The following is a 144179-nucleotide window of genomic DNA, read 5'->3' on the forward strand; positions in this document are numbered from 1 at the left end:
TACTACTACTATTACTACCACCACCACTACTACTACTAACACTACTACTACACGACTACTACTTCTTCTACTACTACTACTACTACTACTACTACTACTAATTTTCTTTCAGAAAATGCCATTCGGGTGAGGTTAATTGTTCTCAATGAGTCGTTGGAATTCATGATGTTCCGTAGGACAGATGTTAGATGTAAATACCAGAAAGCTCCAGTTTGTTCTTGGTCAGACTGACGTTCCTACTAGACAAGCCAGTGCATGGAATGATAAATGTCTTCACTTACAGGGAATGAACACCTCCACCTACTGACCAGTGGAGAGATCTCGTACACACTGAGGGTCGACGCTAGGAACCTACAAGGGGAACTGCGGACTGGGGAGTGGATGTCCTTCAGTGTCAGTGATGAAGCCAATGGGTATGTTGTGGGCAGACCTCTGGTTCGCCCGCCAGGTACCTGAACATTGACACAGTCATCCATTGCCATGTTGTACCTTGTCATGCCATGACTTGTTATTCTGTAACTTGTCATACAATTACTTCTTATGCCGTAACTTGTCATACCATGACTTGTTATGCTGTAACTTGTCATACCATGACTTGTTACGCTGTAACTTGTCATACCATGACTTGTTATGCTGTAACTTGTCATACCATGACTTGTTATGCTGTAACTTGTCATACCATGACTTGTTATGCTGTAACTTGTCATACAATAACTTGTTATGACGTAGCTTGTCATACCATGACTTGTTATGCCGTAACTTGTCATACGGCGATTCGCAATGCCACAATTTACCATTTCGTGCCTTGCCAAAGCATCATCCACAGTCAATGCTATTTCGTAAATGCCATGCGATTCCAGGTTGTCTAATGTGATACTTTGCCGTTTATATTATATTGTCAGAAAATATCTTGTTCTATTTTGCCGTGTTACACAGGTTTTTGCTATGATATCTTCCAATAGTTGTTATTCATGTCGTGTTTTGCTTTGCAGATTCTTGAGCACTTCATCAAATACCACCATTTCATATATGAACACCTTACCACATAGATCCCATACCACGTAAAAGCACCGTCACATTCTGTTACTGTTTGATAACCAGCAACCAAATTTCCCACCTGCACCAGCTATAGATATGTAGCTTTAAGAAAAGGGGACTGAGCCTTTGAGGAAATGTTCTCACTTGGCCCCTTTCTCTATTCCTTCTTTTGGAAAATTAAAAACGAGAGGGGAGGATTTCCAGCCCCCCTGCTTCCTCCCCTTTCAGTCGTCTTCTACGACACGCAGGGAATACGTGGGAAGTATTCTTTCTCCCCTTATCCCCAGGGAATATATATATATATATATATATATATATATATATATATATATATATATATATATATATATATATATATATATATATATATATATATATATATATATATATATATGCAGATAACCACGAGGAAAATGAAACACTATAAGTTCCAAGTGCACTTTCGTGTAATGATCACATCGTCAGGGGAGATATAAGAATGAGATAGAAGACGTAGAACAGTCAGTTGATATACAAGGAAGAGACGTAGCTAAGACGCCATTGGTAAACAGCTGTCACCAGATGGTGGTGTTCGGGTTGGTGGTGTTCGGGTCTGGCATCATGTTGTCATAAAATCTTTCTCATGTGGACAGGACAAGGAAATGTTTAAAAAAGATTTTCCTACAACAAAGTTATCAGGTTTGTATAAACCTTCACCAATATTAATGTTGTGATTCTTTGTGTATTCAATAAAAGAAGATTCAGTGATATTTCTCGTGATAAAGGAGTTACAGTTGATAACTGAATTAGCGTTACTCCAGCCAGTACATTGGTCATGATTTTTAATCTATGTTGCTTAAGTCTAACTTATAGATCTTGACCAGTTTGCCCAATATAAAAGAAACTACAGTTTTTACAAAGGATTTTATAAACACAGCCTACAGAATTTTTTGGTGAGTTTTTAAGATATTCTTTATAGTATTGTTATTGCTGAAGGCTACATTTACATTAAAGGATTTAAGTTACCTAAGAAGTAACGTAAAATTATCAATAAAAGGGAGAAGATGTATTCCACAGGGTCCAAGTCAAAGTATTCTAGATCTTTCATTGATAAATCCCTTCAGTTGGCAAAGAAATCATTTTATATAGTTACACCCAAACCTCCCCTTGATACCAAGAATCTTTTAGTTCTCCCTTTTATTGATAATTTTACATTACTTCGTAGGTTGCTTAAATCCTTTGATTAGATATAGCCTTCAGCAATAACAATATGATGAAAAGAAATCTTAAGTAAAAATGAACAAGAAAATCTTGCGGGCTGTGTTTACACAATACCTTGTAAAAACTGTAATATGTTTTATGTTGGGCAGACTGGTAAGGATGTTTATGTTAGGCTTAAGCAAAATGAGCATGATAGAAGAACAGGACAAGAATCTAATTGTACTGACTGGAGTAACATTAATTCAGTTATCAGCTGTAACTCTTTTACCACGAGAAATATCATTGAATCTTCTATTATCAAATGCACAATCATAACAATATTAGTGAAGGTCTATACATACTTGATAGCTTTGTCGTAGGCAAACTTTGTAAACGGTTCCCTCTCCTGTCCACATAATACAAATTTAACGACAGCATGATGCCAGACCCGAACACCACCATCTGGTAACGGTTGTTTACCGATGGCTTCTTAGTTACGTCACATCCTTGTTTATCAACTGACTGTTCTACGTTTTCTATCTTATTCTTGTATATCCCCTGAAGATGTGATCACTACACGATAATGCACTTGGAACTTATCGCGTGCATCCCCGTAGATCTTACTTAGCACGGTCGGTGATGGATGTAATCCTCCTCCTCCCTCCCTCTTCAGGTATTCCCTGCGTGTCAGAGGCTACAGCAGCGTCACCAGTACCTGGGCGATGACATGAGCTACCGCGATGGCATGGGCTTCTCCACCCTCGACAGGGACCAAGACAAATGGCCCGGTGGTAGGTATTACCCCAGCAGCATGGCGAGGGTGGTGGATGCCACACATCCTCTTGTACTGCTGCTCTCAACTGAGAATGGGTTAACTTTTCATCCGAGTAGTTTGTGAATGTGTCTATGAATGACCTAGTTACGTTATGATCGTACACCTGTTGAGGGATATTAGACTTGGGTTATTAGTGGCTGTTAATGCCTGAGAGTTGAATGATTCTGTTTGATTGATGATCACAAGTATTGGGTGAAGCACTTGGGTAGTTAAAGGTTATATTTTACAAATTAAATGTACTAATTCACCCATAGGTGAAAGGTAGCAAGAAAAACTGAAAGCAGGAGTCAGGAATTTATTCTCTTCAGGATTCGATAAAGTCTCCTTCAGGAGAAAATCTATCCTCCTGAAGAAGGTGTTGTGGAAACGTGTTGAGAAGAATCTAAAGTCCTGACTCTCAGTTGCAGTTTTCGCTGCTACCTTTAACATATCTGTTGTTATGGACGATGATAATGGTTCACTTGAGGTTATAGACATATGAGTCACGAGATGGCATATGGGGAGGTTAAAGGTCGTGTAAATGTGACTGGATGTATGGATGATCTGGCTTGTCACTGCTGATAAACATAAGACTCTTGCATTTGATGATATTTACGAGCGGCTTTGGACGTGTGACGGGCGACGGTCATACCCGTGGTCGAGTGCTGGGCTGAATGACGACGTGTCTTGGTCCATAACTGTAGGTATATATCCTACTTGGCAGTGCAGAGTCAATGGTTCCGAAGACTTGGTTCAAAGACTTGTCCAGATAACTGGTTGAGAACAGGTTTATTTTGAAATGGGCGGGCCGAGAAATGACGCTGATGTCCAGTACTGTGGCGACGCTGACAATTAGTGAAGGTGAGAATGTAGTGAAGATGTAGTTTTATTGAAGAGAGCAATTTTGGTTTGATAATGATATTAGCAAAATGAGCATGGATTATAACATGTATGTGTATGTTAATTTACCACGATAAGTGTTTCATTTTCCCCGTGGACTCATAGGAATATACTTGATCACGCGCAAAATTGTGATCCTTTCCAACATATATATATATATATATATATATATATATATATATATATATATATATATATATATATATATATATATATATATATATATATATATGTCTTTTTTTTTCATACATATTCGCCTTATCCCGCGTTAGTGAGGTAGGGTTAAGAACAGAGGAGTGAGCCTTAGAGGGCATATCCTCACCTGGCCCACCTCTCCGTTCCTACTTTTGAATTATAACAGGAGGGGAGGATTTCCAGCCCCTACTCCCTTCCTTTTTAGTCGCTTCTACGACACGCAGGGAATACGTGGGAAGTATTCTTTCTCCCCTAACCCCAGGGATATATATATATATATATATATATATATATATATATATATATATATATATATATATATATATATATATATATATATATATATATATATATATATATATATATATATTACATTTATATATGTTACATTTCACAGGTCACTGTGCAGGTAGCCGTCGTGGAGGTTGGTGGTACAAGTATTGTAGCTGGGCCTCCCCGACAGCCCCTTTGAGCAGCGACGACGACGACAGATGGGCCGTGATGTCGTGGGCGTACTTCACCCCAGGGCACAGGGTCTGGACCACTCTGAGGGAGTTAAAGATGATGGTCCGTCGTCGCTGACCACCACCACCAACACCCCTCCCCTAGCGCAAGGTGGTGGCGGTGGCACACCCACAAGACTACGGAGGCTGAGGTCAAGTGACTCCTCTCTCAGTGGTCGTCCTCCGTTGACCGTTATTCTCGCTATCCAAACTCCCGTGAGTCACTCACTGCTTGTGTTATCTTGAACTGCGCTGAAGGAAAGACAACGTGTAAAAGAAGACAAAGAAATAGTGTTAGAAGATAAGGTGCTGTTTTTTCTGAGAGGCGGGAGAGTTTTTTTATATGTGACTCACGTTCAAGGAAAAAAAGGGGGGTGGCGTTGGCATTGCTAGTAAGAGCACTGTCGACGGTCACAGAAAACCCCAAGGCAGTTCATAGGTGATGGTATGAGCGGTACGAGCAGTACCAGTGAGCTATAAGCCTCTTGCTTGGCTCACACGAGGCAATGTGAGTGGTAAGGGCAGTACCAGTGAGCTATAAGCCTTTTGCTTGGCCTACAGGAGGCAATGTGAGTGGTGCGAGCAGTAGCAGTAAGCTATAAGGCTCTCGCTTAGCTCACACAAGACAATGTGAGTGGTAAGGGCGGTACCAGTGAGCTATAAGCCTCTCGCTTGGCCTACAGGAGGCCATGTGAGTGGTAAGGGAGGTACTATTGCTTGGCCCACAGGAGGCAATGTGAGGGGTCGGCAGAATCTGTGAGCTGCTAACCTTTATCCAGCTCACTCGAGGCAATGTGATGACGGAACCGTCTGATGTTGGTAGCTCTCCAGCTGGTTCACAGAAGTCCTCTTGAGTGGTTCGAGGGGACAGCAGTCAGCAGACAGCCCCCCCACCCTTCCCCTCTCTCTCTCTCTATCTCGCTCGCACGTGACACCGTGGGACATGTGGAGAGTATATGTAGGCTGAGAGAGTGTCCTTCACATGCTCCGAGCCGACGGAGGCTGGGTTGATCATCAGGGGAGCGTCTTTGAAGTGTTCGAGTCTCCCTTGACCCACACAAGTTGGTGAAGGCCTCACCTTGTAGCTGATAGACCAACGTTAAACTCACATAAAGCTGTTTGTGTGGTGAGAGCAGCACCTGTACCTTGTGGACACACACACACACACACACACACACACACACACACACACAAGGCGCTGTGAGTGGTGTGGGCAACACCTTTAACTTGGCAGCCAACTATACCTGGTAACACGCAAGGCATCATGAATGCCAACATTTTGGATTTGGTTGGTCTTCATTTTGGCTTTATAAGGCAGTGTAAGTGGTGAGAGCAGGCAGTACCAGTGAGCAGCGAGGCCCTCGCCTGGCACACGCATGGCAGTGTAAATGGTGAGGGCAGTACCAGTGAATAGCCAGAGAGACATTCCTCTGGCGCACACAAGGCAGTGTAAGTGGTGAGGGCAGTACCAGTGAGCAGGGAGGCCCTCACCTGGCGCACAAGAGGCAGTGTAAGTGGTGAGGGCAGTACCAGTAAATAGGCAGAGAGGCATTTACCTGGCGCACACAAGGCAATGTAAGTGGTGAGGGCAGTACCAGTGAGCAGGGAGGCTCTCACCTAGCTCACTAGGCAGTGTAAGTGGTGAGGGCAGTACCAGTGAGCAGGGAGGCTCTCACCTAGCTCACAAGGCAGTGTAAGTGGCGAGGGCAGTACCAGTGAGCAGGGAGGCCCTCACCCAGCTCACAAGGCAGTGTAAGTGGTGAGGGCAGTACCAGTGAGCAGGGAGGCCCTCACCTGGCTCACAAGAGGCAGTGTATCCACTTCTATACATGATAATTCCGAGCGGCTTTTTTGAAGGCTCAGGTGGGCCTGGCCTAGGAGTAGGACCAGCCTAGTTACATGATGATCGAACGGTAATCGAATGCAATGAGAACGTACACTATATAGTGAACAGTGCACCCCTGTGTGAACTTCCCATACATTACATACACAATGCACGTACAATACATGAACATACGACCAGAATTTCAAAGAAGCATATTTTACTAGGAAAAATCGTACTGCCGTATCTGTTTATAGAAAAAAACGTGATGAATACGGCAAAAACGTAATGCAATTGAACCATGTTTAATCTTCGGCACATTTGATCGTAATGTAAATACGTCTTATGACCATTTGAAATGTGACAAACTGTTAACTGAAATGATTATTAAGAATTATCCACCAGAATAACCCTGTCCACACACAGTGTATAGAGAGGAAGGTCAGATGTCAGGTCACATAATTAGTGGCCACCTGCACTCCAGGGGGATTAATGAAGCCCCGCCTCACTGCTACCTCTGTGCTTTTAAGGACCTCAACACCTGTGTCTCCCTCACTCTGTCTGAGGATGTAATAAACGAAAGTACTCACCTTTTTTAAGTTCTCTTTCCATTGGTGATTGTTTCATATACCTCTTCGCTGTGAAGCAAAGGTTCTTCATATATATATGAAGGAACAGAGAAGGGGGCCAGGTGAGGGTATTCCCTCAAAGGCCCAGTCCTCTGTTCTTAACGCTACCTCGCTATCGCGGGAAATGGCGAATAGTATGAAATATATATTATTTTATTATTTTGCTTTGTCGCTGTCTCCCGCGTTAGCGAGGTGGCGCAAGGAAACATACGAAAGAATGGCCCAACCCACCCACATACACATGTATATACATACACGTCCACACACGCAAATATACATACCTATACATCTCAACGTATACATATATATACACACACAGACATATACATATATAAACATGTACATAATTAATACTGTCTGCCTTTATTCATTCCCATCGCCACCTCGCCACACATGTAATAACAACCCCCTTCCCCCTCATGTGTGCGAGGTAGTGCTAGGAAAAGACGACAAAGGCCCCATTCGTTCACACTCAGTCTCTAGCTGTCATGTAATAATGCACCGAAACCACAGCTCCCTTTCCACATCCAGGCCCCACAAAACTTTCCATGGTTTACCCCAGACGCTTCACATGCCCTGGTTCAATCCATTGACAGCATGTCGGCCCCGGTATACCAAATCGTTCCAATTCACTCTATTCCTTGCACGCCTTTCACCCTCCTGCATGTTCAGGCCCCGATCACTCAAAATCTTTTTCACTCCATCTATCCACCTCCAATTTGGTCTCCCACTTCTCCTCGTTCCCTCCACCTCTGACACATATATCCTCTTGGTCAATCTTTCCTCTCTCATTCTCTCCATGTGACCAAACCATTTCAAAACACCCTCTTCTGCTCTCTCAACCACACTCTTTTTATTACCACACATCTCTCTTACCCTTACATTACTTACTCGATCAAACCACCACACACCACATATTGTCCTCAAACATCTCATTTCCAGCACATCCACCCTGCTGCGCACAACACTATCCATAGCCCACGCCTCGCAACCATACAAATTGTTGGAACCACTATTCCTTCAAACATACCCATTTTTGCTTTCCAAGATAATGTTCTCGACTTTCACACACTCTTTAAAGCCCCCAGAATTTTCGCCACCTCCCCCACCCTATGATTCACTTCCGCTTCCATGGTTCCATCCGCTGCCAAATCCACTCCCAGATATCTAAAAACACTTCACTTCCTCCAGCTTTTCTCCATTCAAACTTACCTCCCAATTGACTTGACCCTCAACCCTACTGTGCCTAATAACCTTGCTCTTATTCACATTTACTCTCAACTTTCTTCTCTCACACACTTTACCGAACTCAGTCACCAGCTTCTGCAGTTTCTCACAGCGCTGTATCATCAGCGAACAACAACTGACTCACTTCCCAAGCTCTCTTATCCACAACAGACTGCATACTTGCCCCTCTTTCCAAAACTCTTGCATTCACCTCCCTAACAACCCCATCCATAAACAAATTAAACAACCATGGAGACATCACACACCCCTGCCGCAAACCTACATTCACTGAGAACCAATCACTTTCCTCTCTTCCTACACGTACTCATGCCTTACATCCTTGATAAAAACTTTTCACTGCTTCTAACAACTTGCCTTCCACACCATATATTCTTAATACCTTCCACAGAGCATCTCTATCAACTCTATCATATGCCTTCTCCAGATCCATAAATGCTACATACAAATCTATTTGCTTTTCTAAGTATTTCTCACATACATTCTTCAAAGCAAACACCTGATCCACACATCCTCTACCACTTTTGAAACCACACTGCTCTTCCCCAATCTGATGCTTTGTACATGCCTTCACCCTCTCAATCAATACCCTCCCATATAATTTACCAGGAATACTAAACAAACTTATACCTCTGTAATTTGAGCACTCACCTTTGTCCCCTTTGCCTTTGTATAATGGCACTATGCAGGCATTCCGCCAATCCTCAGGCACCTCACCATGAGTCATACATACATTAAATAACCTTATTAACCAGTCAACAATACAGTCACCCCATTATTTAATAAATTCCACTGCAATACCATCCAACTCCGCTGCCTTGCCGGCTTTCATCCTCCGCAAAGCTTTTACTACCTCTTCTCTGTTTACCAAATCATTTTCCCTAACCCTCTCATTTTGCACACCACCTCGACCAAAACACCCTATATCTGCCACTCTATCATCAAACACATTCAACAAACCTTCAAAATACTCACTCCATCTCCTTCCCACATCACCACTACTTGCTATCACCTCCCCATTAGCCCCCTTCACTGAGGTTCCCATTTGCTCCCTTGTCTTACGCACTCTATTTACCTCCTTCCAAAACATCTTTTTATTCTCCCTAAACTTTAATGATACTCTCTCACCCCAATTCTCATTTGCCCTCTGTTTCACCTCTTGCACCTTTCTCTTGACCTCCTTCCTCTTTCTTTTATACATCTCCCACTCATTGGCATTATTTCCCTGCAAAAATCGTCCAAATGCCTCTCTTTTCTCTTTCACTAATAATCTTACTTCTTCATCTCACCACTCACTACCCTTTCTAATCTGCCCACCTCCCACGCTTCGCATGCCACAAACATCTTTTGCGCAAGCCATCACTGATTCCCTAAATACATCCCATTCCTCCCCCACTCCCCTTACGTTCTTTGTTCTCACCTTTTTCCATTCTGTACTCAGTCTCTCCTGGTACTTCCTCACACAAGTCTCCTTCCTAAGCTCACTTACTCTCACCACTCTCTTCACCCCAACATTCTCTCTTCTTTTCTGAAAACCCATACAAATCTTCACTTTCGCCTCCACAAGATAATGATCAGACATCCCTCCAGTTGCACCTCTCAGCACATTAACATCCAAAAGTCTCTCTTTCGCGCGCCTATCAGGTAACACGTAATCTAATAACGCTCTCTGGCCATCTCTCCTACTTACATACGTATACTTATGTATATCTCTCTTTTTAAACCTGGTATTCCCAATCACCAGTCCTTTTTCAGCACATAAATCTACAAGCTCTTCACCATTTCCATTTACAACACTGAACACCCCATATATACCAATTATTCCCTCAACTGCCACATTACTCACCTCTGCATTCAAATCACCCATCACTATAACCCGGTCTCGTGCATCAAAACTACTAACACACTCATTCAGCTGCTCCCAAAACACTTGCCTCTCATGATCTTTCTTCTCATGCCCAGGTGCATATGCACCAATAATCACCCATATCTCTCTATCAATCCATATATATATATATATATATATATATATGGAGGAAGTGAAGTGTTTTAGATATCTGGGAGTGGATCTGTCAGCGGATGGAACCATGGAAGCGGAAGTGGATCATAGGGTGGGGGAGGGGGCGAAAATTTTGGGAGCCTTGAAAAATGTGTGGAAGTCGAGAACACTATCTCGGAAAGCAAAAATGGGTATGTTTGAGGGAATAGTGGTTCCAACAATGTTGTATGGTTGCGAGGCGTGGGCTATGGATAGAGATGTGCGCAGGAGGATGGATGTGCTGGAAATGAGATGTTTGAGGACAATGTGTGGTGTGAGGTGGTTTGATCGAGTAAGTAACGTAAGGGTAAGAGAGATGTGTGGAAATAAAAAGAGCGTGGTTGAGAGAGCAGAAGAGGGTGTTTTGAAATGGTTTGGGCACATGGAGAGAATGAGTGAGGAGAGATTGACCAAGAGGATATATGTGTCGGAGGTGGAGGGAACGAGGAGAAGAGGGAGACCAAATTGGAGGTGGAAAGATGGAGTGAAAAAGATTTTGTGTGATCGGGGCCTGAACATGCAGGAGGGTGAAAGGAGGGCAAGAAATAGAGTGAATTGGAGTCATGTGGTATACAGGGGTTGACGTGCTGTCAGTGGATTGAAGCAAGGCATGTGAAGCGTCTGGGGTAAACCATGGAAAGCTGTGTAGGTATGTATATTTGCGTGTGTGGACGTGTGTATGTACATGTGTATGGGGGGGGGGCCATTTCTTTCGTCTGTTTCCTTGCGCTACCTCGCAAACGCGGGAGACGGCGACAAAGTATAAAAAAAAAAAAAAAAAAAAAAAAAAAAAATATATATATATATATATATATATATATATATATATATATATATATATATATATATATATATATATATATATATATATATATATATATATATATATATATATATATGAAAGTGAAATCACACTTCAGTAGGAGTTCATATGATTTTACTTAACAAGTACTTTTATATACATGTGGCTCATGTTTCGTGGAGACAATCCACCTCATCAAGTGTCAATAATTATTTGGTTTATGATAGGATGGGCTGTAAAGTTGCCTGGGGACAGATTAAAGTTCTTAGTATCAGCAATCAAGACAGATCAGTGACGCTACGGGTAGCATAATCGGATGAGGGAGTGATCGTTTTCATAAGTGTTTTATCGATCGCATTTTTGTGGTCATCCCTGCGTACTGAGTGGCGGACGGTGCCAATATAACATCTCTCAGTAAAACAGAGTTTCCAGTTTGGTCAATGTATATATCATTACATGCCTTACATTTGACGGCGTAAACACTCCAAGTTGTTGGATAATTTGGCCAACTTTTGATTTAGACCTATCATCATTTGTCACATTTTTGTTACTAGATGCATATAGTGTCTTTTTTTGCTTTCCAGTCTGTTCACAAACCACGTAGGTTAACATAACTGTCTAAAGATACGTCTTATATGACTACATTCGTCTACAAGGCCCTATGGGATCACATAGCCGTAGTGCTCTTAAAACCTGAGACATATCTACAGACATCTTAACTTAAGAATCATGTAGATCTTCAAGTACACATGATCAGATTCGCTAGTTATCAACACATCAAAAAACGGCATTTTACCTTATTTTTCCAACAAAAGGCAAGTACCCATCTCCCTGGCTGGTCACCATATGTGGAAAAAGTTAGACCTTTCCCCTGCTCTCCATCCCCGTTTTCCATTGTTTATGAAGATGGTTGCTTGAAACCGGGCCACCGTCATCCGTTTTCTAGAAGAGTACCGGTGCATCAGTCATGTTCACAAACTCATGTCACTGTTGGAGGAGGAAAAGCTGTGCAAACGATGCGGTTTTTACCTTTTAGCCAGTGTCAATCAGAGACAAAAAACGCGAGAATAATTTGAGAAAAAAAGAATGTATGAATCAGCGTAGAGACAGTGGGGTGGGGTGGTGGATGTGGGTTGTTTTTGTTGTATATGTCCCTGGCTGTAAGTGATTTTTTTTCAAGATTCAGTCGCTCATTTTCTCCCATTTGGAAATTACCCCACGAATTGCATTTAACACAGGGTTCGTGCTTTAATTAGAAGAAAACGTGGCGCTTGAAGGAAAACGAAGAACTCACCTCCCACCCGGGACTACTCCAAAATGTAATATATACTTCAAGGTGATCGACTGTTTTGTGTCTAGTGTATCAGTCTGCTCCAGTTACCCCCTCATCACCCTCCTGTGCAACACACAGTAAAAAAAAGATAAACATAATGATACACTTGAACTATGGCAACCATCATTTAGATGCAAAAAACATACGTACTTTTCACTTTTTGTCTTTCCAGTGTGAGATACATGGGGGACATGCATTTGACCATCCTTGGCTACCAATAGAACGTTTCTCCATCACCAAAGGACCGAGATGAAGAGCTCCTTAGCCACCAACACTTAAAGAAAAGTGTATTGGCGCCTGAATTCAACCAGGGTGATAGAGGTACCATTCAACCTCAAAACTTGTGAAATTACAGTACCACTTGTCTGATTTTTTTTTTACATCATGCTGTTCTTGGGCAAAGTTTTTGAAGACCTATGTTATGAAGATCTTGCAACAATCACCACTGGAAATGATAAATAAAAAAGGTGAGTACTTCTGTTTATTGTATCCTCAGACAGAGTGAGGGAGACACAGGTGTTGAGGTCCTTAAAAGCAGAGAGGTAACAGTGAGGCGAGGCATCATTAATCCCCCGTGGAGTGCAGGTGGCCACTAATTATGTGACCTGACATCTGACCTTCCTTTCCTTCCACTGTGTGTGAACAGGATCACTTTTGTGGATATTCTTAATAATCATTTCAATTAACAGCTTGTCACTTCTAAAATGAGGGTTTTACTTTAGAATAAGGGGAGGAAAATGACATCTTTACAGTCTTTTTTTTCTATGTTCCTTCTCCAGACCCACCTAGGAGCCTACCTTCCAAATCCATACCCAACCTAGAACTCATGTATGGTCTGCATATCCACATTAAGAGCCCACCAGTTATACATGGTCAGACTGTGAAGACCACAATTCTCCTCTACATACACTGTGAAGACCACAATTCTCCTCTACATACACAGTGAAACCCACTGGTCTCCCTTACATACACTGAAACCCACAATTTTTTCCTACATACACTGTGAAACCCACATATCTCCCCTATATACACTGTGAAACCTCCATTTTCCCCTACATACACTGTGATATCCCCTTTCTCCACTACATGCACTGTGAAGCCCACCATTCTCCCCTACATACATTGTGATGCCCACCATTCTCCCCTACATACATTGTGATGCCCACTACATACACTGCGAAGCCCACCAATTTCTTCTGTGGCCCTTGTGAAACCCACCATTCTCCCAGACATACACTGTGAAACCCACCATTCTCCCAGACATACACTGTGAAACCCACCATTCTCCCAGACATACACTGTGAAGCCCACCATTCTCCCAGACATACACTGTGAAACCCACCATTCTCCTTACATCCCACTTGAGGCCCACCATTACTCAGCACACTGTGATGACCACCATTCTCGACATCCACTGTATCATAGACTTTAAACCACCTGTTATGAGTCAGTCCACTGTACAACCCTCCATTCTGCCTCTATCTTTTTATTACCACACATCTCTCTTACCCTTACATTACTTACTCGATCAAACCACCACACACCACATATTGTCCTCAAACTCTCATTTCCAGCACATCCACCCTGCTGCGCACAACACTATCCATAGCCCACGCCTCGCAACCATACAAATTGTTGGAACACTTTTCCCTTCAAACATACCCATTTTTGCTTTCCAAGATAATGTTCTCGACTTTCACACACTCTTTAAAGCCCCCAGAATTTTCGCCACCTCCCCACCTATGATTCACTTCCGCTTCCATGTTCCATCCGCTGCCAAATCCACTCCCAGATATCTAAAAACACTTCACTTCCTCCACTTTTTCTCCATTCAAACTTACCTCCCAATTGACTTGACCCTCAACCCTACTGAGCCTAATAACCTTGCTCTTATTCACATTTACTCTCAACTTTTTCTTCTCACACACTTTCCCGAACTCAGTCACAACTTCTGCAGTTTCCTCACAGCGCTGTATCATCAGCGAACAACAACTGACTCACTTCCCAAGCTCTCTATCCACAACAGACTGCATACTTGCCCCTCTTTCCAAAACTCTTGCATTCACCATCCCTAACAACCCCATCCATAAACAAATTAAACACATGGAGACATCACATACCCCTGCCGCAAACCTACATTCACTGAGAACCAATCACTTTCCTCTCTTCCTACCACGTACTCATGCCTTACATCCTTGATAAAAACTTTTCACTGCTTCTAACAACTTGCCTTCCACACCATATATTCTTAATACCTTCCACAGAGCATCTCTATCAACTCTATCATATGCCTTCTCCAGATCCATAAATGCTACATACAAATCTATTTGCTTTTCTAAGTATTTCTCACATACATTCTTCAAAGCAAACACCTGATCCACACATCCTCTACCACTTTTGAAACCACACTGCTTTCCCCAATTGATGTTTGTACATGCCTTCACCCTCTCAATCAATACCCTCCCATAAATTTACCAGAATACTCAACAAACTTATACCTCTGTATTTGAGCACTCACCTTTGTCCCTTTGCCTTTGTATAATGGCACTATGCAGGCATTCGCCAATCCTCAGGCACCTCACCATGATCCATACATACATTAAATAACCTTATTAACCAGTCAACAATACAGTCACCCCATTATTTAATAATTCCATGCAATACCATCCAACTCCGCTGCCTTGCCGGCTTTCATCTTCCGCAAAGCTTTACCCTTTCTCTGCTTACCAAATCATTTTCCCTAACCCTCTCACTTTGCACACCACCTCGACCAAAACACCCTATATCTGCCACTCTATCATCAAACACATTCAACAAACCTTCAAAATACTCACTCCATCTCCTTCCACATCACCACTACTTGTTATCACCTCCCCATTAGCCCCTTCACTGAGGTTCCCATTTGCTCCCTTGTCTTACGCACTTATTTACCTCCTTCCAAAACATCTTTTTATTCTCCCTAAACTTTAATGATACTCTCTCACCCCAATTCTCATTTGCCCTCTGTTTCACCTCTTGCACCTTTCTCTTGACCTCCTTCCTCTTTCTTTTATACATCTCCCACTCATTGGCATTATTTCCCTGCAAAAATCGTCCAAATGCCTCTTTTTTCTCTTTCACTAATAATCTTACTTCTTCATCTCACCACTCACTACCCTTTCTAATCTGCCCACCTCCCACGCTTCACATGCCACAAACATCTTTTGCGCAAACCATCACTGATTCCCTAAATACATCCCATTCCTCCCCCACTCCCCTTACGTCCTTTGTTCTCACCTTTTTCCATTCTGTACTCAGTCTCTCCTGGTACTTCCTCACACAAGTCTCCTTCCTAAGCTCACTTACTCTCACCACTCTCTTCACCCCAACATTCTCTCTTCTTTTCTGAAAACCCATACAAATCTTCACCTTCGCCTCCACAAGATAATGATCAGACATCCCTCCAGTTGCACCTCTCAGCACATTAACATCCAAAAGTCTCTCTTTTCGCGCGCCTATCAATTAACACGTAATCTAATAACGCTCTCTGGCCATCTCTCCTACTTACATACGTATACTTATGTATATCTCTCTTTTTAAACCAGGTATTCCCAATCACCAGTCCTTTTTCAGCACATAAATCTACAAGCTCTTCACCATTTCCATTTACAACACTGAACACCCCATATATACCAATTATTCCCTCAACTGCCACATTACTCACCTCTGCATTCAAATCACCCATCACTATAACCCGGTCTCGTGCATCAAAACTACTAACACACTCATTCAGCTGCTCCCAAAACACTTGCCTCTCATGATCTTTCTTCTCATGCCCAGGTGCATATGCACCAATAATCACCCATCTCTCTCTATCAATCCATATATATATATATATATATATATATATATATATATATATATATATATATATATATATATATGTATATGAAAGTGAAATCACACTTCAGTAGGAGTTCATATGATTTTACTTAACAAGTAATTTTGTATACATGTGGCTCATGTTTCGTGGAGATAATCCACCTCATCAAGTGTCAATAATTATTTGGTTTATGATAGGATGGGCTTTAAAGTTGCCTGGGGACAGATTAAAGTTCTTAGTATCAGCAATCAAGACAGATCAGTGACGCTACGGGTAGCATAATCGGATGAGGGGGTGATCGTTTTCATAAGTGTTTATCGATCGCATTTTTGTGGTCATCCCTGCTTACTGAGTGGCGGACGGTGCCAATATAACATCTCTCAGTTAAACAGAGTTTCCAGATTGGTCAATGTATATATCATTACATGCCTTACATTTGACGGCGTAAACACTCCCAGTCGTTGGATAATTTGGCCAACTTTTGATTTAGAACTATCATCATTTGTCACATTTTTGTTACTAGATGCATATAGTGTCTTTTTTTGCTTTCCAGTCTGTTCACAAACCACGTAGGTTAACATAACTGTCTAAAGATACGTCTTATATGACTACATTCGTCTACAAGGCCCTATGGGATCACATAGCCGTAGTGCTCTTAAAACCTGAGACATAATTACAGACATCTTAACTTAAGAATCATGTAGATCTTCAAATACACATGATCAGATTCGCTAGTTATCAACACATCAAAAAACGGCATATTGCCTTATTTTTCCAACAAAAGGCAAGTACCCATCTCCCTGGCTGGTCACTATATGTGGAAAAGGTTAGACCTTTCCCCTGCTCTCCATCCCCGTTTTCCATTGTTTATGAAGATGGTTGCTTGAAACCGGGCCACCGTCATCCGTTTTCTAGAAGAGTACCGGTGCATCAGTCATGTTCACAAACTCATGTCACTGTTGGAGAAGGAAAAGCTGTGCAAACGATGCGGTTTTTACCTTTTAGCCAGTGTCAATCAGAGACAAAAAACGCGAGAATAATTTGAGAAAAAAAGAATGTATGAATCAGCGTAGAGACAGTGGGGTGGGGTGGTGGATGTGGGTTGTTTTTGTTGTATATGTCCCTGGCTGTAAGTGATTTTTTTTCAAGATTCAGTCGCTCATTTTCTCCCATTTGGAAATTACCCCACGAATTGCATTTAACACAGGGTTCGTGCTTTAATTAGAAGAAAACGTGGCGCTTGAAGGAAAACGAAGAACTCACCTCCCACCCGGGACTACTCCAAAATGTAATATATACTTCAAGGTGATCGACTGTTTTGTGTCTAGTGTATCAGTCTGCTCCAGTTACCCCCTCATCACCCTCCTGTGCAACACACAGTAAAAAAAAGCTAAACATAATGATACACTTGAACTATGGCAACCATCATTTAGATGCAAAAAACATACGTACTTTTCACTTTTTGTCTTTCCAGTGTGAGATACATGGGGGACATGCATTTGACCATCCTTGGCTACCAATAGAACGTTTCTCCATCACCAAAGGACCGAGATGAAGAGCTCCTTAGCCACCAACACTTAAAGAAAAGTGTATTGGCGCCTGAATTCAACCAGGGTGATAGAGGTACCATTCAACCTCAAAACTTGTGAAATTACAGTACCACTTGTCTGATTTTTTTTTTACATCATGCTGTTCTGGGGCAAAGTTTGTGAAGACCTATGTTATGAAGATCTTGCAACAATCACCACTGGAAATGATAAATAAAAAAGGTGAGTACTTCTGTTTATTGCATCCTCAGACAGAGTGAGGGAGACACAGGTGTTGAGGTCCTTAAAAGCAGAGAGGTAACAGTGAGGCGAGGCATCATTAACCCCCGTGGAGTGCAGGTGGCCACTAATTATGTGACCTGACATCTGACCTTCCTCTCCTTCCACTGTGTGTGAACAGGATCACTTTTGTGGATATTCTTAATAATCATTTCAGTTAACAGCTTGTCACTTCTAAAATGAGGGTTTTACTTTAGAATAAGGGGAAGAAAATGACATCTTTACAGTCTTTTTTTTCTATGTTCCTTCTCCAGACCCACCCAGGAGCCTACCTTCCAAATCCATGCCCAACCTAGAACTCATGTATGGTCTGCATATCCACATTAAGAGCCCACCAGTTATACATGGTCCGACTGCGAAGACCACAATTCACCTCCACATACACTGTGAAGACCACAGTTCTCCTCTACATACACAGTGAAACCCACTGGTCTCCCTTACATACAATGAAACCCACCATTTTTCCCTACATACACTGTGAAACCCACATATCTCCCCTATATACACTGTGAAACCTCCATTTTCCCCTACATACACTGTGATATCCCCTTTCTCCACTACATTCACTGTGAAGCCCACCATTCTCCCCTACATACATTGTGATGCCCACCATTCTCCCCTACATACATTGTGATGCCCACTACATACACTGCGAAGCCCACCAATTTCTTCTGTGGCCCTTGTGAAACCCACCATTCTCCCAGACATACACTGTGAAACCCACCATTCTCCCAGACATACACTGTGAAACCCACCATTCTCCCAGACATACACTGTGAAACCCACCATTCTCCCAGACATACACTGTGAAACCCACCATTCTCCCAGACATACACTGTGAAACCCACCATTCTCCCAGACACACACTGTGAAACCCACCATTCTCCCAGACATACACGGTGAAACCCACCATTTTCCCAGACATACACTGTGAAACCCACCATTCTCCTCTATATCCCACTCTGAGGCCCACCGATACTCAGCACACTGTGATGACCACCATTCTCGACATCCACTGTATTTCATAGACTTTAAACCATCCTGTTATGATGTCACGTCCACCCATCACACCCTTCTTCAGTTACTGGCTGCTAACAGTTTTGTATATTTTATCTTTTAGAATTTTATGTACCAACTCGCTGACGCAGGGGCAGGCGACCGGGTGGCGGGGAGAGAGGAGAATGTATATATCATTTTCCTTTTTCTTTTCTTAATTGCATTTATGGTGTTTCCTGTGGGGCGGGAATGGATGATATATATATATATATATATATATATATATATATATATATATATATATATATATATATATATATATATATATATATATATATATATATATATATATATATATACATCATAACATCTCAACACACCCTTTTGCTCTCTCAACCACACTCTCTTTATTGTCACACATCTCTCTTACCCTTTCATTACTTACTCGATCAAACCACCTCACACCACATATTGTCCTCAAACTTTTCATATCCAACACATCCACCCTCCGCACAACCCTACCTATAGCCCATGCCTCGCAACCATTTAATATTGTTGGAACTACTATTCATTAAAACACACCCATTTTTGCTCTCCGAGATAAGATTCTCTCTTTCCACACATTCTTCATCCCTCCCAGGACTTTCGCCCCCTCGCCCACCTCCACTTCCATAGTTCCATTCGCTTCTAAATCCACTCCCAGATATCTAAGACACTTCACTTCCTCCAATTTTTCTACATTCAAACTCACATCCCAACTAACTTGTCCCTCAACCCTGCTGAACATAATAACCTTGCTCATATTCACTTTCAACTTTGTCCTTTCACACTTTTCTAAACTCAGTCATCAACTTCTGCAGTTTCCCACTCGAATCAGCCACCAGTGCTGTATCATCGGCGAACAACAACTGATTCAGTTCCCAGGCCTTCTCATTCTCAACAGACTGCATACTCGCCCGTCTCTCCAAAACTCTTGCATTTACATCCCTAAACACCCCACACATCACATACCCCTGCTGCAAACCGACCTACACTGGGAACCAATCACTGCCCTCTCTTCCTATTCGCACACATGCCTTACACCCTTGATAAAAACCTTTTCACTGCTGCTAGCAGCTTACCTCACACACCATATACTCTTAAGACTTTCCACAAAACATCTCTATCAACTCTATCATATGCCTTCTCCAGATCCATAAATGCCACATACAAATCCATCTCTTTTCCTAAATGTTTCTAACAGATATTCTTAAAAGCAAACAACTGATCCACACATCCTCTACCACTTCTGAAACCACACTGCTGATCCCCAATTTGTTGTTCTGTACATGCCTTCACCATCTCAGTCAATACCCTTCCATACAATTTCACAAGAACACTCAACAAATTTATGCCTCTGTAGTTTGAACACTCACCTTTATCTCCTTTGCCTTTGTACAATGGCACTATACATGCGTTTCGCCAATCCTCACGCACTTCACCATGATCCATACATACATTGAATATCCTTACCAACCAATCAACAATACAGTCACCCCATTTCATAATAGATTGAAAAGCAATACCATCCGAACCCGCCACCTTGCCGGATTTCATCTTCCGCAAGGCTTTCACCGCCTTTTCTCTCTTCACCAAATCACTCTCCCTAACTCTCTCACTTCGCGCACCACTCTCACTAAAACACCCTACGTCTGCCACTTTATCATCAAACACATTCAACAAACCTTCATAATACTCACTCCATCTCCTCACTTCATCACTACCTGTTATCACTGCCTCCTTGCCCCATTCACCGATTTTCCCGTTTGCTTTTTTTGTCTTACGGTCGTTATTTACCTCCTTCCTGAACATAGTTTTATATTCCCTAGAGTTTAATGATACTTTCTCATCCAAACACTCAATTGCCCTCTTTTTAACCCTTGCACCTTCCTCTTGACCATCTGCCGCTTTCTCTTATACATCTCCCAGACATTTGCACTCCTTCTTTGCTAGTATCGTCCAAATGCCTCTCTTTTCTCTTTCACTACCAACTTTACCTTTTCATCCCACCACTCACTACCCTTTCTAATCTGCCCACCTCCCACCTTTCTCATGTCACATGCTTCTCTTGCACATACCATCACTGCTTTCCTAAATACATTCCATTCCTCACCCACTCCCCTCACGTCATTTGCTCTCACCTTTTGCCATTCTACACTCAGTCTTTCCTGCTACTTCCTCACACAAGTCTCCTTCCCAAGCTCACTTACTCTCACCACTCTCCTCTCCCCGACATTCTCTCTTCTTTTTTGAAAACCTCTACAGATCTTCACCTTTGCCTCCACAAGATAGTGATTAGATATCCCACCAGCTGCCCCTTTCAGCACACTAACATCCAAAAGTCTCTCTTTTACCCGTCCATCAATTAACACGTAATTTAATCACGCCATTTGACCATCTCTCCTACTCACATACGTATACTTATGTACATCTCTCTTTCTAAACTAGGTATTCCCAATCACCATTCTTTTCTCAGCTGACAAATCCACAAGCTCTTCACCATTTCTATTCACTACACTGGAGGACGTCAGCCTTTTCATTCTAGTTGACAAATGGCCACATGCAGGCCTACCAGTTGACGGCCACATTTGTTGTCCCTCCGGTAGATGGCCATACATTAGTCTCGTTGGCAGATGGCCACACTTGTGGTCCAGTTCATAGAGGACCAAACTTACGGGTCCTTTTTTGTAAAAGTAGCCACCACACTTGAAGTTCTCTTGGTCACACTGGTCCAAAAGTCGTGATGGTAAGCAGGCGCACTTTCGGTACAGCTTGTAGACGATCTCAGTCATGACCCAGCTTGTTGATGGCCACACTTGAGGTTCCTCTGATTGCACAGCCACGCTCGTCGTCCCTTTGGTGGGTAAACAAAAGTGTGCTCTGACTAGGGTGGTCGTTGGTGAATGACCACATTTGTGATCCCTGTGGTGTACGACCGCGCGTCGTGCCCTCGCAGGTAAATGACCACACTTGTCGTCCCGCTGGTAAACGGGGGCACACATAACTTGCCATTAAGAGACCCCAGGGATGGTGATGACCACGTAGGGTGGTGGCGGGAGAAAGAGGGAGGGCTTCATCAGTGTTTCTGGCGGGCGGTGGTCGGGGATAAGTTGATGTTATAGCCATCCCTGATGCTCGGTATGGGCAAGGTTAAGGCGATGATGAAGATATCCTTCTCCTCCCGTCAGCAACGTAATGGTTGAGTCCCTCCTGTTCCGTCTGGCTTAACGTATCCCTCAGCCTGTGGTTAGCGGCAAATGTCTGCAATTTACGAGATTTATGTCGGTAATTTACGACAAATTAGATATATGTGTGTGTGAGCCGGAGGGAAGGTGTTGTAAGCACCGCAGCACAGAAGGGAATTGGTAGATATTAATGCTAACGAGCAGCATTCCCGGATAGCAAAGTACACAAGTCAATATATCGCTTGAAAACTTTTTTTCTTTATTATTTTCATATTCATTATTTATCATACTATACTTGATCGCCGTTTCCCGCGTCAGCGAGGTAGCGCCAGGACACAGACGAAGAATGGCTAACACACACACACACACACACACACACACACACACACACACACACACACACACACATATATATATATATATATATATATATATATATATATATATATATATATATATATATATATATATATATATATATATATATATATATATATATATATAGTTTTTTTTTTATACTTTGTCGCTGTCTCCCGCGTTTGCGAGGTAGCGCAAGGAAACAGACGAAAGAAATGGCCCCCCCCCATACACATGTATATACATACGTCCACACACGCAAATATACATACCTACACAACTTTCCATGGTTTACCCCAGACGCTTCACATGCCTTGATTCAATCCACTGACAGCACGTCAACCCCGGTATACCACATCGCTCCAATTCACTCTATTCCTTGCCCTCCTTTCACCCTCCTGCATGTTCAGGCCCCGATCACACAAAATCTTTTTCACTCCATCTTTCCACCTCCAATTTGGTCTCCCTCTTCTCCTCGTTCCCTCCACCTCCGACACATATATCCTCTTGGTCAATCTTTCCTCACTCATTCTCTCCATGTGCCCAAACCACTTCAAAACACCCTCTTCTGCTCTCTCAACCACGCTCTTTTTATTTCCACACATCTCTCTGACCCTTACGTTACTCACTCGATCAAACCACCTCACACCACACATTGTCCTCAAACATCTCATTTCCAGCACATCCATCCTCCTGCGCACAACTCTATCCATAGCCCACGCCTCGCAACCATACAACATTGTTGGAACCACTATTCCTTCAAACATACCCATTTTTGCTTTCCGAGATAATGTTCTCGACTTCCACACATTCTTCAAGGCCCCCAGAATTTTCGCCCCCTCCCCCACCCTATGATCCACTTCCGCTTCCATGGTTCCATCTGCTGCCAGATCCACTCCCAGATATCTAAAACACTTCACTTCCTCCAGTTTTTCTCCATTCAAACTCACCTCCCAATTGACTTGACCCTCAACCCTACTGTACCTAATAACCTTGCTCTTATTCACATTTACTCTTAACTTTCTTCTTCCACACACTTTACCAAACTCAGTCACCAGCTTCTGCAGTTTCTCACATGAATCAGCCACCAGCGCTGTATCATCAGCGAACAACAACTGACTCACTTCCCAAGCTCTCTCATCCCCAACAGACTTCATACTTGCCCCTCTTTCCAAGACTCTTGCATTTACCTCCCTAACAACCCCATCCATAAACAAATTAAACAACCATGGAGACATCAAACACCCCTGCCGCAAACCTACATTCACTGAGAACCAATCACTTTCCTCTCTTCCTACACGTACACATGCCTTACATCCTCGATAAAAACTTTTCACTGCTTCTAACAACTTTCCTCCCACACCATATATTCTTAATACCTTCCACAGAGCATCTCTATCAACTCTATCATATGCCTTCTCCAGATCCATAAATGCTACATACAAATCCATTTGCTTTTCTAAGTATTTCTCACATACATTCTTCAAAGCAAACACCTGATCTACACATCCTCTACCACTTCTGAAACCACACTGCTCTTCCCCAATCTGATGCTCTGTACATGCCTTCACCCTCTCAATCAATACCCTCCCATATAATTTACCAGGAATACTCAACAAACTTATACCTCTGTAATTTGAGCACTCACTCTTATCCCCTTTGCCTTTGTATAATGGCACTATGCAGGCATTCCGCCAATCCTCAGGCACCTCACCATGAGTCATACATACATTAAATAACCTTACCAACCAGTCAACAATACAGTCACCCCCTTTTTTAATAAATTCCACTGCAATACCATCCAAACCTGCTGCCTTGCCGGCTTTCATCTTCCGCAAAGCTTTCACTACCTCTTCTTTGTTTACCAAATCATTTTCCCTAACCCTCTCACTTTGCACACCACCTCGACCAAAACACCCTATATCTGCCACTCTATCATCAAACACATTCAACAAACCTTCAAAGTACTCACTCCATCTCCTTCTCACATCACCACTACTTGTTATCACCTCCCCATTTGCGCCCTTCACTGAAGTTCCCATTTGCTCCCTTGTCTTACGCACTTTATTTACCTCCTTCCAGAACATCTTTTTATTCTCCCTAAAATTTAATGATACTCTCTCACCCCAACTCTCATTTGCCTTTTTTTTCACCTCTTGCACCTTTCTCTTGACCTCCTGTCTCTTTCTTTTATACATCTCCCACTCAATTGCATTTTTTCCCTGCAAAAATCGTCCAAATGCCTCTCTCTTCTCTTTCACTAATACTCTTACTTCTTCATCCCACCACTCACTACCCTTTCTAATCAACCCACCTCTCACTCTTCTCATGCCACAAACATCTTTTGCGCAATCCATCACTGATTCCCTAAATACATCCCATTCCTCCCCCACTCCCCTTACTTCCATTGTTCTCACCTTTTTCCATTCTGTACTCAGTCTCTCCTGGTACTTCCTCACACAGGTCTCCTTCCCAAGCTCACTTACTCTCACCACCCTCTTCACCCCAACATTCACTCTTCTTTTCTGAAAACCCATACAAATCTTCACCTTAGCCTCCACAAGATAATGATCAGACATCCCTCCAGTTGCACCTCTCAGCACATTAACATCCAAAAGTCTCTCTTTCGCACGCCTGTCAATTAACACGTAATCCAATAACGCTCTCTGGCCATCTCTCCTACTTACATAAGTATACTTATGTATATCTCGCTTTTTAAACCAGGTATTCCCAATCATCAGTCCTTTTTCAGCACATAAATCTACAAGCTCTTCACCATTTCCATTTACAACACTGAACACCCCATGTATACCAATTATTCCCTCAACTGCCACATTACTCACCTTTGCATTCAAATCACCCATCACTATAACCCGGTCTCGTGCATCAAAACCACTAACACACTCATTCAGCTGCTCCCAAAACACTTGCCTCTCATGATCTTTCTTCTCATGCCCGGGTGCATATGCACCAATAATCACCCACCTCTCTCCATCAACTTTCAGTTTACCCATATTAATCGAGAATTTACTTTCTTACATTCTATCACATACTCCCACAACTCCTGTTTCAGGAGTATTGCTACTCCTTCCCTTGCTCTTGTCCTCTCACTAATCCCTGACTTTACTCCCCAGACATTCCCAAACCACTCTTCCCCTTTACCCTTGAGCTTCGTTTCACTCAGAGCCAAAACATCCAGGTTCCTTTCCTCAAACATACTACCAATCTCTCCTTTTTTCACATCTTGGTTACATCCACACACATTTAGGCACCCCACTCTGAGCCTTCGAGGAGGATGAGCACTCCCCGCGTGACTCCTTCTTCTGTTTCCCATTTTAGAAAGTTAATACAAGGAGGGGAGGATTTCTGGCCCCCCGCTCCCGTCCCCTCTAGTCGCTTTCTACGACACGCGAGGAATACGTGGGAAGTATTCTTTCACCCCTATCCCCAAGGAAAATATACATATATATATACATATACACATACACACACATACACACACATACGCACATATACACACACACACACATAAATATATATACATATGAAAAATGTAAGAAACAATTTAGAAAACTGAAACTTCTAGCTTGAAATGAATGAAAAAATGAATGTCACATAATGGTTCAACCTCTGGCTATGGAAAAAGGAAATGTATATATATATATATATATATATATATATATATATATATATATATATATATATATATATATATATATATATATATATATATATATATATATATATATATACATATATATATATTTTTTTTTTTATACTTTGTCGCTGTCTCCCGCGTTTGCGAGGTAGCGCAAGGAAACAGACGAAAGAAATGGCCCAACCCACCCCCATACACATGTATATACATACATCCACACACGCAAATATACATACCTACACAGCTTTCCATGGTTTACCCCAGACGCTTCACATGCCTTGATTCAATCCACTGACAGCACGTCAACCCCGGTATACCACATCGCTCCAATTCACTCTATTCCTTGCCCTCCTTTCACCCTCCTGCATGTTCAGGCCCCGATCACACAAAATCTTTTTCACTCCATCTTTCCACCTCCAATTTGGTCTCCCTCTTCTCCTTGCTCCCTCCACCTCCGACACATATATCCTCTTGGTCAATCTTTCCTCACTCATCCTCTCCATGTGCCCAAACCACTTCAAAACACCCTCTTCTGCTCTCTCAACCACGCTCTTTTTATTTCCACACATCTCTCTGACCCTTACGTTACTCACTCGATCAAACCACCTCACACCACACATTGTCCTCAAACATCTCATTTCCAGCACATCCATCCTCCTGCGCACAACTCTATCCATAGCCCACGCCTCGCAACCACACAACATTGTTGGAACCACTATTCCTTCAAACATACCCATTTTTGCTTTCCGAGATAATGTTCTCGACTTCCACACATTCTTCAAGGCTCCCAGAATTTTCGCCCCCTCCCCCACCCTATGATCCACTTCCGCTTCCATGGTTCCATCCGCTGCCAGATCCACTCCCAGATATCTAAAACACTTCACTTCCTCCAGTTTTTCTCCATTCAAACTCACCTCCCAATTGACTTGACCCTCAACCCTACTGTACCTAATAACCTTGCTCTTATTCACATTTACTCTTAACTTTCTTCTTCCACACACTTTACCAAACTCAGTCACCAGCTTCTGCAGTTTCTCACATGAATCAGCCACCAGCGCTGTATCATCAGCAAACAACAACTGACTCACTTCCCAAGCTCTCTCATCCCCAACAGACTTCATACTTGCCCCTTTTTCCAAAACTCTTGCATTTACCTCCCTAACAACCCCATCCATAAACAAATTAAACAACCATATATATATATATATATATATATATATATATATATATATATATATATATATATATATATATATATATATGGTGTTCAAATTACAGAGGTATAAGTTTGTTGAGTATTCCTGACAAATTGTATGGGAGGGTATTGATTGAGAGGGTTAAGACATGTACAGAGCATCAGACTGGAGAACAGCAGTGTGGTTTCAGAAGTGGTAGAGGATGTGTGGATCAGATGTTTGCTTTGAAGAATGTATGTGAGAAATACTTGGAAAAACAAATGGATTTGTATGTATCATTTATGGATCTGGACAAGGCATATGATAGAGTTGATAGAGATGCTCTGTGGAAGGTATTAAGAATATATAGTGTCGGGGCAAGTTGTTAGAGACAGTGAAAAGTTTTTATCGAGGATGTAAGGCATGGGCACGAGTAGGGCACGAGAGAGGAAAGTGATTGGTTCTCAGTGAATGTCGGTTTCCGGCAGGGGTACGTGACACTTTCATGGTTGTTAAATTTGTTTATGGATGGGGTTGTTAGGGAGGTGAATGCAAGAGTATTGGTGAGAGATGCAAGTATGCAGTCTGTTGTAGATGAGAGGGTTTGGGAAGTGAGTCAGTTGTTCGCTGATGATACAGAGCTGGTGAGAAACCGCAAAAGCTAGTGACAGAGTTTGGTAAAGTGTGTAAAAGAAGAAAGCTGAGAGTAAATGCGAATAAGAGCCAGGTTATTAGGTACAGTAGGGTTAAGGGACAAATCAATTGGGAGATAAGTTTGAATGGAGGAAAAACTGGAGGAAGTGAGGTGTTTTAGATATCTGGGAGTGGATTTGGCAGCGGATGGAACAATTGAAGTGGAAGTGAATTATAGGGTGGGGGAGGGGGCGAAAGTTCTGGGAGCGTTGAAAAATGTGTGGAAGGCGAGAACATTATCTTGGAAAGGAAAAATGGGTATGTTTGAAGGAATAGTGGTTCCAACGATGTTATATGGTTGCGAGGCGTGAGCTATAGACAGGGTTGTGCGGAGGAGGGTGGATGTGCTGGAAATGAGATGTTTCAGGACAATATGTGGTGTGAGGTGGTTTGATCGAGTAAGTAATGAAAGTGTAGGAGAGATATGTGGTAATAAAAAGAGTGTGGTTGAGAGAGCAGAAGAGGGTGTTTTGAAATGGTTTGGTCACATGGAGAGAATGAGTGAGGAAAGATTGACCAAGAGGATATATGTGTCAGACGTGGAGGGAACGAGGAGAAGTGGGAGACCAAATTGGAAGTGGAAAGTTGGAGTGAAAAAGATTTTGAACGATCGGGGCCTGAACATGCAGGAGGGTGAAAGGCGTGCAAGGAATAGAGTGAATTGGAACGATGCGGTATACCGGGGTCGACGTGCTGTCAATGGATTGAAGCAGGGCATGTGAAGCGTCTGGGGTAAACCATGGAAAGTTCTTTGGGGCCTGGATGTGGAAAGGGAGCTGTGGTTTCGGTGCATTATACATGACAGCTAGAGACTGAGTGTGAACGAATGTGGCCTTTGTTGTTCTTTTCTAGCGCTACCTCGCGCACGTGCGGTGGGAGGGGGTTGTCATTTCATGTGTGGCGGGGTGGCGACGGAAATGAATAAAGGCAGCAAGTATAAATTTTGTACATGTGTATATATGTATATGTCTGTGTATGTATATATGTATACGTTGAAATGTATATGTATGTATATGTGCGTGTGTGGACGTGTATTTATATACACGTGTATGTGGGTGGGTTGGGCTATTCTTTCGTTTGTTTCCTTGCGCTACCTTGCTAACACGGGAGACAGCGACAAAGTATAGTAATGATAATAATGATATATATTTTCCATTCCATACTATTCGCCATGTCCCGCATTAGCGAGGTAGCGTTAAGAACAGAAGACGGAGTCTTTGAGGGAATATCCTCACTTGGCCCCTTCTCTGCTCCTGTTTTGGAAAATTAAAAAACGAGAGGGGAGGATTTCCAGCCTCCCGCTCCCTCCCCTTTTAGTTGCCTTCTACGACACGCAGGGAATACGTGGGAAGTATTCTTTCTCCCCTATCCCCAGGGATAATGATATAAATATATATATATATATATATATATATATATATATATATATATATATATATATATATATATATATATATATATATATATATATATATATATATATATATATATATGTATATATATATATATATATTACATCAACATATACACATGTACAAACTCATACTTGCTTGCCTTCATCCATTCCTAGCGCTAACCCGCCTCACAGGAAGCAGCATCGCTAACCCCTGCTTCAGCGAGGTAGCGCCAGGAAAATAGTCTCTCGCTTTAATGTGTGGTGCACCGAAACCACAGCTCCTTTCCACCGTTTACCCTAGACGTCTCACATACCCTGGTTCAGTCCACTGACAGAACATCGACCCTAGCGTACCACATCGCGCCAATTGACTGTAGTCCTTGCACGCCTTTCACCCTCCTGTATGTTCAGGCCCCGATCTCTCAAAATCTATTTCTCTCCATTCTTCCACCTCCAATTTGGTCACCCGCTTCCCCTTGGTCCCTCCACCTTTGACACATATATCCTCTTTGCCAACCTTTCCTCACTTATTCTCTCCATGTGACCAAACCATTTCAATACACCCTCTTCTGCTCTCTCAAGCATGATCTTTTTACTACCACACATCTCTCTTACCCTTTCATTACTCACTCGATCAAACCACCTCACACCACATATTGTCCTCAAACATTTCATTTCCAACGCATCCACCTTCCTCCGTACTAACCTATCTATGACACGTGTCTCGCAACCATATAATATTGTTGGAACCACTATTCCATCAAACATACCCATTTTTGCTCTCCGAGATAACGTTCTCTCTTTCCCCACATTCTTCATCGATCCCAGAAACATCGCTTCCTCCCTCACTTCCGCTTCCATGGCTCCATTCGCTGCTAAGTCCACTCCCAGACATCTAAAACACTTCACTCCTTCAATTTTTCTCCATTCAAACTTACTTCCCTATCAACTTGTCCCTCAACCCTGCTTAACTTGCTCTTATTCATAATTTCTCCTTTCACACACTTTTCCAAACTCAGTTACCTACTTCTGCAGTTTTTGAATTGAATCACCCACCAGTGCTGTATCATCGGCGAAGAACACCTGACTCACTTCCCAGACTCTCTCATCCCCAATAGACTACATACTCGCCCCTCTCTCCAAAACTCTTGCATTTACCTCCCTAACCACCCTATCCATAAACAAATTAAGCATCCATGGGGACGACATCGCACACCACTGGCACAGACCGATATTCACTGGAAACCACTCGCTCTCCTCTCCTCCTACTCGTACACGCGCCTTACACCCTTGATAAAAACTTCCCTAGCAGCTTACCTCCCACACCATATACTCTTATGACTTTCCACAAAGCATCTCTGTCAACCATATCCTATGCCTTCTCCAGATCCATAAATGCTATATACAGATGTACTTGTTTTTCTAAGTGTTTCTGATACACATTTTCCAAAGAAAACACCTGATCCACACATCCTCTACCACTTCTGAAACCACTTTCTTCCCTAATCTGATGCTCTGTACATACACTCATTCACCCTCTCAATTAATACCCGCCCATATGATTTTCCAGGAATACTCGGAAAACGTATGCCTCTGTAGTTTGAACACTCACCTTTATCCCCTTCGTCTTTGTACAATGGCACTATACATGCATTCCGCCAATCCTCAGGCACTTAATCATGATCCATACATACACTGAATATCCTTACCAACCAACCAACAACACATTCACCCTCTCTCTTATCAAAATAGACTCAAGAGGGAAAGAAAATTGTTGAATGGACAGAGGAACTTAAGTGTGGAAAGGAGTAAGGATAGAAGAACTTAAGTGTGGAAAGGAGTAAGGATAGAAGAACTTAAGTGTGGAAAGGAGTAAGGATAGAGGAACTTAAGTGTGGAAAGGAGTAAGGATAGAGGAACTTAAGTGTGGAAAGGAGTAAGGATAGAGGAACTTAAGTGTGGAAAGGAGTAAGGATAGAGGAACTTAAGTGTGGAAAGGAGTAAGGATAGAGGAACATAAGATAGGTATGGAAAGGAGTAAGGATAAAGGAGTGAAAAGCGTGTTCAGGTAAAAACAACAAAATAAACGTAAATGGACAAAAGGTGTGGAATAGAGGGAAGGGGGAAGGTTAAGGGATGGAAGAGAGGGAAGAGGGAAGGTTAAGGGATGAAAGAGAGGGGAAGGGGGAAGGGTAAGAGATAGAAGAAAGGGGAAGGATGAAGGGTAAGTAATGGAAGAAAGGGGAAGGGCGAAGGTTAAGGGATTAAAGAGAGGGAAAAGGGGAAGGGCAAGGGATGGAAGAGAAGGGACGAGGGAAGGGTAAGAGCTGTGTCGACAGGAGGTTGGACGTAATAGATACGAAGGAGTAAAAGGGAAAAAAGAAAAAGGAAGAAGTAAAAATGGACCCGAGCAGAGAAAGGGCACCAGTAGGAAGGGGACGTTGAAAAGGATCAGTTGCGTGAGGGAAAGGTGTTGAGAGGGAGGGAGGGAGGATGGCAGTGGAGACGAAGCGTAGCATGAAGGGTGGAAGTTGATAAGAAAATATAGGGATGAAGGCAAGTGGGGGTTGAGGAGGCGGCGGGGGGGATGGCAGGGGTAATTATATAAGGGAATAATGATAAGGGGCGGTGAAGGGAACGGGGGAAAGGGGAGGGAAAGAGAGTGGGATGGAGGAAAATAACACAAAGGAAAATCTCGAATATAGAGTGAACGAAATTATGAGGGAAATGAAGGTGGTGTAGGGGGTGAGGTTGAAGGGGATGAGGCAATGAGTAAGGAAGGGGAGGAGGATGAGGCTAGAAGGGGAGAAATTATATAGATGGAAGATGATGGTAAGAATGGGAGGGAGAAGGGGAGGCAAGACGAATGTGTCAAGATGGACAAATAAATAACTCGAGTCAAAGGTTCGTTGTGGTAAGCGAGGCGGAGCCACGTGAGCGGACACGCCACACCAGGAGTTACTGAGGCAAGGGAGGCAGGAGGCGAGGCAGGGAGGAGGCGAGGCAGGGAGAAGACGAGGGAGGGAGGAGGTGAGGCAGGGAGGAGGTGAGGCAGGGAGGAGGCGAGGCAGGAAGGAGGCGAGGCAGGGAGAAGACGAGAGAGGGAGGAGGTGAGGGAAGGAGGAGGTGAGGGAGGGAGGAGGCGAGGCAGGAAGGAGGCGAGGCAGGGAGAAGACGAGAGAGGGAGGAGGTGAGGGAAGGAGGAGGTGAGGGAGGGAGGAGGCGAGGCAGGGAGGAGGCGAGGGAGGGAGGAGGCGAAGGAGGGAGAAGGCAAGGGAGTGAGGGAGAGTGGCACAGGGTTATGACACGGCGGTAACGAGGGGGAGGAGGGACTGCGGACACAAGAAGGGAGGGAGGATGTGGATGGCACGATCTCCCTCGGGCTTCCCAAATCATATGGCAACGACCGTAGGAAAACAGGACTGCGGGCTACAGCTTAACGGACAGGTACGGATATAAACAGATGATGCCGCAGGAAGACAGAACATGGCACGAGGCAAAATCCCGATGGTGTGGGGAAGAAAATTGAGACGCATTATAAATCAGGCAGCAAGATACAGTATTACAATGTCTTACATGTTATAGGAGCGAAGCATACGCCAAGATGAAGGCAAAATAAGGAACTTAGGACGAGTTATGAGTGGGTGGGGGGTGCGTCCGGATGGATGGTAAACTAACAAATGTTGCATGAACAGGGAGGGTCAGACTTCGCCCCCGCCGAGGTAGAGCGAAGGTTCGGCTGACAAGAGTGGTATGCATACGTCAAGGAGAGGCACGGGAGATTAAAGTGTTGGGTGGGTAGGGGGGTGTCTGTGGCGGACGGACGGAGCTTAATAAGATGAATGAGGATGGAAGATAGAAACGGTAGAGTGGGTGAAGACGTAGAAGAACAGATAGGGTTGCTGAGGAAGAGGAGGAAGGGGAAAATATGGTGTTTACAAAGGCAGAGAGGGGAAGCAGGCTATAGGGTCATAGACATAGTACAAATACTAAAAGAAAAAAAAAAAAGGAAAGGTTATAGCGGCAAAATACGATGTTTATGTGAACAATGACGACCCAAAGAACCAGGAAAAGGCATTACCATCATTGTGGTTTAAGTTGCTTCTGAGTTTTATCATTATTAACTTTCCTCCCTTGCTATGTTTAGCCTTATTTCTTCGTTATCTCTCAGCAGTTCCTGCTAACTTCTTTCTATCATTTTCAAATGTTTCTTGCATACGTATGATCCTTCAGGTCGAAAAGGACCTGGCGTGCGTTGCGAGATTCTTTAGCGCCTCCATCTTTTTATAGGATGATCGAGCAAACTGTTTACGCCAGCAACTGGCTATGTGATTCTGATGTGTGTGTATTAAGAGGGGAGAACAACTTTATCAGTTCTCACAGTATACATTTCTTATGAGGCTCTGTGGAACGACTTGTGTATATTTTGAGCGCCTCTCTGATTCTCACATGCTCTCATAATCTCCTGATCATACTCATACGGTCTTGAGCACGCTCATACGGGGTAGCACACACACACACACACACACACACACACACACACACGCACTTTAGCACGCCGCTGTACACCCTTACGTGTTCTAAAGTGTGAGTACTCACACTCCCTCTCATACATTTAAGTGTTCCACCCCGTCTTAGACGTTGGCTACTCAAAATAGACCTCCCCCTCCTCCTCCTCCTCTCTCTCATGCACGGTAATGCTCACAGGTATTATCACATGGTCACTCGCACATACGTACACACGGGCACGCAAACAGTATTGCATGGTTCGGCTACTGGAGGAGGGGAGGTACACGGTCGCCCGGGAGGCAAAAGTGTGGTGAAATATAAGGTTCAGGGCTTCGGCGCTGTCCGGCCCTTGCCCACAACACTGCCTGGTGGATGACATTTGGATCACCAGCCACTTGGTGTGCGATGAACCACCTGATCCTTCCACATCACCTTCCTTTATCCCTCTCGCACCTGACCCTTCACCACCACCATACCTTATACTCCTCTCACACCTGACCCTTCCCCATCACCTTCCTTTATCCCTCTCGCACCTGATCCTTCCCCATCACCACACCTTATACTCCTCTCGCACCTGATCCTCCACCATCACCTTACCATCTCTTCCCCTCGCACCTGACCCTTCACCACCACCATACCTTATATTCCTCTCGCACCTGATCCTCCACCATCACCTTTCCTTCTCTTCCCCTCGCACCTGATCCTTCACCACCACCATACCTTATATCCCTCTCGCACCTGATCCTCCACCATCACCTTTCCTTCTCTTCCCCTCGCACCTGATCCTTCACCATCACCACACCTTATACTCCTCTCGCACCTGATCCTCCACCACCACCTTACTTTATATTCCTCTCTCACCTGATCCTCCACCATCACCTTACCCTATCCCTCTCGCACCTGATCCTTCACCACCACCATACCTTATATTCCTCTCGCACCTGATCCTCCACCACCACCATACTTTATATTCCTCTCGCACCTGATCCTCCACCATCACCTTACCTTATCCCTCTCGCACCTGATCCTTCACCACCACCATACCTTATATTCCTCTCGCACCTGATCCTCCACCACCACCATACCTTATATTCCTCTCGCACCTGATCCTCCACCATCACCTTACCATCTCTTCCCCTCGCACCTGACCCTTCACCACCACCATGCCTTATATTCCTCTCGCACCTGATCCTCCACCACCACCATACTTTATATTCCTCTCGCACTTGATCCTCCACCATCACCTTACCTTCTCTTCCCCTCGCACCTGACACGCTCGTGGACATCTTAACCCAGAGAGACTGGGAGGAGGTAGCGAAAGAATGGGTGGTGTGTGTATGTGACGTGCATTTCTCTCTTTCCCAACATCCTTTAAACCTCTGTCTCCTTGCCCTTTGACATCTGACATCACCTGATTCCCGTTATCTTGCCGCTGTCAGGTAAGTCCTGTCTCCAGGCTACGCCCAACAGACACACACACACACACACACACACACACACACACACACACACACCGTCTCCGGTTACTGTGACCTGCGTGGCCTTGCTCGCTGACACGTAAGGCCCTCCAGCCTCTGACGTCCACGGCTCCACCCTCAGTTTATCTTATTAGGTAGTTGAGCTGGGAGTGGAGGGGTCAACCAGGGCAGGGGAGGGCAAAAGTGGAGGGGGGAAAAAAAAGATAAGACGGCTGTAAAGGTATGTGGCGTAGACTTATCAGAAATGTGTGTGAGCCGTTGATCGTGTATTTTTTTGGTTTAATTTTTTGCCCCGAAAGAGCGAGAGGGTAATGTATTGTGCACAAGAGAGAAGGTAATGTATTGTGCACAAAAGAGAAGGTAATGTATTGTGCACAGAGGGAGGGTAATGTATTGTGCACAATCGAGCGGGGTAATGTATTGTGCACAAGAGAGAAGGTAATGTATTGTGCACAGAGGGAGGGTAATGTATTGTGCACAAGAGAGAAGGTAATGTATTGTGCACAGAGGGAGGGTAATGTATTGTGCACAAGAGAGAAGGTAATGTATTGTGCACAGAGGGAGGGTAATGTATTGTGCACAAGAGAGAGTGTAATGTATTGTGCACAGAGGGAGGGTAATGTATTGTGCACAAGAGAGAAGGTAATGTATTGTGCACAGAGGGAGGGTAATGTATTGTGCACAAGCGAGTAAGTAATGTATTGTGCACGAGAGAGGGTACTGTACTGTGCACAAGAGAGAGGGTAATGTATTGTGTACAGAGGGAGGGTAATGTATTGTGCACAAGCGAGAGGGTAATGTATTATGCACAATCAAACGTGTAATGCATTATGCACAAGCGAGCGGGGTAATGTATTGTGCACACACGAGAGGGTAATGTATTGTGCACAAGCGAGCGTGTATTGTGCACAAGCTAGCGGGTAATGTATTGTGCACAAGCGAGTGGGTAATGTATTGTGCACAAGCGAGAGGGTAATGTAATGTGCACAAGCGACAGGGTAATGTATTGTGCACAAGTGAGTGGGTAATAATGTATTGTGCACAAGTGAGTGGGTAATGATGTATTGTGCACATCGTGAGGACGGTGGCGCCAAGGAGGACACCGAGTGCACAGACGGTGCACAGACTGAGCCTCAGTTGTGATGTACTTCTGTTGGTTCGTGCACATACTCGAATCATCCCAAGGGCGGTGGGTAGGCCAAGCAAGGGTGTGGGTACTGAGGATGCTGAAGCGCGGGCGAGGGAGGAAGAGGATGAGCTATGATATCTTCATCATCAGTATGATATTTAATCATCAGTATGATATCTTAATCATCAGTATGATATCTTCATTATCAATATGTCTTCATCATAAGTACGATATACCCATCATCAGGATGATATCTTCATTATCAGTATGATATCTTCATTATCAATATGTCTTCATCATAAGTATGATATACCCATCATCAGGATGATATCTTCATCATCAGTATGATATCTTCATCATCAGTATGATATCTTCATCATCAGAATGATATCTTCATCATCAGTATGATATCTTCATCATCAGTATGATATCTTCATCATCAGTATGATATCTTCATTGTCAATATATCTTCATCATCAGTATGATATCTTCATCATCAGTATGATATATCCATCATCAGTATGATATCTTCAGTATGATATCTTCATCATCAGGATGATATCTTCATCATCAGTATGATATCTTCATCATCAGAATGATATCTTCATCATCAGGATGATATCTTCATCATCAGGATGATATCTTCATTATCAGTATGATATCTTCATCATCAGGATGATATCTTCATCATCAGTATGATATCTTCATCATCAGAATGATATCTTCATCATCAGGATGATATCTTCATCATCAGGATGATATCTTCATTATCAGTATGATATCTTCATCATCAGGATGATATCTTCATCATCAGTATGATATCTTCATCATCAGAATGATATCTTCATCATCAGTATGATATCTTCATCATCAGGATGATATCTTCATCATCAGTATGATATCTTCATTATCAATATGTCTTCATCATCAGTATGATATCTTCATCGTCATTATGATATCTTCATTATCAATATGTCTTAATCATCAGTATGATATCTTTATCATCATTATGATATCTTCATTATCAATATGTCTTCATCATCAGTATATCTTCATCATCATTATGATATCTTCATTATCAATATGTCTTAATCATCAGTATGATATCTTCATTATCAATATGTCTTAATCATCAGTTTAGTATCTTCATCATCAGTATGATATCTTCATTATCAATGTCTTAATCATCAGTATAATATCTTCATCATCAGTATGATATCTTCATCATCAGTGAGATGTCTTCATTATCAATATGTCTTAATCATCAGTATGATATCTCCATCATCAGTATGATATCATCTTCATCAGTTTGATATCTTTATTATCAGGATCACACGTTATCAGACCTTCCTCTACCATTACACCACACGTCCACCATAACCCACCATAATAATGATAATGATAATGATAATAATAATAATAATAATGATAATAATAATAATAATAATGATGATAATAATAATATAATAATAATAATGATGATAATAATAACAATGATGATAATAACAATAATAGTAGTAATGATAATGATGATAACAATAATAATAACAATGATAATAATAATGATAATAATAATAACAATGATAATAATAACAATAATGATAATAGGAATGATAATAACAATAATGATAGTAATGATGATAATAATAAGAATGATAATAATTATAATAATGATGATAATAATGATAATGGTAATGATAATAATAATGATGATAATAATAATGATAATGATAATAATAATAATGATAATAATAATAATGATAATAATAATAATAATAATAACAATAATAATGATAATGATGATAATGATAATGATAATAATAATAATGATAATAATAATAATGATAATAATAATGATAATGATAATAATAATAATGATAATAATAATAATGATAATAATAATAATGATAATTATAATGATAATAATAATAATAATAATGATAATGATAATGATAATAATAGTAACAATAATAATGATAATAATGATAATAATAATAATAATAATAATAATAATAATAATAATAATAATAATAATAATAATAATAACAATAATAATGATAATGATGATAATGATAATGATAATAACGATAATAATAATATGATAATGGTAATAATAACAATAATGATAATGATAATGATGATAAAATAATGATAATGATATAATAATAATAATAATAATAATAATAATAATAATAATAATAATAGTAATAATAATAATAATAATAATAATAATAATAATAATAGTAATGATGATAATAATTATGATGATAATAATAATGATAATAATAACAATGAAAAATGGAAAGAACTTCACTAGCACATCGAGCAGTGAGTTATTGGTGATGATCATATAAGATTCACATGGGGGCTCCATAAGCCATGGTTTAAGTAAAACCCTCAGTAAGATTCATAATGACTCAACTAGACCAATGGACTGCTAAGTATAATGTGACCACTCACGTTCCTGTTGGGTAAGGAGAGATGGTCAACATTCTTACATTTAGTATCTAACTCTGATAACAGGTGTGGAAGTGATGTGGCCACATAGATCCCAACACTATACCTAAACACGAGTGAGCCAGTTATTTCAGTACAGGACTGATGTGCAAAGGAATAATTATGGGAAATGCACTTAAACCGAAGTCCATCTCAATACATGTACACTGTATTTCTTGCCGTACAGTATATTACCGATTAGCGGCTCTGCTTAGTCTCTTGCGTTAAAAGTTCACATCAGGGAGCATCAGTTGGTGACACATGTTGTTAAGATATGATCATAGCTGTATAGACAACGAGAGGCTAAGCGGGAGTCCTTGTTCCGCGACGGGCAATAATGTCCTTCAAGTCAGTTAGGTCTGTATGTGCGCGAGGGTTCGGTCGTGCGGCAGTCCATGCTCAGCGACGGCCCACGTTCCCCTGGTCAGGTTGGCCTGTACGTGCACTACAAACAGCGGAGAGGCGCACCCTGCGTCCAGCCCTGGTACGGATTACTCTTTCCATCTCCGCACTGATAGACTTCTCTTTCCCTCCCCCTGCTGGTACTCGACCCTTACTGTTGCTCTCTTGGAAGTGAAGTTAGCAATGTCCCTTGTAGACATATGATTGGCTTGTTACCCTTACAGGCGACGAGCCTGGCACACTAAAGACATCCTGTTGTGACAGAGCAGATGGATGATCTACTGGAGTTGTGGTAAACGCTGGAGTTATGTCACCCGGGCCAGGCAAACGGTCTTATCATGGGAATTAAGAATTTAATTTACTGAATAAGTTTCTGGTATTGCGAAACGAGGCGGCGCGTCAAGAACAGCGTAGCCTTTGTTTCCAGGGTTATGACTCATGTTCTCTAAATATTCTCTATATATCCTTTATCTATTCTCCATATGTTCTCTAAATATTCTCTATATATCCTTAATCTATTCTCTATATGTTCTCTAAATATTCTCTATATATCCTTAATCTATTCTCTATATGTTCTCTAAATATTCTCTATATATCCTTAATCTATTCTCTATATGTTCTCTAAATATTCCTCTATATATCCTTTATCTATTCTCCATATGTTCTCTAAATATTCCTCTATATATCCTTAATCTATTCTCTATATGTTCTCTAAATATTCTCTATATATCCTTAATCTATTCTCTATATGTTCTCTAAATATTCTCTATATATCCTTAATCTATTCTCTATATGTTCTCTAAATATTCTCTATATATCCTTAATCTATTCTCTATATGTTCTCTAAATATTCTCTATATATCCTTAATCTATTCTCTATATGTTCTCTAAATATTCTCTATATATCCTTAATCTATTCTCTATATGTTCTCTAAATATTCTCTATATATCCTTAATCTATTCTCTATATGTTCTCTAAATATTCTCTATATATCCTTAATCTATTCTCTATATGTTCTCTAAATATTCTCTATATATCCTTTATCTATTCTCCATATGTTCTCTAAATATTCTCTATATATCCTTAATCTATTCTCTATATGTTCTCTAAATATTCTCTATATATCCTTAATCTATTCTCTATATGTTCTCTAAATATTCTCTATATATCCTTAATCTATTCTCTATATGTTCTCTAAATATTCTCTATATATCCTTAATCTATTCTCTATATGTTCTCTAAATATTCTCTATATATCCTTAATCTATTCTCTATATGTTCTCTAAATATTCTCTATATATCCTTAATCTATTCTCTATATGTTCTCTAAATATTCTCTATATATCCTTAATCTATTCTCTATATGTTCTCTAAATATTCTCTATATATCCTTAATCTATTCTCTATATGTTCTCTAAATATTCTCTATATATCCTTAATCTATTCTCTATATGTTCTCTAAATATTCTCTATATATCCTTAATCTATTCTCTATATGTTCTCTAAATATTCTCTATATATCCTTAATCTATTCTCTATATGTTCTCTAAATATTCTCTATATATCCTTAATCTATTCTCTATATGTTCTCTAAATATTCTCTATATATCCTTAATCTATTCTCTATATGTTCTCTAAATATTCTCTATATATCCTTAATCTATTCTCTATATGTTCTCTAAATATTCTCTATATATCCTTAATCTATTCTCTATATGTTCTCTAAATATTCTCTATATATCCTTAATCTATTCTCTATATGTTCTCTAAATATTCTCTATATATCCTTAATCTATTCTCTATATGTTCTCTAAATATTCTCTATATATCCTTAATCTATTCTCTATATGTTCTCTAAATATTCTCTATATATCCTTAATCTATTCTCTATATGTTCTCTAAATATTCTCTATATATCCTTAATCTATTCTCTATATGTTCTCTAAATATTCTCTATATATCCTTAATCTATTCTCTATATGTTCTCTAAATATTCTCTATATATCCTTAATCTATTCTCTATATGTTCTCTAAATATTCTCTATATATCCTTAATCTATTCTCTATATGTTCTCTAAATATTCTCTATATATCCTTTATCTATTCTCCATATGTTCTCTAAATATTCTCTATATATCCTTAATCTATTCTCTATATGTTCTCTAAATATTCTCTATATATCCTTAATCTATTCTCTATATGTTCTCTAAATATTCTCTATATATCCTTAATCTATTCTCTATATGTTCTCTAAATATTCCTCTATATATCCTTAATCTATTCTCTATATGTTCTCTAAATATTCTCTATATATCCTTTATCTATTCTCCATATGTTCTCTAAATATTCTCTATATATCCTTAATCTATTCTCTATATGTTCTCTAAATATTCTCTATATATCCTTTATCTATTCTCCATATGTTCTCTAAATATTCTCTATATATCCTTTATCTATTCTCCATATGTTCTCTAAATATTCTCTATATATCCTTTATCTATTCTCCATATGTTCTCTAAATATTCCTCTATATATCCTTAATCTATTCTCTATATGTTCTCTAAATATTCCTCTATATATCCTTAATCTATTCTCTATATGTTCTCTAAATATTCTCTATATATCCTTTATCTATTCTCCATATGTTCTCTAAATATTCTCTATATATCCTTAATCTATTCTCTATATGTTCTCTAAATATTCTCTATATATCCTTAATCTATTCTCTATATGTTCTCTAAATATTCTCTATATATCCTTAATCTATTCTCTATATGTTCTCTAAATATTCCTCTATATATCCTTTATCTATTCTCCATATGTTCTCTAAATATTCTCTATATATCCTTTATCTATTCTCCATATGTTCTCTAAATATTCTCTATATATCCTTTATCTATTCTCCATATGTTCTCTAAATATTCTCTATATATCCTTAATCTATTCTCTATATGTTCTCTAAATATTCTCTATATATCCTTTATCTATTCTCCATATGTTCTCTAAATATTCTCTATATATCCTTAATCTATTCTCTATATGTTCTCTAAATATTCTCTATATATCCTTTATCTATTCTCCATATGTTCTCTAAATATTCTCTATATATCCTTTATCTATTCTCCATATGTTCTCTAAATATTCCTCTATATATCCTTAATCTATTCTCTATATGTTCTCTAAATATTCTCTATATATCCTTAATCTATTCTCTATATGTTCTCTAAATATTCTCTATATATCCTTTATCTATTCTCCATATGTTCTCTAAATATTCTCTATATATCCTTTATCTATTCTCCATATGTTCTCTAAATATTCTCTATATATCCTTTATCTATTCTCCATATGTTCTCTAAATATTCTCTATATATCCTTTATCTATTCTCCATATGTTCTCTAAATATTCTCTATATATCCTTTATCTATTCTCCATATGTTCTCTAAATATTCTCTATATATCCTTTATCTATTCTCCATATGTTCTCTAAATATTCTCTATATATCCTTTATCTATTCTCCATATGTTCTCTAAATATTCTCTATATATCCTTAATCTATTCTCTATATGTTCTCTAAATATTCTCTATATATCCTTAATCTATTCTCTATATGTTCTCTAAATATTCTCTATATATCCTTTATCTATTCTCCATATGTTCTCTAAATATTCTCTATATATCCTTTATCTATTCTCCATATGTTCTCTAAATATTCTCTATATATCCTTTATCTATTCTCCATATGTTCTCTAAATATTCCTCTATATATCCTTAATCTATTCTCTATATGTTCTCTAAATATTCTCTATATATCCTTAATCTATTCTCTATATGTTCTCTAAATATTCCTCTATATATCCTTAATCTATTCTCTATATGTTCTCTAAATATTCTCTATATATCCTTAATCTATTCTCTATATGTTCTCTAAATATTCTCTATATATCCTTTATCTATTCTCCATATGTTCTCTAAATATTCTCTATATATCCTTAATCTATTCTCTATATGTTCTCTAAATATTCTCTATATATCCTTTATCTATTCTCCATATGTTCTCTAAATATTCCTCTATATATCCTTTATCTATTCTCCATATGTTCTCTAAATATTCCTCTATATATCCTTTATCTATTCTCCATATGTTCTCTAAATATTCTCTATATATCCTTTATCTATTCTCCATATGTTCTCTAAATATTCCTCTATATATCCTTAATCTATTCTCTATATGTTCTCTAAATATTCTCTATATATCCTTTATCTATTCTCCATATGTTCTCTAAATATTCTCTATATATCCTTTATCTATTCTCCATATGTTCTCTAAATATTCTCTATATATCCTTTATCTATTCTCCATATGTTCTCTAAATATTCTCTATATATCCTTTATCTATTCTCCATATGTTCTCTAAATATTCCTCTATATATCCTTTATCTATTCTCCATATGTTCTCTAAATATTCCTCTATATATCCTTTATCTATTCTCCATATGTTCTCTAAATATTCTCTATATATCCTTTATCTATTCTCCATATGTTCTCTAAATATTCTCTATATATCCTTTATCTATTCTCCATATGTTCTCTAAATATTCTCTATATATCCTTAATCTATTCTCTATATGTTCTCTAAATATTCTCTATATATCCTTTATCTATTCTCCATATGTTCTCTAAATATTCTCTATATATCCTTTATCTATTCTCCATATGTTCTCTAAATATTCTCTATATATCCTTTATCTATTCTCCATATGTTCTCTAAATATTCTCTATATATCCTTAATCTATTCTCTATATGTTCTCTAAATATTCCTCTATATATCCTTTATCTATTCTCCATATGTTCTCTAAATATTCTCTATATATCCTTTATCTATTCTCCATATGTTCTCTAAATATTCTCTATATATCCTTTATCTATTCTCCATATGTTCTCTAAATATTCTCTATATATCCTTTATCTATTCTCCATATGTTCTCTAAATATTCTCTATATATCCTTTATCTATTCTCCATATGTTCTCTAAATATTCCTCTATATATCCTTTATCTATTCTCCATATGTTCTCTAAATATTCTCTATATATCCTTTATCTATTCTCCATATGTTCTCTAAATATTCTCTATATATCCTTTATCTATTCTCCATATGTTCTCTAAATATTCTCTATATATCCTTTATCTATTCTCCATATGTTCTCTAAATATTCCTCTATATATCCTTTATCTATTCTCCATATGTTCTCTAAATATTCTCTATATATCCTTTATCTATTCTCCATATGTTCTCTAAATATTCTCTATATATCCTTTATCTATTCTCCATATGTTCTCTAAATATTCCTCTATATATCCTTAATCTATTCTCTATATGTTCTCTAAATATTCTCTATATATCCTTAATCTATTCTCTATATGTTCTCTAAATATTCTCTATATATCCTTAATCTATTCTCTATATGTTCTCTAAATATTCTCTATATATCCTTAATCTATTCTCTATATGTTCTCTAAATATTCCTCTATATATCCTTAATCTATTCTCTATATGTTCTCTAAATATTCCTCTATATATCCTTTATCTATTCTCCATATGTTCTCTAAATATTCTCTATATATCCTTTATCTATTCTCCATATGTTCTCTAAATATTCTCTATATATCCTTTATCTATTCTCCATATGTTCTCTAAATATTCTCTATATATCCTTTATCTATTCTCCATATGTTCTCTAAATATTCCTCTATATATCCTTTATCTATTCTCCATATGTTCTCTAAATATTCCTCTATATATCCTTAATCTATTCTCTATATGTTCTCTAAATATTCCTCTATATATCCTTTATCTATTCTCCATATGTTCTCTAAATATTCCTCTATATATCCTTTATCTATTCTCCATATGTTCTCTAAATATTCCTCTATATATCCTTTATCTATTCTCCATATGTTCTCTAAATATTCTCTATATATCCTTTATCTATTCTCCATATGTTCTCTAAATATTCTCTATATATCCTTTATCTATTCTCCATATGTTCTCTAAATATTCCTCTATATATCCTTTATCTATTCTCCATATGTTCTCTAAATATTCCTCTATATATCCTTTATCTATTCTCCATATGTTCTCTAAATATTCTCTATATATCCTTTATCTATTCTCCATATGTTCTCTAAATATTCTCTATATATCCTTTATCTATTCTCCATATGTTCTCTAAATATTCTCTATATATCCTTTATCTATTCTCCATATGTTCTCTAAATATTCTCTATATATCCTTTATCTATTCTCCATATGTTCTCTAAATATTCTCTATATATCCTTTATCTATTCTCCATATGTTCTCTAAATATTCTCTATATATCCTTTATCTATTCTCCATATGTTCTCTAAATATTCTCTATATATCCTTTATCTATTCTCCATATGTTCTCTAAATATTCCTCTATATATCCTTAATCTATTCTCTATATGTTCTCTAAATATTCTCTATATATCCTTAATCTATTCTCTATATGTTCTCTAAATATTCTCTATATATCCTTAATCTATTCTCTATATGTTCTCTAAATATTCTCTATATATCCTTAATCTATTCTCTATATGTTCTCTAAATATTCTCTATATATCCTTAATCTATTCTCTATATGTTCTCTAAATATTCTCTATATATCCTTAATCTATTCTCTATATGTTCTCTAAATATTCTCTATATATCCTTAATCTATTCTCTATATGTTCTCTAAATATTCTCTATATATCCTTTATCTATTCTCCATATGTTCTCTAAATATTCTCTATATATCCTTTATCTATTCTCCATATGTTCTCTAAATATTCTCTATATATCCTTAATCTATTCTCTATATGTTCTCTAAATATTCTCTATATATCCTTAATCTATTCTCTATATGTTCTCTAAATATTCTCTATATATCCTTAATCTATTCTCTATATGTTCTCTAAATATTCTCTATATATCCTTTATCTATTCTCCATATGTTCTCTAAATATTCTCTATATATCCTTAATCTATTCTCTATATGTTCTCTAAATATTCCTCTATATATCCTTTATCTATTCTCCATATGTTCTCTAAATATTCTCTATATATCCTTAATCTATTCTCTATATGTTCTCTAAATATTCTCTATATATCCTTAATCTATTCTCTATATGTTCTCTAAATATTCTCTATATATCCTTAATCTATTCTCTATATGTTCTCTAAATATTCTCTATATATCCTTAATCTATTCTCTATATGTTCTCTAAATATTCTCTATATATCCTTTATCTATTCTCCATATGTTCTCTAAATATTCTCTATATATCCTTTATCTATTCTCCATATGTTCTCTAAATATTCTCTATATATCCTTTATCCTTTAGATGGTATATCATGGAGAGTTGATTGTGAGTGCCTCATATGACGGGCCACATGGCCCTTGAGCTGGTGAGACTTGAAGCTGATTCAGATGGTAGCTCACATACTTCAGAGCTCACACCCATCAGTGGCCATCTTCTATGTCAGCGATTGTTAGCTTTTTCTCCCCCAATGATGACGCGGTAATAGTCGGTCCTCCAGGGGCATGAGACTCACCCGAACGAAGTGGTGTGACGCCTTTTGAGATACCAAGTCTATCACGACTGGAAATGAAAATCTAAGACTGCTGAAATTTCAGGTTACAGTTCTGTCTTCTCAGAACGGAGAGCAATGACTAGTGTGGTGACCTTCAGCAGCAGGTTGACATACCCTTGCGATGCGGCTCGTGCTGAAGAAGTCGATGAATTACAGGAGGTGACATTCAGAGGAGCACATCGTGCGTAAGTATATACAGTTACTCTCCCCTGCTTGAGCAGAATTCTCGTCCTCGTCCCCCTGCTTGAGCAGAACTCACGTTCTCGTCCCCCTGCTTGAGCAGAACTCACGTTCTCGTCCTCATGTTTGGACAGAACTCACGTTCTCGTCCTCATGTTTGGGCAGAACTCACGTTCTCGTCCCCCTGCTTGAGCAGAACTCACGTTCTCGTCCCCCTGCTCGAGCAGAACTCAGGTTCTCGTCCCCCTGCTTGAGCAGAACTCACGTTCTCGTCCCCCTGCTTGAGCAGAACTCAGGTTCTCGTCCCCTGCTTGAGCAGAACTCACGTTCTCGTCCCCCTGCTTGAGCAGAACTCACGTTCTCGTCCCCCTGCTTGAGCAGAACTAACGTTCTCGTCCCCTTGCTTGAGCAGAACTCACGTTCTCGTCCCCCTGCTTGAGCAGAACTAACGTTCTCGTCCCCTTGCTTGAGCAGAACTCACGGTTCTCGTCCCCCTGCTTGAGCAGAACTCACAATCTCTTTCTCCTGAAGGCGCTGACGTTCTTTGTCTTTGTTGAATCCAAGAGTTGCACACTCGTCAGCTGAGATGGTAGGGTGTGACTGGAGAGTTATTGGTCATTGTGCCAGACCAGAGATCGATATGCGAGACTTTGAAAAAAACGAAAAACTCTTGATGGGGTGTTAGAAGAACCTCAGCTTCCTAACTCGCGAATCTAGCAGGATATTTTTCCCTCGTATGTGTAAATACGGAATAAACAGGATTTTCAGGAAATGTGGCGACGACGAGACGGAACTGTTCGTCAGTAGCAAACGTATTATCACTACAACAATATCGGGTCACTGTGTAGAAGGACTGTTGATGAGGCCTTATAGTATGTAAATTATGTCCAGTCAGTAACCCAGACGTGTCGTAAGAGAAACATCCTTTGCTTTATCATTTATCATTCATCATTTAACGTAGTAGAACTGACAAATGGCACCCTTCTGCAAGAACACCATGGTTCACAAGAGGGGAATTGGCCACCTATTACCACGCTGGCAGTCGTGTGTCGGCATCTATCTCATAGTGCTGGACCACTTATAATCACCAGCAGCAACGCTGCACCATGGGGGAATGCCTATGGTCATTTATCACACTTCTCCACGTTTTATTGACTTCCAGGGTATGGCTGTCCTAGGCAGCATCAAAGCCTGAGATAAGTGGAGGGAGGGACACAGGTGTCGGAGGAATGTGAACTGTCTCTTGTGTTGTGGTACGTCTTCCACCCGGAAATGATAGACACGTATCCATAGGTCATCCGTCTGTATCATCACCTTATAATTAAGGATATCGGACGAGCTAGAAGCGAGTGTGGCGATGGGATCAGCAATTACTGTTCTCTTGCCCCCTCTTTACTAATGAGGGTGTGGCGGTGTTAGCAGGAGTTACTGCAAATGCTGTTCTTCACCAGGGGCAGGTGCGGCTTCGAATGTAGAGCTGCAAACCATAACTACAGCTTCGTTACCCCTCCACCAGGGTGAGTGTGGCGCTGCTAACCATAGCTACTGCTTCGTTACCCTTACACCAGGGTGAGTGTGGCGCTGCTAACCATAGCTACTGCTTCGCTACCTCTCCACCAGGGTGAGTGTGGCGCTGCTAACCATAACTACTGCTTCGCTACCTCTCCACCAGGGTGAGTGTGGCGCTGCTAACCATAGCTACTGCTTCGTTACCCTTACACCAGGGTGAGTGTGGCGCTGCTAACCATAGCTACTGCTTCGCTACCTCTCCACCAGGGTGAGTGTGGCGCTGCTAACCATAGCTACTGCTTCGCTACCTCTCCACCAGGGTGAGTGTGGCGCTGCTAACCATAGCTACTGCTTCGTTACCTCTCCACCAGGGTGAGTGTGGCGCTGCTAACCATAGCTACTGCTTCGCTACCTCTCCACCAGGGTGAGTGTGGCGCTGCTAACCATAGCTACTGCTTCGCTACCTCTCCACCAGGGTGAGTGTGGCGCTGCTAACCATAGCTACTGCTTCGTTACCTCTCCACCAGGGTGAGTGTGGCGCTGCGAACCATAGCTACTGCTTCGTTACCCCTCCACCAGGGTGAGTGTGGCGCTGCTAACCATAGCTACTGCTTCGTTACCCTTACACCAGGGTGAGTGTGGCGCTGCTAACCATAGCTACTGCTTCGCTACCTCTCCACCAGGGTGAGTGTGGCGCTGCTAACCATAGCTACTGCTTCGCTACCTCTCCACCAGGGTGAGTGTGGCGCTGCTAACCATAGCTACTGCTTCGTTACCCCTCCACCAGGGTGAGTGTGGCGCTGCTAACCATAGCTACTGCTTCGCTACCTCTCCACCAGGGTGAGTGTGGCGCTGCTAACCATAATCATTCACTTCTCTGTTGTCCCTTCAAAAGGGTAGATGTCCAAGCTCTACGATAATCACTGCTCCTATCTCCACTACACCAGAGCACCGTGGCTCTGGACATGGCTCCGCTTGTCTAAGCATTGCCCTTCCCTTGGACGGGTCAAGGAAGCCTCGGTTCCTGAGGACAGTGGGTCGCTGCCTCTCTTGCTAGGGCGCTGGGTGTGGCTAGAGGTGTTAGCGCTGCCAACAATAATTACTCCCCGCGTTGCTCCCCCTTCGCTGTCGACAAGTGCGGTTCTTATTACCGCGCTGTCAGCGGTGATCGCCGTCATAATGCCTCTTTGCCAGGGTAGGTGAGGGGTCCGAGGTGCGAGGCGCTGCCAGCAATGGATTTCTGCCGTGTGTGTGTTGCCCTCGTCTGTGTCCGCACGGGCGTGGCCGTTGGCACAGCAGGACCTACCTACCTTTACTGACTGGCGTAGTGGCCACCTTGCCGGAGTTGGTGTGAGGCTACCAGCAACAGATATTCTTCTGGGGCCGTATGTAGAAAACTTCTTAGAATGCTTAAGTATGCTTAACCCCAAAGAATTTTACTTAACTTGAAGAATTTTGCTAAGCATGTTTCTGAAAGCTGCCCTACGCTTAAGTATTTGCTTAGCAGACGACAAATATTTTGACCCAAACTGCATTTCATACTTCTTAAATCTTATGCTTAAGTTTTGCTAAGCATCGTGCTTAGTCCATTTCTGTGTGGCACTTAAGTCACTTGCTCAGCTAATCATAAGATTAAGCAGAAATCTAAGAATTTTTCTGCATACGGCCCCTGGTGAGGAGAGTGTGGCTCTACACGGAGCAGTGCCAACAACAAAGCTATCATCGACCTGTGGTGTCTGTGTTCTATCGAAACTGGTTGTGATTTTTGTAGAATACAGTCGGACCTTTGGGGTTATAACGGGCCGCCCAGGGTCGAGTGCATAGGGTCGAATCCCGGTTGAGGCTGTTGGTCCACAGTCAAGCCCAGCTGTTCATCTACCCGTAGAGTTGGTCGATAAGATAGGCACCTGGCTCAGGCTAGAGTACATCTCTCTCTCTCTCTCTCTCTCTCTCTCTCTCTCTCTCTCTCTTTGTATATGTATATATATATATATACATATATATATATATATATATATATATATATATATATATATATATATATATATATATATATATATATATATATATATATATACATATATATATATATATATATATATATATATATATATATATATATATATATATATATATATATATATATATATATATATATATATATATATATATATATATATATATATATATATATATTGTTGGCAAATTTCAAGTATTCCTGGAATCTGCGAAAAAACCAGACTGATTTATTGTATTATTAACTTTCCTCTTACAAACCAGAAGCAGAATGTTACTCAATATGAGGAAAAGATAATGCTTCCAGGCTGCCATAAAAATTTCCTTCGGGCAAATTAGTCTTGCAAGGTATTTTTTCCTAACCGTATCCCGTCCATCGTGTTGTCGGAGGGAGTGGAGGGTGAGGAGAGAGAGCCTTTGTTTTGCCGTTCGTTTCTTCAACTGCTTTTAAAGGGAATGTATTTTTTTTCCCAGTGATGTTAAGGCTAGACCACCTCGCTTTGGACCTAAGATCTGTGTGCTCTTTGTAACCTCGTGAAACTCATTTCGTTGCAAATCTGGCGCCCAGGATTAATGTTATCCCTTATGTTGCGTCTGTAAGTTTTGTGAGGGAAGGAAAATATACATGACATTGGGCCATTGGACAGTAGAGCATATCTTTCGGAATACCAGTGGCATTAGAGGGAACCAAAGAAACCATCCGGACGAATACTTCGTCTTCTTGGCTGATTTCTTTTTAAGGCCATGGCGAACATCGAGTATCCCAAGAGTTTCCCCCCTCATGCAAGGCGACCTGCATCGTATTCGGTTGCAGTTTCTACACAAGGGTCACCTCCATCTTCCAAGATATTCCCAACTGACTCAGATGATGAAGTCTTAGGTGAGCCTTGAGGTCCAGCTGATGACGCTCATGACGTGCCATGTGGAAGTGACCGAATCAATCAATTCACGTCGACCTCAGTAACTTGATGAGAGATTTGGCCTAATAGATACGATTCCTTGAATCACAAGGATCAAGGCTGAAAGAATGGAAACTCCAGGTTCCAGAGGCAACATCCTTCTGGTTCTGGAATCAATGAACGGGAATAATCTGTCTCTTGTATTGAGACAACGTATCAGGCCTTGTAAGTGTGATGAACGAAGAGTTACGTTTCTTGTGATCGGAGGCTTTTAAGAGACTTCATTCTCAGCGAGGTTTTTAAAAGCATCATTGTTGAAGAGTGGACACCGTGGCCTTGCTTCCCCTCCTGCACACCATTTGCTTCACATGAAAGGAACCTGTGAAATGTGTCCGTGGACTCTCCTCTTGGGCATGCTCAGCTAAGATATCCTCAATGACTTCTTTGTGGTGGCCTGGAATCCAATGGTGATCTTTCCGGGACAACAAGGAGAGAGGAGGATTAGTAATACCCTCGTCTTTCTATGCCCTATGGCAACATTACGTTTGGGAAGGTTGGATGGCTGAGGAGAGAACAGTTCGCCACAGTTTAGGATCTCCGAACACGGCCACTAGTCCCGGTGTATTAGCAAGACCTGCTGCCACCACTTCACATCACACTTTGGGTTTGATGGAAAATATCGTGAATGAGCTTAGACAAAGTAGGCCAAGGATTCCAACCTGTTTAACGTTCAAGTTCGCAGCAATGAGTGAAGCGAGGTTCGAGAGAAGGTTAAAGGTGACAAAGAGAGATTGCATTGCAGAACAGTTGCAACAAAGACTTTTGAATTATCTAACCTGCAACTACCAATTTATGTCTTCCCTTTCCGATCATTTCCGTGAACGTAGATGTGTGTATTTTGAACATGGTTAATGTGGTTATCTTTTAGAAAGATAAGTTTTGATACCGGCTAGCACGAAGTACGTATGAGCCATGGAGCATGTATGAATGTAGTTGTTTTGGAGTCCATACGTTATAAGGAAAAGCTGCCCACTTATCATCACTTTGGGGCTAGAAATCGTTAAGATAACTAATTTATGTTAATATAAATACATTTCTCTCTCTTTTTTCTTTTTCTTTTTTTTTTTGCTGTTGGCAGATGAGTGTAATCATTGTCGTATTATCCCTGGACCGGAGCGGGGCGCGGCTTTGATTAAGGCAGTGCAAATAGTGATTACTGTCACTTTGTCCCTTCTGCAAGGGAGGGGCGCGTCTCCGGAGGTGGCGCTGACGACGATGATGATGATTATTACCGTGTTGCCCCTCTGATAGGGCGGAGGTGTCTCCTCCTCCCTCCCCCGCGCCATCAACCGGGCAACACCCTAAGATTACTGAACTGTTTTGGACGAAGTGGAGTTCGGGGGGTGAAGTGAGTGTCTTGGAAGCGTCTTTCAAAGAGGCATCAAGGTAGGTCATTGGTGGAGGTTGAATGGTCCTTAGGGGCCTGCCAAGGGCGACCCTTAACCTCTCTCTCTCTCTCTCTCTCTCTCTCTCTTTCTCCTTGCACCTCGGTGTGTGTGTGTGAGTGTGTGTGTATGTGTAGTGGTTAGCGATCCTGACCGTGACGCATTCACGGGTCGCCCACCCGGGAGGAGAGCGTATAAGGTTTGCGGCCGTCCTTTTACAGTCAACCCAGCTGTTCATCCTCCCCAAGGGGTTGGTCGATATAATGGGTACCTGGCTCAGGCTAGGACACACCCACACACACACACACACACACACCCATACACACACACACACACACACCCACACACACACACACACACACACACACACACACACACACACATATATATATATATATATATATATATATATATATATATATATATATATATATATATATATATATATATATATATATATATATATATATATATATATATATACATATATATATATATATACATATATATATATATATATATATATATATATATATATATATATATGTATATATATATATATATATATATATATATATATATATATATATATATATATATATATATATATATATATATATATATATATTATCCCTGGGGATAGGGGATTAAGAATACTTCCCACGTATTCCCTGCGTGTCGTAGAAGGCGACTAAAAGGGGAGGGAGCGGGGGGCTGGAAATCCTCCCCTCTCTGTTTTTTTTTCAATTTTCCAAAAGAAGGAACAGAGAATTGGGCCAGGTGAGGGTATTCCCTCAAAGGCCCAGTCCTCTGTTCTTAACGCTACCTCGCTAATGCGGGAAATGGCGAATAGTTTGAAAGAAAAGGGTGAATGTAGGTTTGCGGCAGGGGTGTGTGATGTCTCCATGGTTGTTTAATTTGTTTATGGATGGGGTTGTTAGGGAGGTAAATGCAAGAGTCCTGGAAAGAGGGGCAAGTATGAAGTCTGTTGGGGATGAGAGAGCTTGGGAAGTGAGTCAGTTGTTGTTCGCTGATGATACAGCGCTGGTGGCTGATTCATGTGAGAAACTGCAGAAGCTGGTGACTGAGTTTGGTAAAGTGTGTGGAAGAAGAAAGTTAAGAGTAAATGTGAATAAGAGCAAGGTTATTAGGTACAGTAGGGTTGAGGGTCAAGTCAATTGGGAGGTGAGTTTGAATGGAGAAAAACTGGAGGAAGTGAAGTGTTTTAGATATCTGGGAGTGGATCTGTCAGCGGATGGAACCATGGAAGCGGAAGTGGATCATAGGGTGGGGGAGGGGGCGAAAATTTTGGGAGCCTTGAAAAATGTGTGGAAGTCGAGAACATTATCTCGGAAAGCAAAAATGAGTATGTTTGAAGGAATAGTGGTTCCAACAATGTTGTATGGTTGCGAGGCGTGGGCTATGGATAGAGTTGTGCGCAGGAGGATGGATGTGCTGGAAATGAGATGTTTGAGGACAATGTGTGGTGTGAGGTGGTTTGATCGAGTAAGTAACGTAAGGGTAAAAGAGATGTGTGAAAATAAAAAGAGCGTGGTTGAGAGAGCAGAAGAGGGTGTTTTGAAATGGTTTGGGCACATGGAGAGAATGAGTGAGGAAAGATTGACCAAGAGGATATATGTGTCGGAGGTGGAGGGAGCGAGGAGAAGAGGGAGACCAAATTGGAGGTGGAAAGATGGAGTGAAAAAGATTTTGTGTGATCGGGGCCTGAACATGCAGGAGGGTGAAAGGAGGGCAAGGAATAGAGTGAATTGGAGCGATGTGGTATACAGGGGTTGACGTGCTGTCAGTGGATTGAATCAAGGCATGTGAAGCGTCTGGGGTAAACCATGGAAGGCTGTGTAGGTGTGTATATTTGCGTGTGTGGACGTGTGTATGTACATGTGTATGGGGGGGGGGGGTTGGGCCATTTCTTTCGTCTGTTTCCTTGCGCTACCTCGCAAACGCGGGAGACAGCGACAAAGTATAAAAAAAAAAAAAAAAAAAAAAATATATATATATATATATATATATATATATATATATATATATATATATATATATATATATATATATATATATATATATATATATATATATATATATATGTATATATACAGTGAGAAATTAACATAGCAAGTAACGTAGTAATAGAGGTTAAGATTAACACAGTGAGAAATTAACATAGCAAATAACGTAGTAATAGAGGTTAAGATTAACACAGTGAGAAATTAACATAGCAAATAACGTAGTAATAGAGGTTAAGGTTAACACAACGAGAAATTAACATAGCAAGTAACGTAGTAATAGAGGTTAAGATTAACACAGTGAGAAATTAACATAGTAACTGGCATCGCAACAGAGATTTATTAACATCTCAGCCTTAAAGATAAATTAACATATCCAATGACACAGTAACCAGAAATTAACAGACTAAGATTAACAGACGACCACAGTGAGAAGCTTCGACCTCACACATTATGCACGTCCCTCACAGCACCCTGGTCTGAGGGAGGGACCAGGCCTTGCTCCTGGCAGCGTTACCACCTCATTAGATGAGATATACTGAGGCAAGAAGGGACATCATGCATGCCTCACCAAGGCTGGTGACATATAGTCTCAGCAGATCTGGATATTAGTTCGTAGCGTGTGTCTCACAGGGGAAAGGCGAGGGGGTTTGGGAGGCGGGTCCCTGGTGGTCGTCGGGCTGGGCTAGGCTGGGCTGGCAACGTCACTCCCACGGGGGAGAGAGAGAGAGAGAGAGAGAGAGAGAGAGAGAGAGAGAGAGAGAGAGAGAGAGAGAGAGAGAGAGAGAGAGAGAGAGAGAGACCAGATGGAGGGGGGGGTTGATGTAACACACAGGTCGCGTCTCGTTTATCACGGTGGGACATGTGTGTGTGGGGGGGGGGGGTGAGAAAAAATAACGTTCCACCCAGGTGATACAGAGGGAGGGACGGAAGGAAGCCAGATTAACGACCAGGGGTTTTTACATCATCATCCTCATCCTCCACCTTGAGCTACCTCAACACCACCTGGGCACCGTGCCTCACTGTGGCACCCTCCCTCACCGTGTCACTGTACATCAGTGGAGCACTGTACGCTGATGAGAGCACTGAGACATTGTATTTCACCGAGACGCCATATCTCAGTGAGCCACAGCACCTCGCTGTGTCACCAGTGTTGGCCAACACTCTGTATCTGAATGGGACGCTGTGCTTCGCTAAGACACTACAAGAGCAATTGTCTATTGAGTAATAGACACGCCACCTCATTGAGACGGATTCTGCCTCAGTGAAGAACTGAACCTCAAACTTACTAAGCCATTCGTCATGAGACACTGTACCTCACAGTTCACTGCACCTTACACAGGCACACTGCACCCCACTCATATCAAACGTAAGGATTCCTCCGCCCTTTTGCAACACACGACAGCCACATTGCATCTCAGTCAAGCATTCTCTCAATTGCGTTCCCTTACCGTGCGTGTAACTGGTCAGTCAGTCGGTCAGTCACTGAATAAGCCAAGTCTTAAAGTTATTCGTAAAAAGGGAATTCACATTATTCTTGCGGAGCTCAATGTTAAGTCGTGTCGTAGGAACACAGGAGGATCACATGAGGATGTAGTGATGGTTGGGGAAGTACGTGATAGTTGGGGTAGTAGTGGTGGTGGCGGGGATAATGGTGGTGGTGGTATACAATTAGTCTAGGACTCTCGGCTATAGCGTTAGTGAGGCAGACGAAGGCATCATGAACAAAGATCTTGGACTCAGATAATAACTGGAATGCATAGATACATCTATTTTTTTTTTTTTTAGGTCTTATACGAGTAGATGTGAACCACAGATCTTGGAAACCCTTTGTGTAAGGTTCAATTACAATGTACGGAGGAGGTCGAAGGCCTTAGCATTATCGTCCATGAGGAGTTCTCAATTTCTTTGAGGGGTGTGAGGTAATACTTAATGGGTGTACCTTGAAATGAAGATGTCACTTGGTAACTAGGCTTCGAGGCATATCGTTGCTTGTCATAGCCATATCAGAGCTACATGTATTGTGACGTGGAATCGATGTAAAGTGTTTTATCGTTACGTCTCTGCTATGTTCATGTACACAAGAGGTGTGGTCAGGTATTCAGCTATGTGTCTGGGTGTCGCGTTCCATTGAGCGCGTAGATTCCTATGAGTCCACGGGGAAAATGAAACACGATAAGTTGCCAAGTGCACTTCCGTGTAATAAGCACATCATCAGGGGAGATACAAGAAAGAAATATAACAGTCAGTTGATATACAACGAAGAGACGTAGCTAAGACGCCGTTTGGTAAACAAATGACTGATGTGATTATTACACGAAAGTGCCCTTGGGAACTTATCGTATTTCATTTCCCCCGTGGACTCATTGGAATATACTTGATCACGCGCTCAATTGTGATTCTTTCCAAGATATATATATATATATATATATATATATCTTTCTTTCTTTTAAACTATTCGCCATTTCCCGCGTTAGCGAGGTAGCGTTAAGAACAGAGGACTGGGCCTTTTTTGGAATATCCTCACCTGGCCCCCTCTGTTCCTTCTTTTGGAAAATTAAAAAAAAAAGAGAGGGGAGGATTTCCAGCCCCCCGCTCCCTCCCCTTTTAGTCGCCTTCTACGACACGCAGGGAATACGTGGGAAGTATTCTTAATCCCCTATCCCCAGGGATATATACATATATATATATATATATATACATATATATATATACGAACACAGTGCACAGAAACGCGCACCTTCATAGAACATACAAACATCCAACAGCCAGGATCGAACCCGGGACCCCTGTGCCACAGGCGGGAATGTAACCGCTAGGCTATGGGCCCATAGGCTCATTGCCTAACGGTTAGCATTCCCGCCTCTTGCACAAGGGTCCCGGGTTCGATCCTGGCTGTTGGAGGTTTGTATGATATATATATATATATATATATATATATATATATATTTTTTTTTTTTTTTTTTTTTTTTTTTTTATACTTTGTCGCTGTCTCCCGCGTTTGCGAGGTAGCGCATATATATATATATATATATATATATATATATATATATATATATATATATATATATATATATATATTTCTTTTATACTATTCGCCATTTCCCGCGATAGCGAGGTAGCGCTAAGAACAGAGGACTGGGCCTTTGAGGGGATATCCTCACCTGGCCACCTTCTCTGTTCCTTCTTTGGGAAAATTAAAGAAAAAAAAAAATCTTCATCGTCAGACATTGTCTCTTCCCAGGGTAGGGATAATTGCCTCTTCTGTTCTCGTCAGGCTCCACAATGCTAAGTGAATGTCAGAATAGTAACCCCTCAGGTCAAGGAAGGTTGAGACTATCTATACAACGTGCTTGCATATTATATGATATTGCATTGGAACTGTCTTGCCTTAATGTGTGCGAGAGAGAGCCAGGCTGAGTTGGGAGATCCGAGCTGCAGTGGAGTCTGATGACCCGTCCCCACTATCTCCTCTCAGTAAGGGAGGGAGGAGAGACCACCCAACACAAAAAGAAAACGGCTTCGTGTAAACAAATAGTTAGGGTGAGGGGGGAGAAGGTGGTGGGAGGGAGTTGGGGTGGTCGTAGGAGGAGGTGACAGAACGTAAACAAACAAAGGCATGGAGGGCGTCAGACTCATTTACATGTTGGTGTCTGTACTCGCAGCGAGAGAGAGAGAGAGAGAGAGAGAGAGAGAGAGAGAGAGAGAGAGAGAGAGAGAGAGAGAGAGAGAGAGAGAGAGAGAGAGAGAGAGTACTGTCGATGAGGTTTCCTCATAAGGCGGAGCTGTCGCGTATAGCACCCACGCCATATCTTGCTTGGTTAGAAATAACACGGTTTATCCTCTACCGCGCACGTTGCTTGGTTAGAAATAATACGGTTTATCTTGTGCCGCGCACGTTGCTTGGTTAGAAATAACACGGTTTATCCTGTGCCGCTGCTTGGTTAGAGTTCTTCTGGCTTTGTTCTTTATCTTTCGTAGCTTCTTTGGCGGGTGTCTGTGCCTTCCCCAGGTGTGGGGATTTTAATCCCACGAGCATCAGAAGTGACCGAAATCTTACAGCACATCCTCAGGTAATACTTGGCCCTCAAACAGTCACTGACACCTAGTCGATTCGAAGCATTAGATCATACTGCTTCGCCGGGAGAGCGGGTTCATCATCCTGCAATAGGCTGCGACCAGAAACGATTCCCACCCCCTCCATCGTAACCCCTCTGGACGGGCAACGAGGCCGACGTAAGCCACATGCGACAGGGGTGAGCGAGCTCGGGGTACGATGCGTATAAGCGACAGTGGTGTGGGCGCGTCTAACTACTACTTCTTCCTATGTCAGGCGCCTTCGTAAGGTCGGTCTGCGTCAGTGGCTGATGGGTCAGGTCCTGACGCTGCCCTTCGCTTTAACAAGTGAATGTCCGTGCATGATTTCTCTGCCACCCTCACCCGTTACAGAGTCATACAACACCTCGTATAGGAATTCTGATCCCTCTGGCGCCACACTGTGGGTGGAGGGTTGTGGATCGTATTGCACAACGCTGTTTCCAATCGTATGTGACGTTTCAATGAGACGATTTTTTGCCTCAAGGGGAGTGGGTTGTGGTCGATGGTGAGGGGGAGGAGTTGCACGGTTGGGTTGTAAGTTGTTGATGACCGTCCTCTCAATGATGATGATGATGATGATGATGATGACACACCGCCAGTCATCATGATGGTAACCACACGGAGAGATAGTGACGACAGAACTGCTATGACAAGTGATGGTGACATTGGCCAGACGTCATCCCAAATGGTGATGACACCAGCCATTACTGACGATGGTTATCATGATGACGGTGACACCGCCCATTTACCCGCCAGAATAGGTCATACTGGGTTATCATCCCATTTACTCACCACAACAGGTCATACTGGGTCATGCCATTTACTCACCACAACAGGTCATATTGGGTCATGCCATTTACTCACCACAACAGGTCATACTGGGTCATGCCATTTACCCACCACAACAGGTCATACTGGGTCATGCCATTTACTCACCACAACAGGTCATATTGGGTCATGCCATTTACTCACCACAACAGGTCATACTGGGTCATCTTGATGGTTTCTTGTTTATCTTCAGAACATAACCACAGTTCTCACCAGTAGGGGCTTCAGCAATACTTCTCTTAGTCGTCCACCATTAAGCCTTACCCTCCAACATCTGTAAACATTTCGCTCCCCCACCTGTAAGCATTTCACTCCCACACCTGTAAACCTTACCCTCCCACACCTGAATACGTTTCACTCCCACACCTGTAAACTTTACCGTCCCACACCCGAATGCGTTTCACTCCCACACCTGTAAACATCTCGCTCCCATACCTGTAAACATTTTGCTCCTACACCTGTAAACATCTCGCTCCCGCACCTGTAAACATTTTACACACATTTCTACACTCGTAAACGAACACCTGTAAACGAATATCTACAGCTATGTGGGTTTGGTCTGCCTATTTCTATAACCCATGAAACGTAACTTGATCACTCACTCATCTTATTTTTCTTTTTTGAGCTTATGTGTCTAACTTTTGTAATCTGAGAAACGAGTCTTGGATCATCGAGGTATGTGTACAATCAGATGCTGTGCCGGCCCGTCATCATCCCTCACCTATTCCTTGACTGGTGTGGTGAGAGGATCCTGTCCTCCTCCTCCAGACGCAGCGCCCGCTCCCCACAACAGATCCAGAGTGACGTACAAGCACAACCCATCTCTGTGTGTCGCCAGATTAGGCTGGCTGCTGGTGTACTCCTTAGAGTGTTCGTGCTCAGGGAACATGGCGTTTTAACGGCTCATGACTCACGGCTTGAATGACCACCTGCCGTTTATATGCCGTCCTGCTCGACCATCGGCTCTGATGTGTTGGCTTTGTTAACGCAAGCATCCACGTACGCTGAGGGGTTGTCGGTACTGGGGGTATATATATATATATATATATATATATATATATATATATATATATATATATATATATATATATATATATATATATATATATAATAGATAGATAGATGAATGGATAGATATATGCAGTTGTTTCTGGACTCCGCCTGCTTGAGGTTACTCCGAAGGCGTCCCTCATTTCCCTGGTAGTGGAAGTAGCGCAACCTTGGAGCTACCACCTGCAGAAGGATCCTGGAATAGTTCTTGCACCCTCTCATGAAAGGGGTCCTGGGGTATTCATAGATAGATAAATAGATATACATAGTATATGCATTTATATGTATTTGATACATAGTGTATGTGAGGTAGCCATGATTAGGGCAGTCAGTCCCCTTGTCCTTGCAGTCTAACCTACTGTATAGAGATGGAAAATGATGCTATTGGACTTTTGGAGCAGGCATCACAGCGCACCATCCAGTTGCAGGGCACCATCGTCTCCCACACCACCCAGTTGCAGGGCACCATCGTCCCCATGGGTACCACCACACTAGTACTCTGTGGACTGCAGGATTGAGCACCACTATCCCATCACTAGTACCCTGTATGCTGTCGGATAGGACACCACTACCCTATCACTAGTACCCAGTATGCTGTTGGATAGGACACCAGTCCAGCCAGCACCGGTGCGCCAGCAGGGTAGACGCCAGCAGGGTATACGCCAGCAGTTTAACAATACCACCCTCGCCACCCATAAAGCTCCACTGACCTGGGCAGATCCTTTCCCGTCTGCGAGTTTTGTTTGGCTCTTCGTTGTGTGAGGTTCGGCCACGCCCACATTACCATCACAAAAGCCACGTGGCCGCTCAGTTATGAGAAGGGGAGGTGGGAGGAGAGATCGGTAATGAGGAGAAGGGAGGGTAGGTAAAGATGGGGAGGCAGATGCAGTCGGGTGTGGAGAAGGAGGACGATTGCTGCTGGAGCGAAAAAAAAAGGACTTGAAGGCGACTTGGTAAAATGGTTCATTCACAATATGGAGTTGGGCAGGGGAGCACGAGGGGTCACTGTGTGTCCAGGCTGTGGAGGACAGGGGTAGGTACAGGAGAGTGGGAATATGCTGGATTATATCCTGATAGAAAGAAAGATATATACATAAGGCATTTGAGAGCGAACAGATGTAGTACCTCAAGAGTAAAGCTGGTGGTTTGTGTGGCTAATATATCCAGCCTCAAACACGTATGAGACATCTAGAATGTGGTTTGGTGTTTACATTTTCATCGCCTAGGATGCTCCACACTTTGTCTGTGGATCGATGGCGCGGCTCGTATGATTCTGTCTCATTTCAAGAGGCGGATGGCTCTACTGAAACGTGAATCAATTTGACGATGCATCTCATAACAAGATTGAATATACTTGCATAGTCTTTATTATTGGCTGCAATGTCTCCTTACAGGAATCTATCACGTGAATGCCATAAGTTTATCAAGGAGGTTTGTACCATGTGAGTGGCTGCCCTCACCTCCGACATCCACCTACCTCTGCTGGTTTCAGTCACAGTATCGCAATATCTATGGCTCATTCACGTGTCCAGTTACGAGGAGAAATGTGCACTGGACGTGACCTTCACCTCAGTCCCCTTGCACACTCAGTCAAGCAAGAGGAGGAGGAGCTGCAACAGCAGCAGAGAAGCAGCCACAACATAAATAGCAAATGCAGCAGCAGCAGGAGCAGCAGCAGTAGAAACAACAGCAGCAGCAGCAGCAACAGAAGGAGCAGCAGCAGAAGCAGCAGCAGGAGCAGCAGCAGTAGAAACAACAACAGCAGCAGCAGCAACAGAAGGAGCAGCAGCAGTAGAAACAACAGAAGCAGCAGCAACAGGAGGAGCAGCAGCAGCAACAACAACAGCAGCAGGAGCAGCAGCAGTAGAAACAACAGCAGCAGCAGCAGCAACAGAAGGAGCAGCAGCAGAAGCAGGAGCAGCAGCAGCAACAGCAGCAGTAGCAACAACAGCAGCAAGAACAGCAGGGTATGTATGGCCCTCCCACTGTGACCCACTGGTGCAGATGCCCTCCTATAGTACCTGCGTGTGACACAGTCTGGGGCTATAACCAGCTCGTCTTGATTTCAAGCCACAGGCAAATGCACAACGTTGGGGGCCACGAACTTGCTAGTGCTGTGATATCACCAGACATTCAGCTCACTCATCTTCTTCTCTCGTGTCTGTTTCTCTGTGTGTCCGTCTGTCTATGTGTCCGTCCCTCGTCACAGCCTCATAGGAAGACACGCGTGAGCTGTGTCCGCATTGTATTAAGTAGCCCCACGCGGCGCGTGCGATCCAGGCAAGATTTAAAAGACATTAAGGATGACCAGAGTCGAGGAGAGACGGAGGAATGGCAAAGGAAATACATCAGATGGTTCTTCACGACCCACAGATGAAATCCACCAATCCACTACGAAGTACATTACAACAGGTTATAAGGAGACGATATACAACGTACACTCACTACAGGCACTACGAAAGACAGATGGTTTCCCTCATGCCTACGTGACTGCGAATGCTTTGCGTCACGCTGTATATCTCTGCTCGAACACAAAAGGTGAATCTCAGCGGGATCCTTCCTAAGATTCATGGCCAGGCCTCGCTAACACTGACTGAGGGACTGAAGACAGAAAGAAGGTGAATCTTAGCGGGATCTCCCAAGATTCATGGCCAGGCCTCGCTAGCACTGAGGACTCAAGACAGAAGGTGAATCTTAGCGGGATCTTCCCCTAAAGATCCCACGACCAGGTCTTGCCAGCTGGCAGGGCTGAGGGACCACACATATCAAGACTACAGCAGTGAGTCAGGTGACTTAGTGAGGCCGTGGATCGTGGCTGCTGACATGCTGGATGGCGCGACGAGACTAATGGCGTCTGGTGTTTGATTTACCGGGGCGAGGTATAGTGTCTTCTTGCGGGTCGTTACATCTCCTGGGGGGCAAGCGCTAGGCTAGAACCACTGCTCCGCTAGCGTAGTGGTGCTTAGGACGGTGTCTGAATTCCCTGGATGCTCAAGTGCACTGGCGTGCGAGAGTTGAAGGGATGGATAGGTTGGAGCGCGGCTAGTGTGTGTGTCGCTCCCGTAACTCACTGGATCTGTAGCAACTCTCTTGGCTGGTTTGCTGGGCCTGGTAACTCACTAGATTAGCGCACTGGGCTTAGTAACTTACTAGAATGGTGTGCTGGGTCTGGTAACTCACTAGGTTAGTGTACTAGGCTTGGTAACTTATTAGAATGGTGTACTGGGTCTGGCAGTTCCTCACTGAGGTTATGATCGCACGGAGCGGTGTGGTGTAGTGGTGTGTGTAGGGTGTGGTAGAGTCGTTGGTCGCAGCTGTATGGCATGCCTTACCTGGTGGTTGCAATAGTTGAGGATGGATTAGGATGAAAGACAGCATACGTGATCCACGGGAACTCCCTGACGAAGATATTTCTCTCAATGCTCGTGTGTTATTGTCAGTAGGTGGCCAAGCAATCTTCTCTTCCCCTCTCTTCTCTTCTCTCTCTGTCTCTCTCTGTCTATCTGTCTGTCTGTCTGTCTGTCTGTCTGTCTCTCTCTCTCTCTCTCTCTCTCTCTCTCTCTCTCTCTCTCTCTCTCTCTCTCTCTCTCTCTCTCTCTCTCTCTCTCTCTCTCTCTCTCTCTCTCTCTCTCTCTCTCACTTTTAGCACCAGAAGGTGAAGTTAGTTCTTTAAAGAACTCGTTTTCAAAAAGTCAGTCTGACCGTCATCCTTTCGTTGTCATGGTGATGCTCTTCCTCTTCCTCTCAAAACTTTCTGTGTGTGTGTGTGTGTGTGTGTGTGTGTGTGGAGAGAGAGAGAGAGAGAGAGAGAGAGAGAGAGAGAGAGAGAGAGAGAGAGAGAGAGAGAGAGAGAGAGAGAGAGAGAGAGAGAGAGAGAGAGAGAGAGAGAAGGAGAGTGAGAGAGTGAGAGAGAGAGAGAAGGAGAGAGTGAGTGAGTTAGTTAGTGGCGACAGGGAAACTTTATGAGTAACGCTGGCAGCTCTACAAGACATCAGGGTGAGGTGAAGGGGGGAAAAAATGGTGTTAATTACTGGGGCGGCATCTTTGTGGCAGTGCTGCATCATGACGAAGTACCAGAAGGGACAGCAAGAGAAGTACACGAATATATATATATATATATATATATATATATATATATATATATATATATATATATATATATATATATATATATATATATATATATATATATATATATATATATATATATATATATATTTCTTTCTTCTTTCTTTCATACTATTCGCCATTTCCCGCATTAGCGAGGTAGCGCCATGAACAGAGGACTGGGCCTTAGAGGGAATATCCTCACCTGGCCCCCTTCTCTGTTCCTTCTTTTGGAAAATTAAAAAAAAAACGAGAGGGGAGGATTTCCAGCCACCCGCTCCCTCCCCTTTTAGTCGCCTTCTACGACACGCAGGGAATACGTGGGAAGTATTCTTTCTCCCCTATCCCCAGGGATAATATATATATATATATATATATATATATATATATATATATAAGGTTATTCAATGTATGTATGACTCATGGTGAGGTGCCTGAGGATTGGCGGAATGCTTGCATAGTGCCATTGTACAAAGGCAAAGGGGATAAGAGTGAATGCTCAAGTTACAGAGGTATAAGTTTGTTGAGTATTCCTGGGAAATTATATGGGAGGGTATTGATTGAGAGGGTCAAGGCATGTACAGAGCATTAGATTGGGGAAGAGCAGTGTGGTTTCAGAAGTGGTAGAGGATGTGTGGATCTGGTGTTTGCTTCGAAAAATGTATGTGAAAAACACTTTGAAAAGCAAGTGGACTTGTATGCAGCATTTATGGATCTGGAGAAGGCATATGATAGAGTTGATAGAGATGCTCTGTGGAAGGTATTAAGAATATATGGTGTGGGAGGTAAGTTGTTAGAAGCAGTGAAAAGTTTTTATCGAGGATGTAAGGCATGTGTACGTGTAGGAAGAGAGGAAAGTGATTGGTTCTCAGTGAATGTTGGTTTGCGGCAGGGGTGCGTGATGTCTCCATTGTTGTTTAATTTGTTTATGGATGGGGTTGTTAGGGAGGTGAATGCAAGAGTTTTGGAAAGAGGGGCAAGTATGCAGTCTGTTGTGGATGAGAGAGCTTGGAAAGTGAGTCAGTTGTTGTTCGCTGATGAAACAGCGCTGGTGGCTGATTCGGGTGAGAAACTGCAGAAGCTGGTGACTGAGATGGTAAAGTGTGTGAAAGAAGAAAGCTCAGAGTAAATGTGAATAAGATCAGGGTATTAGGTACAGTAGAATTGAGGGACAAGTCAATTGGGAGGTAAGATTGAATGGAGAAAAACTGAAGGAAGTGAAGTTTTTTAAATATCTGAGAGTGGATTTGGCAGCGGATGGAACCATGGAACCGGAAGTGAATCATGGGGTGGGGGAGGGGGCGAAAGTTCTGGGAGCGTTGAAAAATGTGTGGAAGTCGAGAACGTTATCTTGGAAAGGAGAAATGGGTATGTTTGAAGGAATAGTGGTTCCAACAGCGTTATATGGTTGCGAGGCGTGGGCTATAGATAGAGTTGTGCGGAGGAGGGTGGATGTGCTGGAAATGAGATGTTTGAGGACAATACGTGGTGTGAGGTGGTTTGACCGAGTAAGGGATGAAAGGGTAAGAGAGATGTGTGGTAATAAAAAGAATGTGGTTGAGAGAGCAGAAGAGGGTGTTTTGAAGTCGTTTGGTCACATGGAGAGAATGAATGAGGAAAGATTGACGAAGAGGATATATGTGTCAAAGGTGGAGGGTACGAGAAGTGGGAGACCAAATTGGAGGTGGAAAGATGGAGTGAAAAAGACTTTTAGTGATCGGGGCCTGAACATGCAGGAGGGTGAAAGGCGTGCAAGGAATAGAGTCAATTGGAACGATGTGGTATACCGGGGTCGACGTGCTGTCAGTGGATTTAACCAGGGCATGTGAAGCGTCTGGGGTAAACCATGGAAAGTTGTGTGGGGCCTGGATGTGGAAAGGGAGCTGTGGTTTCGCGCATTATTGCATGACAGCTAGAGACTGAGTGTGAACGAATGGGGCCTTTGTTGTCTTTTCCTAGCGCTACCTCGCACACATGAGGGGGGAGGGGGATGGTATGCCATGTGTGGCGAGGTGGCGATGGGAATGAATAAAGGCAGACAGTGTGAATTGTGTGCATGGGTATATATGTATGTGTCTGTGTGTGTATATATATATGTATACATTGAGATGTATAGGTATGTATATGTGCGTGTGTGGACGTGTATGTATATACATGTGTATGTGTGTGGGTTGGGCCATTCTTTCGTCTGTTTCCTTGCGCTACCTCGCAAACGCGGAAGACAGCGACAAAGCAAAATAAAAATAAATAAAAATAATATATATTCTGGTAGCGATAATGAAAATAAAACACGAAAAAGTGGAAGAATATAAAAACTACTTTCACAGTTATTATACAGACTGCTGTTTCATAATCCATGAAATGGACGGCGTCTGAATAAACTTCATGAAGTACTATGAAGTGAGGATGTACTTTTCAGTTTATTCTGTTACAAAACAGGTTGTCCCGTCCCTTGATTAATATACACTGGTTTATAAACCAGTTTTTCACTATTATGAGTTTCGTTATTAGTCTCTAATATCAAGATAAATTCCTCCATTCATATCTATTTCACTCTTCCGTATTTTTCATCACAATGAATTAGATCAAAATATCTTAATAGCAGTTATCATGATGGTGTACGTTCGTATTACAAGAAGGAACAGTAAGACAGTATGCTAAGTAGGATTATCAGCCTTGGTGACGCCCAGAACATTGCCCAGGGACACTCTAACATAACCCGGATTTAATGCCTCGTTACTCAGTGATTAAACTGGGTTAATGAGGTATTACAGGCAGGATTATAGCTTAGCTGTGACTTACAGGCTAAAATATGGTGTCTCTGCGTCGCCGTATGCTAAATTAGTCTTAAGTGGGGTGGGCTCACTATACTATATCAAAGTATCAGTTATGCTACAAGGTTATGTAATGGCGTGGGATCTATGTGGAACACATTGCTATGGTGGGATGTTATGCTGTAACATGCTGCAGTGGTCTGCTACGGTGAAAAGTGATTCTATAATCCTATGTGGTGGAGCCAATGAGGGTGTCGTGGAACGTTATGCTGTGATGTGGTATGATGGGGGTGTTATGCTCTACTGACACGTTACATGCTGCGAAGTAACGCTGGTGACATTGCATGACGCAGTACAGCGTAAGAATGGAGCTCTCTGCTTCAGGAGTGTTACGCGGTGAAACACCATGTATTGTTGTGCTGTACAGTGAAGCCTGCTGTAGCAGGAGTTGATGAAGTTCCCTGCACCGTTTGCTTGTACCGGAGAGTGGTCAAACACTGTATGCTGTGCAGTAGTGTCATGTGATGCTCTGTTATCTTCTGTTATCAAGGTGTAATAAAGTGCTGGATATGGGACTGCAGGTGATAAGAGTTTCCTCATGTGTCATTGGTTCCTGAGCATGTGTTGTACGAAATGGACCTCTCCTCTCGAGACAGCTGTATCAGCCACCAATTCCCAGGGAGCCACTCATGTTGCGGACAGATAACAAGTGCCTCTCGCCTGCAGGGGACTCATACGTGACAGTGATTGAGGGAATATGATGGATTTTACACGCTGTGTAAGGCGCCATCTCCCCGCGCCATGTCCCCACACTCGCGATATGTCCCAAAAGGTGGACATCCTGTGTTGGGAATGTCTGCCCTCAACGTACCCCGTTGGGGATGTGCCCCACACCGTGGACATTCTGTGTAGGGATCTCTTCCCTCAACGTACCCCGTTGGGATGTGCCCCACACCGTGGACATTCTGTGTAGGGATCTCTTCCCTCAGCGTACCCCGTTGGGGATGTGCCCCACACCGTGGACATTCTGTGTAGGGATCTCTTCCCTCAGCGTACCCACAGAGGGGATGTGTCCAACACCGGCGACAGGCTGCAGCAGAGACGACAGCTTGAGGCAAGTGTGCCCCATCAGTCAGGTATTGTAAACATGTGCTGGGCCAACCAAAACAAGCCCTTTTTGGTCGCGAGGAATTTAAGATGTAAATCCGAGGAGGTCGGCATTTATTTCAGCTTAATGGCACGATAGTATTCTAAATAGCCACATAATGAATATGTAAATGACGTTGCTCTCGTCCCGAGATGTTCGGTCGGGGTCTGCCACCGAGGAAGAGCGCTAGGTGGTGGTGGCGGTGGTGGCGGAGGCTAAGGCTACGGTGGGAGCGTATACTGTTGGTCTTCATGGCTGTCGTATGATGATGGTGGGCATCCAGGGTACGTGGCAGTGAGGTGGTGGCGGTGGCGGAGGAGGTGATGCACATCTGCAGGGACTGAGGCAGTCGGTGCTGCTGGTGAACCGAGGTGAAGTGATAGTGACTCACTAGATGCTGGCTGACGTTGTAGAATCTACTGTCCTCAGTGTTGCTGCATACAAGCAGGGTGGCTCTGAGTTTCAGTTTGTGACGCCTGGTGAGTGAATGAGGCCATTTCCGTGTCTGCTCCTACCGCTACCTCGCTAACGCGGGAAATGGCGAACGTGTATGAAAAAATAGATTTACTGATAAACACAACAGCATTTCTTTTTTCACGTTGCTTAATCTTTCTTGTTTCTAGTTTCCTTGATATCATTCTTCCATTGGACGAATGTTCAGACACTAGTTCAACGAAGTTCATTCTATTTCAACACTTTACCAGAAAAGAGGCATCTGTGGGTATAAAAATATTTACAAGCACGACTTTCAGCTTTCTCATTTCCCTCATATACGTTTACGTAATTATTCCAAAAAAAGTATTAACATACAATTACTTTGTGTATCATTTCAGTCCCGTGCCACTTCATAAGTGCTCGTACCTATGTGTGTGTGTGTGTGTGGAAAACAAGAGCATTCTGTCTCTTGTTATGACATACGTCAGCTTTACGTCATACCCAGTACAAGGTATATCGTATACCACACTAGCCTCCTTGATATTTCTACCACTTGGCGATAGTACAACTCCTATCATCATAGTGTTTACTGCCATCTAGTTATGCCTGAAGTCTTTCTTGAATTTCGGACTATTCTGTACAGGTACGTCTTGCTAAGTGTCAACATTTTGGAAAAGCATCAGCGATGGGCAAAGATTCCTTCAAGATTCACGTCACACTTCAGGCAAGAGTACGAGGTCAGGTCATAGAGAGTCATCGTGGTACTTCATCTGTATAAAGGAACCAATAGCAAAATAGGCTGGATGAAACACCGTTGATGTAAGCGACTCAGGACACACACACACACACACACAGACACAGACACACACACACACACAGACACAGACACACACACACACACACACACACACACACACACACTTCAGCAGGTGGCAATACTTACCACAACAAGGCACCATTGTCCTCTGGGGGCAACTCAGTTGTATGTTATGTCCTGTATTTCCGTTGTTTAAACTCTGACGTCCCCTCCCTCTCTCTTTTATTATAACTCACACACACACACACAAACACACACACACACACACACACATATATATATATATATATATATATATATATATATATATATATATATATATATATATATATATATATTTTTTTTTTTTTTTTTAAACTATTTGCCATCTCCCGCGTTAGCGAGGTAGCGTTTATAACAGAGGACTGGGCCTTTTTTGGAATATCCTCACCTGGCCCCCTCTGTTCCTTCTTTTGGAAAATAAAAAAAAAAAAAAAGAAAACGAGAGGGGAGGATTTCCAGCCCCCCGCTCCCTCCCCTTTTAGTCGCCTTCTACGACACGCAGGGAATACGTGGGAAGTATTCTTAATCCCCTATCCCCAGGGATAATATATATATATATATATATATATGTATATATATATATATATATATATATATATATATATATATATAGCAAGAAGAGGTTGGAGGGGATAAAATTGAGCACGAGATTGAAGGATGCCTAACCATGCAGGAGGGTGTGTGGCGTCACGGTTGGAGTGATGTATTGCACAGGGTTTGGGGGGGGGGGGGGGCAACGTGCTTCCCTGGGCTGAGCCAGGGCATAAGAGGCAGTCACAGGAAACCACGGAAAGGTCCTTGGGGCTTCATTGTGGGTAAGGGGCTGTGGTTGCGGCACATTGTACTTGACATCCAAGCAGTGGATGTGAGCCAGTGAGTGCCATTCCCTCGTCCGTTCCTGGCACAACCAACGCGAGAAACAGAGAGCATTAAGATTATAATGATAACAATGATAATGATATATATATTCCTATGAGTCCACGGGGAAATGAAACACAAGTTCCCAAGTGCACTTTCGTGTAATAATCATATCGTCAGGGGAGATACAAGAGAGAAATATAACAGTCAGTTGATATACAACAAATAGACGCTATTTGGTAAACATGGAAACCATGAGAAAAATGAAACTGGAGATGGCCAAGTACTGACCACTTTATCGACTAAACGACCAATGTCTAGTTCAGTTAAGTCTTGTAACTCTCTGACCAAGAGAAGTATAATTGAATCCCCCTCTATTTAAGCACACAAGGACTTGTGGCATGAATTTGAATGAAGGTCTGTGTCAACTGGATAAGTTTATCACGGGCAAAATTTGTAAACAGCTTAATCTGTTTTGACCGTGTGGTAAATCTCTATGGCAGGCGCTGTGCCACATGACGACTGTCATAGATCATAAGTCGCACAAACCTGACCTAATATACACACACACACACACACACACACACACACACACACACACACACACACACACACACATATATATATATATATATATATATATATATATATATATATATATATATATATATATATATATATATATATCCCCTAGGGATAGGGGAGAAAGAATACTTCCCACGTATTCCCTGCGTGTCGTAAAAGGCGACTAAAAGGGAAGAGAGCGGAGGGCTGGAAATCCTCCCCTCTCGTTTTTTTCTTTTTTTTTTTAATTTTCCAAAAGAAGGAACAGAGAAGAGGGCCAGGTGAGGATATTCCCTCAAAGGCCTAGTCCTCTGTTCTTAACGCTACCTCGCTATCGCGGGAAATGGCGAATAGTATGAATATATATATATATATATATATATATATATATATATATATATATATATATATATATATATATATATATATATATCATACAAAGCTCCAACAGCCAGGATCGATACTGGGACCCCTTGTGCAAGAGGCAGGCATGCTAACCGCTAGGCTAAGGGACTGTATAATTGGAAACAACTATTCGAAATACTAAGTACTCGAATACCTTTCGTCTCACAAAGGCTGTTGGAGCTTTGTATGTTCTATGAAGGTGCGCGTTCATATACACTTTATTCGTATTCATATAACTCCGCGTTGTACAGTCAGGTTCGGTAAAACGCTATCAGCTGGCTATGTGTTCTGTTCGGAAACAACCGATAGACCCCGTTGCTCACCATTGTGAGACGAAGGGTATTCGAGTACTTAGTATTTCGAATAGTTGTTTCCTATTATACAGTCCCTTTGCCTAGCGGTTAGCGTGCCTGCCTCTTGCACAAGGGGTCCCAGGTTTGATCCTGGCTGTTGGAGGTTTGTATGTTCTATGAAGGTGCGCGTTCATATACACTTTATTCATATATATATATATATATATATATATATATATATATATATATATATATATATATATATATATATATATATATATATATACATATATATATATATATATTATCCCTGGGGATATGGGAGAAAGAATACTTCCCACGCATGCGTTTCGTAAAAGGCGACTAAAAGGGAAGGATGCTTGGGGCTGGATATCCTTCCCTCCCGTTTTTTTTTTTTTTAATTTTCCAAAAGGAGGAACAGAGAAGAGGGCTAAGTGAGGATATTCCTTCTAAGGCTCGGTCCTCTATTCTTAACGCTACTTCGCTAACGCGGGAAATGACGAATAAGTATAAGAAAAAAAATATATGTACATGTAATTCAAACCTCCAACAGCAAAGGATCGAACCCGAGACCCCTGTGCAACAGGCGGGAGCGTTACCGATAGGCTATGATCGGTGCATTACACATGACAGCTAGAGACTGAGTGTGAACGAATGTGACCTTTGTTGTCTTTTCCTAGCGCTAGCTCGCGCGCACGCGCGGGGGGAGGGGGGTGCCATTTCATGTAAGGCGGGGTGACGATGATAATGGATGAAGGCAGCAAGTATGAATATGTACATGTGTATATATGTATATGTCTGTGTATGTATATGTATGTACACGTTGAAATGTATAAGTATGGATATGTGCGTGCGTGGGCGTTTATGTATATACATGTGTATGTGGGTGGGTTGGGCCATTCTTTCGTCTGTTTTCTTGCGCTACCTCGCTGACGCGGGAGAGAGCGACAAAGTATAATAAAAATGAAATGATATATATATATATATATTTTTTTTTTTTTTTTTTTTTTTTTTTTTTTTTGTCGCTGTCTCCCGCGTTTGCGAGGTAGCGCAAGGAAACAGACGAAAGAAATGGCCCAACCCCCCCCCCATACACATGTACATACACACGTCCACACACGCAAATATACATACCTACACAGCTTTCCATGGTTTACCCCAGACGCTTCACATGCCTTGATTCACTCCACTGACAGCACGTCAACCCCTGTATACCACATCGCTCCAATTCACTCTATTCCTTGCCCTCCTTACACCCTCCTGCATGTTCAGGCCCCGATCACACAAAATCTTTTTCACTCCATCTTTCCACCTCCAATTTGGTCTCCCTCTTCTCCTCGTTCCCTCCACCTCCGACACATATATCCTCTTGGTCAATCTTTCCTCACTCATTCTCTCCATGTGACCAAACCATTTCAAAACACCCTCTTCTGCTCTCTCAACCACGCTCTTTTTATTTCCACACATCTCTCTTACCCTTACGTTACTTACTCGATCAAACCACCTCACACCACACATTGTCCTCAAACATCTCATTTCCAGCACATCCATCCTCCTGCGCACAACTCTATCCATAGCCCACGCCTCGCAACCATACAACATTGTTGGAACCACTATTCCTTCAAACATACCCATTTTTGCTTTCCGAGATACTGTTCTCGACTTCCACACATTTTTCAAGGCTCCCAAAATTTTCGCCCCCTCCCCCACCCTATGATCCACTTCCGCTTCCATGGTTCCATCCGCTGACAGATCCACTCCCAGATATCTAAAACACTTCACTTCCTCCAGTTTTTCTCCATTCAAACTCACCTCCCAATTGACTTGACCCTCAACCCTACTGTACCTAATAACCTTGCTCTTATTCACATTTACTCTTAACTTTCTTCTTCCACACACTTTACCAAACTCAGTCACCAGCTTCTGCAGTTTCTCACATGAATCAGCCACCAGCGCTGTATCATCAGCGAACAACAACTGACTCACTTCCCAAGCTCTCTCATCCCCAACAGACCTCATACTTGCCCCTCTTTCCAGGACTCTTGCATTTACCTCCCTAACAACCCCATCCATAAACAAATTAAACAACCATGGAGACATCACACACCCCTGCCGCAAACCTACATTCACTGAGAACCAATCACTTTCCGGGTTATAGTGATGGGTGATTTGAATGCAAAGGTGAGTAATGTGGCAGTTGAGGGAATAATTGGTATGCATGGGGTGTTCAGTGTTGTAAATGGAAATGGTGAAGAGCTTGTAGATTTATGTGCTGAAAAAGGACTGATGATTGGGAATACCTGGTTTAAAAAGCGAGATATACATAAGTATACTTATGTAAGTAGGAGAGATGGCCAGAGAGCGTTATTGAATTACGTGTTAATTGACAGGCGTGCGAAAGAGAGACTTTTGGATGTTAATGTGCTGAGAGGTGCAACTGGAGGGATGTCTGATCATTATCTTGTGGAGGCTAAGGTGAAGATTAGTATGGGTTTTCAGAAAAGAGGAGTGAATGTTGGGGTGAAGAAGGTGGTGAGAGTAAGTGAGCTTGGGAAGGAGACCTGTGTGGGGAAGTACCAGGAGAGACTGTGTACAGAATGGAAAAAGGTGAGAACAATGGAAGTAAAGGGAGTGGGGGAGGAATGGGATGTATTTAGGGAATCAGTGATGGATTGCGCAAAAGATGCTTGTGGCATGAGAAGAGTGGGAGGTGGGCTGTTTAGAAAGGGTAGTGAGTGGTGGGATGAAGAAGTAAGAGTATTAGTGAAAGAGAAGAGAGAGGCATTTGGACGATTTTTGCAGGGAAAAAATGCAATTGAGTGGGAGAAGTATAAAAGAAAGAGACAGGAGGTCAAGAGAAAGGTGCAAGAGGTGAAAAAAAGGGCAAATGAGAGTTGGGGTGAGAGACTATCAGTAAATTTTAGGGAGAATAAAAAGATGTTCTGGAAGGAGGTAAATAGGGTGCGTAAGACAAGGGAGCAAATGGGAACTTCAGTGAAGGGCGTAAATGGGGAGGTGATAACAAGTAGTGGTGATGTGAGAAGGAGATGGAATGAGTATTTTGAAGGTTTGTTGAATGTGTCTGATGACAGAGTGGCAGATATAGGGTGTTTTGGTCGAGGTGGTGTGCAAAGTGAGAGGGTTAGGGAAAATGATTTGGTAAACAGAGAAGAGGTAGTAAAAGCTTTGCGGAAGATGAAAGCCGGCAAGGCAGCAGGTTTGGATGGTATTGCAGTGGAATTTATTAAAAAAGGGGGTGACTGTATTGTTGACTGGTTGGTAAGGTTATTTAATGTATGTATGACTCATGGTGAGGTGCCTGAGGATTGGCGGAATGCGTGCATAGTGCCATTGTACAAAGGCAAAGGGGATAAGAGTGAGTGCTCAAATTACAGAGGTATAAGTTTGTTGAGTATTCCTGGTAAATTATATGGGAGGGTATTGATTGAGAGGGTGAAGGCATGTACAGAGCATCAGATTGGGGAAGAGCAGTGCGGTTTCAGAAGTGGTAGAGGATGTGTGGATCAGGTGTTTGCTTTGAAGAATGTATGTGAGAAATACTTAGAAAAGCAAATGGATTTGTATGTAGCATTTATGGATCTGGAGAAGGCATATGATAGAGTTGATAGAGATGCTCTGTGGAAGGTATTAAGAATATATGGTGTGGGAGGCAAGTTGTTAGAAGCAGTGAAAAGTTTTTATCGAGGATGTAAGGCATGTGTACGTGTAGGAAGAGAGGAAAGTGATATATATATATATATATATATATATATAAATATATATATATATATATATATATATATATATATATATATATATATATATATATATATATATATATATATATATATATAAACATCCCTGGGAATAGAGGAGAAAGAATATATTCCACATTTTCTCTGCGTGACGAAGAAGACGACTAAGAGACTCGAGAGCGGGTGGCTGGAAATCCTGCGTTCCTGTCTTACTTTCCAAAAGAAGGAATAGAGCAAAGAGCCAAGTGAGGAATTTATCTCTCAGGCTCTGTCATCTTTTCTTGACTCTACTTTGGTCACACAGGAAATGACGAGTATGTATGTACGTATGAATGTATGTATATATGTATGTTTGCTGTCTGTCTGTCTGTCTGTCTGCCCGTCAGGTTGACAGCAGTTATAGTAAGCTCTGGACAGTGGATCATAGTCGCCCCTGACTCCCTTCATCAGTATTCCGGGCCGACATCACAACACGTCACCCCCCCCGTCTCTGGCCGTCCTCGCTCGACCACACTTATCAGTGAGGAATGTGTCGCCTAATTCAATCATGCCCCGCGGCTGTTGGTAGATAACATTATCCAGCGAACATTGGCTGCCACCATCACCGCCGCCAGCTGCCCATACCACCTCCGCCCACACTTGCTGCACTCTCCACTCCCACCACCATCGTCCATAGCCCCACCAAACGCAGCAATCTTTCCCTCCTCCTCCTCCTCCTCCTCCTCTGCCATCGCTACGGCTACCACCGCCCCAGCTCTGCCACCGCCTTGCAGAATCTCGAGTTAACATTATCACCCCCACCGGCGCTCTACTAACACTGCCAACAGCTATGATATTTTGCCTCCGCCTTCACCACTGCTGACGCCACCCGTCCATTTTCCAACAGCGTCCCCAACCGTGGACGATGCTGCCAACACACACCCCCTCCCGTCTTTGCCGTCCTCTACAGCTGCAGTTAGTTACCATCGCTCACATCACGGCTGCTGTCAGCAGCAACGCCTCCTCCCGCATCAACCACACTCCATCACACTGGCCATCAACAAAGCTACCGCACGTCCCTCACCACCCATACTCCACCACAGTGGCCATCACCACCTCCCACATCACCACAGCTACCGCACGTCCCTCACCACCCATACTCCACCACAGTGGCCATCACCACCTCCCACATCACCACAGCTACCGTGCAGCCCCACCACCCCCAACATCACCTTCGCTACCCTCACTTCCTATACTCCACCACGGCTGCCACTACCACCCGCATTCCACCACCGGCCACCATGGCTGCCAACCTATACTGCTATGGCTGTCAATATGCAAATTTACCCCTTTCCACATTGCCGCCCGCGCTCCACCATCACCACCACCGCCACCACTGAACACCACCAAAAAAATACATCAACGCGACCCCACACACACTCTGCCACCATCTACACCGCTGCCATTATTATCACCAACACTCTCCACACCCCCTTATGTCCCCTCCCCTCATAGACATCACCGCTCCACGCTCCACTTGAGCAGTGAAGCACACCCTCCTGCAGGATATAACGAAGGTGGTGTAGTAGGATTTGATAACCTTCCTAACACCTGCATCATAACAGGGGCTTGGGTTAGTAGTCTGTCTCTGGCATATTAAAGCCTTCATAGGGAGCTTGAGTTAGTAATCTCTCTCTAGCACATTAACGCCTTCATACGGTTATATCTATATATATATATATATATATATATATATATATATATATATATATATATATATATATATATATATATATATATATATATATATATATATAAAGGTGTAACACCCCTGGTCTCTCCCTGTGTTTCATGAAAACCTTCTTATCATCTCCTTCGTCTCTCAAGTATTAAGAAAAAATCTCTGTTTTTTTTCCCTCCCCTCTCACTTTGCACCACTTACCCGTTGCATTACACCAACGGTATCGCTTAATCTTTCTCGGCTCTACCTCCATCCGCTGCTGGGTCAGCTCACCTCTCAGACCCTCGTCCTCAAAGGGTATATCAGGGTCTGTCTGCCTCCCTCACATAATATCCTCCACTCAGCTCTCTTCTCCCAGTCTCGTCCCCCTAACCTCACTTTCCTCCCTCACTTATGCCCCATCTCTCTCTCTCTCTCTCTCTCTCTCTCTCTCTCTCTCTCTCTCTCTCTCTCTCTCTCTCTCTCTCTCTCTCTCTCTCTCTCTCTCCTCCCTCCCTCTTCCACACATGGTGGCGTAACAGGAAGCTGAAGCCAGTGTGTGGGAATGTGAAAGATGTCCATTAATGTTGAGTGGTGTGAGCAGCTGACGGGGATTTTTTTTTTTTTAAAGCTGGTCCTCTTGCCAGACTGCATCTCGTCCGGTTCATTCTTGTGTCGTCAACATCATAGCTGACGAGACGAGGAGAGAGAGTGAGAGAGAGAGAGAGAGAGAGAGAGAGAGAGAGAGAGAGAGAGAGAGAGAGAGAGAGAGAGAGAGAGAGAGAGAGAGAGAGAGAGAGAGAGAGAGAGAGAGAGAGAGAGAGAGAGAGAGAGAGGGGGGGCGACACTCGCGCCGTGTCATCCTGTCGTGTCATACTGCTGCGTCCGTCATTTGGGCATATTGAGGACCGTGGATCTCCGTGTAATGAGAGAGAGAGAGAGAGAGAGAGAGAGAGAGAGAGAGAGAGAGAGAGAGAGAGAGAGAGAGAGAGAGAGAGAGAGAGAGAGAGAGAGAGAGAGAGAGAGAGAGAGAGAGAGAGACACGACCCTCCTATGATTACATAAAGATACAGAGCAATAGTAAAAAATTTTCAAATAGCAACAGACCACTGGGTCCTTTCCAGGCTGCTTGTGGAAGTGGAAGAGATCAGAAACGAGGACATGAGTGTATTAAGACTGGAAGACCAAGTACATGACTTAAGGAGAAATACTTTTAAAGTTTTTATACACAACTAATTAGGCGCAAAATAGCAATGTCAGACTTGGATATGAAGCAAAGGGTTGGTTAAGTCTCATACGTGTCTGTGATGCTGCTGCTTTGAACTAGCCTTAATTGGTCATTCATCCTATATGTTGACGGTCGTGTAGAAGGAAAAGCACTTTGCCATACTCGAAGGTTAACGTTTGTCTAAGAGTCTGTATCTATTACTCCGAGTGGAATCAGAAACTTCTAACCTGAAATGATCAGGTCGAGAGGATCGAAACCTTTGGTGATTCTTAATCCCTGCATGAAATCGCCTCATAACCTTTCCTTCTTTAAGGTAGTCTAGCTAGGTGAGTCTGCCTTCCTTAAAGGACTTGTTTCTCAATCGAGGACTCATGATACGAACTGCCGCTGTATTGTTCCCATTCTCTCGTATGTCTTCTTTTTTTCCTTTTTCCCGAAATAGGACGACGAAGACTGGACACAGTAATGAAGGTGGAGACGCACCAGCAAACTACAGGGTAAGGATTAGTTTCCTGGATATAGATTCGAATGCCTTTCCTATGAATCGAAACAAGTTCGTTCGCATTTCTTCTTTTTTTTTTTTTAACTACTTTGCACTGTTCATTTTCGGATATCATTACAACTCTCTGTTTTTTTTATTTCTTTCGTCCTTCAACTTCTATCGATCACCAGAATTAATTGCTGTACCTTTGCCTTCTCGTTTTTTCTAAACAACCGATGGGTTTTTAAAACTTTACCCCTTCTCTATGTCAAGATTCATTTGCCATCTGTGAGCCCAGACCATCAATTTGTCCACGTCACTTGGAGGATGTAGACGTTCAGTTTCTGTTGTGGCTTTATCTCCCAGCGTAACATCGTCGGCGAATTTTGATATCTTACACCGTCGCCCATTCTCAGGGCAATTCGTATAATTAAGAAGAAAAGAGAGAACTGGCAATAAGACCGGACCCCTTACGGCGCACCACCTGTTGTGGATATCCACCTTTTCTGAGGCTTGTTGTGGCCTGCCTGTGCTCGCTAATCTTCGTTCTCGACCACTCAACCAATACCCTGCCCACCGAAGTCGAATTAATCAGAGGACGTTTGCCTTTGCGCTGGGTGGGATGGCTCAGAGAGAGAGAGAGGGACACACACACACACACACACACACACACGCATCTATATCAGGGTCGTGACGCAGTGTGGAGCACAAAAGCTTGCTTGAGACTAATTGGACAAGAATTTTGGTTCACTGTGCTATTAAACTTGTTCCTCCCGTGCATAGCCGTCATCCATTAGCCTGTCAACTGCCTTCGTTTAACATACTCTTCTCCATATCATAATCTATTCCTACAAACCTTACTACTGACTCTGTAGTTTTGGTGATTCTCGAAAATAATTTGCACTTGCAGGTCCAGAACAGAGACGTGATTGGCTTAGGTAGACCGTGAGACGGAATCGTGATTGGCTGAGGTAGACCATGAGACGGCATCGTGATTGGCTGAGGTAGACCATGAGAGGGAATCGTGATTGGCTGAGGTAGACCATGAGACGGCATCGTGATTGGCTGAGGTAGACCATGAGACGGCATCGTGATTGGCTGAGGTAGACCATGAGAGGGAATCGTGATTGGCTTGGGTAGACCATGAGAGGGAATCGTGACTTGCTGAGGTAGACCATGAGAGGGAATCGTAATTGGCTGAGGTAGACCTTGAGACGGGAATCGTGATTGGCTGAGGTAGACCATGAGAGGGAATCGTGACTTGCTGAGGTAGACCATGAGAGGGAATCGTAATTGGCTGATAGTTGAAGGACACATGATAATAGTGGAGACCAGAGCGCACCACAGTGTTAGACCAGCTGGGTGCTCAGACCTGGGTAGCAGAGAGCTAGGCGTCCCTCGCATTTCTCGCTGCTAGAGAGACGTGGGCAGGACAGGCTGCATGTAAGCGTGGGCGAGCTTCGAGCCAGGTTACCAAGATGGTGACGGAGGATCCAGGCCGTTGATGTACTTACTGTCCCTCGTATATTCCGGCTGCCGTGGGACGTGGGCAGAGCGGGATGGACAGAGGCGCAAGAGGAGTGGCTAGACTAGGCTTCACGTGGGCGTGAGGGAAGTACTTAAAGGAGGATTACAGTATTAGCCTGAGGGTGGAGACTTGTTTTCTCAGGATATCCCTCTAAGAACAGGGAGTAAGTCTGTCTCCTCACGTCTCTCCTCTTTGAACTGTGAGTGGATGTATCGCTCAAGTTTATCGCATGTTCATGTAGACGTCTCTATGTATGACGGTTAAGCAGAGGGCTTATCAGTCTTTCAGAAAGGTCTAGTGATAAATCATAAGCGATAGTGGACCTGTGGTAAGTTTCTCATATCAATGTACCTGTGATGATGTACAGGTGTTAATGAGGGCCATGGTGTACCAGTGATATATGTCTGTTAGGGCTAGTAAGATTATGTTGTGATGGGTTGTGATCTGATGGGTTGTGATCATTGTGTTGTTCACGTAGAAGATTTCATGATCTTACGAAGATGGGCAGCCAAGTATATTCAAGAAATTGATTATGGAGTTAACTTTTTCCTCTTTTACACCTGTAGCATTTGTGTGTGTGTGTGTGTGTGTGTGTGTGTGTGTGTGTGTGTGTGTGTGGAGACCTGATATGCCCTGAGGTTGGCTTCAGGTATTTTGGAGACCGGTTTGTGTCTCCCGAGACCGTCACAGTGTGCTTGAAGACCTGTTGTGATCTCCTGTGGAGGTTCGCATGGAGACTGTTTTATCCTGCAGCTGGCAGGGCTTCGTGAGGAGACTTTGAGTTCTCCAGAGAACAGACTGAAGCTTGAGGGATCAAGGAAGTTATTGGGTAAACATATTAAGTTACCGTTTGGATCAAGGGGATGAAAGGTGATATGAGTAGGAGGAAGCGATCTCATATTCCTTTTTTTTAGAAATAGATGAAGTTGTTACCGTGTTGTATCATTGAGGAGGAAGAAGGTTGTGTGATTCTTTTTTTAGATAAGTTTAAGCATCTAGGAGCACTGATAAAGGCTAATGGTTGTAGGTATGCTAAAGTTTTAAGAGGAAAGTCTCAAAAGGAGAAGGACTGGTGTTGTACTGAGAAGGCCACTTCCCGATGGGAAAGTAGTTTTAAATGTAGAATGTGCAAAACTCTTCTATGATTAACTTGAGCTAGTATTAACCCCGGCATATCTATTGTGCACCCCATGCTCATCCTGTGAACGGTAGCGCAAAAGGATTACAGGGGTCACAAAGGGTCTAACCCAGACCCCAATGGGTTGATATTACATAAGTTGTTTACAATTTGTATTTCAGTATATATGGTAAGTATTACAGTCTATGGCAGCGATTTCTACCAGTTCAACAGCGATAAGTATGGCGGATGGTTCAGGTTGTAGAGTAGATGCTCAGTTGTTTATTCTAACATTTTTCTCTAATCTATTACCATTGGGTTGGATCACAGTGGCAGCACTGCCTGCCCTCCCAGTGGCAGAGTCGCGAGAACCATCAGTATAGACGCACTGGGCTGTGTTATTGTCAGTCTGGAGGTTCTGGCTAAATGTTGAAGATGAAGATTATAAGTGATTAGATTCTTGGTTGGATAAGTAGGTGTAGTGACGTTAAAGGGAGTTATATACCAGAGAGGCAGGAAATACTGCTGCTTCCTAATCTTATACAAATTATGTACACCAAACATTGTCATGTGGTTGGCTGTTATTTGGATCCATTGAGATACACTTGTGCCATGACTTATATGGTTTAACAGTTATTTAGACACAACACTGTCTGTATCACCACGCAAGAGTTTCGTTCTTATCTTAAGAGTGATTTCATGTATTCTGTCTTCAGTGTTGGGAATACCACCAAGTTCTTTCTGCATGTCAAGTATTTCATTGGACTTCGGACGACCACTGTATTTCTTCAAGTCTGTTGATACGTTTGCTGTTGTGTAGGAGCAAAACTGGTGCGTAGTTAGCCTATTAGAAACCTAATATAAGCCAAGTACGCCATCATAACACTTCTGATATTTGCACCATCATTAGCTCTGAGCTCTGGGTCTATCTACACATTGTCGATTAAGTTTTTGCACACTAGCAGCATCAGCACATGGGACTGAGACACCAAGGTTTATTTAAAGGAGGAGACATTGGTCAATCGGGTTTCCACCAACTGTCAACTTGGATGGTCCGCTCCTGCCATGACCAGTTGGTTTACTGAAGACTTTGGATCTATCTGCTGATATGATGAAGCCAAGCCATAATTGGAATGCTCCCTCCAACTCTTTCTGTTTGGTCGTACAACTTTAGTTTTAACTGTTCTAGGAAATAGTTAAAGAAAGAACAGGAGTAAAGATGGGAAATGTACGTAACAAAGTTGTGATCAGGAGAACAGATGATAAAGATGTTGGAAAGATATATAGTATGAAGAAGTTGGTAGAAAGGCGTATGGGATGAAAGCTGAAGTTGATATGGCCATGTTAGACATCTGGTAGACGATAGGTTGGTGGAGGTCTGTGCTTGTGGTGTGGTTGAAGGCATGAGGAGAGGCTGACCGCGAGAGAAGGGGGAAGATGCCATGAGACCATTGCTGATCGCCAGGAACGATAATTTGATAGGGAAGCTTGATAGTATGCAGTGAAGGCGTGTGTGTGTGTGTGTGTGTGACGACGAGGGTCATAATATAGAAGAATTGCTATCTCTTGACGTATTAATTCAATGCGTAAAGTAATTACTTAAGAAATTCTTTAGCACTGTGAGACACTTTAGCCAAATCAGCGCAGTGAGGTGGGTGAGTGAACTGAGAGTGTAGATGACGATGGATGGGATTAAAGACGAATGATTAACTCAAGAAATGTTTGACGCACGACGAATATCATCATCTCGTACGACGAATATCATCATCTCTTCATCTTTTCTCTAATTTCCTCTCTCTCTTTCACTTCCCCATAAACCAATAAAGATGAGGATAATCCCTCCGAAAAAGCATTTTACATTCGTAATAGTTTTCGTATCATTATCCTCATGAAATCCTTCTGTTGCTCATGTTGAAGGCAGGAGCCACGCATCTGCAGCTCGTCATTGTGGATGGTTTCATGGGGGTCTGTCTAAACTTTGGTTTCATGTCGACGATTTATCTCCTCCATCTTCCATGACCCGTGGAAACATTCCTCCATCCCTCGTCCTGTCCGTGGCGTATCTTAACCTATCCATAATCATCTTTCATTCCGCACGCGTCTTCATAATTTATAATTTCCTTGATGATTATACCGCTTGGGTGACCGTGGCGCGCCCCCCTTCCACGGGAGAAAGGGAAAAAATCATTCGACACTGGAGTTTGTAAAGGTTATCTACGTATGTCCACGTATGATGATCTAGATCTCAATATTGACGATATTCTTCAAACGATTGCTCCCACGAACGCTCAGGGTCTCTTGTTTACGTGTACCCTGTGTCAGAGGATCCTCGCCTTGGTTCAAACTGAAGTTGCTTGTTTATATTTCTTCATACACCGCGCTTGCGTCCCTGGCATAAATGCAGAGTGTTCAGGGAAGGTTTATATATACATGTATATATTTTGGGCTCGCGTTGGCATCGATGGTATATTTCCCGGTGATGCTAAAGTTTGTTTATGGTGCAGAAGTGTGTGACACCTGACTGTCTTTGGTTGGCCACCTGTCACCTTCTTAATGGATCTTCTCCACCCTCCTCCCTCAAACACGCTCCGCTCCAGATGTGGGCAGTTTTATCCTCGCTCTATTCTCCGTGTTGAACTGCGTTTCTGAGACATCGCATCCATTACAACTACCCTGGCAGGAATGGGAGCACGTGATTCAGAGTTCATAAAGGTGAATTTCCAAGTCTTAGGGATGGAATTTTCGACAAGTTCATCATCCTCTATTTTGCGCCCTTACGTTTCCCGTCTGCCCCTTTGCCAGGCATTGCCTCGCGGCGATTGGAAATGGCTCAGAGCATAAAGACGAAGGAGTGACTACCACAGTTGATAAATGAACAGAGAGAGAGAGAGAGAGAGAGAGAGAGAGAGAGAGAGAGAGAGAGAGAGAGAGAGAGAGAGAGAGAGAGAGAGAGATTAAACTGGAACGTTATTAATAGAAAATTCTTTGTTTCCAAGCAGTGACTCATGACTCCAGACGATTCTATAAATCCTAAAGGAAATGTCTCAGTTTTGGAATCATATTTCACTTGTAAACGAACGATTAAGAGAAGAATGATCGATTCATGTGGGATAAGTCTTTCCATATTGGACCATCACCTTCCGAATGTACATGGATCACCATGGTTGATGGTAAGTTAGTTCGCTCCTTTAGTATTCGTGTATGTCACGGGTTCGGCAAGGCAAGTGAGGCACTGTGGTTGTGCCATGTCCTGGGCGACGTGCGCTCCCCGTCATGGTCATCGTGCCCCTCTTCAGGGAAGTAGGAAGCGAACAGTTTGCTAAATATTTCCTTACCAATGTACTTGATTGTGATTCTTTGCTGGAGGACAGTCCGTCTCATTTACCATTCTCCTTAAGGTGGGGCTACGGGGATGGGTTAGGTACAGTCTCGACTCGAAGGATAAATGTAAGAATCTTGAGATCAAAGAAAGTTGTCTCTCTAAGGGTCTATTTTTGGGTGGGGGATGTACTTTGTTTTAGGGTGAGCCTTCCTTTTATTCGTTTTCTTGGGGGCACGCCTTTCCTCTTTTCTTATTTTTCTGGGGGCGCGCCTTCCCTCTTTTCTTATTTTTCTAGGGGCTTGCCTTCCTTCTATTCTCATCTTTCTGGGGGCGCGCCTTCCTTCTTTTCTCATTTTTCTGGGGGCTTGCCTTCCTTCTATTCTTATTTTTCTGGGGGGCTTGCCTTCCTTCTATTCTCATCTTTCTGGGGGCGCGCCTTACTTCTTTTCTCATTTTTCTGGGGGCTTGCCTTCCTTCTATTCTTATTTTTCTGGGGGGCTTGCCTTCCTTCTATTCTCATCTTTCTGGGGGCGCGCCTTACTTCTTTTCTCATTTTTCTGGGGGCTTGCCTTCCTTCTATTCTTATCTTTCTGGGGGTGTGCCTTCCTTCTTCTTTTCTTATCTTTCTGGGGGGCGTGCCTTCCTTCTATTCTTATTTTTCTGGGGGGTGTGCCTTCCTTCTTTTCTTATCTTTCTGGGGTGTGTGCCTTCCTTCTTTCGTAACAGCTGTCCTCAGCCACTTTGAAATCGCGTTACTCCCCAAATGCACTCATGCTTCTGTCTAGCCGCACAGCAACACGTGCTGCTTAATAGTTTAATGCACTGCCTCGGCGATGTAAATTCAGGTCTTTTGATACTCATCTTGTCTGTCTGTTGACACCCTGCCATCAGAGCTTACGCAGCTTGCTCCAGCTTTAGCGTGCCGGCACATCCAACACTCGCCCTCCACCGTGCCCCAGGCAGTTTGGACCATCCTACCCACCCCATGCCATCTCAGGCTGCCTTTGCTTGCCGAATCCATCTCTATTATCTCATCCAGGCTGGAGTGTGGAAACCTCGACGTCATCCCCTTTAGCTTCGGTGTAGAAGACTCTCTGACGTGATGACCAGATGAAGAAAAGGGTTGACTGGCGACGCTGGTATTCGACGGAGGGTCGACCCTCCTCCTCTGCTAGCAGCCAAGTGAGGTGGTGGAAGTCGACGAGTATGGTCGTGGTAACCTACTCAGGGACACACACACACACACACACACACACACACACACATACCCTGACGACACGCCATCAACCTTGGGTGGAAGCGGAGGGGTCGAACCTGGGGCTCCAGGGGTATGGGCCGAGTGCATATATAATGGGCGTCGCTGACGGAGGAAACGTTACGCTAATTGGAGCAGTATAATCTGGCATCGTATATCCCTGTGATAAGAGGTAATTAGGTCATGATATCTCACTAACAACATCAACAGACGGTAGATGCCTTATCAGCGTCCATTCTATACTTTTCTCTTTATCTTTTTTTGATATATATCCCGGAGGAGGAGGAGGAGGAGGAGGAGAAGGAGGAGGGACAGTACAAGTTGCCTTTTGTTGAAGAATAGGAACTGATGCTGAAGTCTGGCATATCGATCGTGGATGAAGAGCGAGACAAGACTTCTAGGATGTTCAAGCGTTGTACTGAAGATGATCAACGCTGTCAATACACAGCAACGCACCTTGCGTTCATTACCTTGACGTCAGGGGGGAAGCTGGTGGTGAACTCTCTGCTCCTAGCGTTAGTCCCTGTGTGCAGCAGTAGCCTCCTGGGGCGCGGAGATCGATGGCTGGTTCTTGTGTCTGGCACTGTGTGAGGGGCCACCTGGTGGGCAGGGTTGTGAGTGACACCATGTACAGGTCGGTGAGGCTGGGAGGCTGGCTGGCGGGGAGGGCGTGGCTCGCTCGCGTCAGCCCGCCAGTTTTATGGGTGACTAAATTACAATTTACCAGCCAATGGACCGAGTGCAGGATCTAATTTTACCTCGGGAGAAAATTACATTTGCATCCGCGTCTGACAACAGCAGCAGCTGGCAAGACTTACCTGACGTGGTGGGGGGGGGGGAGAGAGAGAGAGAGAGAGAGAGAGAGAGAGAGAGAGAGAGAGAGAGAGAGAGAGAGAGAGAGAGAGAGAGAGAGGCATGATAATGACGGGGGTGGAGAGGACGAGGACCGGGGACAGAGGAGAAAAGAAGAAGAGAAGAGAGGCGAAAGATATGATGAAAGAGATGAATGGAAAGGGAGGGAGGCGAAGCAGGAGCCATGTGAGGAGTGGAGCAGAGTGGTAGGCGGAGTGTGTACACAGTGACGAGGACAGTATCATGATCATGGACGAGGCGGAGGGACAGAGGCAAGATGAGGATTGTGGGTCATGAGGAGGTTGTAAAAGAGCAGTTGAGGCTGAGCTGTGCCATAGGTAGCACCAGGAAACAGACGAGGGACGACCCACGTATTCCCTGCGTGTCGTAGAAGGCGTCTAAAAGGGGAGGGAGCGGGTGGCTGGAAATCTCCCTCCTCTCTTTTTTTTTTTTTTTTTGATTTTCCAAAAGAATGGACAGAGAAGGGGGCCAGGTGAGGATATTCCCTCAAAGGCCCAGTCCTCTGTTGTTAACGCTACCTCGCTAACGCGGGAAATGGCGAAGAGTATGAAAGAAAGAAAGATATATATATATATATATATATATATATATATATATATATATATATATATATATATATATATATATATATATATATATATATATATATATATATATATATATATATATATATATATATGTCATACAACCTTTTATCTATGCACATATACTGTCTGCACAAACCACGTCCTCATTCATCCTATTCCATTCATACATCTCTTTAATACGACCAAAGTACATCTAGACGTCTTCCTTAATCAACTTACGTGTTTTCTTGTTATGTCTTATGGTTGCTCTGTTCCAGCATCTCCTGTTCACTGACCACGTCATCGACCATTTTTTTTCAAAAGAACTTATAAGTTGTAATCAGGTGGGAAAGATTGAACTTCTTGCCTTTGTGTGTGTGTGAGAGAGAGAGAGAGAGAGAGAGAGAGAGAGAGAGAGAGAGAGAGAGAGAGAGAGAGAGAGAGAGAGAGAGAGAGAGAGAGAGAGAGAGAGAGAGAGAGAGAGAGAGAGAGAGAGAGAGAGAGAGAGAGAGAGAGAGAGACTAGGACATCCTGCAGTCATTAATCAGAATGTGACATCTTTTCACTGATACAGTTGACCATGTCCTCATGGAGCGCCGGCTGCTTATCTGATCTGATCTAGGCACGCCCTTTCGTTATTCTTCTTTTTTTTTTCTTCAATCCCTTTCTTTTCGCTCACTTTATCCTTAATCTCTCCCGTTCTTCCCCTCGTCCTCCACGAGCTCATCATATGTTGGAGTGAATCAGTTCTTATAACCAGATGTACCTAATCTATTTATGACGACTTTGGTCATTCATGATTCGAACTGTTCCGAAGTGTTGCCTTGATCTGGACGCCTTTTGTTCGTAGTTGGAACTTGACCCCTTGTCTCATCTTGACCTCGTCCTCCAACTACAGTCTCAGTCGAAGCGTGACCACTTATCTCACTTTGACCTCGTCCTCCAACCACAGTCGAAGTTTGATCACTTATCTCACTTTGACCTCGTCCTCCAACTACAGTTTTAGTCGAAGCTTGACCACTTATCTCACCTTGACCTCATCCTCCAGCTCCAGTCTGCCCTTGACGTTCGAACCTTTCTTCTACCCCAGCAAGATTGGTCTAGCGCCGCCTGGAGGCAGGGCAATTATCAGTCGCCGTCGGCGAAGCGACTCAGCCAGCCGTGCCCACCGGAAGAACTGGGTTCGACGGCTCTTGTCCTGGCTAGCTTGGCTTGTGTGACTGTTTTGTTCTCTGGGAAATGAGGTGTCGTGATGAGTGCAGACACACAACCCGCGCGGCGGCACACAACACACCTCTAGGGAACTAGATTAAGACTTAGACTCGAGACAGGAGAACTTTACCCATGTGTTCTTAACTCCTGAAGATATCCTATGGACGTGGAAATACAGCAGGATCCTTTTCTTCTTTTTTCATGGGGTCTCCTGTCCTCGTCTCAACACAGGATGTTGTCTTATATAAAGGTCAGTTGCTCCCTGGTGTTCAGAAGGACGTGGCCTCCTAACGTGAGCTCAGAGTGTTTTTGCAACCTGAAGTTATTATTATACTCCTGATATCATACCTCCGAGCTGATGTTCAAGATCGGAATATCTTTTTACGTGTTTGTGCACTGGCGTTCATGGAGTAGGATATCTCAAGGGAATCAGTTCTGATGTGAGGAAGAAAACTGGGATAACCATTTTGATGGAGGATCACGCACCAGCTCACGAGATCCCCTTTTAGGAATCCTTAGGTTTTTGATGCGAACAAAGAGACTCAAGTATTGAGAATTCTCTGTCTTAGGCTCACACCAGATCTCACTCATAGGTCTTGCTGTCTTGATGTTAACTAAAGGTGATCTTATACAAAGACATTCTGCACTTATTGCCTCAAGGAAGATTCTTATTTAACACAGAGATTGTTTTTTGGGGGGGATGTCCTCCACTGACATTTCGACAGAATTTCCCTATTTTTTTCCCTGGTTTTATATGATGGTGTCTCGTGTCTTTCTCCTTGACCTTAACATGGTAGACCCTCTTTTCGAACTCTGTGTCCCTGTGTTAACCCTGTGGTCAACACAGGGAGACGTCTCATGGGTCTCCTGACCCTTTCTACAGACTAGATTACTGGGTTACGACACTACTGTGCTCAGACGTAAGCACAGGTCATCGCAAGAGGTGTTACCTGCACCTGGGGTTAAAGAGGAGGGCGAATGTTTGGAGTTTCTCAAGCTATTATCAGTACAGAAGAGCAGTTCATCTTTTTTCTGATGTATTCTAAGCCATATGGTGTTGTATGAGAGGCTCTTAGTTTTGATAACGCCACAGAACATTGAGGTGTCACCGTGGACGGAAGTAGATGTGAGTGGAGGGACAGGCAAGATTAGCTGAGGAAGACCAGTCATGAGATATCAAGTAGTTTGCACATGACTGGCTTGTCAGTTTACGCCAGACGTAGCTCGTCTTACCTAGCTAGTGACTATGACTTGTAAGTAATGGGCCAGTACACAGCAGTACATTTAGCCAGTATAGAGTAGTACATTTAGCCAGTACACAGTAGTACATTTAGCCAGAACAGAGTAGTACATTTATCCAGTACACATTAGTATATATAGCCAGTACACTGGTGGTATATCCATCTTGTACATAGTGGTACATCTAGCCAGTACACATTAGTACATCTAGCCAGTACACATTAGTACATCTAGTCAATACACAGCGTTACATCAAGCCAGTACACAGCGTTACATCAAGCCAGTATACATTAATACATCTAGACCATACACATTAGTACATCTACCCAATACATATGAGTACATCTAGCCAGCGCACAGCGTTACATGAAGCCGGTACACAGCGGTACGTCTAGCCGGTACACAGCATTACATCAAGCCGGTACAAAGCGGTATGTCTAGCCGGTACACAGCGGTACGTCTAGCCGGTACACAGTGGTATATCAAGCCGGTACACAGCGGTACATCAAGCCGGTACACAGCATTACATCAAGCCGATACAAAGCAGTATGTCTAGCCGGTACACAGCGGTACATCTAGCTGGTACACAGGGGTACGTCTAGCCGGTACACAGTGGTACGTCTAGACAGTACAGAACACTACATAATGACTCGCGCTCAGGCAATTGCCACTTCAGCAACAGCCAAGAACACCCGCCCTTGAGCACACTCAGCATTACGTTGGTGGTCCGGTCTGGGGAAAGCTGGCGCAGCTGGGAGTTAGTGGCTCAAGTTCCCACCATTACTGAGTGATGGTTAGTTGGCACAGCAGCGTCGGCAGCACCCACGCCAGCCAACCCCTCAACACACGCATGGTAAACGTATGGAAGACGTATCGAACAGGCCTGTAGATATGGCATCCCCGTTATGACCGATGTGTTCACATTTCCTCAATGAAAGGGCCACGTTCCTGCCACATAGAAGTGTTGTCTTGCACCGAATGTTAACTCAGTCACAAGATGGTACGTGCTTCCGTGCCTCGTCATTATCATAGCGCATTGTATCTCCTCAGAAACGCTTCCGTTCTCCTAACACTTACGTCATGTGTGATATACCACAACAGCCAACCCGCTGTGCAGATATTCACGGCAGGTCTGTTTCCTTCCTTCCCTTTCCTCCACCACCCCCTCAAGCTCAGGGGAAAGAAAAAAAAATGATTATCCTGTTAACACACAAGGATAATTTCCTGTACAGCCATGTACAGAGGATGTACTCTCCTGTCTCGTTACACGAACGTAAGTACATTGTTACACAGTCGTGATTGACTGCACAGCTACTCAAGTTGATGGAGCGTTGTACCGCCTGTCTCATAACACTGATGTAGCGCACCGCCACCCAAAGACTTTCACTTGCCTGGTTCCCAGAGCGATGTGAGAAAATGTTAATGAATCAGCCACTGTTCCTTCCTCCTCCTTCTTCCCCAACCTGCCCTCACCACCTTCCTCCTCCTTCAGACTATGAATGTAGAAAGAATGAAGGAAAAGAAAGAAAGAAAAACGTATCATTAAGATAAAGATACTTGGGTCCTCCTCCTTCAGACTATGAATGTAGAAAGAATGAAGGAAAAGAAAGAAAGAAAAACGTGTCATTAAGATAAAGATACTTGGGATTAGAGTAATATCTTAGATCTCATACGGCTCACTTTTCGAACAGGGATACGAACGGTGTTCACTCCAGCGCAAATAGAAACCATCGTAAATTGAAAATATTCATATGATTGCTACCATGTTACATATTCACTATGTCACCGTGTTTTCAGTCTCTCATTCCCTTTTCAAGTGATCTCGAAACTAAAAGCTAAGATACCTACTGTGAGCACTCATGGGCCGCTCAGGGTCGAGGGCGTGGGTTCGAACCCTGCTTGCGGTAGTCAGTCCACAGTAAACCCAGCTGTTCATCCACTTTTATCCACCCTTAGGGACTGGTTGATGAAATGGGTACCTGGTTCGAGTCAGGGTATGTATATATATATATATATATATATATATATATATATATATATATATATATATATATATATATATATATATATATATATATATATATATATAAACACTGTTGCCTGGTGAGGAGGGGGGGGGGGGGCTTGATGACTCCTGGCACTTTCAAAAGACCAAAAAGCATTGCCTTAACTCTGTATAATAAGACAATATCTTTAGATTATGAAAGAATACGTAAGATTCAACTTCCTTAATGCGTTGAGGTGAGACACACAGAGTGTGGGGCAACCGGGTTTAAAGGGGGTTGCTGAAATGGTGTTAATTAAGGGTTCACTGAGTTAGGTCAACACCTTTAAGGAGATTAAGTCCGCGTACTTAAAAGCGTGAATTCGACGTCCTTAAACTGATGAGTCAACTCACCTTTGATGATGAGTCACCTTTAAAGGTTAAGCTATCGAATTGAGGGGTCTTGTGGTGTGTGGCCACACCTGAAATACCTGGAGATGAGTGTGTGTGGCCACACTTGGTAATGCTTGGTCATGGATATGAGGCCACACCTGATACGCATGGTAATGAATGTGTGGCCACACCTGAAGTAGATAGTAATGAATGTGTGGCCACACCTGAAATACATGGTAATGAATGTGGGGCCACACTTGAAATACATGGTAATGAATGTGTGCCACACCTGAAGTATATAGTAATGAATGTGTGGCCACACCTGAAATACATGATCATGAAAGTGTGGCCACACGTGAAATACATAGTAATGAATGTGTAGCCACACCTGAAATACATGGTCATGAATATGGGGCCACACCTGAAATACATAGTAATGAATGTGTAGCCACACCTGAAATTCATGGTAATGAATGTGTGGCCACACCTGGTACTACCTGGTCATGGATGTATACCACACGTGGTGATACCTGGTCCTCCTATATACACCAGGTCTTCCACCTGAGCAGTACCAAGGAGCGCTGGCCACCCCCGCCCGCCCGCCCGCGGGGCTAGCTGGCCTTACTCACCTGTTCCGCTCCAGGTGATAAGACTCAGGTAAAAACCTGCTGGTGCAACTGGCGAGTCCTGGTGGCCGGAGGTGTCCCTACGTCCGGTGTGGTTCATGATCACTCTCCTGGCTTCTCCTGACGAAGGAGTGGATGACAGACTGAAGGTGGCGTGGTGATTGGCCCCGCTTCATGCTCTGTCGTCACCGACTTCGTTCGGGTTCATTCATACCATCTCACTCACAGCCACACACCCTTAAGTCAGCTAGACACAGTGCCTGAGTCACGGACATAGCCACACACCCTTAAGTCAGCTAGACACAGTACCTGAGTCACTCACAGCCACACACCCTTAAGTCAGCTAGACACAGTGCCTGAGTCAAGACCATAGCCAGACACCCTTAAGCCAGCTAGACACAGTGCCTGAGTCAAGGACATAGCCAGACACCCTTAAGTCAGCTAGACACAGTGCCTGAGTCAAGGCCATAGCCAGACACTCTTAAGTCAGCAGACACAGTACCTGAGTCATGGACCCACACACTCAGGTACACAGAGACGTGAAGTCAGTTCTTCACTCGGACATAGACACGCACTCGAGGACACAGACTGACTGACTCTTTGTGTTATATCCCTTGACTAGGTTTATGGAGAACCTGAGTCACTCTGGGCTTTGATCGGATACATGAGGAGGGAAATGTATTGCGAATCTGACATTCTTATTGTCTGATCTCAGCTTTCGTACGTGTGTGTGTGTGTGTGTGTGTGTGTGTGTGTGTGTGTGTGTGTGTGTGTGTGTGTGTGTGTGTGTGTGGTGTTAGACTTCCCCGTTTGTCTTTCATTATCAGAAACTTGGAGTTGGATTTTTTCTATCGGATCTTCAAGTTATTGATTTGTACAGTTTTAAGATGTTATAGTCTACATGTATATACGTACATGTGTATATATGTATATGTATGTGCGTGTATGGGCGTATATATACACATATATGCGATTTTTGCAGGGAAATAATGCAAATGAGTGGGAGATGTATAAAAGAAAGAGGCAGGAGGTCAAGAGACAAGTGCAAGAGGTGAAAAAGAGGGCAAATGAGACTTGGGGTGAGAGAGTATCATTAAATTTTAGGGAGAATAAAAAGAAGTTTTGGAAGGAGGTAAATGAAGTGCGTAAGACAAGGGAACAAATTGGAACTTCAGTGAAGGGGGCTAATGGAGAGGTGATAGCAAGTAGCGGTGATGTGAGAAGGGGATGGAGTGAGTATTTTGAAGGTTTGTTGAATGCGTTTGATGATAGAGTGGCAGATATAGGGTGTTTTGGTCGAGGTGGTGTGCAAAGTCAGACGGTTAGGGAGGATGATTTGGTAAACAGAGAAGAGGTAGTGAAAGCTTTGCGGAAGATGAAAGCCGGCAAGGCAGCGGGTTTGGATGGCATTGCAGTGGAATTTATCAAAAAAGGGGGTGACTGTATTGTTGACTGGTTGGTAAGGTTATTTAATGTATGTATGACTCATGGTGAGGTGCCTGAGGATTGGCGGAATGCGTGCATAGTGCCATTGTACAAAGGCAAAGGGGATAAGAGTGAGTGCTCAAATTACAGAGGTATAAGTTTGTTGAGTATTCCTGGTAAATTATATGGGAGGGTATTGATTGAGAGGGTGAAGGAATGTACAGAGCATCAGATTGGGGAAGAGCAGTGTGGTTTCAGAAGTGGTAGAGGATATGTGGGTCAGGTGTTTGCTTTGAAGAATGTATGTGAGAAATACTTAGAAAAGCAAATGGATTTGTATGTAGCATTTATGGATCTGGAGAAGGCATATGATAGAGTTGACAGAGATGCTCTGTGGAAGGTATTGAGAATATATGGTGTGGGAGGCAAGTTGTTAGAAGCAGTGAAAAGTTTTTATCGAGGATGTAAGGCATGTGTACGTGTAGGAAGAGAGGAAAGTGATTGGTTCTCAGTGAATGTAGGTTTGCGGCAGGGGTGCGTGATGTCTCCATGGTCGTTTAATTTGTTTATGGATGGGGTTGTTAGGGAGGTAAATGCAAGAGTTTTAGAGAGACGGGCAAGTATGCAGTCTGTTGTGGATGAGAGAGCTTGGGAAGTGAGTCAGTTGTTGTTCGCTGATGATACAGCGCTGGTGGCAGATTCATGTGAGAAACTGCAGAAGCTGGTTGACTGAGTTTGGTAAAGTGTGTGAAAGAAGAAAGTTGAGAGTAAATGTGAATAAGAGGAAGGTTATTAGGTACAGTAGGGTTGAGGGTCAAGTCAACTGGGAGGTAAGTTTGAATGGAGAAAAACTGGAGGAAGTAAAGTGTTTTTAGATATCTGGGAGTGGATTTGGCAGCGGATGGAGCCATGGAAGCGGAAGTGAATCATAGGGTGGGGGAGGGGGCGAAAATTCTGGGAGCCTTGAAGAATGTGTGGAAGTGGAGAACATTATCTCGGAAAGCAAAAATGGGTATGTTTGAAGGAATAGCGGTTCCAACAATGTTGTATGGTTGCGAGGTATGGGCTATGGATAGAGTTGTGCGCAGGAGGGTGGATGTGCTGGAAATGGGATGTTTGAGGACAATATGTGGTGTGAGGTGGTTTGATCGAGTAAGTAATAATAGGGCAAGAGAAATGTGTGGTAATGAAATGAGTTTGGTTGAGAGAGCAGAAGAGGGTGTTTTCAAATGGTTTGGTCACATGAAGAGAATGAGTGAGGAGAGATTGACCAAGAGGATATATGTGTCAGAGGTGGAGGGAACGAGGAGAAGTAGGAGACCAAATTGGAGGTGGAAAGATGGAGTGAAAAAGATTTTGAGTGATGGGTGCCTGAACATGCAGGAGGGTGAAAGGCGTGCAAGGAATAGAGTGAATTGGAACGATGTGGTATACCGGGGTCGACGTGCTGTCAGTGGATTGAATCAGGGCATGTGAAGCGTCTGGGGTAAACCATGGAAAGCTGTGTAGGTATGTATACTTGCTTGTGTGGACGTATGTATATACATGTGTATGGGGGTGGGTTGGGCCATTTCTTTCGTCTGTTTCCTTGCGCTACCTCGCAAACGCGGGAGACAGCGAAAAAAAAGATATATATATATATGGATGGGACATGTTTCCTAGCGCTACCTCGCTGACGCAGGAAACGGCGATCAAGTATTATGCTAATGATAATAGCAATAATAAATATCCATGAATCCTTAAGATTGCTGTTCAAAATACCCCTCGAGCCTCCTCTCAGCCACCAGCTGTATACCCCAGCAGGAGTGTATCACCCAGACCCACCTTCACACACACACCTGGTCAAGAAAATGACCCAATCTAATTAGCTATGCAGGTTGTCGACCAGTGGATCCACACGGGCCTCGCCTCGCCTCTGCTCCAGTGCCCTGCATGGCCCATTAACTCGTACGTGGGAGACGGAGAGAATCAGAGAGAGAAATGTTAATCTGGAAAGAAAAAAGTGGCGCGAAGTTGATACAGGATTGGAATGCGATCATGATTCATAAATTCCCTGTAACCTCTCTGGACATGTGGGTACGACCTTTGGCTACGACTGTAATACCCTTGAGTACAACTCTAAGACCATTGGGTTCCTAATGATGGAAAGACCTTTAGACTGACCCTACGAGGTCAAGTTGTAGGTAAGGCTATCATCTCTTCAAGGTTATGTATGCACAGTCGTGTCCAGCGGTCATACATCCTTGGTAGACGAGGGTAAACAAGGAGAAACAATCAGTATTCTTATCAGTGTCTCGCCAACATTCTCTGTTGCGATGTGTGGCGCATCGCAAAACCTTTCCGGGGACGAGATGCATTTCTTGAGGTCAAGGAGTGAGCTGTCAGCTCAATAATTGCTGTCAGCAACGCTATGGTGAAGAGGAATGGGAGCGCAGGTGTGTGTGTGTGTGTGTGTGTCCTGCTGTCTCCAATGTACAGGGAATGAGAGAATGAACTGCTTGTCTTCTGATCGTCTACCTCCTTGTGTCCTCCCACTCCTATGTCGGTGTATTGCACCCACTGTGCACTCTGTACTTGCCTCCGCCTGTCCTTAGAGATGTGCAGCTCCTCACCCATACTCTCTCACTGAAATGCTTTGTCTATGTATATCGAGACAAGATGTATTCTTAGAATGAAACTCCCTGTGTTGTGGATGAGATTTGATTTGTGCCTGTGACCCCGACATCTTTATTGTACACCCCATGCTCACCCTGTGAGCGGTACCGCAAAAGGATTACAGGGGTCACAAAGGGTCTTAGTCAGACCCCAGTGGGTTGATATTACATAGGATGTTACAATTCATAACAGGTATTTCATTGCATACATTACATAGTTACATATGGTAACTTTTACCGACTAGATGCAAAACGTGGATACAAACTTAAAATTTCAGGGATCTTGTTATTAACAATAAGGTGTTGTGACATTTCTTGCAAGGTTTGTTTAAAGCTATCCCTAATAGGTTTTATCTTTTCATTTTCTAAGACATAGTGTTCTAGCTTGTGTCCAAGTCTTTGACCACAAACTTTACAATTTAGATTTTTTATCGAATCTATTGGGCTGGATCACAATGGCAGCACTGGATGCCCTCCCAGTGTCGCAGAGTCGCAAGAACCATCAGTATAGACGCACTGGGCTGTGTTAGTGTCAGTCTGGAGTTTCTGTGTATGTTCAAGAGCAATGGTTCTGGCTAAGGATTGAAGGCGAAGATTATAGGTAATTATATTCTTAGATGGATAAGTAGGTGCAGTGAGGTCAAAGGGAGTTATATACCAGGGAGGCAGGAAATGCTGCTGCTTCCTAATTTCATACAAATTACATACACCAAACATTGTCATGTACTTGGCTGTTATTTGGACGGGGAGGGCAGTAAACCCGCTCACGGCAGCTGGTATAATGTTTACACACACACACACACACACACACACACACACACACACACGTGTACAACCCAATGCTTTCTCCAGATCCATACCACAAATGCCTCCTCCAAACCCTTTTTATTCTCTTAAGTATTTCTCTTACACAAAATCTTCAAAGGATATACCTGGCCCACACATCCTCTACTGCTTGTGAAGCCATCACACTGATCCTCCTCTGTCTGATGCTCTGTGCAGACTAATGCCTTTCTTATTCTAACATTCAACTCATCCAACCCCACTTTTGTTCTTCATACAGTGTCACTATACACAGTCATTTCGCCAGTCGTCGGGCACCTGCTTTGTCTGTGTATATCTAGACAACAAATATTCTAAAATAGAAAAATACTGACAAACTCACTTTGGGTCATACATACAATGAGTAAATCTCCCAATTAATCAAGTCATCAATACCCTCACCTCATCAATGGGTATAAATTCACTGTCGACCGAGCTGTCTACGGCATTGATGTGCTGTAGTTCTCATGTGTATAGTCTCACTTTTTTTTGTGTTATTTTGATCGTAAGTGTTGGGAGAAAAAAAAAAAAGAGGTATCATGCAACTGCATCATCAGCACTATCTTTTGTTTCCTTGTGTATAGTCGTACAGTCGTGAAGGAAGGGGGAAGTTTATTGTCTTTAAACCTTGGAACGACGTGTAGCGACTCACTGTCGCTCCTCACAGTGTTGCCCTACTGTAGACGCCCTGACTTGGTGGCAGGTGGCAGAGTGTGGCCTCACCTCTCCTAATTGTCATCAGGGAAGTGTGTTCGACCGGTGGCCCAACCTACGTTGCACCTGCAGTGGGACTCCCCGTCACATCCATACTCAATGTCCGGCAGATCAAGAGATGCCGCTGTAATCATAGAGGACCCGACTCTTTCCATAAGAAGAGTCGCTCTCAGTCCACCAGCAGGGAGGGAGGTCAGACCTTGCGACATTCGCCTTCGACGACCTGACCTTCCTACCTCTTATGTACCAGGGTATCACCACTGCAGGAAGTCTTGTCTGTGTGACTCTCGACTCAAGCCGCCCTCAGGGCGTCTTCTCCGTCAGTAGATGTCCCGACGAAACTCCTGATGTTTCATCTTCGTGGCAGGTTTCATTGTGGTGTCACATCTCCGACACCACCTTCGGCAGGACTCGCGTGGGACGTCGCCTCCGCCCATCACAAGCAGCAGCTGTAATAACAAGGGACTTACAGCCACGCCCGCGACACTCCTGCAACTCAAGCACAACCCGACAGCCGCCGCACACTTCAGGAGCCGCGATACGTGCCACACCCACCTCCTCCTACAGGAGCTTCGCGTCGACTTAGCAGCCACGCACTTCTTCCCACGTGCTCCTTCTTCATCTGGCATCCTCACCATCATAACAGGACCACTGCCAAGCCTGTCTCATACTACTCGACCTACCTTACCTTACTTCTTCTTCGCCGTAATCCTGCACCTCCAGCAGCTCATTGTCCGTGACCTACCTCACTTTATGGACCTTAACCGACGACACAGCATTGTTGCTGTCTCCGTGCCTTTCTCTTAGTCAAACCATCCCAACAATCGGACGAGAAGACCCGCTGAAGACCCCCATAGACGTAAAGCATCACCAGTCACACTCTAATCTCTTGATATATATATATCTAAGTTGTGGTCTTTCATCTCATGGCACACAGCTTCGGTGGCTGGTGCGTAACTGTGTACGACGGTCTGGCGTTACTCTTTAAACAATTGTGGTCAACCAACACCGTCTGTGGTCATCGTCTCCTGTATATAGGCATGCTTCAAGTTACCTCGCATCTTTCACAGGCTCATTTCCAAAGATTAGCGTATGAGTATTTTCTGAGCGAGTCTTCATGAAGATTTATACACCGTATTGACCCAGAGAAAAGGCCTAGTCTTGATAGGCCGCTTGGGACTCTTACTTCTCACACTTCCCTGGCGACGATTAGCTTCGCAGAAAATAATATATTTCTGTCCATAAAGTCATGTTCCCTCCGCATTCTTGTTCTTTAGTTTTATATCTACTTTATTTCACTTCATTATCATAAGTATTTTGTTATTTTTTTTGTTGGTGGGAGGGTGAACGAAGATCATATTTCTAAGTAGCATGAGTAAACGATGTTTGAGAACAGGTCCTTCGTCTAACCTCCAGAGGGAGAAATGAACTAGGGAGGGAATTTCCATCCCAGGTCTGTGTGTATCGTCACATATCACCACACCAGAGGCCTCCGCCTCTGATAAACCTTATCTAGCTTCCCGGCCACCACCACTACCACCACCACCACAACACACTTGCTGGTAGTACGTAGGCTTGAACTCGGTGGTCCACAGCAAGCACGTCCACCAGACGACTCTGTTTAGTGTTCATTTCTTCCTCACACAATGCTCCCTGCTCGTGACCCTGGCCTTCAACAACAACACGCTCCGTTCTCCGCCACCTCACCACAGAGGAGGAGTGTAGGCCTCGATATGGTCCTCAGAGAAGGGTGAAGGAGCTGCGAGTGTGGCCCCCTTTGCTGCCACTGAGGGTCTCAAACGACCCAAGCTCTGTAGGGGTATTGTCCACACGCGATAAAACTCGAGATCCGTAAAGTGCCACAATAAGCCAGGGCCATTAGTGCCATGACTAGGCCTACTGCTCTTACAGACGCCATTAATTATATTACGGTGATAGTAATAATATTACTACCACTACTACCAACACCCCCACTACTACTATTACTACTGTAAACATTATAGAGTCTTTCTACTGTCGTCTCTGTCTCTCTCGAATCTGCCAGTGGGAAGGCTGGAAGTGACCGAGTATTTCAGTAATTAACAAAAATGTTAGAATAATCAACTGGACCCATGGCTATATGCGCATTTTTTTTCTTATGTTAGCTGAGATTGGCACGGGCAGCTGAGGCCTTAATCAAGGCCTGGCTATTGGAGGTTTGTATGTTCTATGAAGGGGTGGATGAACAGCTGGGTTGACTGTGGACCGACTCCCGTGACCAAGATCCGAACCTAATACGATACTCGACCATGGACGATCCGTGAATGCGTCACGGTCTGGAACGCTAACCACTCCACCAAGAGCTAATTGCTCTTGAGACTGCAGAAACCACAACCAAAGACGGTTTAATCCTATCTGATTCTCTGTCGTGACTACTTCTCCCAGGTAATCCGAGACCCGGAAATAGCAAGCTAGATACATATATATATATCATGGATACCCTCTCATGCAAGCCTTAGCCAGACTTGCCCTAGATAAAGGGGCCCAAGTTGTTCTAAGGCAGTGAGCTGTCATCAGGAAAGGAGTCAGGCATCTGTCGATCCATATTCCATCATAATGAAATGTATTACCTATATGGGGGAAAGTCGGTCGGTCGGGTCGGTTACCCTGACTTCAAGGTGTTTGGATAGCTTTGTGATCACTTTATTGAGGGTAATACCTTTGAAGACGTTCTTGGCACTGTATCTAAAATTCGCCATGCCCTTAGCTCCGTAATCACCTGTGTAGTTATGGCCAGTGCGAGCACATTCTGTAATTACAGTGTCCAGTGTATAATGTACCTTGACCTTCTTCGTATTACTGATTCTCTTTCTATTACTGTATCAGCAACATGTCTCCTGTCAGTAAAGTCTGTAAACTGCTTGCCTAACATGTCATGTACCTTTGACCTTTTATAGTACCATTAGTGTTAACGAGTCTGACGTCAGAGACGTCTGCCACACCCTCTAACAAGTTGGTTTCAACGAGCCACAGGTGGCCATCCTATCCTGCTACTTCAGGCTCTGCTCAGCCAGCTGTGGCAACCATCTTCTCCTCCAGGATGCGTCTGTTCTTTGGGGGGGGGGGCAGAGTCTACACGTTAGACGGCAGAGAGAGAGAGAGAGAGAGAGAGAGAGAGAGAGAGAGAGAGAGAGAGAGAGAGAGAGAGAGAGAGAGAGAGAGAGAGAGAGAGAGAGAGAGAGAGAGAGAGAGACTGCGTCATTACGTTGACGCCATCATCATCATCATCATCATCTAAAACATCATCCACTTAATCAACCAACCCCTCAGTTGAGGACAGACACGCAACGTGAAACTGAGTCTAGGAGGAGGTTTGAGCTAGTTGACACATCCGGGGTACCATTACGGTTCACACCACAGACGATCACCACCACACACACATGTGTGTTGCATCTGACCTGCAGCTGTGGGTGGCTGCAATCTGTGCAACACCTTCCCTCACCCTTCCTCACAAAACGACATTCAACACAGCATGCAACGTAGCATACGGGATGCACGTACCTCACTGAATTGAGTTAGCCCTTTGGATGAAAATACGTTGGTTGAGATATGGCAGAACTTGGGAGGTTATGATCATGACCAGTTAACTAGTCATGAACCAGCTGAAGGTCAACACAGTGAGTGGGTTGCGCCTACAGAGTTGGCGTGGTCGATGCATAGGAAAGGTTTTATAGGGTAAATGATATGGTTTATATATATGATATGTATAGGGAACGATTAGTTAAAGAGCTAGTGGTCATTTGTCGCTGGTTGATCGAGTTGCCGTAATACGGTAGTTAGCATATATGACATTAGTTTTAAATGATTAGAAAATATGTTATTCTAACGTGATTGGATATACGATATATTTCTGTCGACTCAGTACTCATCTTCTACATGTTGTTGTAGGTAAGTATAGCTAAGGATGCCTGGAACTCCTCTTTCCTATGTACAGTCTCGGTCTCCTGTGTTATCATGCTCAAACGAGGGGAGTCAGGTCACACTGGAGTATGGCGACCTCAGTTATCGTGCAGCGTCAGGGAAAAATTATGCCAGGAACAGTGAAGGTTAAGAGGCAAATCCCGGGGCTTAGGATGAGGTGGAGGACGCCGTCAAAGGTTCTGGATATAGTATCATAAATGTGTCACCTCTTACATTAATGAACCTCATAGTCTCCCTAATTTAATTAGTCCCGAAAACATTTACTTGAATATCATATTAGGGTATGAAAAGAGCGCTCCCCTCTCGTCCATCAAGGATAAAATAACAGAAACTAATCTTAGAGATGCAATTTACGGTCCACCCTAGGTGTAAATCACCTCTGCTTAGTGGTAGCTTCGATATATATACATAGACGAAGCATTTCAGTGAGAGGGTGGGTGAGGGGGTGCATATCTATGGGTAGGTGGAAGCAATCATAGACATTATAGAGGTACAATACATTGAACATAGGAGGGTGACAAGGTGAGGCCCAGGGACCCATAGGGTCTAGCTCTTGTCAGACGTGGGAGAGGAGAGATCTGGAGATCTAGGATATATCTAACACATGATGTATAATATCAGGATAGTGAGTGATGCTGTCAATAACATTTGCGTTGTACGAAGGCATTTTAAAGAATGTCTTACAGACAAAGATCAAGAGAGATATCATTGAATATTCCCTTATGGAATACGAAGAGCATTGTATTATGAATGTTAGTGAAGGTTTGTATACACTGAATAGTTTTGTGGAAGGCAAAATTTGTGAACGGTTTCCTGTCTTAACCACATTGTAAATTTAATGACACCACAAACCACAAACACATGTGTACCATTAGTGTCGTAGGTCCGCCTCTCATATATATATATATATATATATATATATATATATATATATATATATATATATATATATATATATATATATATATATATATATATTCATTTATTTTATCATTTATCTATTATACCTTGTCGCTGTCTCCCGCGTCGGCGAGGTAGCGCAAGGAAACAGACGAAAGAATAGCCCAACCTACCCACTTACACATGTATATACATACACGTCCACACACGCACATATACATACCTATACATTTCAACGTATACATATATATACCTACACAGACATATACATGTATATAATGCTGCCTTTCTTCATTCACGTCGCCACCCCGCCACACATGAAATGACATCCCCCTTCCCCCGCATGCGTTCGAGGTAGCGCTAGGAAAAGACAACAAAGGCCACATTCGTTCACGCTCAGTCTCTAGCTGTCATGTATAATGCACCGAAACCACAGCTCCCTTTCCACATCCAGGCTCCACAAAACTTTCCATGGTTTACCCCAGACGCTTCACATGCCCTGGTTCAATCTCCCTTGAAGTTGTACTTACAAGAGAGTGCGCTTGGGACATATCGAGTTTCATTTTTCTCGTGGTTATCAGCAAAAACCAAGATCCCGCGCATCACTAAGACCTTACTGCATCTCAGAACATCTTGTTAACATAACAGCAACATAATATACACAAAAAAAACTACATACACACCGAAGTGTGTGTTTGAAACAGGACAACAGTGGAGCGTACGGTCGTTAACAGTGAGAGCAATATGAAAGGTTAAAGATGCATTACATATTGGGCATATAGTTACAGAATATAGTGGTATTGGGCATTTTGTGAACAATGACAGCAATACAAAGAAAGTCAAGGTACATTACGCATTGGACATGGTAATGACAGAACGTGCTTGAACTGGGCATGCTAATACTATGTGTTTGCATAGCTGAGGGCACGACGAATTTTGGACAGAGTATCAGAATGTCTTTAAGGTTTTTACTAATCAATAAAATAATCACAAAGCTATTGAATCAATAAGGCTTCAGGTCCAAAATCACTGCTTTTAGAACATTTTCTCGTAGAGATAAATAGATGTATTATGAATGATCAGTAATTCAAGCAGCTTACATTCAGCTGAAAAGAAGAAAAGAAAACAGTGTAAGAATTACATGATCGGGTGCGAGTTGGCGGATCGAGGGGTGTTTGTGTGGAGGTGGGCGGGGTTCACAGAAGTAACTACTTAGTTACGACAGAGCCTTAGATCAAGGTAGGTGCTGGACACTTCCACCTCCTAATTTACGTTCATTAGGATCAGAACAGAGTCGGTATCTGTAATATTTACGATCATGGTTTTCCTCGTGGCTTGTCATATGTACCTGTACCCAAGGTGGATTCCGGCGGTTATAGCATCATATTGCTTGGTATGGGTCCAGTGCCGCCTATGTCCATGCTTCTTTAGCCTAAGATCCTACAGGTACTTGGTCTTCCATATGATCTCAAGGAGGGTGTTCGTCCTCGCGGGCAAATGCGGTTTGGTCAGTGTGGACTATGACCTTTAGTTAGACCAAGTTTGGTGTTTGGGGATCCGAGAGCAAACAGGTATGTTGAGTGAGGTTATCTACTCGGTCATGACCCGTATGTCTCACACGTGAAGGATTCCATAGGAATTTGGTGCGTCGGCTACTGTTCTCGGCTTCTATAAGCTGAGAGTGAATGATCGAGGGAACAGTTTCTTGCAGAGCACTTCACCTGGAGAGTGTGGCAAGGGCTGGTCTGGAGGTAGAGGTGATGACAGCATGTGGTCGAAACTGGAGGGGAAATCTGATCGGTTGTGATGGCAATTTACGTAATCGATTTGGAGATGTCTGATGTGCAGTGGTTTCGAGTGTACTGTTGCAAGATCTAGTAGTATTATGGTCGACTGATGAAGGTATCATATAGTGGCCTTTGATGGAATCGTATCCTGATGAATGACAGTGGGTTATTTCATGGAAAACAATGCGTTCGTTCATGACTTGTTGAAAGTCCTCCGTAAAATTGTGGGCAAATGCGAGCTTTCTGAAACACTTGGCACACAGTAGTGCATTAAGGACTTGGAGAAAGTCAGTGATTGTAGGAAGGGTAAGCCCAGTTCTTATATTTATTATCCTAGACGACGTGGGACAACCTATGATTAGTCTCATAGATATATCGAGTACCACCTCAATGGAACGATAGACAGTGAGACCACAAGGACGATAGTCTTTTGTTTGGATACATAAGTTTGTGAATCACTGAGGAGACCGATGTTGATGCCTAGGTAGATGTTTGTGAGAGATAATGTTTCAGTTTCATCAATGTGAAGCACGAGGGAGTGAAGCTCATTTCTAATATGCTCGTCACGAATTCGCACTTTTGATTTTGACGGTGTTGATGACATGACGAAGCCACACTGAGTGGCGCAGTGAGTGAAATGGCCAAGATCTACCAGGTAGATAATAAAGTCTCTCGGATGCGGAGCTGCTAAGACAGATGTCATTGGCATTATACAATACAGTGTCATCAATATCAAGTTCAAGGTTTTTTAAGAGAGTTATACATGAGAACGTTGAACAGCATTGGGTTGAGGGTCCCACCCTGTGGGATCCCAAGGGCAAATGGAAACCAGTCGCTCAGGGCGCCTCTGAACACGACTCTGGAGTAGGGGGGGTCAGATAGGTACCCTCTGGTCCATCTGAGCACCTGACCTAATGGAAACCAGTCGCTCAGGGCGCCTCTGAAGAGGACTGTGGAGTAGGGGGGGGCTCAGATAGGTACCCTCTGGTCCATCTAAGCACCTCACCTCTTACTCCGAGCTCCGGAAGTTGTTCAAGGATTTTATTTCTATTCGCAGTATCAACGGCACTGATTTGAGGCCAGTGAAGGTAGTACATGTATCATCCTTTTGGTGGGGAAAAAATAACAGGCAAAGCATTGACGTGTCCTCCTGCCTGGTAGGAAGCCAAAGAGATGAGGGGGATAAGTAAGGCGAGATGATATTCATAGGCCTATTGAGAATGATACGCTCCAGTTCTTTTTCCAGAAACAAGACGAGAGAGAAATGGGTCGAAAGTGATCAGCGTTACGATTAGGTATTGGTATTTTTATGCTACGTGTGTAGGCTTGAGGAAGGAGCCCTTGTTGGAGGCTCATAATATAGAGAGCGAGAAGAGGATTGGTAGGAGACATGACATTCAAGAGAAGTCGAAGAACAACGTAGGTGATGCCATCATCCCCAGCTGCAGGGACCTTACCTTGGAGAAGTGCGCATCGTCGCTCTTCATAAGTGATTGGGATGTTGTGTATCTCAGTCTGGTCGCTGTAGGCTGCTTCTGTGGTGAAGCCTCTGTTTGACATCAGTCCGGTGCAGGGAATCGTGAACGTATTGAGGCAGTCCAGTGATCTGTGGCTGTACAGACCACTGCTCTGCCAGATTGGCGGCGTAGTCAAGGGAACTGTGATTGTTGGGTGGCTGTTTCGTTTTTGGCGGCAATTCCCTCAACATCCCTCCGTACCCATGTGAGCATTAATACCTTGCAGGAAATGATGCCAGTGGTCAGTTCGCACTTGGGTCTCTCACCTCACGGAATTTCCCTGAAGCTTTTCAGAAAGCGAAGGACATTATCGTCATTCCGATCTTGGTAATAGTTATCTGCCGATACTCGAACTTTCTCCACAAGGGTCTTGCAATCGCTCCTCTCTGGTTCATGCGTCCTTACGCCCCGTATACTCCTGATGTGTCCGCAGCACACACAGTAGTCGTACAAGATGCCAGTGACCTTAATCATGACAGGAGAGAGGGAGTCAGTGGTCTTTTGGGGAGGTGTGTTTGGCGTACCACTTGCCAAGGCCATGAGTGAGTAGGCCATGGTCGTTCTTGGGGTGGGAGATGCGTCGTCTGACGTAAAGGAATATCAGAGAAAGTTAAGACTTTGTACTTTAAGAGAAGAGGAGAGTGATCAGACATAAGGTCAAGCACTACAGAAACACTGACACGACTTTTTAAAAGCTTAAGCTTAGTGCACACGACCAAGATACGTACGGTCAGATGTAGGATCATGTGAGGTAGGCTAATGAATGTGAAGAGTCTTGGAACTATTACGATTAATAGTGGAGTCCCCAAGAGGACAGGGTTGTGTGAGATGAAGGTCCCTCATACATAAATGAATTCCTTAGATCTGGTGGAGGAAAGTTGTTTACTTGATCTGATATAGGGAAAGTTGTTTACTTGATCTGATACAGGGAAAGTTGTTTTCTTGATCTGATATAGGGAAAGTTGTTTACTTGATCTGATATAGGGAAAGTTGTTTACTTGATCTGATATAGGGAAAGTTGTTTACTTGATCTGATTTCGGGAAAGTTGTTTACTTGATCTGATATAGGGAAAGTTGTTTACTTGATCTGATATAGGGAAAGTTGTTTACTTGATCTGATTTCGGGAAAGTTGTTTACTTGATCTGATATAGGGAAAGTTGTTTACTTGATCTGATATAGGGAAAGTTGTTTACTTGATCTGATATAGGGAAAGTTGTTTACTTGATCTGATATAGGGAAAGTTGTTTACTTGATCTGATATAGGGAAAGTTGTTTACTTGATCTGATATAGGAAAAGTTGTTTACTTGATCTGATATAGGGAAAGTTGTTTACTTGATCTGATATAGGGAAAGTTGTTTACTTGATCTGATATAGGGAAAGTTGTGTACTTGATCTGATATAGGGAAAGTTGTGTACTTGATCTGATATAGGTATTACAGATGTAAAGATGAGCATTGTTAGCGTTAACGCTGAAGAGCTAATGAAGGTTATCGGGGAGGCCAGAGTCACAGGAGAGATCACAAGGGATGGTATTATGAACATAGTAGCTGACAAGGCCATATTCCTTGGTGTTCATCTAACAATTATATGCCAATCTGTTGATAAGTATAGGGATTGCGTGTTAAGGGAGAAGGTTGCACAAGTCAGATGACGTCGGGTTTGTTCCGTTGAGCATCGTAAGTTTTGTCTCAAAGTCTTTCCTTCAGACTACGCATATTCCAAGTGAAGATCCTATACTCTCGTTCAGGAGCCGCGCCACTGAACGTCCCCCATTGTTGTCGTCCAAAGGTTTGATCCTATCATTAACTGGAGCAAGATCATGGCTGAAATGTGACTGATTTGCCCCTATCGACAGCTTTAGTCTCTAGAATTACTTTCACTTGTTTTGCAGTGTGTTGCCTTCCTTGAGATTTCAGATCCTGTCATCCGCTCTCGTATCTCATGGTCACTCAGATCCTTGCCATACCGGTGGGGTTCTCCAAATCCCTCGTAAGGAGTTAGGGTTTGGTTGGGCACCTCACATCTTGAGGCAGGGGAGGCCTGGGCGTCGGAGGTGGCCACTTGCTGAGGTTGTCGATGATGGCAGCTATGATATCTTCCGTCTGGCTCTCCATCTTATCCCTTTTCGTTCAGAGTCGTCAATTTGTTCTTGGCAGCGCGATGAGTCCCATCTGAGCAGTGACGCCCCCGTCACAGGAGGCTGGGGAAGGGTGCAGAGAGGGACTAGTTTCCAGGTCGTGGTCCTCGTCTTGCTGGATGGGGAGGTGATGTCAGTGTCTTCTTTTTCTCGTCCTGGTTGGAACCTTCGGATGAGGTGGCAGGATGGGAAGTCACGCGTCTGGCTGCATAGTCAGGGTGTGCCACACGGAAACTCCCTCCCGTCTGTCTACATCTGGAACATCTGACGTGGGTGGACGTTACAGGCGCAGGGGGAGGAGTGCTTGCAGGCACCTGTTTCAGCCATGGGAGGAGGTCGGTGAGAGGATGATCTGGTACTATGCTTCCCGTAGTGGAGGTAAAGTACCGGGCCCGGTGGCTGGGGTCGGGGAATTGGAGGCGGAAGACAGTCCCTCCCCTGGAGACTTGTGTTCTGCAGGAGGTGGTTTCCCTTCCTCCCCATACTGATGCAACACGGGTGAGGGGCTTGTCGCGTTGCATGATTCTCCTCGCAAAATCTAGCTCCTCCGTCCATGCTGTTGACATGGCCCAGTGATGGGTAGTGGAGGGAGGGTCCTATTTACGGAGGTATTATGGAAATTTCCTAGGCCTTGGCCGGACGTCTTTGGTAATGAGGCGAGTACCAGCTGTGTCTTAAGTGTCAGCTGCGTCGTGTAGCGTTTACACAGTACGAGCGATGGAGGCATCCCTCGCTCCAGTGGATGCTGTCCATAACACCAGTAGGTCTCTGAGAAAATTTGGCCAGCATGGCTTGGCACCAGCGTTCATTCGTGGTAGAGTCGGTGTTGGGCGGGAAGAAAAGAAGTGATTGCCTACTTTTCTCGGGATGTAGAGGGTGGAATCCATCATTTACGGCCGTGGATAACAGCCCTTCCCCTTGGCCAACAGCTGGGGAAGTTTCATCTGCCGAAGCTACTCCCGATCCTTGTTCCGAATACTCTCGGTCGGCACCAACTGTCTCTTGGTCAAGCGAGGCAGCAATCAAGACCACTGGGCGTCGGAGGTGGTGAGCAGACACATATCTGTTCCGGGTTCAGAAGTTCACGAAATGAGCACTTTTCCACGGCAGATTGGTCCACAACGCTGTATAAACTCAGTTACAAGTACCCCCTCTCTAACCAAGCCTACCCCCTCATTCTGGGAGAGGGGAGTAGGAGGAGGATGAGCCGGACCTGTGGGCAGCGCACCGCACACAACAGCCGTTAAGCTGTGACGGAGGGAGGGCATGGAAGGGTAAGGGAAGGCAACGTTCACACTCAGAAATTCACGCTTGAGCACCTCACTATGATAGCTCACTTTAACAGCCGTTGTGCCATAGACAAACAGACTACGCCACAGTAAGGCGACTGTCAGTTCCACAGCAGTGTCGCGAGGCAGCGACACTCAGTAGTCACTGTGGGACTTCCAGCCAAAGCCACTTCCAGAGGGAGGTGTTGGAACAAGGAGCGTTAAGGTCGGGGTTAGTGCTGGCCACGCAGCCTCCCGGATATCCACAGGCTGTGGGCGGAGGAGGAGAGGAGGTAGGGCAATACAGATCTTCAGGGGGACAGATGATCGTCTCCCTCTGCCATGCGTCTGCAGGTGAGGTGATATCCCTGATCGGGAGGCACGCAAGGACGTCTGACACATGACAGACCAGGCGCTTTAGGGCTTGGTGGCATGCGGGCAAGGAGGCGGGGCAGGAGGACACAGGCCTCACGTCTGACCTCCCCAGCCTCTGGAGGGAAACTGTGTAGGTGTTGGGCGTGCGTTGATATCATGTGGTCTTCCACTTCCGTAGATGCTTCTGTGTTGCCACCTAACTACCATCGAAGATAGACTCACCACCTTTTACAGAGAGCTGAAGCTTGCTGATCCAAGTGACTCCTGTATTAGTAAAGGACGTAAGCTTATTATAAACTTACTACCTTTAGTAAAGACGTGCGCCTTGATGGCCTACGGAGCGCAATTGTTTGACTAAAGATAACCTTACTATCTCTACTCAGACCTGAGGCTTACTGGTTTTAAGTACTGTATTTATTTGACTTGAGGTAACCTCGCTATCTTTATTTCGACGTGTGATCTGCTGGTGTTTTGCTAGTAAGACCAGCGATCTCATGCACCCCATCCTCTCCCATCTCACCTCACTATACATCATGTATTTGATGTAGCCTTGATCCCACCCTGACGAGAGTGGGACTCCTTTGAAATCCCACCTGTCACCCACCTGTGTTGATGTACTGTATCAACTGTATGCTCTTCACTTAACTCCACCTACCCCTATATATATATATATATATATATATATATATATATATATATATATATATATATATATATATATATATATATATATATATATATATATATATATATATATTGGAAAGGATCACAATTTTGCGCGTGATCAAGATATTCCTATGAGTCCACGGGGAAAATGGACAATCACATGTTTACCAAATGGCGTCCTAGCTTCGTCTCTTCGATGTATATCAACTGACTGTTATATTTCTCTCTTGTCTCTCCCCTGATGATGTGATTATTACACGAAAGTGCACTTGGGAACTTTTCGTGTTTCATTTTCCCCGTGGACTCATAGGAATATATATATATATATATATATATATATATATATATATATATATATATATATATATACAGCGCCCTTCACCCATCCTCTCACGGAAATCCTTGTCTGGGAATATCTGGACGATAAATATTTCAAAACAAAAACCTGACCCGAGGGGAAAAAAAAATAAAAAAAAAAAAACCATGGCTTATTAACATAACAAATGATCTTACCAGTCTCTCAAAGGAGTAAGTTTCATGAAGATATTGTAGACTTTCTCAATAAACTATGAATATCAGACTTCCAGATGCAGATACCCAATCCCTCTCCAAACTGGTCTGGCAGGGATGCTGCCACAGTTGAGTTCAGAACATACAACCCAGTCGTGTGTGATTTCTCTTTGTGATTACCATTTGTGAGTTACGAGGAGAGAGAGAGAGAGAGAGAGAGAGAGAGAGAGAGAGAGAGAGAGAGAGAGAGAGAGAGAGAGAGAGAGAGAGAGAGAGAGAGAGAGAGAGAGAGAGAGTGAGTTTTACACTCGTGTTGCCCCAGTGTCTTCACCTCGTTCGTATTTACCGTGTCTTTACAACTGTGTGTGTGTGTGTGTGTGTGTGTGTGTGTGTGTGAATACTCCCACACCAGCGAGGCGCTCATTCATTTGATCAGTTCCGAGATGGGAGGATGAACACTTGGGTTGGCTGTGGGCTTACTGGTGCGCCCAGAGTCCGAAACCAGGCGGGAATGGCCACGGACGGGCCTATTCTGACTCATTGGTCAGTGTAATGAAGACATTTGTACCAATTTGTGCTATATGGGGATGACGTTGTACGTTCGTGGAGGCTCATCTAGCGTGTGTGTGTGTGTGTGTGTGTGTGTGTGTGTGGGCATATGCACATATGGATACAATGCTCCATTTTCGAGTGATTCACTTCTATGCAACATTGCTTCACGTGTAAGTAAATCCGTCAGGCTTACAAAGTGTTTCCCAGAGCATTTCCCCGTCTCCTCGTGGTCCATAACTTTGGGCCCACCAGCCGTGGACGGGTTCCACCCTCACGCCAAACCTGTTCCCCCCTCCACACCCATCCGCCCGCCTACCCCCTTTGGCCTGGCCTTCATCTCGCCGCACCACCACACTGTCATTACAACTCGACACGTGTTTATCATCATCAGACCGGGGTCACGTTACAGCTCGGAGCCGCGTCGTGCTGCCGCCCGCCTGCAGACGCCGGGTGTGACTCACCCTCACACACACACACACACACACACACCCTTCCCCTCCCACTTCCCTCCCCAAACCTCAGGAACTGTGGAACTGCCCGCTCCACTGCCTCCACACGCTCTCTGTCCCTCATGGCCTCCACCTACCTACCTACCTACCGACCCACCCACCTACACACCCAGCGATATGAGGCGTCGCACCTCACCAATTGCTCTTACACGAATGCTTTGTCTGTGGCTATCTAGACGATAGATATAATGAAACAGAGCAACTCTCTCTCTCTCTCTCTCTCTCTCTCTCTCTCTCTCTCTCTCTCTCTCTCTCTCTCTCTCTCTCTCTCTCTCTCTCTCTCTCTCGTGTATATCATATATCTGGGGCTCTTATTTGCGACTACAGGGGAAGTCATTTCCCCATCCAACTGGGCGCCACGTCTTTTAACTTGCCATCCCATGCTATAGAGTCTTCCTTTGAATTTCTTCTTCCACGTTTAGCCTATTCAGTCCTCTTTCTTTCCCCTCCTCCTCACCACTTAAGTTCTTCTTCCAGACTTTCCACTATTTTGTTCCTCCGTTTTCTTGTCTGTTCTCTCACGCAGGTTCTTCACGCATCATCTTGGTCGATCATTTCCTCGCAATATCAGATAACCAGTTATATAGATCCATGATACGTTTATAGTCATTAAAGGATTAAATAGTTTTTAGCCACTTTAGATACGTCACTAACAGCGGGTGTAATCACCTTAATCCCCCTTGACAACAATTTATCTTCTAACTTGGGCCAAAAAATATATGGTTGTTGGCCTCTTCATGTGTCTTCCTTATCTCGGGTACAAGTATTTATTGCCAGCCTCTGGATCATCCCCAGTAAATCTATCCACTTCATAAAGTGGATTGGCCATGCTCATGACACATAGTCTAATATGGGAAGTGGATTAGCCATATTCGTGACGCATAGTCTAATATGGGAAGTGGATTAACCATACTCATGACACAGTTTAATATGGAAAGTGGATTAACCATACTCATGACACATAGTCTAATACGGAAAGCAGATTAACCATACCCATGACACATAGTTTAATATAGCCAATTCTCCTGATCTAATTTGGTGGCTTTGGTTTGAACAAGTATGTCAGACCATGCCCTTCCTCACACAAATATTTACGTACTTAGCTTCTCAAAGGATAATGATCTTTAGCCATCCTACGATTATCATCCTCCATCCTCATCAATTTGTATCTTAGCTTTTGATAGATTTCGTGTACCTGATCAATGAAGATCCTGCACTTTTTTTTTATATACATCCCAGAGAATTCTCATCATCTGCAACCACACACTCTTCAAACATGACTGAAGTTGTTCTCTGGCGCTTCATATACGACCAGTGAGACTATTATCATCCCTAGTATTGGAACCAGACGGAATGGTATGTGTTTATTATGGTTGATATGTGACATCTAGACCTTAAGTCACCTTTGATATACGATGTGTTTAAGTTGAAGACATGTTTGGTGATGTGTGATGACGCCTGTGCACTGAAGTCTTCTCTGATGATGTGCGACGTCTGTGCACTTAAGACATCTCTGATGTGTGACGTCTGTTCACTTAATGCAAATCTGATGTGTGAAGTCTGTTTACTTAAGGCAAATCTGATGTGTGACGTCTTTCACTTAAGACATCTCTGATGTGTGACGTCTGTGCACTTAAGACATCTCTGATGTGTGACGTCTGTACATTTAAGGTGCTTCTGATGTGTGACGTCTCTACACATAAGAAATCTCTTATAGTATGTAACATCTGTACATTTAAGGCGCCTCTGATATGTGATGTTTGTATACTTAAAGTATGTCTGATATGTGACGTCTCTACGTTCAGGGCACTTGAGGTATATACATGTATTTGGATGGTTGCTTCTTCTGTTGTAGAAGTCCATAGTGTGGCATCATAGTACACAAAAAATCTCTTCCCTTGAACATCATGTTGTTTGTCATCTTTTCTGCATCCCGCACTTCAAAGTCGGACGGTAACTAAGGTGTTGACCATCTACAAGATCTAGGAGTCGCTTAAGGTGAAGATCTGCAACATGAATTTACTCTCTTGTTATTCACTCGTGTCTTCCCTTGTGATTATTACCTGTGTCTACAGGAAGAGACGTTTACGCTCGCGTTGCCCCGTCGCTTTACTGTCTCTGTCATGTATTTACTCCTGTGTATGTATTTACACACACACACACACACACACACACACACACACACACACACACACACATCTCAGCCTGAGCAAATTAACCCTTTATCGACCAGCCCCGAGGGGAGGATGAGCACCTGGGCTGGATGTAGGCCGACTGCCACACCCACGATTCGAACCCATGTGTATAGGAGTGTGATTACTATGTGCTACAGGGAGACGAGTTTATAGTGTTGCTCCGTCTCAAAATACTATACATAAGTATCCATGTCTGTACTCCTGTTTGAGTGTATACACACACAGACACACCCCAAGCCTATACCAGGTGTGTGTGTATGTGATGAAACCTGACAATGGACATAGGTGGCACTCCACTAGACTTGTGATACAACACAGTTGTGGCCTGTGAGGAGTGAAGACGTCTGCTGTGTTTATCGCCAACATAAACGTCACCCCTTATCTTCCTAGGTGCCATTTGTCAGTGGACACCACACAAGTGGGGCCCCTTATCTTCTACAGAAGTGTCACAAATACGTTACACTTCTCTTGTGTTTTTGTGTGTCATCTTTCCGCACGTTCATATGGAGGAGTGATTCTTGTCTTGCGTCCAATTCCTTATCCTCCCATCTGACAGTCGTACATGAGTGTTGGGCAAATAGTTTCTACAGTGAACTAAATAATACTCGGGTAAGGTCTGAGGCTCTTGCTATAAGGTCTGAGGCTCTTGCTATAAGGTATGAGGCTCTTGCTATTAGGTGTGAGGCGCCTGCCATACAGGTCTTAGGCTTCGATATCATTTGAGGCTTCGGTAAGGTCTAATCTAGGCTTATAGATGGTCTGAGGCTCCTGCTATAAGGTCGAGGCTCCTGTAATGTCTGAGGGTGTTCCTTTAAGGTCTAGGGTTTCTATAAGGTTTGAGTCTCCTCCTGAAAGGACTGGGGCTCCTGCTATAAGGTCGAGGCTCCTGTTGAGGTCTGACTCAGTCTCCCAGAGTAAGGTCCGAGGCTCCTGTTGAGGTCTGACTCAGTCTCCTAGTGTAAGGTCTGAGGCTCCTGTTGAGGTCTGACTCAGTCTCCTAGTGTAAGGTCTGAGGCTCCTGTTGAGGTCTGACTCAGTCTCCTAGTGTAAGGTCTGAGGCTCCTGTTGAGGTCTGACTCAGTCTCCTAGTGTAAGGTCTGAGGCTCCTGTTGAGGTCTGACTCAGTCTCCTAGTGTAAGGTCTGAGGCTCCTGTATGGAAATAACTCATGAAGGATTCTCAGAATAACTTTCTTCTGGCCCTTAGGAGAACGAATGACCCTATGAGAACCTAACCGTACCAGAAAAGAGAGACACATCCAGGGTAACAGTTGATGGTGTTTATTTTTCTTCACTTTTAGCTTTTAGAAAAACATTTGTCGTCTTGATATACACAGGTAAAGCATAGTCGTTGAATGATGTGTTGAGGAGATAGAGAATAAATGCCTGGGATGTTAGAGTAATTCTCTCCCTCACTGTTTCTCTTAATCTCTTATGCTTACTGATGGCATCTCAAGAGGTCATGCTTAATTAATACTGACGCCATACTGACGGGTACTGACGGTATACTGACGGTATACTGACGCCATACTGACGCCATACTGACGGTATACTGACGGTATACTGACGGTATACTGACGCCATACTGACGCCATACTGACGGTGTACTGACGGTATACTGACGGTATACTGACGGTATACTGACGCCATACTGACGCCATACTGACGGTATACTGACGGTATACTGACGGTATACTGACGCCATACTGACGCCATACAGACGCCATTTATCAAAGTAAGCACGTCTCTGGTTCGCAAGGAACTTAACACAAAGCAGAGAAGATCTTTGAACACTTATGAATATATGAGAGGAAGATTTAAACGAGATCTTTGAACACGTATGGATATGAGAGAAAAAATGTAAATGAAATCTTTGAACACTTAGGAACATATGAGAGAATATGTAATTGAGATCTTTGAACGTGTATGAACATATGAAAATAACCACAGAGATGAGAATAGAATATACCCTACACATCTGGAGAGCTGGTGTCGTAAATTCACATCTTACACCACAACACGTAACAGATTCTCGTAAGATTCTCCGCGGCATCATACATCATATCTCTTCATTCCTCTTCTTCCTCTTTATATCTTCCTCTCTTCATCATTTCTGAGCATGAGGTACGTTCTTAGTCATATTGGCGATGCGTGTTTGTGGACTGAAGCGTCAAGCGTTACGGCCTGCTCGCGTGCTGCCCTCTGGCACTAGACATTCTAATTACATGGGATCTAGTTTACTCACTTTTGCTCACAGATGGCGCGCGCTCTGCCGTTGTGTGTATCATTGTTCTGAGTCATCTTGTGTCCCTGTATGCTGTGGGAGGGAGCATATATATATATATATATATATATATATATATATATATATATATATATATATATATGTGTATAAATACGAACATAGTGGATATGAACGCGCACTTTCACAGAACTCATTACACCTTCCAGCATTCAGGATTCGAACCCAGGACCTTTTGCGTGGTAGACGGGAACGCTAATTGCTAGGCTGTGAGGGGCGATCATATTAATTATATATATATATATATATTTATATATATATATATATATATATATATATATATATATATATATATATATATATATATATATATATATATATATATATATATATATATATATATGTATATATATATGTCTGATGATTTCATATTGATAGGCGTTAGTTAGCATGTATACCCTCTCGCAAAGACATACTGCTGACGACATGCATACATACTGCTGATGACGATGCGTACTTTATGGGTATATCACCACGTAGCGTTCACGGCGTTAGGACTTAACCTGATTGGGTAATCTCTTTCCAGACCTTTTGGTTATAGGTAGTCTCTTTCCAGACTTCTTGCAACCAGACTGGAATACGCCAGCATCACTCGCGACTTCTGTGATCAGCCTGGAGAGCTTGTCTTGTGACTAGAGAATAAGGACGTAACTTTTCCTGTTTAGCTTGTTTTATAATGGTGTATATGGGATCAAACTTATAGCCAATGATGGTGTTGCGCCGGAAGGATGGATATCCATCTGTAACTAGTCAATTGTGTCCAAATCTAATGATACATTTCATTTTGGATTCATTATATATATATATATATATATATATATATATATATATATATATATATATATATATATATATATATATATATATATATATATATACATATATTGTCACGGAACACGTGTGTTTGTGTTCACATGTTCGTGTATATAACGTGTGTGTGTCCTTGAGCACCCCGACCCTTCTCCGAGGCGGGGGGATTGCTGTCATCAGCTGCGTAATACTTCACCACCCGTACTGGACATGTCATCGCTGTAGGCTTACAAGAGGGAGGGTGATCTACGCAGTTTGTGTGACTGTTTCCTCCAACCAATCAGAATATACCTGAGTCCCATAGCCAATCAAAATGTAAGGTTGTATAGCTAGCAGGGAACGCTTGTCTTTACTGTAATATATACCCATGACACCCGCTGAGTCTTGCTCTTTCTAGCCCAGCGAGGTAAGTGGTCCACCCTTGCTGTAAGTCCTGCTGTGTTGTAAGCCTGTAAGCCCTGCTGTGCTATAAGCCCGTTACCCAAATGTTGTGCTGTAAGCCCGTTATAATTATCAGTGTAATGTTCTCGAAGAACTGCCTTAGAGGAAAGAGAACTCCTGGCTTGAAATCTTATCTGGAATGTTAAGTCATGTACAAATGTTATCTTATGTTCAATATTAAACTCACTTTCAATGTTAACGTAATGTTTCATGCTTGATTTATGTGCCTATCTTTGTACACTTGAATTCTTTCATTATAAGTAGATTTAATGTAATGCTGGTCTTTAATTCAATCCCATAACTTTATTATTGTGTTATCCTGAGTTGTGCAACTTGACAAATCTATAACGTCCTTGCAAGACAAGGAACAGTAGTATTTGTAACATATGTTACTGGCGACCTTGCCTGAATAAGTGTTGAATTCGTAACAATATATATATATATATATATATATATATATATATATATATATATATATATATATATATATATATATATATATATATATATATATATATATATATATATATATATATATATATATCCCTGGGGATAGAGGAGAAAGAATACTTCCCACGTATTCCCTGCGTGTCGTAGAAGGCGACTAAAAGGGGAGGGAGCGGGAGGCTGGAAATCCTCCCCTCTCGTTTTTTTTTTTCTTTTTTTTAATTTTCCAAAAGAAGGAACAGAGGGGGGCCGGGTGAGGATATTCCACAAAGGCCCAGTCCTCTGTTCTTAACGCTACCTCGCTAATGCGGGAAATGGCGGATAGTTTAAAAGAAAAGAAAAGAAAAAAGAATATATATATATATATATATATATATATATATATATATATATATATATATATATACATATATATATATATATATATGTATATATATATATATATATATATATATATATATATATATATATATATATATATATATATATATACACACACACACACACACACTTATGTATTAATGATTAACTCATTCCTAGAAAAAAAAAAGAAATTCCCTCGTTTCTTTTATAATTGATCGCTATTTCCCATGTTTAGAGGGGTAGCGCCATGTGCAGACGGAGGAGATGTCCTCTTTGGCGATTAATGGCATCTCTCATTGTCGTGATTATACAGGAAAATGAACAGGTTCCAATCCCATGTCACCGGTGTCCGAGGGAAAGGGGGGGGGGGGGATGGGGAGAAAGAAAGAAGGGGGAATGTGATGTTCGGTCTTAGTTTACTCCCCTTCCCTTCTCTCATTCTCTCTCTCTCTCTCTCTCTACGTGGAGAGAGAGAGAGAGAGAGAGAGAGAGAGAGAGAGAGAGAGAGAGAGAGAGAGAGAGAGAGAGAGAGAGAGAGAGAGAGAGAGAGAGAGAATCGAAGACCAACAAACAAGCGTCCGATGGTATTAATGATCCTGCTTAGTGGCGGAGGAGGATTATGGGTGTCGAGTGAGTGAGCAGTGGTAACACAGGGAGGAGGTGGTCAAATGTACTGGGAGTGGCGTAGCGAGTAACGCTATGTGGCGCTGGTAGTGAAGATATGGAGAAGCGGTAGTGTTGACGTGGGCGAGTTGGCGTAGCGAGTAACGCTATGTGTCGCTGGTAGTGAAGATATGGAGAAGTGGTATAGTGTTGACGTGGGCGAGTTGGCGTAGCGAGTAACGCTATGTGTCGCTGGTAGTGAAGATATGGAGAAGTGGTAGTGTTGACGTGGGCGAGTTGGCGTAGCGAGTAACGCTATGTGTCGCTGGTAGTGAAGATATGGAGAAGTGGTATAGTGTTGACGTGGGCGAGTTGGCGTAGCGAGTAACGCTATGTGGCGCTGGTAGTGAAGATATGGAGAAGTGGTATAGTGTTGACGTTTGGCGAGTTGTGGTAGTGATGATACGGGGATTGGATAGTGATGATACGAGTTCCATGTCAAAGAAGTTGCAACGGTGTAATATAGAACTAACTGTTGTTCCAACAAAGAAAAAAAAAACACAAATACAGGAGACGCCTGGGGACAGCAATGATGATATGATAATTTACATAGATTTGCTCATTAGGAAATTAATAAGGTATGCGATGAGGTCACTGTTTATGAGAAGCGCACATTGGTAAGATATATAGTAATGAAACTCGACATGATCATAATGATGCTATAAGTCAATTGGTCTATTAATTAAGGCACGCAATGACCTTCTTCAAGACAATGAAGCCATGTCTAATTACATATATATATATATATATATATATATATATATATATATATATATATATATATATATATATATATATATATATTTATATATATATATATATTTTTTTTTATTTATTTTGCTTTGTTGCTTCTCCCGCGTTTGCGAGGTAGCGCAAGGAAACAGACGAAAGAAATGGCCCAACTTACCCCCATATACATGTATATACACACACGTCCACACACGCAAATATACATACGTATACATCTCAATGTACACATATATATACACACACAGACACATACATATATACCCATGCACACAATTCACACTGTCTGCCTTTATTCATTCCCATCGCCACCTCGCCACACATGGAATACCATCCCCCTCCCCCCTCATGTGTGCGGGGTAGCGCTAGGAAAAGACAACAAAGGCCTCATTCGTTCACACTCAGTCTCTAGCTGTCATGCAATAATACCCGAAACCACAGCTCCCTTTCCACATCCAGGCCCCACACAGCTTTCCATGGTTTCCCCCAGACGCTTCACATGCCCTGATTCAATCCACTGACAGCACTTCAACCCCGGTATACCACATCGATCCAATTCACTCTATTCCTTGCCCGCCTTTCACCCTCCTGCATGATCAGGCCCCGATCACTCAAAATCTTTTTCACTCCATCTTTCCACCTCCAATTTGGTCTCCCACTTCTTCTCGTTCCCTCCACCTCCGACACATATATCCTCTTGGTCAATCTTTTCTCACTCATTCTCTCCATGTGCCCAAACCATTTCAAAACACCCTCTTCTGCTCTCTCAACCACGCTCTTTTTATTTCCACACACCTCTCTTACCCTTAATTTACTTGATCAAACCACCACACACCACACATTGTCCTCAAACATCTCATTTCCAGCACATCCACCCTCCTCCGCACAACTCTATCCATAGCCCACGCCTTGCAACCATACAACATTGTTGGAACCACTATTCCTTCAAACATACCCATTTTTGCTTTCGGAGATAATGTTCTCGACTTCCACACATTCTTCAAGGCTCCCAGGATTTTCGCCCCCTCCCCCACCCTATGATTCACTTCCGCTTCCATGGTTCCATCCGCTGCCAGATCCACTCCCAGATATCTAAAACACTTTACTTCCTCCAGTTTTTCTCCATTCAAACTTACCTCCCAATTGACTTGACCCTCAACCCTAGTGTACCTAATAACCTTGCTCTTACTTACATTTAATCTTAACTTTCTTCTTTCACACACTTTACCAAACTCAGTCACCAGCTTCTGCAGTTTCTCACATGAATCAGCCACCAGCGCTGTATCATCAGCGAACAACAACTGACTCACTTCCCAAGCTCTCTCATCCACAACAGACTTCATTCTTGCCCCTCTTTCCAAAACTCTTGCATTCACCTCCCTAACAACCCTTATCCATAAACAAATTAAACAACCATGGAGACATCACACACCCCTGCCGCAAACCTACATTCACTGAGAACCAATCACTTTCCTCTCTTCCTACACGTACACATGCCTTACATCCTCGATAAAAACTTTTCACTGCTTCTAACAACTTGCCTCCCACACCATATATTCTTAATACCTTCCACAGAGCATCTCTATCAACTCTATCATATGCCTTCTCCAGATCCATAAATGCTACATACAAATCCATTTGCTTTTCTAAGTATTTCTCACATACATTCTTCAAAGCAAAAACCTGATCCACACATCCTCTACCACTTCTGAAACCACATTGCTCTTCCCCAATCTGATGGTCTGTACATGCCTTCACCCTCTCAATCAATACCCTCCCATATAATTTACCAGGAATACTCACTCTTATCCCCTTTGCCTTTGTACAATGGCACTATGCACGCATTCCGCCAATCCTCAGGCACCTCACCATGAGTCATACATACATTAAATAACCTTACCAACCAGTCAACAATACAGTCACCCCCTTTTTTAATAAATTCCACTGCAATACCATCCAAACCTGCTGCCTTGCCGGCTTTCATCTTCCGCAAAGCTTATATATATATATATATATATATATATATATATATATATATATATATATATATATATATATATATATATATATATATATATATATATATATATATATATATATATATATATATATATATATATATAAATCTGTGAACGCTCGTTGTATGTTTTAGACAGTCACATGTTTATCAAATGGCGTCCTAGCTTCGTCTCTTCGATGTATATCAACTGTCTGTTATATTTCTCTCTTGTGTCTCCCCTGATGATGTGATTATTACACGAAAGTGCACTTGGGAAGTTATCGTGTTTCATTTTCCCCGTGGACTTATAGGAAAATATATATATATATATATATATATATATATATATATATATATATATATATATATATATATATATATATATATATATATAGTATATATATAGATAGATAGATAGATAGAGAGATAGAGAGAGAGAGAGAGAGAGAGAGAGAGAGAGAGAGAGAGAGAGAGAGAGAGAGAGAGAGAGAGAGAGAGAGAGAGAGAGAGAGCTACGTGGATACACAGACCACACAGATCTTCAAGGTCCAGGCAGGGTGGTCTTCCCCTGCGGCTGCTTAAGAAACAGATGAATTCAGCGTCGCCATAAAAGCAGTAGAGGATAAAAATAGCAAAGCAAAGGCCCTCTCCCCGCCTACCTGCCCTCCACTCCCTCCAGTAATACACTGGTCATAGTGACAGGTAGACAAAAATACCTTGCAGGAGTGAGATGCCTAAAAGGAGATTTTTATAGGAAAGTCATCAGGTAGAATGGACATGACTATGTCATGCATCCCATCACCAACGACATGAATATGTCACGCATCCCATCACCAACGACGTGAGCATGTCACGCATCCCATCACCAACGACATGAACATGTCACGCATCCCATCACCAACGGCATGAACATGTCACGCATCCCATCACCAACGACATGAACATGTCACGCATCCCATCACCAACGACATGCATCCCTTCACTTCTTGTTATAAAGACAACAGTCAGGATAAACTTGAGCTCCAGCCACCCGACTTACCACGTCTGTCTCATTCCCGATGTTGAAGAATGATACAATAGTTCCTACTCTCTCAGAGCAGGTGACGTGGGTTAATCATCACTGGTATGTTACCACAACATGGCCAGGGAGAGGAGATCAGTGGCTGAGAAGGTAACATGATACATATATATATACCACTACGGTATGATGACTGATGAAATGAATTATTCAATATCGGAGAATGACAATTAATGATTAAGGGTAATTTTGAAGATTTTTAAGGGTGTTGCTCTAAACAATATTTTCTAGGAGCTTATTCCACGTATCATTCATTTTCGTTGGTAAAGAAATATTTCGTACATTTCAAAATAATTCGCTGACTAAGTTATAGTCCATTTTCTCTCGTTTGTAGCTTTTGGCGCTGCCGTAAATTCTTTATTCATATCGACTTTGTGGATTCTTTGAAATCTATTAAAGCATTCTATATCAACTTTGTTGATTCTTTAAAGTATTTTAAAGCATTCTATTTATCTCTCTCGGAGTCGCCTCTTGCTTTGAGAGAACAAGTTTCATTCTCAGTCTCTCCTCATATGGTATGTTACGCAAGGATGGAAGGAATCTAATTGCTCTTCGCTGCACTGCTTCCAATTTAAGAATATCCTTCGCTTCAGTGGCGGGCCCGAAACTGCACTGCATATTCGAGGTGGGGGTCTAACTAGACTTAGGTATAAGTGGTAATAATCATATCTTTACTTTTGGTTGAAAAGTTTCTGGTATCAAATCCTAACATTCTATTTGCTTTCTTGACAGCTTCGTTACAATGCTGGGAAACTTGAAGTTGCTGGAGACAGAGACCCTCTAGGTCCCTCTCACACAAGGGGGTGTCCTTTACCTTGTGGCCCATGAGTTCATAATCGAATCTTATGTTGAGGATTCCTTCTTGTAGCAGCTGGTATTTACTGACTTTAAATAGCATTCACTGACTTTAAATAGCATTTACTGACTTTAAATAGTATTTACTGACTTTAAATAGCATTTACTGACTTTAAATGGCATTTGCAGACCATTCAGTGGATTTCATCGAACTCCTCTTGTCATCCTAGGATATCTTTTTTCCCAGTGAATATGGCATTGTCGATCTTTGTGTCATCTATTAAAGTCTGGACAGTTAAGTATGCTCAGCCTTATGTCAACACCGTCCATATAGATGACGAAAAGTATAGGGCCCAAGTATAGATGCCTAGGGGACCCCAGTGGTAGCGGGTGACCACGATGATGATCCAAAATTCGTGACGAGTCCTCTGCCTCCAATCACGTCACCAGGCTTCTTTCCAATTTCCTGACGCAACCAGTCATCATCCCCCTCAAAGGCCCGGACTTAGGCATCATTCTAACGTAGGGGGACGTTGTCAAATGCTTTCTGGAAGTACAGAACTATAACGTAGGGGGACGTTGTCAAATGCTTTCTGGAAGTACAGAACTATAACGTAGGGGGACGTTGTCAAATGCTCTCTGGAAGTACAGAACTATAACGTAGGGGAACGTTGTCAAATGCTTTCTGGAAGTACAGAACTATAACGTAGGGCGACGTTGTCCAATGCTCTCTGGAAGTACAGAACTATAACATCCATTGCCTTTGCCTTGTTGTGGGTATTGGATCTATGATCAACTTCAAGGAGGTTCGTAAGGCATGATGCGCCCCTTCGAAGACCATATCATGTATTCGAAGACCATACCATGTATGTAATAGATCAGGCTGTGTGTTGTTCCGGTTAGGCTACGATCCTATTTCGAGTGATCGACTCCAGAAAGTGAGAGAGAGAGAGAGAGAGAGAGAGAGAGAGAGAGAGAGAGAGAGAGAGAGAGAGAGAGAGAGAGAGAGAGAGAGAGAGAGAGAGAGAGAGAGAGCCATGAACACATGTGAAAAGATCGTAAGCAATGAACTCTGAGATCTTTACGAGCCCAAGATGTTAGCTTAGTTAATGAACAGTCCACTTGTGGACAACACGGTTGGAAATTATAATCCTAACGAACGATTGTTAGATTTGTGGCCTGGAATCTGAAAGCTTCATTACATCTCGGTCATCATAAATGCATTATGGTCCGACCTGAGGCTTCGAACCTCTGCTGCTGCATTGTACTTTAGAATTTAATTGTTTATGTAGAGAGGTGGAGGCAGCCTAGTGTCGGTGATTCTTATGACCTTCAAGCTGCTGTGGTGTCTTGCTGTGTCTGTCTGTCTGTCTCTTATAGTCTTACCGTGTTTCTACGTCTCTCGCTGTCTTACTGTGTCTGTCTGTCTTTTTGGTTTAATGTGTCTGTTCGTAACTTAGAGTCTTACCGTGTCTGTCTGTCTTTTTGTTTTACTGTGTCTGTCTGCCTCTGTGTCTTACTGTGTCTGTCTGCCACATAGTGTCTTACTGTGTCTGTCTGCCACATAGTGTCTTATTGTGTCTGTCTGTTTCTTAGTGTCTTACTGTGTCTGTCTGTCTCTTAGTATCTTACTGTGTCTGTCTGTCTCATAGTGTCTTACTGTGTCTGTCTGTCTCATAGTGTCTTACTGTGTCTGTCTGTCTCTTAGTATCTTACTGTGTCTGTCTGTCCCATAGTGTCTTACTGTGTCTGTCTGTCTCTTAGTGTCTTACTGTATCTGTCTGTCTCTTAGTGTCTTACTGTGTCTGTCTGTCTCTTAGTGTCTTAATGTGTCCGTCTTTCGGTGTCTGTCTGTCTCTTCGTGTCTTACTATATCTGTCTGTCTCTTCGTGTCTTACTGTATCTGTCTGTCTCTTAGTATCTTACTGTGTCTGTCTGTCTCTTAATGTCTGAATGTATCCGTCTTTCGGTGTCTTGCTGAGAAGATCTCATCTCTGTCCATCTGTTATTGTGTCTGTCTGATTCTTGGTGTCTTACTATGTCTGTCTATCTCGAGGTGTCTTCCTCTGTTTGGTGCCCTCTAGATGTCTTCCATGTCTGTCTCTTTCTTGGTGTCATATTATATCTGTCTCTTGGTGCCTTACTGTGTTTGTTTCAATGTCCTTATCGTGTCTGCCTGTCTGACAGGACTTCATCCAAGAAGCTGATATAATGAGACGGTCAAAAGCTCTTCTTAACCGCTCTTTCCCACCAGTCATTTGCTACAAGGAAAATTCAACAGGACTGGAAGGTTGTTGATGTATCACCAATGTTCATCAAAGGCAGTTAAGTCACTGCCCGGAAATCATCGTCCACTTTGCTTATCATCCGTACTTGGTAAAGCCAATAGGGAGCCCTGTCACTTGAGACGGGGTATTGAATCATCTTATTTCATGTTAGCTGAGACGCCTCGGGCAACTGGATGCCCTTAATCAAAGCCATCCCATCTAGGCGAGTGAAGAGTCACCCTTGGTGAGGTTGTATCATTGGAGTACAATCATCATTGGAGTATAATCATGGGCACGAACTTGTACATTAATTCTTTTGAGTATTCAAATATGACAACACCAACAAGAAAGCCCTCGTCAAAAGAAGCCCATCAATCAATACAACAGGTGTTGTTCATGAAGTCCCATGTAAAGATTGTCGTCGAGTTTCATATGGGACAAACGGGGAAAGATTTGGAGACTAGGATCTCACAACATAAGCATAGTGTTAGGTTAGCCCAAGAGAGCAAAGGCTTAATTCAACATAAAGCTATCTTTGATTACCATATCGACTGGGAAGGAGCTAAAACAGCTAAATCAAAATGTTTCATTGAAAGAAATGTAGCTGAATCTTGTTTGATCTTTGGCACATTTGATCATAATGTGAATATGTCCTTCGGCCATTTCAAATGTGATAAACTATTCACTGAAATTATTATTAAGAATTATCCACCAGAATAACCCTGTCCACACACAATGTAAGGAGAGAAAGGTCAGATGTCAGGTTATATAATTAGTGGCCACCTGCACTCCACGGGGATTAATGAAGCTTCGCCTCACTGCTACCTCTCTGCTTTTAAGGACCTCAACACCTGTATCTCCCTCACTCTGTCTGAGGATGTTCGTGTGCACTATATTCGTGTTCATATGACATACAGCGTGAATGAGATGGCCTTGATGAGGGCAGACAGGAGCTCTTGCTGGCTCAGCTAATATAATTGACTTGTTCCTCATTGTAACATATTGAGTGTACAAGTAATTTTTGATGTTGCTTCACTGCTGGACTGCACGTCCCACACTCTAATCACAAACTGCCTTGAAAAGGGTTCATTGGTTGGTTGTTTTGCACCTTCCTCTGTATCTGTCTCTCTTTGTTTATAATTCTTATGGGAGTGTTTGTCTGTGTCTTGGTATTTTGCTGTGTTTATCGTTCTTTGTGTTTGTCTGTCTTTTGGTGTTTGTGTTTTACTGTGTTTGTCCTTCTCTTGGTGCGGTATTATTTTTGTCTATGTCTCTGTGTCTGTCTCTTGTTGTCTTACTGTTTTTGTCTGTCAGTTGTTGTCCTACTGTGAGCGTATTTCTTTTCTTAGTCTTGATATGCTAGTCTGTTTTCCTTCGTGAGAGGGGTCCTGGTGTGTATGTATGTGTATGTGTGTGTGTGTGTGTGTGTGTGTGTGTGTGTGTGTGTGTGTGTGTGTGTGTGTGTGTGTGTGTGTGTGTGTGTGTGTAGTAACGTGTTTTGTCGAAGGCCCCTGCATATTTCCCGTTTACTTGCACTTTTTCTTGCCTTTCTGATTTCTTATAGCATTATAGATACAGAGGAGAGTGTAATGTGTGTGTAGTGGCTGAGGGTTGAGGAGGCCTGTAATGATGTGTGGAGGATGAAGGGCTGGGCTCAGTGCTTGAAGAAGGTCGAGGCGCGTATGGTTCCCTGAGGATGAAGAGGTCGCCTTTAGAGGCTGGAGGATGAGGGGTCGTTTTTACCGCCTGGAGTTTGAAGGAGCGTAAGTGATACTTGAAATATAAAGTGTTCAGTCCGTGGAGGAGGACGGAGCCTGTGTGTGGCGACTGGAGGATGAAGGATTGCGTTTGGTGGCTGGAGGTAACGTTGAGGCTCGTCTTAGGATTGTGTTCAATGCCTGAAGGATGAAAGGTGTGTATTGTGTCTGGTGGGTGAAGGCTGGTGTACAGTGCCTGCAGGATGGAAATCAGTGTAGTCTCTGGGCTTCAGGACTTGGGCTCTAAGAGTGAGGGGGGCGACTTGGGCTTGGCGATTGAGAACTGTAACTTGGAGGTGAGTGGTTTAGAACTGGTGGGAACAGGAGGGTGAAGGGTTGTGGTGCGGGGTGGGAGGGTAGGCAGAATTCGAGGGAAAGGAGGTGGTGGGTCGCAGTGGGTCAGGAGGCGGGATATGGAGATTAGGGAAATGGAACTTCGAAGGCGAAGGGATAGGGGTCTGGAAGTTGAGGGTGCAACTTATGGGGTATGGAGATGGGAGTAAGGCTGGGCCATGGAAACCTGAGAGACTCGGGGGCCGAGGGAGAGAGAGAGAGAGAGAGAGAGAGAGAGAGAGAGAGAGAGAGAGAGAGAGAGAGAGAGAGAGAGAGAGAGAGAGAGAGAGAGAGAGAGAGAGAGAGAGAGAGAGAGAGAGAGAGGGTCAGTCGGTAAGGCTGGAAAGAGGCAGCCGATCCCCATACGGATTAACAAACACATTCCAGTTCCACCTCTAATGATCCTCGCTGTGGCTGAGCCAGATAATTATGCAAATGACGCCGCCACTCGGAATGTGGCGGGTCGGGTTTCCATAAGTCAATGTTCCGTAATTTATTTAGTCATCTGGAAGGTACTAAGGTAACGGCTCAGATGGGCGATTAAGGCCTACCTTCCCTAGCAAATGACCTTCTCAGTAATGGATGTAGTCATTCGCTGGTCCGGGTTTCTATCCTCTTGAAGAACCACGAGGTTCAATTTGCTATCTATTAGTACAGCGAGTGCCACTGAGGGAGTCCTTGAAAAACAAAACCCCGAAGACTTGTATTTCAGTAGAGATCACGGATCTCTAGCGAGCTGCTGGGGTGTGTAAACACCAGTGGTGCTCTACCAGATCAAATTAGTGAGGGACGATGAGGGCAATAGAGAATTTCATCCTTTGGGCAGCAAAGAGCTTGTATAGATGTATAGTATATACATGATGCATGAGGGACGATGAGGGCAATAGAGAATTTCATCCCTCGGGCCGCAAAGAGCTTGTATAGATGTATAGTATACATATGATGCATGAGGGACGATGAGGGCAATAGAGAATTTCATCCTTCGGGCAGCAAAGAGCTTGTATAGATGTATAGTATACATATGATGCATGATATCTCCTCTCTACATTGCTCCTGATTTGCCTCTCTTACGCTGTCATATCTGTCTCTGTCAGAGACATTTGAGCCTCACCACTAACATGCCCTAGTTCGATTGATCAATATTTCACCTTGTACTTCCGATCGGTATCTTAAATCTCTAATGTGATTGCTCATTCTTTTCTCCTGTCTCTCTTCTGGGCAGCAGAAGAGGGGACTAATGAGGGGCAGCTTAGTAAATACAGACAAATCTATAGAATGTCCTCAGAGAGTGGAATATATCATCTGGAAGTGAAGATGGCTCTTTGGGCATCGAGATAACTTTGTGGGATGTGGTTCTCATCGCTTGACGATGATAGTTCTGAACGTGAGAGTTCTTATTCTCAAGACCTCCTTCGACGAGAGAGGAGGAGGAGGAGGAGTAGTGGTAGTACTGTAGAAGCGGAGTGACGACGTATTTCTCCTCACACGTTTAACTACAACAGGAAGTGGCGAGAACTCTGCGAAGATCAAGGTCCCATTCCATGATCGCGAGACAGTTCCTTATAGATGAAGAGGATCAGATCATACATGCCGCATACCTGAGGACATGCAGGGAGTTAGAAACTACATCCATGTAGGATTCTCATCATCATATTCAGATATTTGAGCAGCCAAATGCTGGCAGAGGCTGCGAGACTGTTTCAAGCATCATTTTCCACCCCGGACATGCTGGAATGTTGCGTGTTACGGGATGTGGTTAACACACAACATGAATCATGCAGAATATAAGTAAAGAACTGGGTTTCCTCTGTTCTTAGTGGTGCAATAAACTCAAAGCTCACCATAGCATGCTATCGCCAGTAAGGAGTTTCTCTTCTGGTAAATAGGGTTTAAGTAGATGTGAAGTATAGAAACAATATGGGGTTGAACTCTAAATAAGTACCTTCCCGAGGTGGTTTTGGAATCACTTTTTTTTTTTTTTATCACAGGGTTGAGTTACGGAGGAAAAAGATTGTGATTCTTGTTGTGAAGAGATGCAATCCGCCTCGCTTATCATCACCTCCCTCATGACCTTTGCCTTATCTGCAGACATATTCAAGTGGTGGTGGTGGAGTGCTGGTCTGGATTTTGTGGGTGATGGTACACATGGTACGGCTCTGGGTGGTCACAGTGACTTAACCTTATGAACACAGACACACACACACACACACACACACACACACACACACACACACACACACACACACACACACATACACATACACACACACACACACACACACACACACATATATATATATATATATATATAAATATATATATATATATATATATATATATATATATATATATATATATATATATATATATATATATATATATATATATATATATATATATATATATATATCCCTGGAGATAGGGGAGAAAGAATACTTCCCACGTATTCCCTGCGTGTCGTAGAAGGCAACTAAAAGGGAAGGGAGCGGGGGCTGGAAATCCTCCCCTCTCTTTTTTAATTTTCCAAAAGAAGGAACAGAGAAGGGGGCCAAGTGAGGATATTCTCTCAAAGGCTCATTCTCTCTTCTTAACGCTACCTCGCTAACGCGGGAAATGGCAAGTAGTATGAACATATGAATATATATATATATATATATATATATATATATATATATATATATATATATATATATATATATATATATATATATATATATATATATATATATATATATACATATATCATACAAACCTTCAACAGTCAGGATTGAACCCGGGACCCCTGTGCCACAGGCGGGAATGCTACCGCTAGGCTGTGGAGAAAATTTGGAAGAAGTGAAGTATTTTAGACATATGAGAGTTGACTAGCAGCGAATGGAACCATGGAAACGGAAGTGAGTCACAGGGTGGGAGAGGGGGCGAAAGTTCTGGGAGCGATGTAGAATGTGTGGAATGAGAAAAACGTTATATCGTAGAGCAAAAATGGGTATGTTTGAAGGAATGGTAGTTTTAACAGTATGTTATGGTTGCGAAGCATGGGCTATAGATAAGGTTGTACGGAGGAGAGTGGATATGTTGAGAATGAATTACTTGAGGACAATATATGTTGTGAGGTGGTTTGACCAAGTAATGAAAAGGGCAAGAGAGAGATGTGTGGTAATAAAAAGAGTGTGGTTGAGAGAGTAGAAGAGAGTGTGTTAATATGGTTTGGACGTATGGACAGAATGAGTGAGGACTGCAGATAAGTGCAAACTCGCTCGTTGTCCGATCGGACACACAGACAAATTGCAAAATAGTACAGTCCTGGTCACAAAAGCAAAGTGTAAGGGGAGCAGTAGTCTTTCTCTCTACTGTTTTCCACAGTGTAATCCTCTCTATATATTTCAATCAAGGCCTGGCCTTGATGTGGACTGTGGTCCGTGACTGGAGCCTCCAACGTAAAGAAGAAACTAAAAGATCCTAAAGTTGGGAGTTTCCATAAAGCAGGTATTCAATGGTCGGTCGAGAAACGCGTTGGCGACGAAGCATCTTTCCCTTGCAATGTATTCTAGAGTTGGGCTCAGCTCCTAAATGGTCAGTGGCCAGGGTTGCCGGCTTCCCCACTACGATTCGTGTGCATACTGCGATTGGCAAGTGACCAGTGTGTACGTGCAGCAAGTTAGTGAGGAGGTATGATCCGTGAAAGGATTTGCCAAGCTCAGACACAGACCTGAGCATCGTGCTCATAGGATGCACACGGTTCCTCCGCCCTCCGCCCTCCGCCCTCCACACCATCCCGGCCCACGAGCGCTGAGCCAGCCTACTTTACAACAGCACCAGTACCTAAATAAACCGAGTAGCCAGATGTGCGCTTACCTAGACAGGATCTCCCTCTCGTATTACGACAGTGGTCTTTCCATTACTTGTTGGATATCTTGGTCATATATCCATCTATCTATCTATCTATCTATCTATCTATCTATCTATATATGTATATATATATATATATATATATATATATATATATATATATATATATATATATATATATATATATATATATATATATATATATATATATATATATATATATATATATATATATATATATATATATATATATATATATATATATATATATATATATATATATATATATATATATATAAGTATATATATAATATTTCACTACTCAAAAGCCCTCTTGAAGGGCTAACCTCAGAGCGGGGTGAGTGTGCTGTCCTTCTCCACAGAAGCGCTGAAGAGGCTCAACTCCAGGACGTTGTCTGGCAGCCGCTCTCCAGCACGTACGGACCAGAGGTGAACGACACTCGTCTCCTCCCCTCCCTCCTGAGCTGCCTCCCGTCAACATCTGGCTATATACAAACATCACCGCAGCCTCCCTCCTCCTCCTTGCCCGACACGGGCGCCTTTAAAAGTCCCTCCCGCCCCTCCAGTTCCCATCCCACACGCTTCCAGATCATGACCCAGCGTGTTGATGATATGGGATACTGATCTCTCTCTCTCTCTCTCTCTCTCTCTCTCTCTCTCTCTCTCTCTCTCTCTCTCTCTCTCTCTCTCTCTCTCTCTCTCTCTCTCTTGTGCAAAACCCCTTGGACCGTTTTTCAGAGATTTATGTTGTTGAAAGGCTGCGCTGCAGCCAGTAGCAGGATAGATAAGGACTCCTTCGAAGTGAGAAGTTTTCAGAGGGAACTGTACTCCTTTTTCGTCCACTGACGGTGATCCATACCATCTGAAGGTGACTTTTCACTGGTCGTCGTAACCTCGTGCAGGCGGAGTACGGTAACACATCTATATTTTTGGCTGTACTGGATGTCGAGTGGATTTCGTGATACGAGGAGAGCGAGTTAGTAACTGTCACGTTCCCCTCCCTGGCCCTGGTTGCTCTCTGCCATGCACGGAAGGGAGTGGCTGAAACGCACTCCACGAAAACCAGTTATTTTTCTCCATCTCACGCGTGATACTTGTCAAAACGCAATCCTCACGATCCTTCTTTATCCACCTTCGCTTTCTTGTTTCTTTTTTCATGCCTGAGGATAGGCGAGTACGAACGCTAACCACGTATCCCCTGCGAATCGTAGAAGGCGACAGAGTGGAGCGGCGTGGGGGAGGGGAGCTGGCTGGAACCTCTCTCTCTCCTCTTGTGTTTTGATGGATCAAGGACAGGAGGAGAAGGAGCACGGCAAAGAAAGATGTGTGTTCTCGAAATCTGGGGCTGTTGGTGTCTGGATGCCTGGTTTTAATCACGATGAGGGAAAAAAAAAACACATGAAAAGAAAGATAAAAAATGATGTGTCTATTGAGGGGAAACTTGGATGTTGTGGCTCTGAATGAAAACAAAGTTGAATGGGGAAAGGTAGGGGAGGAGGAGGCAAAGAATGTCAAGGGGTTAGTGAGAGGACGCGAGCGATGAACGAGTGGCACTTGTGTCTGAAGAACGAGCTGTACAGGGACTGTGTGTGAAAGCGTGTAAGGTAGTTCGAAACTGTTGTGGGTCTGAGTGAAAGTTATGATGAGAGGTGGGTGATGGTGCTTATTCACCTGGAGAGAGAGAGAGAGAGAGAGAGAGAGAGAGAGAGAGAGAGAGAGAGAGAGAGAGAGAGAGAGAGAGAGAGAGAGAGAGAGAGAGAGAGAGAGAGAGAGAGAGAGAGAGAGAGAGAGAGAGAGAGAGAGAGAGGAGAAAAGCGAATGAGGAAGTGGCATCAGGCAAGGGAGATATGAGAAACATCAGACCTGAAGATAGACGCTTGTTATCTCCATAATCGACAAGTGACCTGATGTTTGTAAAATATCTTTATTTCTTACCGAATCTGCACAAAGCACAGCTGTCACTGAAGCTCATGCTACGTCCGTTGGATGAAAGGGAAAAAAAAAAAGAATAAAAGAAAAATGTAAATATGAATCAGGGTTTCGTAGAAGTTCGTAGACCTGGACCTTAAAAAAAAGAGAAGAGGGGAATACGAGAGAAGGAAGAGAACCCCACAGCTTAGCTGTACAAGGAATGGAGGTATTATAAGGCTCAGTCTTCGAATGGCTGGCCCTCGCACAGAAATTGTAGGAAGCAGCAGACCAGCCTTGGTGGCAGGGACACTGGTAGATAACTAATGAAAGCAGTTACTGAAATATCTACTGTGGAACATGAAAAAAGGCAGCTGCATCGCGGCATCTGGAAGCAGATGGTTGGAGAAGGAAGGTTTTTGATTCCACTATTGATATAGAGAGAGGCGGACTCAGAACCACCCTAGATACAGGATATCGATGCTCACAGGGGAAAAAAAAAGAGACAATCACGGCATCTATACAACACTCCCAGCTCTTGGAAAAGCAGCCTTTGTGATGTTGATTATGTGGGGTTTCCAGGATGTAGTAAAGGATGTGGTTAGGTCTCATAGCAATGAACTGCGGTGTTCTGGAATTGAACAGTTGGACACGATCGATACTTTAAAAAGAGATATGAGGAGAAAATTGATTACCTTCTAGCGCTACTGAATTTGTCCATGTTACTTCTCCATTTTGAGACGATGCACAGCCCGAATTGCAAGAGAAAACATGTCCACTGAGTCCCCTTGCATAGCGAGACTCCAAACCTTGGATATGGAGGATCATTGCTTCATAGCAGGATGCACTTAGTTGGGGTAGATAGACGAAACATAGAAGAATACCAGAGGTATAGATGGCTGGGAAATTTTGAGACCAGATGGTACTAAAACTTGGGAGACGTAAGACCCAGGAGGCAAACAGTGTGAGCTTTTGTATTATAGTAGGCACAAACACCACCTTTGGAGCGGAAACGATGGTGGAGGATTAAGTCAAAGATCTGCGGCCCAGGCCATCTAGCCCGGGTTTCAGAGATCAGCGAAGGGAGCCAAGTGAGGATAATTCCCGTCTAAGGTTCAGTCCTCTGTTCAAAATGCTACCTCGCTAACGCGGGAAATGGTAAATATGTATGAAAAAAAAAAGGAAGTTTCAGTTTGAGATCTCAGACGATGCAGAAACGAACAGAGAAGGAACCACCAGGATTGGACACCACTTCAGAAGGACTGAAGGATAGGTTCCAGTCACCTGTATGTCGACCAGGGAGAACTGGAAACCATCCAGCTCTCCTCGACCAGTGAGAGGTGTCGTTCCAATTCGACACCAGAGAAACCAATGAATGATGCGGTGCCACAATTCTGGTCACAAAAATGTAGGAGAAACTGTTGGAAAAAGTCGTGTGTGTGTGTGTGTGTGTTACGTGTTGACATCTGTGTCTGAAATGAGGAGGGTGTGATCTGTGGACTGGATTCCATCAACCCATGTGTATGAGGAAGGGACGAAAGACAGCTACCCGGGCCAGGGTGGGGAAGCGTGACAAAAGGCGCGGTGCCAGCCCACTCCCTCACCATCACTAACACTACCGAACGCTGAGGCGATAGTACGTACTTCCCTGGTCAGTAGTATTCGCCCGCCAGCTACTTGTGCCGTCATGACTCTCGTGGAAATGGTAATTATAAGAATTATACAAGGCGTAGGGAGACATATGGACACACACACACATTAGAACACTGGTGTCTTAGACTAGGAGGAGGTTGAACGCTGGAGAGACAGCGATAAACACTCCTTACAAGAATTGGCTCAGTACCTCACCGTTAAGGATAAGATATACGAAATCATGAAACTTTCGTTAGATGCTGCTGCCATAAAACGAGTCTCCGGTATGAAAACATCGCTGCATAATGTCATGGAACTAAGTCTGTAGCGTCTGTATATTGCTATGATGTGCATCACTGGGGGTCAGACGAAGACGCCTTCTGTATCCACTTCTATCCTTCTATCCTCAAATGGAGGAACATCAGGTGCCCGAGACTAGTCGCTGTTAGCTTTTTCCAGACTGAGCGTCCGCATTGGTGAGCAAACAAGGTCAGAACTATAATGTAAAACGTAAGATTATTCCAGAGTTATGATGTCTCTAGGTTATTTCAAATCATCATTGAGAGCGGTCATAAAAATCCAGTACATACGAGAGATCGCATCTGAAAATTGAAATGGAGCTGAACTTCTGAATCAATTATCTATGAAGAAGAGGAGTTACATAATGTACTGCACAGGAAATGCAATCGTTAGAATAGAAATGTAGTCCAGTTTGGTGGCAGCTCTGCATAACGTGCTTATTCACAATACGAAGCAGTAAAATAGAAAATAGATGTCCACAACACGAGGCAGTAGAATAGAAAATAGACAAATAAGTGAATTACATTAGAAAATATTCCAAGAACTATTAACACTAGATAGACGAACATTTCTCGAATGAAGTAATTGAAAATAATTCGAATAACTCAAACCCCAGAGCTCAATGCGGCTTAGGTTCTACTATTATCGAGGAGGAGGAGAAGGAAGAGGAGGAGTGTGGGTCTGGTTACAAGGGTTGGAGATAACAGGTGAGCTCGGTTGAAATTAATGGTGACAAGCATCGCAGGTTACCCTTCTTGCTTGTTAACCTTAACGCCATGTTAAGCTCAGAGAGCCGATCTTAATGCTATGTTAAATCGACCTCGATCGTCCAAATGGCGGTTCATGAATAAATAATTTTGGTGCCTGGTTAACGCTGCTGGTTCACAGCCTATCTATATCTTCGAAGATCCCATGACTGTAAATACACTCGTCTGTAAACGAGGCTCTAACTTGCGTAAATCAACTCTGCGTAAGGACTCGAAGGGCACAAGTGTAAATGAAAGGAAGTGGTTCTGTAAATGCCAAAAGATTTACGAATATATGTAAATAGTTGCTAGAGCGTCGAATAAGGCTTCGAGATAGTATCTTACAACTGTTTAGATCTGGCTAGGCTATGTCATCGGGGAGGGAAGAGAGGAGAGGGGGGCGCCCTGGCAGCATATATGGTCAGCCCGAGCCATACAGGGAGCGGGTGAACGACCTCTCCTCACATCTCCCGGACTCTTCTCTCTCTCCACGAACCCTTTGCTCTCACGTACATTTCTACCCACACATCCACACTCCTCAGCCTTCCTCCCTCCACAACCGCGTAGGTCAGGAAGTTCCGCGCTTCATGACACCCTACTCTCCACAGACCATCTCCTAATCTCCATGACCCTTCACTTTCCACGAAGCTCCGGTCAAAATAACCCTTCACTCACTCTCCACGACACCAGCCACCCCCTACCCATCTGCCTACTCCAGGGGAGGGCAAAGCAGGAGACGAATGAATTGATCCTTTCGTCTTGTGCTCCTGGACCAGAGTTCCCGGTAGGTGGACTCTTCCATCTTACTGTCGGTTAGACAGTCCCCCTAACAACGGGACTGGTTGTTGCTATCTAGTCCTCCCGCCCAGAGCAGACGATGCTCGGCATAAGTGCTGTGTAGGAAGACTCACATGCCTCCCCCTTCTGCTGGTAGGTGTAGTTTATCTATCCGAGGGAGCGGTAGCTGTTGTGGATCATCGGTTCTGTCAGCGGAGGAAAAACAGGGAGCTCTCCCGCTTCAACTTATCCTTTAGGGTTTAAAGTCTGTGTGCGAGTTCGTGCTTAGCCATCTGTCTCGGCGGGCAGGAAGACAAGAGTGGGTACAGCTTTGATCAAGCGTTTAAATGCACTTCGGGACTTCCATGCGTATCGCAAGACATCTTTCCACGACTTGTACAGCAAAATTTCAGTGGTGTGAGTACCCTCCGTGTGGTCTGGCCTCTCTAGCGTCGAGGGGGGGTTTATCCATGCCAGCAGGAATTAAGGGTCACGGAGCTACATGATCTCTCTCATGCTTGAGTACAGATAGCAATGTCAAGATTTTCTTTCTTTTCTTTCAAACTATTCGCCATTTCCCGCATTAGCGAGGTAGCGTTAAGAACAGAGGACTGGGCCTTGAGGGAATACCCTCACCTGGCCCAATTCTCTGTTCCTTCTTTTGGAAAATTAAAAAAAAAACGAGAGGGGAGGATTTCCAGCCCCCCGCTCCCTCCCCTTTTAGTCGCCTTCAACGACACGCAGGGAATACGTGGGAAGTATTCTTTCTCTTATGTCAAGATGTGTGAGCATAATTCTTTGAAAATATAAGGTAAAGGTTCATGTCAGTGTGATGATATTTATATCTGTCTGGCTTACAAACGGTGGTTTCTTACTAGGTTACTGTATGTAAGGAATAGAAAGAGTGTTGAATCGTCTCTTATCCAGCATAGTTGAGGTAGTAATGTAGATTGAAAGTTTAGTTGATATAGATTAGATAACTTTATTGGTGGGATACTGTGTATATGTTTCCCAGGACATAGGTTAACCTGAGGTTGGAACTTGAGTGAGGTCGAGGTCGTCGAGGGTGACCTGTGCCCTAAACACTTCACCTGTTTTGTAATTCATTTGCCGACCCCGTCCAGTGGAGGCTGGTGTAGTCTATTGTGGTTGTGTCTGTCTGTACTCAGTTATCCCCTGATGCTTTTAGTGTTAACCATTTAGTATCCACCAGCAACTCCAAACAGGTATCTTATTTCTTGAATGGGTCAATTTCAAGTCACAGATTGTAGTAACATGCAACGTGGATTGCACGAGGCCATTGAAAATATTATGAAGAATAAAAATCTTCATATTACAATGTCACATAAATCGATTCAGTTCATGATTTGAAATATAGTGGGCTATGGATGTAAACTTTAGGACTTTTAAATTGATAGCAAAACATATGAAAGATTAACATTCAATATATATATATACATACATACATATATATATATATATATATATATATATATATATATATATATATATATATATATATATATATATATATATATATATATATATATATATATATATATATATAAATAATAGATATATATAATACTTAGAAAAGCAAAAGGATTTGTATGTAGCATTTATGGATCTGGAGAAGGCATATGATAGAGTTGATAGAGATGCTCTGTGGAAGGTATTAAGAATATATGGTGTGGGAGGCAAGTTGTTAGAAGCAGTGAAAAGTTTTTATCGAGGATGTAAGGCATGTATACGTGTAGGAAGAGAGGAAAGTGATTGGTTCTCAGTGGATGTAGGATTGCGGCAGGGGTGTGTGATGTCTCCATGGTTGTTTAATTTGTTTATGGATGAGGTTGTTAGGGAGGTAAATGCAAGAGTCTTGGAAAGAGGGGCAAGTATGAAGTCTGTTGGGGATGAGAGAGCTTGGGAGGTGAGTCAGTTGTTGTTCGCTGATGATACAGCGCTGGTGGCGGATTCATGTGAGAAACTGCAGAAGCTGGTGACGGAGTTTGGTAAAGTGTGTGGAAGAAGAAAGTTAAGAGTAAATGTGAATAAGAGCAAGGTTATTAGGTACAGTAGGGTTGAGGGTCAAGTCAATTGGGAGGTGAGTTTGAATGGTGAAAAACTGGAGGAAGTGAAGTGTTTTAGATATCTGGGAGTGGATCTGTCAGCGGATGGAACCATGGAAGCGGAAGTGGATCATAGGGTGGGGGAGGGGGCGAAAATTTTGGGAGCCTTGAAAAATGTGTGGAAGTCGAGAACATTATCCCGGAAAGCAAAAATGGGTATGTTTGAAGGAATAGTAGTTCCAACAATGTTGTATGGTTGCGAGGCGTGGGCTATGGATAGAGTTGTGCGCAGGAGGATGGATGTGCTGGAAATGAGATGTTTGAGGACAATGTGTGGTGTGAGGTGGTTTGATCGAGTAAGTAACGTAAGGGTAAGAGAGATGTGTGGAAATAAAAAGAGCGTGGTTGAGAGAGCAGAAGAGGGTGTTTTGAAATGGTTTGGGCACATGGAGAGAATGAGTGAGGAAAGATTGACCAAGAGGATATATGTGTCGGAGGTGGAGGGAACGAGGAGAAGAGGGAGACCAAATTGGAGGTGGAAAGATGGAGTGAAAAGGATTTTGTGTGATCGGGGCCTGAACATGCAGGAGGGTGAAAGGAGGGCAAGGAATAGAGTGAATTGGAGCGATGTGGTATACAGGGGTTGACGTGCTGTCAGTGGATTGAATCAAGGCATGTGAAGCGTCCGGGGGAAACCATGGAAAGCTGTGTAGGTATGTATATTTCCGTGTGTGGACGTGTGTATGTACATGTGTATGGGGGGGGTTGGGCCATTTCTTTCGTCTGTTTCCTTGCGCTACCTCGCAAACGCGGGAGACAGCGACAAAGTATAAAAAAAAAAAAAAAAAAAAAATATATATATATATATATATATATATATATATATATATATATATATATATATATATATATATATATATATATATAAAACCTAAAGAGAGCTTCCAAGCCCGATATACATGATCCCTTGCCTGAATGTCCTCAGAACAGGGACGGTTAGAATAGACACATTTATGTGACTGTGTGACTGTGAACAGATGAACCAATTGAGAGTGATACAGTGCTGCAACGCGAAGGATTAGAGGTGAAAAGCAGATCGAGAATACCAGGAGAGTGATCACAGCAGTCAGGAATATGGGTAAGGTGGGAGATAATTTTGCTCTAGTCGATTGAGAATGGGGAACGTGAGTGTTTCAATTCCTCCACCATCTGTATGGGAGGAATTGAACCTTTCCCTGTACTGAACGTTGAAGTCCCCTAAGTGAGGGATCTCGTCTTGAGGATGAGAAGATGCCACGGTCTTATCTCAGGAGCTTCGATAGTCGAAGAAAGATATCAGACTTGCGGAATTATGAGAGCAGTTGACGAAGCGGAGGAAAAGTGTGGTAGGTGGAAGACAGACATTGAGCCACGTAACTTCAAAGCTTAGGGACTCAAGGTCCCCGAGACGTGAACAGATGCGATGATGTTGGAATTAGCACAGACACCCACCTCTGAACCAGGATCATGAGTGGAGGTTATGGTTCGATATGAAAATGGTGCTAGTGAGAATGTCTTTAGACAACTGGTTCTCAGAGAGAAGTAAGATATTAGGAGAGGTACTGGACAAATGGTGTTCTAGAGAAGGGAGGTTCCTAGAGAGACCATGAATGTTGGTATAGTGAATAAAAGAAGAAAGAAGGTCTGTCAGAGTAGGGAAAGAAAGGTTGTGGGTAAAAGCCTAGTAACCATGAGATTTTCATTGCATGACTAATCTGTAGAAATGTCCATGTCTTTCAAACTTTGCTCATATGTGATCCTAAAAGTTTACAAGAGAAACGTAACCATTTAAAATGTACTTTCAGGCATTTATGTTATCCCAAGTGGCTTGTGAACAAGGCTTTTGGGAAAGCCCGAAGACATTCTATACATGCACGAACAGTAAAGTAGAGCTGGATGATAGATATGAATGTTTGATGTCTATTCTCCTAACTTAGCTAACGCGAAACAGCGAACGAAAGAACTATTTTTCATGTTGCCTTCCAATATATATATCAACTTTATCAGTAAGGCCTTCATTAAATATAGACCAAAATTATCAGAATATTGGCAGTGTCTACACCGTTTGATGTAAGGCATGTGACGATGTATATTTTGGCCAAACAGGTACAACAGAAAACGAGAGAGGCTACTGGCATTATCTACCAGTACCCAGAGGTGACCACAGGAATTCTAATGCGTAGCATCGGCAGGGAAAAAATCATCCCCTCTGTAACAACTCTTAACAGCCCAATTACACTGTACGCCTCATTCCAATCATGCTATAAATAATATCACTGAATCTGTCATAATGGCTAATATGAATGACTTTAATCTATCCTCCTCCCAAGGTAACTCTAGAACAGATCCTATTATCAACGAGATCAATTGTGAACGAACCCTCAAGACAAGGTAGCATCAGGAGAGTAGCTGATCACGCATCTCGCTTCCCAGGCTAACCACACCCCCTGCACAACACACCCCCACTTCGCTACAAGGCAGCCCTCACTTTCCCTTTAACGGCCAGGGATACACTTCCTACTCTGGCATGGCGGTAATAGGGTGTTGCACAGGACTGTGTACTTGTGTACAGGCCTGTGTACTTGTGTACAGGCCTGTGTACTTGTGTACAGGCCTGTGCACTTGTGTACAGGCCTGTGTACTTGTGTACAGGCCTTTGTACTTGTGTACAGGCCTTTGTACTTGTGTACAGGC

The 144179-nt window shown here is 43.0% G+C and overlaps 1 protein-coding gene across 1 annotated transcript in view; it reads left to right on the top strand.

The window, feature by feature from the left end:
• Nucleotides 1–7033, top strand: part of LOC139750638 (uncharacterized) — a 23118-nt gene extending 16085 nt beyond the window's left edge. The window contains 4 exon segments of the mRNA XM_071665313.1: nucleotides 284–413; nucleotides 2891–2931; nucleotides 2934–3008; nucleotides 4524–7033. Of these exon segments, the coding sequence (XP_071521414.1) occupies nucleotides 284–413; nucleotides 2891–2931; nucleotides 2934–3008; nucleotides 4524–4708 (431 nt within the window). The 3' untranslated portion in view covers nucleotides 4709–7033.
• The last annotated feature ends 137146 nt before the right edge of the window (nucleotides 7034–144179 follow it).

This window comes from Panulirus ornatus, chromosome 10, assembly GCF_036320965.1.
Source record: "Panulirus ornatus isolate Po-2019 chromosome 10, ASM3632096v1, whole genome shotgun sequence".
Classification (NCBI taxonomy): Eukaryota; Metazoa; Arthropoda; class Malacostraca; order Decapoda; family Palinuridae; genus Panulirus; species Panulirus ornatus.